Below are 112,237 nucleotides of genomic sequence, written 5' to 3'. Positions count from 1 at the left end.
ACCCACAACAACAAAGCCCGTGTACATACCTCCATATACATATGTGTACAGACACATGAGATCCTGTTATAAATATACAGAGCATGGCATTTCTTTGGCATTCTAATTTGTGTTTTGTTTTTGTTGTTTTTTTTTTTTAAATTCTTGGAAATACGGTTTTGGAAATCTTCTTTTTCCTCTTTTCTATGTAATAAACATTCATGTGACCTTTCTGGTGGCTTCTCAAGTTCCCATGTGTTCCATTTCTGTAACTAGACAGATCTCCAACTGCTCTGAACACTTCCATCCTTCTCCCCCTCCAACCTCGGCTGCTGATCTTTCCATTCTGAAGGCCACCTTCCCATCTCCTGGGGGGCTGATCCAAAGTTCTCTCTGCTCACCGAGTCCCTTGGAGCCAGGGATATGTACTCTCAGCAGAGTCCCGGGACCCAAATGGTGCACAGTGGGAGCCCATTTGCTTTCTTGATGGCCAGACTGGCTGGCAAGGGAAATGTGTGTGAGATACATGTTGAAATGATGTCTTCCATAAATGTGCATCTGGGTGTGAGCTGTCAGGACTTAGAGCTGGCTGTTGGCCATCATGAGGGATCTTCTAAAACAAGGAGGGGATGGCAGAGTGTCGTCTACAGCCGAGTCAACATCTTCATTGGTCAATGCATGGAGACCTAGGGAACTTACCACATTTACTGATGAAAGGAAATAAATACATCATAGATGAACATAAGAATGCAAAAGGTGTTCTAAAATCTGACAAAACAGACTTCAAATTAAAGGAATAATCCATCAAGGGGACATTAGGATTCTAAATGTATCTGCCCTGAATACCGGTACATACAATCTCATGAAACATACTATTGGATGGAAAGCCACAGATTAACCTTAGCCTGATATTATGGGTGACTTCAATACCACATACTCACCCATGGGTCATCCCCCCACACAAAAATAAACAGAAAGGTTCAAATCAAATGACATTGTACATCAAATGGGCTGAACAGAGGTCTACAGAACATTCCACTCAAATGCTGCCGAGCACACATTCTTCTCAGCAGCCCATGGAACATCCTCCTGTACAGGGCACAAACCCAGCCTCAACAAAGACAAGAAAAATTAAAATAATTTCTCTATCCTGACTGGTCACAATAGTAGTCTTAAGACCACAAATCAACAGCAAGAGAAACTCCACGACACATAGAGATTCATGAAGAATCTAGATAGTTCTGGACAGGCCGAAAAGAAAAAAATCTAATAAGATGGAACCCAATTGGGTTAGCAAAAGATCAGTGCTTGGAGAGTAATTAGCCTCTGTGCTTCCTGGCTGCTGTAGAATGTCCTAGGGCGTCTCGGGGTTCATGAGCGTCTAGGTGGGTTGACAAAGTGCATCACCAAGTGTGGTTGCTTCGGGAGCAGCAGGCTGGGGGATGGCGTGAGACCAGTGCTCGACTCCTCCTATGCCAAGGGAGACGTTCGACCTCTTCCTGTTCCTCAGAGCAGCCCACCACCATGTCAGCTTTCCCGTAGCTGTTTATGTCTAACATAAGCGACTCGAAGGAAGAAGGAGATCTGTTTCCCACATCATTTCAGGGACTTTAATCTACGCTGGGGAACACAGTGGTGAGGGCATAGTGAAGCAGAGAATTTCACATCATGGCAAGGAGGAGGAGGAGGAGGAGGAGGAGGAGGAGGAGGAGGAGGAGGAGGAGGAGGAGAAGAAGAAGAAGAAGAAGAAGAAGAAGAAGAAGAAGAAGAAGAAGAAGAAGAAGAAGAAGAAGAAGAAGAAAGATTAACAGATTAACAGGAGGGTGCCAGGGCAAGATAACACCCCTAAGAATACACTCCCAGTAACACTTTCTCCAATCAGGTCCAACTTTTCAAAATCAAGGACAGAAGGGAGAGTCAAGGTCTCTTCACCTGTCACCCACATACAAGTCTCGAGCCAGGTGTGTGTTCTCCCCTGCCTTGGCTCACACACTCACTGCTCGGCCTTCCCTACCACAGAGGGAGGGGACCGAGAGTGACAGTATGACCACACCGTGTTCTTCACAGTGCTGCTGAACTGAGGAAATGGCGAGCCTCAGTGGGTGTGGGAGCCCGTTCTGGGGTTCCTCGTGGCTTTACCCAGCAGGTCCGAATAGAGGATGATCAGGACCACGGGCCTGAGTGCAGGTGTCTGAGATGGCCTGCACTTGGCTGTGCTGGGGGAGGAGGTCTTTTGCTCCACCCCTTGGCGTCTCTATAAAGACCCTGGACCAGAGACAGTCCGGGCCCGTTGGAATAGGTTCCAGGCCCTCTCGAGGCTATCCTTTATTTTCTATCTGTTTATCTCCACGAGATTCTCCGCTATAAATCCTTCTATCTAATATTTCCTGCTGCTCGCACTCAAGAAAACTCTGGGAAGCTGTGGGGGTGGTGGGTAAATGCCCCACAAGTGGGAAACACTACAGACCCAACAGCACTCTAGTTGGGCTGTCTCTGGCTGTGGTGGTGTGTCCCATGCATGCGGCCCCTTTCTCTGGCCCATGGTGGACATCTGTTCCCCAACTTGCAGCCAATGCTGGCTCATGAACTTATGGAATAAGAACCTGTCTGGGGGTGGCTGGAGAGATGGCTCAGCAGTTAAGAGCGCCTGCTCTTGCTGAACCTGGGTTCAATTCCCATTGCCCACACCATGGCTCACAATCATCCATAAACCCAGTTCCAGGGGATCCAACAAGAATGTACATGGTGAACATATATGCGTGCAGGCAAAACACTCGCACACATAAAGTAAAGTAATTGAATCTAAAAGAAAGAAACTGCCGGAAGGAAGATGGCCACAGCTGGTCACAAAGAGCCTCTCATAGTGATACTATGGGCCAGATCACATCCCTTCCTACAGTTCACATCCACAAGCTTAACTCCCAACATCCACGATGTAATTGTGTCTGGGGACAGGATATTGAAAAGGCAATGAGCTCATTAGGGTGGTCCCATTCTATAATGACTAGCGTTCTTCTAAGAAAATGAAACCAGGGGCTGGAGAGATGGCTCAGTGGCTAAGAGCACTGGCTGCTCTTCCAGAGGACCCGAGTTCAACTCCCAGCACCCACGTGCAGCTCACAACTGTCCGTAACAACAGCTCCAGGGGCACCCTCACGCAGACACATATGCAGGAAAAACCCTGGTGCATATAAAATAAAAATAAATAAATCAGAAGAGGGGGAGGAGGAAACCAGGACACAGACGCATGCAAAGGGGAAAAGGGAAGATCCTGTGGGATCACAGCAGGAAGGCAGCCATTTGCAAGTCAAGAAGGGAAGCCACCATGGAGGGAACCTTGGACTCCAGCCTCTGGCACCAGGAGCTTGCTGCTGTTGGACTCAAAGGCCTGTGATTCTTTGTGACTGAAGCGGAGCTAACTAGTGTCATGCCACAAATGACAGAGATGGTCACGTGACTAACAGTACAGTAGAAGGGAAATGTCCCAGAGAAAGACAGGTCCCTTGGATGGGGCAGCACTTTCATGAACAGCCCTGGGCCCAGGAGACCTTGGATAGTCCTAGGGTCCAGCCTTCCCCGGAGTCTGGAGGGCTCAGCTGGGCCTTGGGTACCCCCTGGGTTAAACCTAGGAATGCAAATATTAGTTTGAGGCTGTGTTCCTTCTAGGGACTTGGATACCGTGAGCCAGTGCCTTCTTCGCCCTCTCTGAGTTCGAGCCCTACTGCCACCAAAGGGTCCCTGATCTGGACAGAACCACGAGAGGAGACCTGTGCTCAGCAGAGGTCCACAGCTGCTTCCTAGGCAGGGGTGTGCGTGTGTGTCCTCATCGAATACAGCAATGCCTGGAAGCAAAGATGCTGTATGGCAAAGAAACTTCTACACGATGGAGGAAGTAAGTTTCATCTGGGAGCCATCCTGAGCTTCTGAGTGTCCAGGCCAGCAGGAGATTCTGGAAGCCAGAGAACAGAGGAGCCTCCTCTGTGTTGGCTTCTAGGGAAGCTGGGCACATATCCAAAGTCCTTTGGAAAAGCAGAAGCAGAGATATAAGGGTCTCCTCCAACACGGGGGGGGGGGGCACAATCTGTACCTGCTGCTCTCTGCATAGACACGGCCCCCCTCGCTGCTGACCCCCAAGTCTTCCTTGGCTAACCTTAGCCTGGGAGTCACATTCACCAGTGTGACACAAGCTGGCCTTTGCTCCACCAGGGGGCAAACTCCTGCTTTACTCACACCCATGGGATGCTGGGGAGACTGGCAATCCCAGAAGCCACCCACTTCCGAGCGAGCGCTAGCCGGACCAATGGCGTGCAAGCCCCCCACTGCTGCACTTACCGGGAGAGCCCAGGATCTTCCTTGAGTCCCTCTACCTGAGCAAGTTTCCCGCCTTGGTCCTTAGGCTGGAGTTTGTGAGAGTCTGAAGCTATCTGTGGCTAAAGCTTCTACTCCTTGGAGCAAGATGCCAACATGCAAAGCAGGGCAAAAAGGAGAGGGGCAGAGAGCTAGCCAGTGCCAATGCAGCCTCTGTCTAGCCTGGGCCGGCCATGTGGGCCTCCTCCTTCCATCCCTCCCCCTCCTTCCCCCTCCTTTATTACTTGTACCTTTCCTCTATTGGTTCCTTCTTTCTTCATCCCCCTTTCCCTTTACCCCTTTCTCTTTCCCATAAGCTTATAAAAGTTTTCTCTCCTGTGTGTGTGTGTGTGAACATCCTCCTTTGGCTCAATATCTTCCCCGTTCCCCTTCTTGCCTGAGAACAAGGGTTCTAATGCATGAGCTCATACAACAGCCAGGGAACAGTGGAAGACACGGGGAAGAGAAGCAAAGGACTCAAGCCTGAGCTCACTTGGGTAAATTACTCCAAGGGAAAGTGCTTTTCGTTTCTTTTCCTTAACGTGACTTTGATGCATTATTGGTGATCCTGAGTTTATTACTACGGAGTTCAAAGCAGCACAATGCACGTTCTCAGCACTGGCGAGGCCTGGGGTGCACATCACCTTAGAGAGAGGGCTGGGTGTCTCAGACACAGACAATCCACTGAAATACCGCTGACTTCCGAACATGTTTATTCTTCTCCTGCCGGCCATGTCCCTGAGCCAGGTACACTTAACTGGTGGGTGGAATTAAAAGTGCCTGGCTGCTGAGTGACGAGAAGCACACTTGCATATATCGCCCCTCCCCATTCTCTCCCCCAAATGGAAAACCTTTTATGCAAAGAATCCTCTGCATCTAATGTAGAAGCAGAATTTGTTTTGCCTGGCTTGCTGCCTCTTTGAAGTGTTGGCTATTTAGAGATGCAATTAACCACAAGCCTGCAGGAGCAGAGGTTCGGAGAGTTTCACGTGAACCTGAAGGAAGCTGGCCAGGAAGAGAAGACACCCTTGGAAGACGATGACAAGCCAAACCTTAAGGAAGGGTGGCGGGGCTTTCTGGGTTGGCAGGAGTGAGAGCGGCTGGCCTGCCAAGCTGGGCTCTCTCCGCGCCGTGGCCCCCAGAGGCACATTTCAACATGGCGGCGCCATCCACACGCTAATTTTCCTCTAGCTTTGGTCTTGACCTCATAATGGGGCCTGGCATCCCTCCACAGGCTCTGCAGCCTTTCCTCCATGCAGGAGGAAATGCCACCGCTTAGGAGCCTCCAGGGACACCTGTCTGTCACTGGGAGAAACTCCACGTGCTCCATTCTCTTCCTCCATCCTTTCCCCAGGCTTGAGATCTGGCTGGGCCCGCATTGCCAGCTCCGCGTGGATCCTCTGCTCTGGCCACTCCCGCTCGGCCTACAGTGTCCTTCCATGTGTCCCTGAGGCTGTGTGTCCCGCTTCCTCCATCCTCCAACCCTCTGGATGGTTCACACTCAGCTTCTACACTCATTCTGGTGGCACTATCTTTTGCAAAGCCATTCTGAGTTTCCTTCCTATGGGGCCCCTTGTTTTCTCTGCTCTCTATACTGTACCACACATATCTGTTACCTGTCCACGGCCTCCACTGTGCCTTAAACCTGGGCACTGTTATTTACCAGAGCAGGCTGTCATTTGTTAATTAAATGCATTCCTTAACCAGCCTCCTTGTCCTAGGGTGGTCTTGCAATGCATCTTGATGTCCACAAGGGGGCAGGCTCCCTGGTGGGGCCCTGCTGTTTCTCAGCTGTCTTGAATGCACTCCAGCATGAATTCTCAGGAAAAAGCGTGACTGAAATTGGGATTTTTTTTTTTTCTCATTGAAATAGAGCAGGACTGCTGTTGTCGGGGGCTGTCACAGATCCTGTTTGTCCACAATGTGCAGAAACTATTTTTAAAATGGCACGTGCTACCGAGCTGAAAAGCACAGACGTTCATGTGGGATGTTCTTTCCTGCCCTCACTTTAAATCCTGCTTTGCTCATTCACAAGTTTGGAAAGATACAGGGAGAAAACACCGTGACAGATGATGATGCTGGCTGTAAGGGGCCCACCTTTGTGACCGGAACTCTGTGGTCTCTAAGTGTTCAGGATAGCTCCGGTCCTCAGGACCATGTGTGTGTACAGAGTAAGGGGACCACAGGGTAGGACCCCAATGCATGGTGGGTATTGTTTTTTTCTTGTGAACTTTTTATTTGGATCTGTCATGGGTGGTGACTCTCACCTAAGGTGTCTCCTGGTTCTGTAAAACCCCCCTTTGAGCCTCCCCACATCTTCTGCAAGGCGCAGAAACGCCTCTTCTCCGAGCTCTGTGTGCTTCCCGGTCTCACTTCTCTGTTGAATGTGTCATCTCTGGCCTGCGCATGGTGCACCAAATGCCAGGAGCTGGGCCACAGCTGTCACAGTGAAAACTGAAATTGAGAAAAATGACACACACGCGCTGTGTCTTGGCGTTCTCAGGAACTGGATGTGTCTTCTGCATTTCTGTGGAAGGGCATGTGAGCCAGCCCATGAGCGGCAAGCAGGCTTGATTCTGTACCCTCAGTATGCAGGGAGAGGGCACTGGGTGTCATAGATGCTAACACTGAGCTTCTGGGAGGGCCACCCCAAGCCTAGAACAAACATCCCCTCACTGTCACAGCCCCAGGTCCCCAGCCCCATCTCCAGGCCTGCAGGGCCCACCAAGTGCCTTGACCCTGCCTGGCCTTTGGTAGCTCGGCCCCCATGGACCCCGGGCTCCAGCATTCATGGGCTGTCCTAGCAATCCTGTGGCACAGCCGGGTACTAGGGATGCAGACATGCAGAATCACAGGCAGGTCTCCAGTTTGGTCCAATGCCAGGGTCTGCTGTTTCCCAGTCATGTGATCATGGTAACCTACTCTTCCTCTCTGTCCTTCTACTTCCTCTTGTAGAACATGGGGCTGACGAGGTTCATGTCACAGAGGGCTTTTTTTGTTTGTTTTGTTTTTTGTTAGTTTGTTTTTGAGACAGGGTTTTTCTGTGTAGTTTTGGTGCCTTTTCCTGGAACTCACTCTCTGGTCCAGGCTGGCCTCGAACTCACAGAAATCTGCCTGGCTCTGCCTCCTGAGTACTGGGATTAAAGGCATGTGCCACCACTGCCCAGCCTCACGGAGTTTTTATGAGTATTCAACTGATTTATTTTCAATCACCTGACACTTAGCAATTCCTAACCACTGGTCACAGCTACTTTCAAGCGGGATATGGCAGCCCTTGTAAAGAGCAAGATAATAAACATTTTTAGTCCTGCAGCCCATATAGGTGGCAGAGTACGTGTCTCATCTGTGGTTGTGGTGCAAAAGAGGCCCTAGCTGCTACATAAAGCAGTGGCCGGGTTGTTTCTAACAAAACTTTATTTATAAGGTCTCATTTCTAAGAGGATGTCTGCTCAGGTGGCCACATAGTTGAGGGGTGGGAAAGGGGGCAGAGAATGCAGAGTCAGCTGTGTGGTGTGGGGAGGGAAGGAGACAGATGTTCCCCCGTGGAATTCAGAAGGGTTGGTACAGCCTCTTCCGACAGACTCAGACTCCGCCTCGGGATGTACGGGAGCAGGTATCTACCCTGCGTTCCTCACATGTCCGTAACATTGCTGTATATGAGCCTATGGGCACTCTGCTGGGCTGAGCTCCCTCGCCCATCAGGGAAGAAGATGGGGCACCCGAGGAGCCTTCACAGAAGTGGAGGGGATGTAGGAGGGCTAAGGAAGCTGGCAGATGCTGAAATGTGTCCGAGTCCCCAGGCGTCTCCTGCACAATCACAGAGTCAGAGCGGCCCCCTGGCTCCTTCTGGTCGCTCAAACCCCACAGAACTCTCCAGGCTGCTTCCTGTGTAGCCTTTGGGGCACCCTCATTTTCAGCTTCCTCCTCCCTGTGAGCCTGAAGGCTCGGTGGCAGTCCCACCAGCCGGGTTCCCTGGACAGCGGCAGGGGGAAGACTAGCCAGAGGGTGTGGCCACGGAGCAGGGGGTGGGGGGAGGGAGGGGGAAAGGGGGGGGAGGGGGGGCTCCCGGGACTTGATAACCAGTGGTGACAGAGCTTGCCCTCCCCACCTCCCGGGATGAGTGTCTAAGTAGGCACTGTCCTGTGCTGACAGACATGGCCAGGCCGTTACAGGGACTCCTCTCCAGGGGCTGATGTAGCAGGACTTGAGCTGGATACAGATTCCTTCCCTGCCTCCCTAAGGGGTTTTGTCCCCAGTCCGGCAGAGCATCCACTCCCTGAAGATGTCCCACGACACGAAGTTGGCCATAATTGTGACCCCATATACCAGCAGGGATCAGTTTCTTGTGAGCCCAGGCTTAGGCACAAAAGTGGTCCTGAGATGCAACACCAAGGCAATGGGCCACCCACTTCCTTGGGTGCTCCAGGGTCTGCTGGAAAGACCTCAGGTGAATGGGATGAGGGCTCTGTGACCGGGTGACCATGGTGTCCTACGGGTGGTCTGGAGGACAGGTGGCAGGTGCAGTACTGGGGCCCATGTGACAAGGAGCAATGGCAGGCCTGAGGACAGGGATGTAGTCTGGTCAGACGGCTCTTGCAGTGGGCAGCCATTCCAGCTCTGACCTGGAAGTTCCAACTCCCATTGAGGCTTCGGTAACTGTCACGCCTACAAGGTGGGGCCGAGAGAGGACCCTGAAGACCCGAGATCCCGATGCGCAGAGAGGACTCTGAAGACCCGAGATCTGGATGCGCCGGCTCTCTTGGTTCCTGGACCCTGGACGCTGGAGGTAGACCGAGCAGAGTTCTCCAGAGAACACCGCCGGACTGCGCTACACCTTCCCTGGCCCTGTAAACTATCCCTTCACTTTTAAGTTACCCCACAAAATAAACTCTTTTTTAACTACGTGGAGTGGCCTTAATAATTTACCAATAGGCTCTGGACAGCATGCATGAAGAATGATCAGGATGGTTCAGGGCCACTCAGCCAATGTAAGTTGCTATTGAGTGTTCTCGAGGGACCATCTCCTTCTCCAGGGCCGAGGGTTCTACACAGGCCTTGACCACAGGTTCCCTGGGGCTAACCGGGAGGGCACTGATTTGACACACTGTCAGATGGCTCGCAGGCTTCCCCCACTGGCTTGCTCCCCTTTAGCAAGTGCCTTGGGGCTGTGGGATGACTTTGCTTGGAAGGGTCCGCAGCTTCGCACACAGCAGTGGCTAAAATCAGTTTTCTGGGGGCTGAGCTGGGCAGCCTTCCAAAATGCAAACACCACTATCCTTTGGTGGCTCTGGCTTGTGGCAGAGCTGGAGAGAAGCTCCATGGCCCTTGATATGAGACCAGGGTTTTGCTCTCAAGGGTTCCTCTAAGACTCAGCCATGGCTCCCAATTGAACCACTATGGGGTCTGGAGCTCAGCACTCTGCTTCCAACACTCCTCCACTAGAAAAGGGTGGCAAGTTCTGAGTCTAAATCTTTTTTCCTGACCCATTATCCAGCCCAATGTTAGACTTTTTTTCTTAAATGTTTTTTTTGAGACAGGGTTTCTCTGTGTAACAGCCTTAGTTGTCCTGTAACTCACTCTGTAGACCAGGCTGGCCTCGAAATCACAGAGATCCGCCTGCCTCTGCCTCCCGAGTGCTGGGATTAAAGGCGTGCACCGCCGCCTGGCGTTGTTTGACTCTCTAAGCCTCAGTTTCCCCCGTTTGATCAGTGAGGACTACACAGTTTTGTTATTGCAGGTAATGCACTGTGAGTGAAGGGATGTATGCAGCACAGAGCCCACCATGAGCAGGGGAACCTTCTCTGTCACTGGTTGACATCCTCGAGCCACTGTTTAAAGGTGTAGCAAAAAATATATAGAAAAAGACTCCTTAGAAAGAATGTTTCACATTTTTTGCAGATTAGAGTATTGCCCTATCTGACAACCACTAGGTCATCATAACTCTTCTGCGGTAGTTGAAGGGTGTGTGTGTGTGTGTGTGTGTGTGTGTGTGTGTGTGTGTGTGTGTGTGTATGTGTGTGTGTGTGTGTGTGTGTGTGTGTGTGTGTGTAGGGTGAAGGCAGAAGAATCACATTATGCTAGTAGTGGTCTCCAAGGCCTTTATTGGGAAGGGGGAGAGCATCTACAGTTGACTGATGGGCACTGGGCAAGGGATGTAACAGTCCCAAGGGGAGAGGAATACAGAGGAGGAGAGCCAGCCAGGGTGCAGGAAGGGCCCTCTCCTCCCAAAAAGGCACTGATGGGTGAGCACCCTGGAGCAGGGGGTGGGGCCTATACACACGGGGTTGGCAGAACACAGGCGGTCTCGAAGCTAGATACAGCCAGCCAGGGGTGAACAGCGTCGTTGAGGCCACAGCTGCCGAGGGCTCCCACAGACATGAAGGAAAGGCCCCCCAAAGGCAGGCAGAACTTAGGAGGAGCAGCCCAGCCTTTCATCTTAGTGTTTTGTGCAATTAAAACAAAAACAAAATAAATATAACTTACACACACTTCTTAAAGGGCACTAAAGTCTAGTCTGGGGAAAGCGGCTGAAGCCAAACCTTGAGAGTGTGCAAAGCAGGGCTGACCACCAAGAAATCTGGTGGCCCAGGAGCGGGAGGGCTCCGTGGACCCACATCTGTACATTGGTGCGTGTAGCCTGTCCCATGTCCCAGCACCTGCGTAGCCAGGACCTTGGGGGGCTCCACCAGGACTGTGCACATGGTTTACCAGACTGCTAGAGGTTCTGGGAAATTCCATCTGCGCTCTCTCCATTCCAGGGGGGCAGGAAGGAAGGGGGACGATGGTTTGGGAGATACTGTGTGGGTGCTAGCATGGTAAATACAAAACCCCAACGAAGCAAAGCACCCTTGGTAACAGAATAACCCTAGAGAGATGCCTTTCCACGCTACCTACAACACATTCAGCACTAAGCGCTGTCCAGGACTGCCCTAAGCTCTTGCTGACCGGCAGCCAGTCACAGTACCTGAGCACGTTATTGTGACAGGTGACTCCTTCTTAAAGTGCTCGGCGAACTATGTTCTCTTACATACGTTAAACTGGTTCCCGGCATTTTTGTTCATAGCATAGTTTGCTATCCTGGGATAGCAGGAGGGGAGTTTTGGCCAGATCATAGCTACAGTCTCTTGGAATTAATGATGCCCCTTTCCAGCATGTACAGACCCCAGGGTCCCCTCAGGGCCCCCCCGGGGCAGCTACAGCTGCAGAGTCCCAGAGCTTGCTGCCCGGTTGCTTCTGCCCTCCCCTCCCCCACTCCAGGCTGCCTGTCTTCCCAATCATGTGCAGTCACAAGGTCTGGGCTTGCGGATGGGGGTGCGGGGTGGGGGTGTGACCTTTAGAAAGTCAGCCCACACAGGAGCTCACCCCATCTGAATAGGAGCCAGGAAGTTTAAATGGGTTCCTTTTTTAAAATCTGTACTTATACATCCTCACGGGTCCCACCTCCCACCTCCGCCAACTGTCACTCACCCACCAGCGTGAAAGGGGAAACACATGGGTCACATGGGCCAACAGTTCTTCTAGAAGACCAGGGAGCTAGGGTAGGCGGCCCAGACGACCACCCCTGCCCGCAGCTATCTTGACAGGTGTGTCCACATTGATCTACCCCATTTCCCAGTCATGTCCCCAAGCAGTGCCTGCTGGCCTGGGACCCAGAAGAACACCCTGTACATGTGATCCAGGGTCTCTCAGTAAAAGAGGCTCCGACAAGCCCAGAGGAGCAGAGGACAGCTCCAAACGGCAGCAGAGCTGGAGTTGGGTCTTTTAAAAGTCACACAAATCGTACACTCTTTTCAATCAGGTCACTTGCCTCACAGTTGACGTTTGGTGATTAACAATGGTCCCACCTCACACCCCCCATGGCCCTTCAAGCAGCTCAGGACTCCAGGAAGGAGAAAGCTTGGGACAGCCCTGGGCACCCCTAGGAACCCTGGAAACTACCTACATGACATGGAGAAACATTGGTCTAAGCCCTTCAAGCTGGAAGAGCAAGGAACTTCAAGGGAAATTTAGAAATCACCGCAGGAAGCCCAGATTCTGCTTCCCTAAGGCCTGGTACAGCCCAGACTGTTAGAGGTTCCCCCATAGAAGGACTTGGGGTACGGAGGTAGGGGTGCCTGATTGCCAGGGATTTGAAGGTATGAGAGTACCTTCTGCTCCTAGGTGTGGCAGGCTCTCCAGCTGTTGCCGATCCCTGGAGGCAGGTGTGGGCCTTGAGTAGAATTCTACCCAGCTCTGGACTTTTCCGAAGCATTAAGCAGTGGCCCTAGGAGGTGGATTCATCCCTGGAGCTCAGCTTTGCAGAACGACCCCTTTGATTCATGGGCAGTGGTCCCAGACGGAAGAGCAAAGTTCTTTAGAAACAGTCACGCTGCTCCCCGTATTCCCGGCTCCTAGCCTGGCCTGAATCCCAAGAGCTTATAATGCAAGCGAGGTGGGGTCCTGATTTAGCAACTCTAGAAAATCCACACAGTGTCCCTGGAAGCTGGAGCCCCTCACTGGAGGATTCTTTGCTCATAAGTCACATGCAGATCTCCAGAGGCTGTGTTCCCTTCCTCCCAGAAATCAGGACCCTGGCCTGGCTTGAGGGGGCCCTGGTGGGAGGCACCAATAGGCCTGTGTATACTTGATGGCACCAGCCACCAGGGGGCAGAAGGGCTCCACAGGTAGCCAGTCTGGGCCTGAACTTTTGAGGGGTCTTCCAGAGGGAGGCTCAATCTCTCAAGACCCTCAACAGCCAGAGAGCCCATGGCCTCTTAGACCCACGCCAGCTCTAAGGACAACGGACTGTACAGGATGTGGGGCCTAGCTCTGGGTAATTCTCTTCCAGAAGGTAGTTCTATTTAGAGAGAATTAGAAACGCCACCTCCAGGCCCTTGTGTGGGAAGGAAAAAAAAAAAAGACCTAGAAAAATCTCTTTTCTTCTCCAAAGTGTCCTGTAGTGCAGATGGGAGGCTCTGATCAGGGTGGGCGCTCAGAGAGGAATGAAGGAAGAATTAGGGAGACGGGAGAGGCAGAGGCAGCAGGCAAGGCAGCATGGGTAGGCAAGGTGGTGGGGGCCTCAGGTGAGTGGGCTACCCTGGGACATTTCTGTCAGGATGTCGATGAGGTTGTTCAGCCCTGAGAGGTAGCCATCCTCCCGGTTCCCCTCCTGCCAGGGGATGTCATGTTGGAGGGTCTGGCCTTCCGGGAGGGGTGTGGTTTTCCCAAAGTCGATCATCCACACCTTGGCTTGCTCCTTCTTGTCATGGATAAAGAGGAGTGAGCTGCCAATGACCTGGAGGGAAATAGGACTGTGAGAACGGAAGCCAGGAATCGGAGCCAGGACTGGGGTGGGGCAGGATTGGGAGGAGAGGAGGTGGACGGACATGCTAGGGCCAGGAGGAGGGAGAGGAGTGGGGCTTGGAGGGGGAGCAGGGCTCGGGGGAGACACAGCTGGGGTACTTGAGAGACTAAGAAAAGCCTGGGGCTATATAATCCTGAGGGAGACTTGGATCAACAATTTCACTTCCTGCTGGAACTGGGAGTGATGGTGAGGGGTGTCAGTCAAGCAGGCAAGGCGTGGCTGTCAGGCTGAAGGCTCAGTACCCTACCTCATGGCATTTGAAGAAGGGAGAGACTTCCAGGGTTTCTCGAATGGCCTTCAGCCGGTCCCGGTAGGCGATCTGAGGACAGAGATGGTCACAGTTTCACATACTCTGTGTTGGGGTGGGGCCGTGGCGTCAGATCTATTTAGTTCATCGGGGTCACTGAATTGCAAGCAGCAATGACCTTGTACTGAACACTCACTCCAACCTCACTTAGCCAAGCTGAGCTCTGAGTTACACCTTTCCCAGAAGGCTGTGTGCCCCTCAACCTCCTCCATGAGGGGGCAGCCAATCCCAGCATGCCAGTCAACAGTCAGAGCCCAGAACTGGTTGCCATGGTAACTTCCTGGCCCCTGACTAAAGACAGGGTCAGGGAAAAGCTACAGTATCTCTAGAAGAGTCCCCTCCACAGAGCCTTAGAGATGATCTTCCTGTGTTAGCAACAGGGCGCCTGATCATCTACAAAGGGCCAACTCTGTGAGTCTCATCACCCACGACTACAGGGAAGCCCATATCACAGGGGGCCAGCAGTGACACAGGCAGGCAGGACAGGTCAGCAGTACCCTGGAGTCCCTAGCAACAGCTATCAACCCTCCCCTGGAGTCCCTAGCAACAGCAATCAACCCTTCTTGGAAATGCAGTCTGTGGCATGACTCTGAGGGTCTGAAATGCTCCGGACAGATGCCCAGGAACCAGAGGACCTGGTGCTGCAGACCTGCATGCTGTGTGCATGCCAGCCTTACAGGTCTGGGCCTGCAGGCAGCAGGAAATGCAGGGACCTTCTTCTGTGTCAGGCCACCTTAGATGTGACCTCCCAGCTCTGCCTTTCTCTACCTGTGTGTCCTTGACCTCCCAAGTCTCCTTGATTGTCAAATGGAGACAAGAATGTCTGCTTGCTTGTCCTCATCAGAGGGCTTCTGAGGGGGTTTGAAGGACGCTCAGTCCGACCCTCAGCCAGCAGGCTATGTGCTAAAGAACTCCTGCTTTGACAGGGAAGGGCAGTGTGCTGGGACAGAGTGACTGACAGCCCAGGAGAGTGAGTCAGTGTTCCCCATGCTTCCCTGAGCACCCATGGGTTCTGGGGACAACCACATCTCCTTCTGGGGCTAGCGTCTCAGCAACACTCCTGTCTTAGGTTTAGCTAGGTTTGGACCCCCAACCCTGACTCACCAGGATGTTCTGGTTTCCTTTAGTGAATTCTCGGAAGGCCTCGGTGACCTGCTCTCTTGTTTTGGTCTTCTTGAAGTCACGGTTCACAGAGCCATCTTCCTTCTGCGGAGGGAGCCACCCAGAGGGAGTCAGCAGAGGGCCCATGGGACGGACAGCTCATGATCATGACCCTCACGCTGCTCTGTAGAGGTGTCAGGTGCTCAGGGATGGTACAGCGAGGCAGGTGCAACCAGGCGATTGTCACCTGGCACAGGAGAGCCTGTCCTGGGCCCCAACAGAGGAGTCACAGAGCGGCACCAGACCCCTGGCCACACACTACTTTAGGAAGTCGTGATGGTGTGAGGGTATCTGAGACAATGGAGAAGCACCTGTTCTAAGCAAGGGCAGCAGGGGCCCAGGATGACTGAGGGTGTCACTTCCTGCTCAGAAGCTTGGTCCCTGGACCAGTGCCTCAGTGCATCCCATTAGTGTGCTAGCAGCCATCTGGATGATCAGGCTAACAGTCACCCTATCATAGGCTTGTGTTCGAGTGACTCCCATTTAAGAGTGACCCAAAGTGACCCAATGGTCATGGTGCTGGCCATTTTTATGGTATGGCAAACAGAAGCTGTAAAGTGTCTCTAAGGGAAAAGGCAAAAAAGAAATGTGTGTGTGTGTGTGTGTGTGTGTTTGTGTGTGTGTGTAAGCATATATATATATATATGTATGTATGTGTATATATGTATGTATATATTGTATACACATACATTCATATTAGTTCCATAGTTTCCGGACATTTACTTTGGGTCTTGTACTGCACAGCAGATCGAGGGAACAGTATGCAGATCCCCCCAAAGCCAAGGTTGGAGCCTGTGTGGCTGCACCCCTACTCCCTCACCCACCATCTCCATGTTCTGAGCTCAGCACGCCTTCTGCTCAGGTAGCCTGGGCAAGTACACAGAGCTCTGCTCTTCTGAGACAAAGGGGGAGAAAGGGTGGGGTCCAGCAGGAGCCCCGACATTTGCACCTGTCCACCTCCAGTTGGGAACAGGTGACAGCTATCCCTTCAGGGAGGCTCCCTGCAGGAAAACAGAGAGCAGCTGGGTCTGAGGGAGCCGTGGGGGGGATGGCACCTCAGGGGAGCCTTCCTCACAGGGCCTCCCTGCTGACCAAGGCAGGGGAGGTTAGCAAGATGACGGTGCGTGCCGTCAGCCCCTCACAGCCAGTGGATGCTGCTGGCTGTGTGATGCCACGGCCCGGAGCACATCGTGCCTGGGTGAGAGGTGCCAGGGCATGCTGACAGACCACCGATGGAGAGGACATGTGTGTGTGTGCGTGTGCGTGTGTGTGCGTGCGTGCGTGCGTGCGTGCGTGCGTGTGCGTGTGTGTGTGTGTGTGTGTGTGTGTGTGTGTGTAATTTGCATCCAGTCTGAGAGCTGGATACTGCCAAGAAGGAAAGACGGTTTCAGAAGATGCGGAAGGACAAGTGACTTTCTCTGTCCCCACTGGTGACCACAGGAGCTCACATCTCCACACTCTGTGAGAGAAGGCTGTAGGAGCTGTCCCTCCAGATCTACCCAACTCTGACTCCATGCTGGAGAGGGGGCCAGGCAGACCACGCCTGGGCCGAGAAAGGGAGGACCAGGGCCCTTGAAGGGACTGCCACCCGAGACAATGAGGAGTCTGTATGCCCTCTCCCTGCTCATAGTTACGGTAGTTAGGGACATGGGCCGGGCCATAGGGACAAGGACAGTCTTCTGAGACCCTTTTCAGGGCACCCCAGAGGGAAGGATGGAGGATGAGTTTTCAAGGTAATCCCAGGTAGCCACCAACCTCTCCTTACTGGAACTTCACTGGCAGTGAACCAACACCTTTCCTGTGGCAGGTGTATAAGCTGGCTCCTACGTAAGGTTCTCTGCACAGCCCTACAAATAAGCCAGCTCCACCCCAAGGTCCGGTGGCCCTTCACAGCCAGTCCACCTGCACCTCCAGCTGCAGAATGGACCAACACCCCTGAGGCTGGCTGTCCACACTTAGGCCTGCAGAGGTGAGCCTCACAGACTCCAGCATCCCGAGGCCCTCATCACCACTGAGAACCGAGAGGCCTCAGCATCCCCAGGCCACACCTGAGCTCTCACCTTAATGCCCTCGATCCTGAAGCCCAGGGTAGCCGTGGAACTGATAGTTTCTCGCCACTGCATGTAACGCGGCTTGGTCACAGCACGCTGGGCTTTCTCCTCCTCAGTGGGGGCCTCGGGGTCCACCTCAACCATCTTCTGGTACATGTCCTTCCGCAAGCTCGGCTTCTTCCGGGCCTTGGTGAGTTCTTCCTCCAGGTATGTCCTGCACGGGAGATGAAGGACTTGAGGGCTGGGTCACAGCTCCCTGTAGCCAGGAACTGTCTGGTGAATGAAGACCCTGAGCTGGCTGTGTCTGGTCCCAGGACAATGGTCAACACAGCAACATCTAAGATGAGGTATGTCTATTGGAGAGCCATGCACTGTTTGAGCTGATTTGAGGGAGGGTGTCCCCAGTGCTCCCAGAGCACCTTGATGCTGGCACTGTGAAGGCCTGATAAGCTCAGGAGCCCCCTCCAAAGGGCCTTTTCTAGGGTCAGCAGAAGGAAGATGTCAGAACAGTGCTCAGTTTGTGGAAAAGAGACAGAGGGCGGGGTTCCCCTTGGAACTCTGTTGTGCCCTCGCTGCCTGGAAAGCACATTCTGTCCTTTCAACCCGTCTCCCTGTCCTCATGCAGCCTGAGGCTGAGCTGCATCTCTGGTTTTTTGCAGCAGGATTCTCCTAAGCACCAAAGGCAGCATAAAGTGGGAGCAGCAATGACCTATGATGGAGAGGGAGCTGTGTGACCTATGATGGAGAGGGAGCTGTGTGATCTATGATGGAGAAGGAGCTGTGTGACCTATGATGGAGAGGGAGCTGTGTGATCTATGATGGAGAGGGAGCTGTGATGACCTATGATGGAGAGGGAGCTGTGATGACCTATGATGGAGAGGGAGCTGTGTGATCTATGATGGAGAGGGAGCTGTGTGACCTATGCTGGAGAAGGAGCTGTGTGACCTATGATGGAGAAGGATCTGTGTGACCTATGATGGAGAGGGGGCTGTGTGACCTATGATGGAGAGGGAGCTGTGTGACCTATGCTGGAGAAGGAGCTGTGTGACCTATGATGGAGAAGGATCTGTGTGACCTATGATGGAGAGGGGGCTGTGTGACCTATGATGGAGAGGGAGCTGTGTGATCTATGATGGAGAGGGAGCTGTGTGACCTATGATGGAGAGGGGCCTGTGTGACCTTTGATGGAGAGGGAGCTGTGTGACCTACGATGGAGAGGGGGCTGTGTGACCTATGATGGAGAAGGAGCTGTGTGATCTATGATGGAGAGGGCTGCTCAGGGCTCTGTAGCCCAGTTGTGTCTCAGAGATAAAAGTGCCACACCAGGTCACTGAGCCTCTGATCCTGGGCAGACTAAGAAAATACGAATTGCCTCATGCTCTTCCCTTTGCCGTAAGTAGTCTGCAGGCCAATGGGTGAGACACTATCTCCTGGGGGAGGTGACAGGCAGAGACAGGCCAGGCTCAGAGCAGCCTGGAGTGGAGTCCTTGGTCCAGAACTCTGGGGACCAACCCTGGCCCCAGCACCGCCCTCACAAACTCCCACCACCACCTTCAACTGGAAATGTGACTCACCCCAATCCCCCCCACCCCCCGCCCACCCCCGTGACAGCCCGCCCAACTGTGTGCATGCTGCCCGGGGCCCTCATAATCAGCAGTCAGCTGCAGGATGGGGAAGTGGGCCCCTTGAGCCCTGCGTGGGTGTAAGCTGCCCTCAGAGGCACCCTCCCTTCCCCCTGCGCCCCCCCTTGCCCCGGCACTGTCCCAATACTCCTCTCCACATCTTTCCCAGAATGCCAGTCTGGGTCCCAGAGCAGACCGAACAAAAATCTACATCTTACAGAGGAGAGGATTTCAGATTTCATGCATTGGTGTTTGTACTGAGAGAAAATTCCCAATTCCCTGGGATATACGTGTGTAAACAGGTCCTGGTTATTTGGGAAGACTGTAAGGGGGGTGCATTAGCTCTGGTTGGGTACTTGCATGCATACACATCCCATGTACTTATGCATACTCATGCACACAGCACACCACGGTGCATGCAGATACCAAGTTATCAGTGGACCTGGGTACCGTGGGGGAGGAACTCATGCCTCACACTCCTGAGGGTGCAACACAGGCCTGCCGGGCAGGCAGTGGCCACACTTCTGCAAAGAGTCCTCAGTAGTTTCTTAAACAGGAAGCAGACACCAAAGTCACAGCCCTGTCCACATGGACCTTTCTTCAAAGGGGCCCCCACAGCTTCAATTAGGCAGAGTCAGTTTTTCTCAGGCACTGAAGGGGCCTTCTAGGAGGATGTTTCCAATGGATCCTAGCCGGGCAATAAGTCTATTAGAGGAATCATTGGTACCTATCACTGCCCTGCTGCCGAGGGAATGCTTGAGCTCTATCCCTTGTAGGGGAGTGGAGCCCTGCTCATCAACTTCTAGAGTCCAGAGAATGAATCTGGGGCCACAGAGACCCATTCCCTGATGGCCAGAATCTGGGAGAGAGGCAGAAAGAGAGGTGGTAAGTCCACTTATTGGGAGACCAATAAGTGTCAGCTCAAGGTGAGAACAGCTTTTCTGGGGCCCAGGGGCTGGAAGTCAGCCCTAGGTCTGGATGACAGAAGACAGTGAACGGGAAGTTATCAGTGCAAAGATACCTATGAGCAGGGTGAGCACCTGTTCACTTGGAGCCAGGTCCCTAGAAACACCCTGGCTTAAGATGCCTCCAGGGTCCACATGGCTTTCCTCAGTACCACCAACTCTCACCCAACATGACTAAGTCTGGCCCTGCTGATGGGCCTTCCTACCAATTTTGCAAGCCTCTGCCTCATGCCCTGAGACTTGGTGCTTGACGAGGACCCATGCCCCAGCCTCTTCCTGCAGCAGGGGAAATCCATGCTCTCATGATAACCGTGGACTGCTTGTCTCAATGCAAGCACAGAGGGCTGTGTTTGGGAGAAAGCCACAAGTTACGGACCAAAGAGGACTAGCCTGCCACTCCAGGGAGCTCTGTGGAAACTGGACCCCTGGCATCTCCACGGAAGGCAGACCACGGTTGAGGTCCTGGTGTGCCGTCCATAGGCCTGGGTACATCTGTACTATGTTGCCACCTAGGAAGCTATCCCTGGAGACTCCTGCTCAAATGATAGCATAAGCCTCCTGGACTCCCAGTGTGGCTGGCTGTGGGACGTGCTGGGACGGCGTACATCTAATACTGTGCTCAGGGCATGGAAGGCCCTTAGGGTTTGTGTGGGGGGAAGGTATGGCTGGGGTGAGTGCTGCTTCTGGGGAGACCTCCCCTTCCTTAACACCCATGCAGGGTGGGGTTAACTAAGCCCCTTTGGATAGAAGAGCTCTGAGGTATGAAGAGAGAGAGGCTACTAGGGTAGGGACAAGGGAAGCCTGAGGGGATGGGTGGCCCGTCCCTGCAGGGAGCAGCCAGCCACACAAAGCAGACGGCACAGGCAGTGCTAACTTTCAGGTACAGCTGGACATGTCTGGGCACCTGCAAGAATGCCTAGCGGGACTGTGCATCTGCCCGCTCCCCTCTCCGGCAGGCAGACTGAGCCCTGCTCTTCCCATGTGGGAAGGAAGGGCGGGGCTTCTGTGTGAGTGGTCATATACTAGTGCCTCGTGGAAAGAATTTTCTGGAGACAGAAATAAGATAGCCAGAGATCTGAGGCTGGGTGGTGGCTGCAGGGGCGTTCTGCTTTCTCCCTCACGCACCCTAGCTCCTTGTGGGCCAAAACATCTAGGGCTTTGGAATGGAGGAGGAGGCAGCCGGTGATGGAGAAGAACTAATAGCAGGGCCTGTGTTTCTCCATGACCCCATCTCTTCCCCGGGGACAAGGGAGAGGGACATGTCTTGGCCAGCTGGCAGGGGCTGATTTTAGGACAGAACTCCCAGGAGGAAGGAGAAGGAAAGAAAGGAGCCGTGATTGGCTTAACCGGAGTACACTGAGCTCTTCCTTCTTCTCGATATCATCATATAAGACACAGCATTTGATGGCTCAGTTGGTAAAGTGCTCGCCACACAAACACAAGGACCTGAGTTCAATCCCCAGAACCCACTAAAAAAGTAAAGCGTGGTAGTATGCACGTTAGCCCAGTGCTGGGCAGATGGGGACAGGTGGATCCCCAGGGCTGGATGGCCACCCAGCCCACCGAATCAGAGAAGCTGAGGCCGTGAGAGACGTCTTAAAAAAGAAGCTGGACAATTCCTGAGGAACAAGACCCAAGGTTGACCTCTAGCTTCCATATGCACATGTGTACACAAAGCCACACACTCGTACACACCCACCCACGTGCTAAAGAAATAGATCCGCTGGACTATTCAAATCAGATACAAGCTTCAGCTCTGAGCTCAGTCCACTGTCCAGCGTAGATATCTGCAGCCCAAATCAGGCTCTCTGGGGTGGACATGTAGTACTGGAAACTTCAGAGGCTGACATCCAGGAGGTAGGGGAAATGTCCACTTCTGCTGGAGGCTTTATGGCCCTCCAGACTCTGGAGTTTTCTGCAAGTCACCTCAGGCCCACCCACCACCTGCCACAGGGACCTCTGAAGCTCCCCGACTCCATCTAGAGGTGCATCCTGGTGACAGGTCTTTTTTTTTAAACCAGCATGTGCTACAAGCCAGCTCTGCGGTCCCTCTCCATTCCTGTCTCCCCTGCAGTTCACTTAACAGGAGGTCATTGTCTTGCTTCCTCCCTGCTGACTACTCACCTCACTTGAGGTCCCCACCTGACTAGACCCCTTCTGCCTGCTCCCCGAGAGGTTCAGCACCCAGCCAGGGCCCCTGCCCTGTCTTCTCCAGCTCACTAAAGAGAAGAGAAGCTCCCAGCCTGGCAGAGCCAGCATCCCCGGGTCCTCTGCACAGCCAGGAGTGACGGGGGAGGGGCACATGCAGCAAGAAGCCTGCCTCACCTGATGCCCATCTTGCAGTCCATCACGCAGGGCGAATCGAAGTCAGCCAGCAGGTCATCCATCTGGTTGTAGCGTTCCCCATCCTTCACCACGTCCCCATGGTAGGCTGGCACGAAGGGTCTCAGCACGTCAGCCATCAGCCGGTCCAGGCAGCGCTGCTCAGATTCACAGTGCTTCTTCAGGATGCGGCCGTTGGCAGCGGCCTTGAAGCTCCCTGCAGAATAAGCAGGAGGGGGGCCTCTAGCCTCAGTGGGAACCAGGGATAGCTGGGATTGCCCCACCCACCCCCATCTCTTGCCACAACCCCTTGGGAGCTGCATCAGGACCATCTGCCCTCCTGCTGCAAGATACGACAACCCTGGCTGAGCTGAGGGTTGACGGTGTGGCCATCTGTAGACAAGTGCCTGAAGGCAAATGGCTTTGCGTCCTGGTCACCTGGTCACTGACTGCAACTCTGGCTGCTCCCTATCCGGCTCCAAGCTCCTCACAACCGAAGTTATCAACAGGACCGTGCATAGTTCTACCCACTCCTCGGTATTACTATGAGCACCCCACCCCCACCTCAGGCCTACTTCTTAACCAAGCAGGTGTCCCTGAGTCTTGGGAGAAAAAGCTCAGTGCCTGGACAGGGGGCAGAATGGGCACAGCCCGTCTGGACAGTGCTCCTTCGGAGCCACACCCTCAGGGAGTATTTACAAAGGGCGTCCATCTATGTCTTGGTCTAAGCCTGTGTTGGCCTGAAAAGACCCTGCAGCAGGGCCACGAAGTCATGAGAGCTGTGGAGTGGCTGGCCATGGAGGTGTCCCCAGAGGACAATACATGATAAAGGGCTCCTCCATCTGGGGCCCAGCTGACGGCTGGCACCTGGGTGGCTGGAGGGTGACTTGGCGGCGTCTCCTGCCGATTCAAGTTCCCTCCTGGTAGAGGCTCCATCTCCACTAATACTGGAGCCGCTAGGACACGGTGAGGCAGGCCCACCCCGCGGCCGCTCACTGAAGTGGTTTAGCTGCGCCTCCTTGTCCAGGATTACAGAGGGTAAACAGACTATAAAGAACTGATCTGAGACCGTGTTAGTGAGGCAAACTAGGGGAGAGGCTGGGAGACAGAGAGTGGGAGGATCAGGGACGAGGCAGGTGGGATGGATGTGTTCTTGGGGACAGAGTGACAAGAACTTTTTTTTTTTTGGTTTTTCGAGACAGGGTTTCTCTGTGTAGCTTTGCACCTTTCCTGGAACTCACTTGGTAGCCCAGGCTGGCCTCGAACTCACAGAGATCCGCCTGGCTCTGCCTCCCGAGTGCTGGGATTAAAGGCGTGCACCACCAACGCCCGGCCGTGACAAGAACTTTGGAAAGTTCTGTTGTCCACGGGCACTTACAAGGCATTGGAAAGGCCACACCTCCTGCCAAGGTCTGCTCTAGGGCTGTTGTCTCCTGGAGCATCCTGCACCAGCCTTCCCCTCCCACATGCACCCGGGACCTCCCTAGGAGAGCCGAGTCCACTACCTGCATGTCCTGCCAGCTGGATCCAGGGGTACTTCTTCTTGAAGGACATGACAAAGGGGGACCACTGCACCATATTCTTTATCTTCCTCCATGACTTGCTCTGGAAAAGCAGCAAACAGAGAGCTCTGGGTGAGACGCCGCCGCTGCCGCGTTCTGGTCAGAATGAATTTAAAGCAAGGCGACTCCATGCCCATGGCCACTGTCCCTGAGGGGCCGCACGCACACCTCGGGCGCCCATAGGTGGGCTCCAGACACCTTGCTGGCTGTGTAGCAGGCACAATCAGTCACAAGTAGCTTTGCCACAGTTTACAAACAGGTTGGACAAGGAGCTCGAGGGATTTCTTAGGGGCTGCTCAGGTAGGTGAAGGAGGCAGGCAAAGCTCCCAATTCAGGGCTCTTTAACCTGGACCCTTCCTCAGCAGGGAACAATTAGATCCATATCCCTCCTTTTCACGGACCCACTGCCCCCGGTGCTTTGGCTTTTTCATCTGTCTAGTGAGGGGCAGACAGCTGGTCCACCGGGTTCTCGGGACTCATGGATACCAGGACTCTGGAAAATGGCCTCCTTGTACCAAATTCAGTGATCTCAGACTAGAGGGGTCACTGTCACCAGCAGCTAGGTGTCGCTGCATATTTTATCTGTGGATGCTATGGTAAATTAGCGCTAATGAAGAAGCATTCCACAGAGGGGCCATTCATAGATGATTGCCGAGTACCAGGTGGGATGGTACACCTGGAGTCCTGTCTATTCAGGAGGCCAAGACAGGAGGCTCACCAAGCCCCAAAGCTTGAGTCTAGGCTAGATGATGCAGTGAGATTTCCCCAACTCAACACACGTGAGCGCACGTGCATGTGTACGTACACACACACACACACACACACACACCCCAAATCACCTTCTAGGGAAATAAGGGTCTGGAGGTTGTCCAGCTGAGGACAAACTCTGGAGAAGATAATGACAGCCAGATGTGGCACAACTGGAACCAGCTGGCTGGCATGGAGTCTGGAGAGAGCGGGAGGCAAGCATGTGCAGGAGGTGACCAGGAAGCAGGGAGCGAGCATGGGCAGGTGAGTGTGATCAGAAAAGTGAACCCCCAAGTTCCGGGGGTTCCAGAGTCTTTCCACATCTGAGATGAGAGGACCAGCAGCCTCCACTGGGAAGCACCAAGAGCAAGGACCGTATGGCCAAGGCCAGGGGGTCCTAGCATAGCGAGACCAGTTGCAGGCTGGTGGAATATTCCACTTGGAAGGAGCATTGCGCATTTGTCCCAGAGACCCTGACATTCAGGGCTGACCTCGAGTTTTTAAGCAGCAGCTGTGCTAGGCAGTATCAGAAAAGGCAGTCTCCTTGGCTGGGGCCAGGCAAGGGAGAGGCTGCAGGGAGTCTGTACATCCTTCTTGCTTGTAGGAGTAGAGACAGATGACAGGGACAGACACCCAGGACCTCACGAACATCCTGGGAAGTACAGCAGCCATCAGCAGCCCGATCCACTCCCCTCAGGAGAAGCAGCTTTCCAGGCCTGGGGCAGTCTCTCCTCCAAGCACTTTCATGTGGGAAGCCACTGTACCAGGAGAAAGGTTCCAGACCTCTTGTCCCTGCTAGGACAGGTGACAGAGAGGAGAGGAAGGCACCTACAACCTGGACGAGTTCCATCAAGGGACTGGACTGCTTAGCCCTGGTTCTCTCCCGGCAGAGAGTCTACCTGGACTCAGACCACCAACCCAGGCTTTGACCGTCCCACGTGGCTTCAGACGCCTCTCCCTGAGTGGGAGAGTGTTTCTCAGGTCTGTCCTTTGTCACCTCCTAATCACTACGGCATCTACACAGCCTCTGTGGACCCTCCCTGAGTGTCCCTCAGAGCTCCAATGCATGACAGGCCCTTCTGACCTCTGACCATGTGACTCTGAGGAAGCTGGCTGGGCTGACTGTGGTCAGCTCTACCGCCTCACTCACTGGCCTGAGTCAGGATGATGATGAGCCTAACGGTGTCACTGGGGATGCCGAGTATGACAGCGCAGGGGACCCACTGCCAGCTGGCGTGGCTTCTGTCACACACACTCACTCCCCCACCCAACCGGTGGCAGATGGCAGGACTCACGTCAGCAGACATGCAAAAACAGTCCCAGCCAGCACAGGGCTGCTGTGTGGGTGCTTGTGACCGGCTGGGGTCCTGTGGCCTTGTGCTGACCTTCACGACGTCTGGTGGTGACAGGAACATCTTTATCTGTGTCACAGATGAAGCACCCCAGCTTCAGCAAGTCATTTCCTCTGGTCCAGCAGTTCTGAACCCGTAGGTCACGACCCCTTCGGAGGGTCAAACGACCCGTTCATAGGGGTCGCCTAAGACCATTCTGCCTATCAGATATTTACATTACTATTCATAACAGTAGCCAAATTGCAGTTATGAAATGGCAGTGAAAATAGTTTTATGTCTGGGGGTCACCACACATGAGGAACTGGATTAAAGGGTCGCAGCGTTAGGAAGGTTGAGAACCGCTGGTCTAGTCCATTCTCTCCCTTGCTGGTAAGAATCAGGCCACACTGAAAACCTACAATCCATCTTCTGTCCACAATGACAGCTAACACTGGGGACAGGAGACAAAAACAAGGAGGGGATTCTGTCTGCTCCCTCAGTAGGGGACCCCGGAGCCTTTGTAATGTGCCTCCATTTGCCACCAAACCTTGGTGATGTCCTGTTCTGGGGCTGGTACCCTTCCAGCACCGTCACCAAGTGACATGAAGTTTACATCTGCCGGGTATGAGCGGAGCTGGTGTGCGCTTGCGGGCTCCGGAAGGATGTGTGTACGCACTGTGTGCATGGGAGCTCACTGTGGACAGGAGGGTGCCACAGCGGAAGCTGGTATGTCCACCAACTAGTGAGGGGACGCAGGAAATGAAGCCAGCTAAGTCACAGGCATGAAGCCTTCAGCAATTCTGTAAGCGACTTGGGCTGAACCAATCCCTGGATCGTTGTCCTCTTGGTCGAACCAGACCTGGCTGGGCCTTGCTCTGTATCCACATGCGGGCAGGATCATTTCTTACCCAACCAGACCTCGGGTTGTACAAGGAATAGGAAGGTCCTGACTTGTCCAGTTAAATTTGGATCAAAAGGATCAGAAAGCAGCCAGGTTAGGGAATGCGGTTTTTAAAACCCCCAAGATGCACCAGAGCTGTGGACAGCCCCTGAGAGTTGAAATGGCTGAAGCAGCCCGAAATTAGTCTGGACAGCTTCACAGCTTGCACCTTACTGGAAGCTACAAAAGTATCCAGAGAACGGGAAGAGGGGTGTGTAGCGGGAAGGAAACCAACCAAACAAAACCCCCAAAACCAAACAAACAAGCACAATAACAAAAATACAGGAGGGCCCACAAACCTCAGCCCTCTTCACACCTGAGGTGTGGGTGTGTCATGGGGGGGGGAGGGGGGAGAGAGAGAGAGAGAGAGAGAGAGAGAGAGAGAGAGAGAGAGAGAGAGAGAGAGAGAACAAGCAGCACACGCCAGCAGCAGGGCAGTTCCACACCATGCTGAGCTACAGGCCACCGGATCAGCGAGCAGGAGAAGGGCAGCTTAGCGTGCTCAGGGCAGCCATAGCCTGACTCACGCTGTCCTTTTTCCTCTTTGCCATGAGCTTTTTCTGCCTCCAAAGCAACTTGGGCTTCTACTTCCGGAACCCAAGCCACCTTGGGTCTCGCCAGTCCCTCCTCTGGCACCCCTGTCTTTTGGTAGAAAGGGACCCACTGTATGGAGGCCCCAGGAGAAAGCCTGGGCAGGACCTGATTCTGTACGTCTGTGTAGGTTTCAGGGGAGGGGGGCAGTTTCCGGGGTCACGCCACCCTCAGGCATCTGCGGATAGGCTATGGGGATGTAATGCCTTAAACGAACAGGAAGGAATCGTCTCCAAGAGTGGCCAGTGTCTTTTGCAAAGCAGTCAGAAAAGGAATGGGGGGATCACGGGATGTGGGGGGCTCTCGCCGACCTCTTTCAACGGAGCTATCGGCAAGGGCTTGGCACAAAATGGAAATGGAAGGCCCCTTGTCCAAAATGTGGTAGGGCTGTCCAGGCAGGGAAGGCGGTGGAATGTGACCTTTCCAAGGCCAGGTAGGCACGGGCTCTGCTATCAAGAGCCTCAGTGTACCCATGCCCAGGCTGTTGCAGGGAAGTGGACCTCCTGGAGACAGCCGCTGCTGTCTGTCCCTGGTGGATGCTTGCCTGTCTGTCTACTCTCCTTCCAGTGCCTGATTGATGAGTCCTCTGCTGAAGTGACAAGCTGTCCCCACCATCAGATTTTGTCTGAACACTGCCTAGATCCTATGGTGCTGGACTATTTACAGAGGCAGGGTGCTGGAGCTGAGCGCCATTGAGCCTTGGAGTGGGAAGGACCCTCTATTCTTCCAGGTCCTACTGCCCTAGGATGGACAAGTGGAGACCTCAGTGTCCCCATCTGGGTACCCCTGTGGTCCCTTGGAGTCCCTGGTGATACAGACCTCTCTCCTACCACGTGCTTTGCCCTGCACATGGCCAAGTCCAGGCAAGCCAGAGGCTCCACTTTGCCTTGACTTCCGATTCTCTCTGTTTGTTTTATTTTTTCCTCCGAGACACAGTGTGCTGGCAATAATCTACCAGGCACTTCCAAAGGGCCGGAGGGCAAGTGGGGTGGCCGTGAGATGAGCCAACGTGTGACCGATCATTTATGGATCCCCACCCCCAGGCCCACAGGGCTAGACCCAGACCACATAGTCAGAGCTCAGGAGCCCAGTGTCTCCATGCTGCTGTTGTCTAGAGCAGTGGTTCTCAGCCTTCCTGACGCCGCAACCCTTTAATGCAGCTCCTCGTGCTGTGGTGACCCCCAACCATGAAGTTATTTCATAACTGAAATTTTGCTACTGTTATGAATCATAATATAAATATCTGATATGCAGGATGGTCTTAGGCAACTCCTCTGAAAGGGTCTTTGACCCTCCCCCTAGGGGTCATGACCTACAGATTGAGAACCACTGGTCTAGAGGCTCTATGACACTGGATCCCCAAATGACTGACATCACCTGGGGGGGGCATATTTTCTGGGCCCACAAAATCCATTCCATAAGGAGGTGAGACTCTTTGGGAAAGCACCTTCCCACCTGACCTGTTCTTGCTAGCTTCTTTCCCTCCAGTAGGTCTCTTTTCATGTCAATAGTTTAATAACTCGGCTTTTATTTTTAGACACCTTTAAAGGAAAATTATTTCCCCTGCTCCCCCCTTTTTAGGGTAAAAGAGATGAGGGGGAAATATCTACAATATCACCACACCTTGACTCTCCTAAAATCCTGCCAGGCTAATGCTCAACCACGCATGCGTGAGGGTACGTGTGCGCACGCAGGGAAATCACGTGTTCAGGGTCTGTGGCGTTGCTAGGTTCGGGGCTGGCATCAATGGAGCCTCACAGCACTGACACAGTTGTTTCCATTTTGCTCAGGGGCATCAGGGCTTCCAGCTCTTTGCCATTTAATTCTGAAGGTTTTGTTTCAGCCAACAGGATGCCCGGGCCCCCCTTGTCTCTCTCCTGGTTATAAAACAGCCTCCCATAGACAGCGAGCACTTTGTCACTTTGTCACAAGACTGACCTTTCAGATGGGGGAGGCCTGGAGAGACCTGCCCTCCCCTCCCTCCGCGTCTGAGGCTCTTCCCAGAAAGTCCTGGCTGACGCGCGCTTGGGGAAGGCACATTTGACAAAGTGGACGGGGAAGGGTTCACTCTGTGTTGGACCGTCTGCTCCGCTCTTGCAGAAGTCACAGACAAACGCATTGAGTTTCTCCATGTTTGGGAAAAATGCCATTTTCCTCCCTTCTCTTTCTTTCGGGCTTTCCAGAAAAGCAGTTAGGGTTTCCCTAGTGATCGGTGTCCTTCCGCCCTCTCTGGGGAAAAGCCTGGTGCTTCTCCCAGGCCTCGTGGCCAACTTTGTTCATTGTGATCTCCTGGCAGAGGCCCCGGGAGGGTGGTGGGGTGCAGGCCTAGATGGTGGGGTGCAGGCCCAGGCAGGTAGGGTACTCAATGCCCCTTCCCGGAGCCGACTTAGAAACCGCGCTGAAAAGGCCGGTGGGCTGTGAGAGGACGAGGGTTTGAGAAAGCAAGCCGCGGGCGTTGGGGAGGCAGGTGGCTCCGGCGACAAATAAGTCTGCGCTGGAGACCGACCGCCTCCGCCTTTAACAAACAATACTTTCAAACCAAGCGAAGCAGCCTTTGCACTGCCTGCCCACCCTGCCCAGATCTTGCACTGCCCCACAAGGGGGCAGCTTGGCGCCGTTTTCAGAACCTTTCTGTCTCTACAGACAACAGGCACAGGGTGGGAACCACCCAGAGAGCTGAGGTGAGCCCGGGGGAAGGCTGAGCATGCCTTATGTGAAATCTCTGGGATGACCTTTTTTTCAGGTCTTAAGAGGACGTGCACATACATCATGCTGTAACTTGAAGATGGGACCCAAGTCTAAACATGCACCTCCTTTTGTTTCGTGCACACCCCATGCTCATAGCCCGAAGGTGACCTTACACAACATTTTTAGTGCACCTGTATTTGGAGTGTGACCTAGGCATACAATTTCCCGGGCGTTGTGCCCCTGTGGATGTTTAGGAACATTCCAGAACTTGGAACATTTGGGATTAGAGATACTCATCCTGTATCTCCTTCAGAATCTCTTGCTGGCCTGGGACAGGGAACAATGCTGGTTAGCCTTCACTTGCGTCAATCCCCGGCTGCTGCAGGCGTGGAAGGCATCACTTGGCTGAGGGGCAGCCACTTGGTCAGGGTACTCCTGGCAGCGCGTTCGGGCCAGAGGTAGGAAGCATGTGTGTAGCTGGCTCTCCAGCAGGCCCCTCCTACTCAGTTGCCTTTTTCTGTTGCAACTCAAGGTTGAGTTTCTAGACCAAAGGCAGCAACCAGAGCATTGCCTGGGATGTTCCACCAGCCTCCCTCCCGCCTTCCCTATCATCCAGAACCCTGGGAAAAGGCCCTGGACACAGCTGGCAAAGGGCAGGCCTACCCCGAGGAGTGCCGTCATGGCTCCCTACCCACCCACAGAGGGAGAGGGTCCCACTGTAGAGACAGGACCACTGTGGATACTCCCCTACAGTTACACCCCCATTCTCCTGCATGCCTGAAACCCTGCAGGGCATGCCATCCTCCGGTCTCCAACCTGTCTCTCTCCAGGTTGCACAGCCCCCTTATCTAAAATGCTTGAGACCGGGAAGGTTTTGGATTTCGGGCTATTTTCTTCCCTTCCCATCCCGCTCTGGGACTCGGGGATGTCTTCCCTGGCAGCCATCACGTGCATGCAGGACACTAGGGACAGCGGCAGAGAGAGCTCCCACTAGAGACCATGCTTCAGGTCACTCCCAGAGCCCGACTTTTCCCGATCGACCGCCAAGCGAGCCTGCGATCCTTGCAAACCCATCTGTGTTGTTGCCACCCAAGAACCGAGGTCCCCTCCATGTTCCCGGGCCTCCTCGACAGGCGGGCCCGGCAATTGCTGTCTCTGGTGTGAAGGTCACCACTTGTCTTTTTCCCTCCTCCTCCTCCTCCCAGGACTAAAAATAATGGCAGTGAGGAGGAGGAGGAGGCAGCAGATGGGGAAATGCCTGACCACACAGAGCCTGGGCCTGCACCAGGAGCTGGCTCCTCGGCCTCTCTAAAGGCTGCATCGGGGCTGAGAGGGAAGTGACAATTGTCGGAACCTGGGAGTGGCCGCCAGGAAGAGCCAGGGGGGCTCAGTCCTCTCCCGGACACTTCCTCACGGAAAAAGGCAGAGGACGTTCAGCTTTCGTCTGGGAAAGGGAGCCAGGCACCGTGGCTGTCCCCACAGCCCTCCCCAGCCCCCTCCCTCTCTGTCTCCCCAGAGATTTTATTTTTACTTTGGTAAATGCAAAAAAACAAGGCTCAGCTACGGAGGGTGGAAATTTACTGAGGGCCCTGGCTGCGCCGAGTACCCTGCAGTCTTAGGGGTTGATCTCTCGGCCAAGAAGGGTGAGTGGGGTGCACTCCTAACACACCTCCTAAGGAGAATTTCACAGGCGTAGGGGCCAGAGCGATCAATTCTTCCTTTTCTGCCTAAGGCTCCGAAAAGGTAGGGCAGAGCCGCAAAACAATAATAACCAGCTCAGGTGCGTTAAGGGCCTTTGCAGGCAGATGCAGCCATGAGTATCTGAATGTATGCTAAGGTTATCTCAACTTGTTATGGAGGTGCTCTCATGATCCCATTTCACAGATGTGAACACTGAGACAAAGAGATTAGTCCATTTGCCCAAGGTTCTAGAGATGGTATGCGACAAGCCAAGCCTGTGGAGAGTCCCAGGTCTGCATCATTCTGCTGGCTGCCTCCTTTGTCATTTGTAACATGTAACTTTATAGCCAGATGAACTTGGGCTCAGCTCCTGTTAGTCCTAAGCTGATGGTCCTGGGCAAGTCTCCAGACCTTTCTGAGCTTCAGTTTTCTCCATCTCTGCAAAGTGGAAATACCACTTGGGCTATACCCATCAGCCAACAATAGAACAACTTTGTTCTCAAAGTTAAAATAGAACTTTGCCTGTGTGGGGCCTGCTACGGACAGGAACACTCAGCCTCTGGAAAGTTCTGTTTGCTCTCTGAGCTCCCAACAGCACAGGCCTGCAGGAGATGAAACCCAGGCAAGGCAGCTCAAGGCTGGCTCGGCAGGTGTTGGCAGCCAGGCCTGCCGTCCTTCTCATCCACCCCGCTACCAGGCCCACCTTTCCAGGAAGGCAGAGGGAGGTGGGAGGGAAAGCCTCCCTGCCAGAGGAATGGCTTCGCCCTAGACACCTAAGCCACGTCTGCCCACGCGCAAGTATTCACAGGGTATTTAGATCCAGGAGCCGGGCAGAGAGGCCACAAGCGGGCAGTCCAGTCCCATCTCAAGCCAGGGCCCCCCCGGGCTGCTCTGGTCACCTATGCTGTTCCTGACGCAAAAGGCCACGCGGCGGGACACACGTTCTCGGGGTGGCCACATGTGCCTGCACACGGACTGCTGCATCCTGGCTGGAAGATGACATTTAGAGAGCCAGGCATCTGGAAGGAGGCGCGCCACAGAAGGCGGAAGGAGCTCAAATGTCACCTTTGCTCCCCTTTCACAAGCAGCCCGCAGAAGGAAATCTCATTCTGACCCACGGCCTCTGCAGCACTCCCGCACCACCCAGAGACGGAGACCTCCTTCGGGTTACAATTGCAGAAGCCCAAAGACACAGGTGGACGTGCAGAAGGGACGGGAATTCTAAGTCAAAGGCTGAGCGCTGGGAACTCCCACCTAAGGAATTTCTAACAAGGAAACTTTTGAGGAAGGGCTTACAGGCGGATCACGAAGCTATATTTAGAAAATTATTTCCAAGCAAGACACACTGAAGCAATTCATATTTCTGAGAGATAGCGCCGAGGTGCCTGTGGCTGAGGACACCCTGTAACGTAGCGCAGACTCGCTGAGAACCAGAAATCCCCCGGCTGCCTTCCGAAGACACTTCGGCAGCCTGTCCTGGACAGGCAGAAGCTGATTTGCAGCTCCCAACTGGGCCGTGAGTCACCCAGTTTCCCTCTCCTGACTGGCTGTTCCCGGTCTCAGTTCAGCAGCCATGCTTCTTTCTGTTCACGTGTAGACTGCTGCAGGCACAGGAAATGGGTTACCAAAGGCACACCAGTGAACCCCCAAGCATGAGCCAGATGCGTCACCCTCAGAACATGAGGCCCGGGTCATCCTGACGTCTATGAGGATGTGTGACTTTCATAAACAGTCTGACTCACGGCTGTTCCTCCTGCAGCTGTCAACTTGGGGCCCTGCTGGTGGCAGTGGGTGCCTACTTGCCCCCCCCCCCCCCCCCCGTGGTGTGAGGATCCCGCAGGGACATCTCAGAGATACCATAACTTGCCTCACTCTTTCAGAGGAGCAAACAGGGACGTGTTCTGTCTGTGTTAGAGTCGGACGTAACTGGGGATCAGGGCTCAAAGCGTTACCCTGGCGGCCTGTTGGCCTGCTGAAGTAAGGAGGAGGTGTCCCACTCAGTCGAGCAGGGACACCCACAGTCTTTCCATCACTTTCCCCCTTAGGCTACAGGCTTTTAACATTTGTTTGTTGAGATACCGTGAGGCATCTCAAGACCATTACACGGACAGGGAACAAAACCGATAAGTACAGCAGCAATGTCCGTATGTGTCTCTACATTTTTCTATCCAAAGGACCTTTGCACGCAAGAGTCCCCTTCTGACTGCTTAGCTTATAGAAGGTTCCTGGTTCTCTCAGATTGGGGACTGAAACACTGAGGGGTGTGAGCGAGTCATTAGAAACATCTGGAATGCCAGAGGACAAGAAATGATAGCGGATCTGAGAATCCCCCTGGTCAAGGATCTCAATCCAAAGACCTCTCTGTTCTTTGCAGACTGGGTGTAGCCCCGAGTCAGGACTGAAAGGCACGTTGCCTTTGAGGGTCTAGGAAGAGAGGGTTGCCCTTGCCAGCGTGTACCTGCTGCCTTTCCAGGCAGTGTGCTTGTCCGGGTGTGTGTGTGTGCGCGTGTGTCCGTGTCCGTGTGTGTGTGTGTGTGTGTGTGTGTGTGTGTGCCACAGCTTATGAACTTTAGTCTGGATGGAGGCTGAGAATGGCACAGGGATGAACACAGTGTCCCAGGACGTCCATCCTCTCTCAGTGACCAGAGCCCTGTCTGGTAAGCTGGGCCCCCTCAAGGTCTCTGGGGAGAGCCCATATTTAGGAACTGTAGCATCTCTTCTAGGGAACAGACCAGCTGGTTGATTTATTCCTCTTAACTTTTGATGTTATTATTAGGCACATCTGTCTCCGAGTGAAGTCACCAAGGAAAAACCCAAGCAGAGGAAAATATTTTCAAGTAGTAGGTCACTTCAATTTTCGGAAAAGGAAGCAAGTGGATAAACTAACTGCCAGAGGATTCCAGAATTCAGGATGACCGAAGAGGAAAATGGAAAGCATGTGTTCTGGGAACAGGGGCGCACGGGTGGGGGGGGGCAGCTGAACTATATGCACAACTGCTTCCGCTTCCCTCTCCCTAATATGAAGGCCGGCCAGCCAGCTAGCCACTCTCCGGGAGAAGATCCTATTAGTGACGATTGACCAGGCGATATGAGACAGAGCTTCCTCACTAGTGGCCATCAGACTTAACCTTGTTCAGCTATAATTTTCCCTTTTTCCTAAATTAGTTGCCAAAATTTGAAAATCACATTTCGTATGAAAGTCCAACGCCCTCTTGGACACACCGAGTCTGCAGTCCTGGCAGCCTGGGACCGAAGAGTGGCCGCTTGGGATGAGGTCCTAGTTTTAACCTGTCAATCACCAGCCTGGTCCCCGGCAGCATCTGTGTTAAGAGACAGCCGAACATGAACGCCCCAAAGAAAGCACAAAGCCCCAGACCTCAAACATGGCCATGGGCTCTTTATCCATCTGCAAACAGATGAAAATGATGGACCACGTGTGGCTCTCGTTCCGTAGGGAGGATGAGGAAGGGAGAGCCAAAGAAGGGTGGGAGGAACTGAGAACGTGTCGTGAGCTGGGTGACACGTGGCCACATGGGTACAGAGAGTAAGACACATACAGAGCCAGGGAGGGGACAGGGGAAGAAACACACCAGAGAGGGCAGAAAGTAGTTTTGGAACTTGCCAAGTACACCTAGTGCCCGGGTTAGGTACTCAGTGCCACTGCTTTCCCGGGCCTGGGGCCATGACACCAGATCCCACTCATTCTGTGTGCATCTATATCTCACATGAAGCCCAGCCTCGCCAAACCCTCACAGAGACCAAGCTCTGTCTGGGGACTCTCCAGGGTTCCTACCCTCCATGCCCCCTCTCCCTACAAAACTGATCTATTTGTGTTTGCCTGCTGGGCCTGGGCATGGAGATTAAGACACTAGCCTGCCTGCTGGCAATCACCCGCCTCACCTAGAGGACAATGATTTATCGTTTAAATGATGCTTCTCATCTCCCCCTCTTTGCACTTTCCCAGGCCCTGTCCATTCTCCACTGTGCCCCCTGAATGGCTCTTCCTTTGCAGGATTATTCCTCCATGCCTCACACAGTCCACATCCTTTTTTTCTGCTTGCTTAGAGGTCTGGTTATATTCTGAGTATCACTCCCTACAGCATCCATTCCTGAGGGCAGGACCCCAGACCTTAGTAGCACACTTTCTTCCCAGAGCTGGGAGCTAATGATACATGTTGAACTAAGTAGCCGTGGGCCTCCCGAGCCCTCGCTCCTGGCTGAGGAGGCGAAAGGAAATCTCACTCAGTTTCTACAGCCATGACTGAAAATGTCTGGCTGGATGCAAACTGAGATTTCTGGACCAGAAAGATGCCTCCTGCACTCCTGGGAGCCAAGAACAAGAGGAAGAGATTCCAACTCCACTCTACTCCATCTGCATCTCCAGTCATGTGGCATGAGATGGCTCCATGGGCGTAGAGATTGAGACACCAGCCTAGCCCCTAGGGACGGCGGTGGACAAAAGCCCAGGATTAATCTGGAAGTCCCAAGCCCCATCAGACCATCTGCATTTTCTGACCTCGGTGCTGTCCCTGGCTGCAGACATCAAGGCTGGGACTACTTTCTCCCACAGACCCAGGCCAGGGCAGGCCAGGGCCAGGCAAGTGAGAAAGGGAGATTCTCCACCAAGCTCTGCCGGCTGGAAGACGAACATCAGGGCAGGCAGAGCTAGACAGAAAGGCATCCCAGGCTAGGCAGGGGCTTATTCCTAGAGACACAGCTCCACAGCAGGACCTGTGTGGACACTTGTCCCCCACGCCAGCTACTCTTAGCCTGCACTACCTTCCTCTATGAGGTTTTAGAAAGATCCATGCCAAGTGAGAATAAGCTGATCCTACCAGGCTTTCTCCACGTCCAGCCAGCCCCTTTCTGGCAGTGACAGCCTTGCTACCTCCCTTCTGTCCCGGGAGTCCAGTGGCCCTGGTTTGTCATCTCCCTTCGGTTCGCTCTTGTTTTATCCAGCATGGCCAATACCATCTCCACTATGGGTGCCCTGCTGTGTTCTGGCTTCAGGCTTAAGCCCAGGGAGTATGAAGCCGAGAGCAGTTAAGCATGGGCCTCGTAACCCAAACAGCAGAGGATGCCAAGCAGCTTTATAAAGGAAGGCACTGTCACAGGCTACCGATAAGGGAGGCATTACTTTCGGAGGAAGGGGGAATAAGTGAAGGAAGTTCCCGGGAAAGATGGCATTTCTGCTGTATCTTTAAGAGCCGTGGAAGGAAAGCAGAAGATGGGTCAGAGGGAAGGATGAAGGGAGGTGAGTTTCAGGCTTGCAGAAAGCATGAGCAAAAGCGGAGAAACAGAAGAGCACACACAGAACCACAAACAGTGCAGTGCCACGGGACAGAGAGGGTTAAACCGCAGGGACTGTAAAAGGCAGAATTCAACAGCTTCCAACCCACATCCCAGCCTTTGGTCCAACTCTCAAACACTGTGTCAGGCTTAACTTTTTTTCTTCCCAACACCAGGGATCAAACCTAGTGCAGTGTGACACATATCTACAACTGAGCTCTACACCCCTAACCCCAGACTTTTAATAACACACACAAGCATCAAATACACACAGAGATGCCTCTCGTCTCTCCTAAGTATCATGTTCTCCATGGACGCTCATTCAGAGGACTCTGGTTATAAAGCCAGCCCCAGACTTACATAGAGGGAACTCCCCATGTTTCATGAGAGACTTTCTAGCATTCTCCATCAGCTGAGTGCACTGTGAGCCAGCTTGTCCCCAGACCCTGCGTGACTGCATGTTCCTGAGCTTAGTGCCCAGTCTGTAAGTCTGGAAGCACAGTTGTTGTAAAGGCATGGGCACAGAGCCCCATTGCCTCCATCCGGCCACTTGAGGGGAATGGTCTTGATTTGTGTTTAAAGCGTGGTCTTGGTGGTTAGGGACATGTCTGAGTGGGTAAAGTGTTTGCGATGCAGGCATGAGATCCTGGGTTTGGATCTCTGGGCCCCATGTAAAAGTCAGGGGCAGAAGCACGTGCTGAGGGACATCAGTGGACACCCAGAGCTCAGCGGTCAGTCCGTCCAGCCAAACAGCATGCCCCAGATTCACTGAGATCCTGTCTCAAAGCCAATGGAGAAGACACCCCAACTTCAGCTTCTTGCTTCCACCCCCGCACACACTGGCACATACCCCACATCCACAGGCACACAGCGCAAACAAAAATCACGTCAATATCCTGATGAACTCAGGATAAGGAAGGTACTCCAGTTTTTGGAATTCACCATGATAGGATTTTTGTGACTTTAGGCTAAGCTTTTCTCATCTTATCAGGCATCTGTTGCTTCAAGTGAAAAAAAAAAAAGTTCTGAAATGACCATGAATAAAAAAGTGCTATTGACTAACTGGGAGAAAAGCAAGATCAACAGTCTACAAAGAATATCCATTTTTGTGAAATCTGATAAATTTACAGAAGTCTCAGAAACAAAAACTATAGTGTTCCTTTTGTTACTGCTACAAACCAATATGTAAGTAAGTATCCAAAGTAAGGATAATGTAATTAGCAAGTGTTTAATCCATTAATAACTCTGCCTTTTAAAAATGTGCATGATCATATACATAAAATTCACTAGCAGAAGCTTCATTTTCTGTAATCCTTTCCTCTTACAATTTATTCATTCTTTAATTGCTGAAGATAATTTTTGTCATAACAGAGATAAGGAATTTCTGGGTGCTTTTTATTGTTGTTGTTTTTTGAGACAGGGTTTCTGTGTATAGTCCTAGCTGTCCTGGAACTTGCTCTGTAGACCAGGCTGGCCTCGAACTCACAGAGATCTACCTGCCTCTGCCTCCTGAGTGCTGGGATTAAAGGTGTGCGCCACCACTGCCCAGCTATGTTGTTCTTTTTTAATCTGCCTCTGGAACCAGATAGGCTAGAAACACGGCTGGCCACTTCTGACGAGAAAGTTAGGGAAAGAGGCAAGTCATCTGGAATAGCTAAGCAAAAATCATCCAAGGCCCCGTCACCATGCCAAGGAACTTGGACTACTGTCTGTAAGTGACACAGAAAATGGCCAAGAACTCTGACTACTTTTTCCCCAAGATTTATTTTATGTATATGAGTGCTCTGTTGACTTTGTACCAGAAGAGGGCATCAAATCCCACTATAGATGGTTGTGAGCCACCATGTGGTTGCTGGGAATTGAACTCAGGACCTTTGGAAGAGCAGGCAGTGCTCTGAACCTTTTGAGCCATCTCTCAGCCCCAAATTCTGACTATTTAAAATGTGAAACTGCCCACGTGTCAAAAGGAAAAGTCAAATAAGTTGGAGAAAAACTTGTATAAAACACATTATGATTGAAGGCAACAGATTTTGAATATAAAGGACTCAAACAAAACTGTAGGGTGCTAACAGACAACCTAGCAACATATGTATAATCTAACACACACACACACACACACACACACACACACACACACACACACACGTACACACACATATAATGAAAACAATATACTGTCTGTCTATCAAATCATGAAAAGGTTAAAAAATAATAAAGATGAACTCTGCGAACAAGACTGTAGGGGAACACAGGCTGACACACTGTTGAGATGTGCTCCCAAAATGCATGTGATCTTCTGGAAAAAACAGACCAGGAATAAGTTTCTAGGGCTCTAAAAATGTCTCAACCTTTCATTCACTTATTTTTACCTCTGGAAATCTACTTAAGGAAACACTCTAAAATATGGAAAAAGTTACAAGCACAAAAATGTTAATGAAGCCATTGTTTCTAGTAACAATAGTATTGAAAATAACCCAGCATCCAACAATGGAGGAATGACTAAATAACTGTGGGGTACATCCGCACAGGATTTAATTGATCACTGACCTAATTGATCATTTGGTCCTCAACTATAAAGACTAAAAAGCTACATGAAAGTTCTTCCTATAATATTAACCTGGTGGGAGGCAGGAAGGAGGTTAAGCCATAAAAATGTGCATAATTTGTTTCTTTTTGCAGCGTTGGCATTCACATCTAGGGTCTTAGTTATGTTAGAGGCATGCTCTACCACTGAACTACATGCCCCCCTCCCAAAGGGACCTACTTTAAAAGGCCGCAAAGAAACACAGCCATTGGTCAGAGTAGTTATGGTGAGTACACATTTCTGCTCTGTGATCTTACACTGACCCCAATAAACTCTGACTCTTTGCTCTGATTTCTATTTCTTACATTCTATTGTACTACATGCAAATAAGCTGTCAGTCTTCCTCATACCATTCCTGAGTAAGATGGAATATAAACCGACAGATTAATAAGCAACAGAAGCCAGGTATGGCGACATGGTAAGTTGAGGGCAGCATTGAGGTCTAGACAATGAGTTGCAGGCCAGCCAGGGTGCCATAGTGAGACCCTGCCTCAAATCATCATCACCATCAACAGAGTCTGTGTTCATTTTTGATGGCAGCATTACAATGACACACTTTATTTTTATTCATGTGCATGATGTTTTTCCTGTGTGTATGTATGCACACTGTGTGCATTCCCGGTGCTCTTGGAAGTCAGAAGGTACTCGGTCCCTTGGAACTGGAGTTACATATGGTTATGAGCTGTCATGTTGGTGCTGAGAACTGGGCCTGGGCCCTCAGCAAAAACAGAAAGTGCTCTTAACCAGTAAGGCATCTCTCTGCCCCTACTTTCTTTTAATTTATTTGAAGTTTCTAAACAGTTAAATTTTTTTACAATTAAATATATATGTATATATGTATGTTTACACACACACACACACACACACACACACACACACACACACACACACACACAAGCTTACCCAGTTCTTTCATGTCTCTTCCTGTGTCTAGTCTGAGAACACGGTCCCCTCCAACAAGGCCCTTCCTCTGAGAGACACACAGGATTTCCTTTCCCTCTGTCTTGGTCCCACAAGGTCAAGACTAACCCTGTTCCCTGCCTAGGATGACGGTTCTGTGAGAACTCCAGGGAAATGCAGAAGCCTAGGGACATTAATGAGGGGCCAATTTGATGGCAGATGGATATAATAGTTTTTTTGGGGGGGCTTCCTAGTATTAAAAACTGAGGCAGGAGGATAGAGAAATGGCTGGGCAGTTAAGAGCGCTTGTTGCTCTTGCAGAGAACTTGGGTTCAGTTCCCAGCACCCACATGGAGACTCACACCATCTGTAACTCCAGTTCCGGGGACTCTAATGCTCCCTTTCCACCTCTGAGGGCGCCAGACACACAGACATTGTGCACAGACATACACGCAGGCAAAACCCTCATAGACATTAAAAAATAAATCTTAAAAAAACAAACAAACAAACAAACAAACAAAACCCCAAATCAGCGAGAACAGCAGTGGAGATGACACCTATTGAGGAGTGGTGAAACATCCACAAAGAGCAGATGAACCCACTGGCAGCGGGGACCATGATCTCACACATGCTACAGATATGATGCCTCATAACAGCCCTCAACACAAGTCATTGCTAACAGATTCGTTCATTTACTGCTGAAAAAAAAAAATACTTCGAGTGTGCTAATGTTCTAGGTGTGGGGCACAGCAAAGTCTCTACCCTGAAGCAGCTTCCGTTCTAGGTGGAAAGAGATAAATATTGCGCCAGGTGGTGGCGAGCGAGCGTCCTGAAGATTGCTGAAGGCAGGTGTGGGGACAGGGTTGGCCAGAGGGCAGAGGGGGAGGTTTTCTGCAGGGATCGTGGGGCTGAGCTACGCCTGGGTCGAAGGGAAGAGAAGACATTGTAGGCAAAGGCAGTGGGTATGAGCAGAGGTCCTGAAGCTGGGCATGCTGGGACAGTGTGTGGAGAGTGGAACAAATGGAACCAGGGCGGTCCCTACAGAGATTTTCAGGGTTTTCTGGCCTCGAACTCACAGAGATCCGCCTGGCTCTGCCTCCCGAGTGCTGGAATTAAAGGCGTGCGCCACCACCGCCCTGCCAGGCTATTCTTAGGATGTGGGTTTTATACAGGGTGGGAAACCTCCATACATTTTAAGCAAGGGGTGTTCTAAACTGCACTGGTTTTTGTAGGGTGGACCTGGGAAAAGCAGATGAGAAAGGGTGAAGGTAACAAAGCTCAAATCTGAGGGGGCTGTAATTGTCCAAGAGAGAGGGGAATATATACACATACATATACTACACACGCACATATACATGCACATATACATACACATACACATATGCATATACACATACACACACATATTTTTTGAGACCTCCCTTTCTCCACTTTAAGCTAAGAATGTCTTTCAGTGAGCGTGAAGGGCCACAGCTCCTTTGAAGTTCCACTCCAACCAGGAGGTACATATGGTCTCTATTGAGACAAGGTTCCTGCCATCAGCAGGGCAAAGGACATACCTCTTTGCACTAGAAATAAGAGTCAATGGCATGGCGGCACCATACCAGGTGCACAGGGTTGAGTCTGGGTCTTGCCTTAGGAGAGAGGACCTTGATGATGGGTCCCAGGCTCACCTGGCTGGTGTGACAACCTCATCATTTCCTGACAGTAGCTCCCAGGACAGCTGTGATCTTGAGCAGATCTGGAGGGCCTAGATGGAGAGGACCTGTACTTGGCTTCTGTACCCCAATTCTAGTCATTAGAAACAAAATTTAAAAAAAAAAAAAAAAACCTGCCACACGGAGAATTGTGGCCCTTCAAAGCCATCATCCTGTTAGCATGTTTTACATTGTATCAAGCACACAATGACATTCTTCTGCCGAGTCCAGTTTAAAACAGATGAACTGGACCATGGTTCAAAAGTTCTATCCTGCTTAGGAGTGGAGACGATTTAAAGAGAGTTAGTACAAGGAACCTGTTGGGCTAAAGACAACCACAGCAACCAGGTAGCGGCACCAAAAACTAGCCTAGCCAAGCACTAACCTGTGGTCAAAGTGATACTGAGAAACTATACAATGTTGAGAAATTTCTGAGGAAAAGTGGACTTGTACACAATTATTTGTGTTCTCACCTATAATGAGATCTTTGGAAATTCTGTAGATGTATGGAAGCCTCTGGATACAGAATAGAGTGTATGAAACAGGCACAGCATCGATGCATTCTGAAGACAGAACAGCATCAACATAAAATACACACTTACATGGGAGAATGATGCAGGATCAGACACAGTGTCTTTCGGTGATGGTGAATATTGACTATCAACTAAACCGAAGAGACAAACCTCTGGGCGTGTCTATGAGGAAGCTCATAAATTGGGGTAACTGAAGTGAGAAGACCCATCCCAAATGTGGGGAGTACACCACACCATGGGCTGGGTTCCATATTGAATAAAAAGAAGGACAGATGAGCACTAGCATTCATCTCCCTGTGCTTTGTGACTGTGGCTGCAAGGTGACCAACTGTCGCCCTCTCCGGCTGCCATGACCTCCCCACCCCTGAACTGTGAGCCAAAGAAAACCTTCTCTTGCTTAAGCTGCTTTCGTGAGGCATTTTGCCACACCAATGAGAAAGGAGATAATCCACTGCTAGCATCCACTATCAGGATAGATGCATGCTGTAGGACAGATATCGTACGTAGTGTGTGCATGCATCTATAGTATAGGTGTACATACTATCGAGCTGATCTACATCTTCACACACACACACACACACACACACACACACACACACACACACACACACACACACACTATTTACAATTCTTGGCCTTTCTGCTTTATTATCTACCCATACAGAGTAGGAAGCATGATGAGCATAGATGTCTCTGTCTGAATGTCTTGCAAAGGTCTCTGACAGCAGAGAGCTATAGGAAACTCCCACCTATTCCTCAGAGAGATCTTGGCCGACGAGGCCTCTTGCCCCTCATGGTCATTGTTCTACTGAACAGTGAATAAAGGTTAAGCAAAAACACAAAGGGTGTCTTGACGTGTTTCCTCTTTTTTGGCTCAGTGACAGCATGTTTGGGGGCTGGGCTGGGGATGCTTGATAGCCAAACATGGCCCCAGCTCCTTCATTTTCCACTTGATTCCAGCTGTCCAGGGGTGATTAGCTTCACCCCACAGCTGTTTTCAGGGGACAGCATCCCTCAGGCTTGAAGGCTCTAAGAAACGAGGGTGGGTTTCAGAGAGGCTCTCATCGTCCCGCACCAGCAAGCGACTTTGAAAGCAGGGATGTGTTTTTCAAATATCTAAACCTAACTTGACTCCTTCCGTCTCTCAGCCGCCCTCTCCTGGCATCCCACCTCCTTGCCATGCTTCCTTGTCTCCTTTTGCTCAGCACCGGCCCACTGAGTGCGGCTCTGCTCCCATTCCGCCTTCAGAGCAGCCACTGTAGTGTCTGTTCCGGTTCGCTCCTGACGGTGCTGCGCCAGGCCTGTGACCTTCCTACTTACCCACATGCACGAGGCTGCAGTGTCCCTCAATAGCTAAGGACTCTGTGTCACCACTGTGGCGACTCCCGCTTGTCCCCCGCTCTAAAGAGCAGAGGACAAGGCAGCTCAGGAGAACTGCATTTGGGGTTTGCTGTCTCCAAGGCCACGGATGGCGACTGTCAAAAGTCTATGCCAGGAGGAAGGAGCCTTGTCCTTTAGAGAACCTGATAAGTATATGCTTAATGACACAAGCTTAAAAAAAAAAGGAAGCCAGCCGGGGAGCTCTCTGCGGCAGCTCATGCTCCGCCCACCCCCTGGGTGCCGAGGAGGAAGTGGCCGCTGTAACCCCAAGGGGAAATACTTGCTTGACACAGGAAAATGGAACGCTTAGCACTTTCCATCAGCAGCCTGAGAGCAGCAGCCACACCTGGAAAGACTTGCACCAGAGCTCCCCCCCCCCCCAGTCACCTCCACCCCAGGCACGGACTGGATTACGGACACACACAGCTTCACTTCTTTTTTCCCCCCTCTTTCAGAAACACTTCAGCTCTGGGAGAGCTGTGACTTCCCTTACCATGGGCAAGGAATGGTCAGGAGCCTCTGGGGCACCGTGGGGAGGAGGAAGGGAGGAGGCTGGGTGGTGTCCTTGAGGGAACACTGAACAAGAGGTAGGTAAGCTGAGCTCCAGCGCCTGCCTGGCCGTCCCCAAACCACGGGACTCTGGGAGAACTCGTGGCTCTCGGCACCCGCTTCCTCTGTACCGAGGGGAATCATCACTGGTGGGCTTATTATACGTTCATGCTGCTGTGAGACTCATACAGGGCGGCAAACAGATGGAGCTCTTGGAGCCTATACCTACTGGGTGTCAGCTCTCACACCTTAAAATCTGTCCAAGTCCTGACGTGGCTCCCAAACTCTTCCCCTCAGCTCCTCGCCACTCCAGCCTCAGTCACCCCCGAGCCCCATCTGCTGTGGTACCCACAACTTCTGCAGAGTTTTGCTAGAGCATCCTCCTGTGTCAAGACGGAACGGCAAGTCCAGTGTCAGAGGTGGGAGGGGCCCCAGCGCTCCACTCCCACAGTCTCTGCATCCAAAGGCAGCCTGCATCCTCAACGACTAATTTGCCTGCTCGAAGGGTCAGAGTGGCCCCAATTTTCCATGTAGTAAAATGAACATCTGGTGTGGTGCCTTATGCAGAGAGCCTTCTAACTCAGAATTCCCTGCGGGGTGATCCCGACGGTTAAAGCAATCCAGAAAGCGTAATCTCAGACACCCCATCCTACCTCATTTCCCTTTAGCACTGTACAGGCTAGGCCTGGCACAGCGGGCCAGCCATCTTGGTTTCAATATTACTTGAAAATTCTAAGGAAACAAAGAGTGGCAGTTTGTATAAACCACTACGCACAGGACCTGATACTCACAGGATGCTTCTCAGTTCTTTTAATACAATGGTTCAAAGGGATCTTAGGTCTGGGCCACCACCCTCTTGCTTCAGTTGGAGGTGGGGCACTATGGCCCTCCCCACATGCTCCCCCTGCTTGGTGACCTCGAGAAACAGCTCACCCTTCGGACAACCTTGGCTTCCTCATCTGCAAAAGAGAGGTAACAGACAAGCCCTGCCCGGTCCCAGGTTATGATGGTAACAGAGCGGGAAAACAGATGTGAAAGTACTTTACAGACCACAAGACACACTCCAAGTTCAAGTCACCAAGATCTAGAAAATCGTCTTGAGAAGAGTCCAGAAACCTGGGAGTATTTTATTCTGATTTGTTAAGGGATTTATAACATACCTTGACTTAAAAGGAATTTGGGGTGCTGGGCGTAACGGCGCGCATCTGTAATCTTGACATTCAGAAGGCTGATACAGGAAGATGGTGGATAGAGGCCAACTTGGTCTACAGTGAGACTCCATCTCAAAAAAAGCCAAAGGGGGAGGGGTGGAGAAGCCAGTGTAGGTACCTAGAAGTGTCCTCGATTTCTAAACCAGCACCTCCAAGCAAGGCACATAAATAGCCTGTTGATTCAGGCAGCCTTAAGCTTAACGTGAAGACAGAACTCTTTCCCTTGTCTCTTCTCACTTATTTGTGGTTTTGAGCCCTGAAAAGAACATGGACAACCTTACCATGCTGCCTTTTAGTGGAGAATTAAAGGTCGTCTCCCAGAGTCCTCTTCCCACCCCGGCAACTGGCTCTGTAGTCAGCAACATGCCCAGTCCAGCTGGGTGCTGGGGTGGAAGCCTAGAGCTATGTCAAATGTTGTTTAGCCAAGATCGTAAGGACAAAGACATCCCCATCAACCTTCCCTCTGATGGCGTGGCCCCCCAGGAAGGAGACAGAAAGGGTTTCCAGGACACACAAAGACTTATTCTGCTCACAAGGGTATTTACCAGCCCAGCCTACTAGACTGTGCCAGGCAGGATTGGCGTGAAAGAGCAGAGTTGGGACAGCTCGGCTTCAGCTCCTGGCAGATGCGCCCTCCTCTATTATTAGCAACCCAGGCAAGATGCCATCGGCTTGGGGACACCCCTTTGTGTCAAGGGGGAAGGAGGCAGGAGGAGGAGGAGGAGCATGTGCGGGAGAAAGAGGCAGGTGGAACTGCCTGAGGCTTCCTCTAGAGAAAAGAGATCAGGGCACGGTTTCCAGCAGCCTTTCCCCTCAGCTTGCTAACCTCAGACACACCTAAACTTCAAAGTTCACCCTGCATGTGGCTCGAGGTGTACCCCTGCACAGCTAGGCCCAGCTCAGTCACCCGAGCGAGGCCTCTGGGTGTGGAACCGCAGCAGCAAGGCTAGAGAGGCCTAGAGAAACAGAGTGAGGAGAAAATTGGAGAAGCCCTCGCTTCCTCCCCCCTCCCTCCTTCTGTGACCAAGATGCAATTTACTGTAGCCCTGGACTGCAGCCCCAATGCGCTTACACTCCCTCCAAAGGATGGCTGCCATTGACATAGTCCTGTGCCATGCATCACTTTCATTCCCGTGAAAAGTAGGGGGACATCCTTGTGTTACAGGTGAGAAGCAATGGAGAGCCCAAGTAATTTGTCCAAGGGAAGAGCGTGGCATATGCTGATTCAGTGGATCAGGATGAAAGGCAGAGGACGGCCACCTCCTACACATACACACACACACACACACACACACACACACACACACACACCTGCTGTAACAGATATGCAATCTATGAGACACTATGCAACACCTTTTTTTTTAACATAACACCTTTTATATAAAAATGAAGGAGTTCGTTTTTTATAAAATAATAAAAAATAGTATTTATTATTGTTTTTTGTTTGTTTGTTTGTTTGAGACAGGGTTTCTCCATGTAACAACTCTGACTATCCTGGAACTTGCTCTGTAGACCAGGCTGACCTCGAACTCACAGAGATCCACCTGCCTCTGCCTCCAGAGTGCTGGGATTAAAGGCATGTGCCACCACTGCCTGACTAAATTTTTTTTTAATGCCAAATGCCATTTATTAAAGAAGGGAGGAGGTCTTAAATACAGGTTTACAGCACAATGGGAGAACCCCGGAGGGCAGAAGTTCGCTATTGATGTTTTACAAGAAGAAGGAATTCTTTAAAAAAAAAAAAATATTGCTGGTCAGTAGTAGAGTCTAGATTTAGGAAGATTTGTTCAACTCCAGAACATGCCCCCTGGTCACACATCTTATGGTATGAAAAGATTCTGCAAAGGAACCAACAAGTAAGTGACATTATTCACTAGCCAGGAGAGAGTGGCCCAGGGAAAGTCAAATAAGATTCCACAGAAGTCAGCTACCAGGAACGGGTGACCGTGGGGAAGAGAATCAAATTTGTTGCAGAGGGCTGCAGACCTCTCACAGCATGCTGCCCAACCCAGGGCAAGGGCTGAGTCCCAGCAGGAAGTGGAGTAGCCCAAAGCAGAGGAAAGGCTAGGGACTGGTCTCTACACTACAGCGTCTTATTCATTCTGACCATGCCTTTCCTAGTCCTGTGCAACTCCAAACCAACCTGTGTGTGTTCCCCATGGTTTCTACATCTGTAACATGAGCTTGGGACATTGACAATTAATAGTGTCTAGCAGTCAATGATACCGAAATGTTCATCATCATTATTATTATTATCATGACCAATCTTGGTCTGGGAGACAAAGAGTGGATTCAATACGTGGTAGGTGGTGGTGTGTTGGCGGCCAAGCCAAGGACTGATGCATGCTAGGCAAGCATTCTACCACTGAGACCCACCCCCCAGCCCCAGCTCCACTTACTTAGACTTTTGTTGTTGTTATTTGGGTATTATGTTTTTGAAACCGGCTCACCCTGTAGCCCAGGCTAGCCCAAAACTTACTCGGTAGCACAGACAATCCTTCTGCTTCAGCATCCCGAGTGTTGGGTTTACAGACACGAGGCACCAGCCTAGCTCCATTCTAGGGCTTCGGTGAGGCCGGTGCACAGGAGACTCATTCTAAGCCCTTCTGTTACCCAGAAGGTGGTTTCCTGTGTGTAGAGTGAGGCCTCCCCAGAAGCACCCGCAGGCGTCAATCAATACACTCTCAGCCAGGCTGCAGGGAGAGGGGTATCACAGGGGCCTAGCCCTAGGCAAGCATTGCTTCCAGGTTAAGCCTGCGTGGGAAAGGCTGCCTGTGGGAGTCCCCAGCCACTTTCTCCAGAGATTGCTGCCTTGGTCCCTTTCCAAAGCGGTGATTACTCCTCTCAACATCTTATCTTTATGTTGTTTGCTCCAGGGGTGACCTCTCCATTTGTGGAAATTAAAATGTCCGCAAACTCCCAAGAAGACTATCTCTTTCCCCGTGTGCCAGCCGTCTCCTGTGCGCCTCCTGCCCTTTGCTGCCTTTGAGCTCCTTCAAGTCTGGTGGCTTGTGCTCCTGGAGTTTGCAGCGGAGCTAACCTGGTCTCACAGTGTCCTGGACCTGACAACTCTAAAATACGTCCGTTCTCAGCCTCCACGCAGAACCGGGCAAGATTACAGATTCACCACACAAAAGCAAAGACGCGGAGGGTCTCTGAGATCCCGTGGTTGGGATGATTTGTGAGGAATAACCTTAATGTTCTATGTCTCCTTTCAATTGGTGGGGTTTTTTTTGGGGGGGGGGATAAGAGATGGACATATTTCTTTATCAGATTAACTCAAGACTATACTCAAAACTGCATTGGAATAGTAATAAAAGCAATGCTTAGGGGAAAAGTCTAACAAGCAAACTATGAGGGGTTTTTATTTCATTTTCTGAATTAATCCACAACAAACACGAATGTTTAAAAAAAAAAACAGGAGCTAAAGGTTACTGTTTTAAATTGCATTTCACAGGGAAGAGCCAAGAAAGTGTCCGACTTCTGAAAGCCTCTTTTTACCAGTGTTCAAGGCCTCATTCTCAGCCAGAGAGAAAAATATGAGAAGGATCCTGAGAACGCCGTGCAGGGAAGAAGAGGGGGACGCCTCTGTGGCCTCTTAACTGATGTCTACGCCTTGGACCTGTTCACAGAGGCCATCACCCCCAGAGTCGGCAGAGCCCTCAGGCCGCTAGGGACCGCTCCAGGGTGGCACATCCCATCCACACCGAGGGCGGGAGCTGAGAGCCCAGGGTGTCCAGGACGTGGCTCCACCCTGCCTTTCCATGATGACGCCGCGCTCCGCGGGAAGGGCCAAGTGCGTGAGGGGCGGGGCAGAAGGCGGGGCCAGCACCAGGAAAGAAGGGACCAGAGCCGACTAAGGGGTGGGCAGGAAGGAGGGAGGGCATCGCCGAGGAGGGAGGGGCAGAGCAGAGTGAGCTGGAGGCCCGAGTTCCTAAGACCCTGAAATAGCGCTGGGCTTCCTGAAACCAGTCTGCCTTCCTGAAAGGCAGCACCGAGTCTCACTCGTTTTGGAGGGAGAGGTGGGAGGTAGGAATGTCTGTGGCCACGAAGTAGAAGGAACAGAAATCCCTTTTAAGAACCGGAGAGTGACTGCTGAACAGTCGCGGGACTTTAGGAGAGCGATGGCTCCACAGAACAGAGAGGAAGGAATAAAGAGGACCCACCTTTCCCAGCAAGGGCAGGCACACAGAAATAGACGGCTGTCACAAAAATTTGTCACGAGTCGGGACTCAGTTTAGTTGAAGCCAAAGCCAAGTCCAGACTGTGGAACTGAGCCTACGTACTTCTGCGGTCCCAGACACAATTTAAAGCGACTTCGTCCACCGGGAGAATCTGTCTGCCCCCTTGCCTCGAAGGCTCTAGATACAGCAGAGCCTGTCCCTGGGGTCAGGCAAGTGAAAAAGTTCAATGTGAATGCAAGACATCTCCACCCCCCCTCACCCCCAACAGGGTGCTCAGGCCTTGTGAATAATGGGTGCAGCTGTATTCTTTCATAGTGCCAAAAAAGTCCCCAGATAACCAAGTGGTCAGCCTCTGAGGTCAACTCCCGGCCTGCCAGATCCTTGAGAACTGATGAAATCTCCACCCACACCGTGCGCACGTTTATCTGAGGGGCTTTGTTGAGCTCGCCCCCCCTCATCATGTCAATTTCTCAGAAAACCGTACGGGGCACCCAGCCCACAGGCACCGCAGCAGGCTCCTGGAGGACCCCACCGTCCCTTTGTCTTAGCCTGGGAATGATGCTCCCACCTGACTCCGCCTTCTACCCTAAGAAGCGGTACCTCATTACTTGCACATCAGCCAACTAGTCGTCTACTATAGACATTACCATCCTTCAAAAGGTTCAAAGAAGAAAGAGAAAGGAATTGATTCTTCGGGTACCTACTCCATACCTGTCATTACACAAGAGAGCTTCCATCCATTTCCCGAGCTGGGAAGTCTAGAAAATCTACTACAACCACACCCCCAAATCTAGCCCAGGCTAGCCAGATGCTGGGCTGCTTTCTGCAACTGCCTATAGCCTATAGAAAAACACCTGCATCAAGGTAAAAGATTTGATTCCAATATTAAATATAAACAAAGAAAAAACCAGTTTACATATTTTTGCATGGTATGGATTGGGGAGTTGGGCTTTTCTCCTTTTCCATCTACCACATTTACACCCCTCGGCCTGAGCGCTGAAAGTGAGCAATGCAGCTCCATTTGCCGGTCATTTTAGCGATCTGAAGCACATAATTCGCAACTCTCGGGCAGTGGTCCCATCTCCATAAATGCATGCTAGCAGGGCACGGTAACATGCACCTAATCTTAGCATTCAGGAGATGGAGGCAGCTCAGGATTATCCTCGGCTACACACCTAGTTTGAGGCCAGGCTGCCCCACTGCCTTGAAGCCCTCCGGACACAGCAGAGCCTGTCCCTGGGGCTTCAGGAGATTGTCTCCAAAAGAGATACATGTCTGTATTCAAGAGTCCATCCTAGACACCCATGCTAGGACTCTATGTTGCGTATAGAATGAATGATGCTCGTAAATGAAAAGTCAGATGCAGGGTTCTCTGGACACAGTGGGCTGAAAAATACCTCAGCTCCCTTAGGGACCCCAGGTAGCGCCCATGTCCATGAGCAAGCCCCGATGAGTCTGGCGGAGAGGTGGTTCCTAACCTCGGCCTCACATCAGCATCACCTGGGACTTGTTGCTGTGCCCCTCTCCCAGGGTTTCTGACCCAACTAAGCAGCTTAGGAGTGAAATCTGGCAGAGATTCAGTAAAGCCTCCAACGTTTTTCCAAAATGCAGCTCAGACGGGATCCATCTGGCTAGTGTTTAATCGAAGTGCTCCAGGAGGGCTAGGAAAGCGTGCGGATCAGTCAGGGAGCAGGTCTGGCTCTTGGAAACAGGGACAACTCAAAGACACTTGTGTGCACTCCCTGTGAAGCATATCACGGCAAGGCCAGGGCAGGGTTGGGAACCACGCGGACAGAAATTTGTATCTGAGCCCCAGCACTTCCTGCCCTCTGCAGTGTGCCTTGGGCCAAGCCACCTAATTACTGTGAGCTTTAGTTATGTCATGTGTACGGTGGGCATGGCAGTAATAATAATACTTCCAGTGCAGGGCAGAAGGAGAATTAGCTGTAGCAGTCTTTACGTTGTTAGCAAACCAGTTGACCATGGAATTCAATGCGTTTACTATGTAGAGATGCCGTAGGCGGACCACCCCCTTCGGAGGGACCCCTTTATAAAGCCCAACGACTCCCTTGGGAGCAGTTGTGAAAACTAAAAGCCGAGTGGGAAGTAGGCCGGGCAGCACCCAAGCGTCCAAGACGCCTCTCACTTTTGTTCCCCCACCTCAGGTCACTTGTAAATTCCGCCTCAGGAGAGGGTGTGTATTTACAAGGCCAGCCTGATGGTGTCTGACCTCACTGCCACCTCCCACAGTAGGTGGCTGACACATTATGCTATCGCAAACAGTTCTGCAGAAGACAGGTCTGTCCGCCCCGGTCCTCCCGCCCACCTTCTTCCCCCCACCCTACTGTGGGACTCTGAGGGAAGCCAGGCCCCAGGGGAGCAGCTAGCCCTGACAGCTGTCAGGTGTTCCTTAGACACTGCAAAGCTGGCTGGAAGAAGAGACAGACACTGGGACTCGGACAGGTAGGTAGGTGAGGCAGAGGGGAGGGGGAAGGAGTCCCGAGCCTGCAGCCGGCCTCTCCTCACCTCTCCACTCCCCGTTAATGTCTACAGCTCCGAGGAAGCGCGTTTACAGACGTTATTTCCCTCAGTGCTCAGAACAGCCCAATAAAGTGGCGACGGCAAGGGATTCAAACCAGTCCACTTCACTAAGGAAACAGTAAAAGCTCAAGGGGGCCACAGACTCATCGGGCGGAACTGGGATTTGAACCCACGTCCGTGTAACAAGAACCCATTTGCTCCACCCTACTATGCACCTTGCCCGTGACTTCAGAGGCCCCTCTGGCAGCTGTGTGGCGAATCATCTGAAATGGGGGGTGGGGGATGCACATGGCGGGGCGTGGTTGGAGGGTATGTGGGTATGGAACTAATCCAAGCTCTAGCTGGCTTAGAGTCCCAGTTCTAAAGCCGAGTTGGGCAACACGTCACACCCGCATTCCTTTCTCCATCTGAGAAAATGCCAAGGCCACCTGCCCAAGGACAGGATGAAGGAGGACCAAGCAGTCATAAAAATCAAGCACCGAGCATCTTTACAACATCTATGTTCCCAACATAGCCTTCATCTCCCTGAACTCCTTTGTTTTAGAAGGAAGTCAGAAGAGGGCGTCAGACCCCCTGGGACTGGAGTTATAGGTGGTTGTGAGTCTCCAAGTGGGCGCTGAGAACTGAATGTGGGTCCTCCAAGAGAGAAACAAATGCTCCTGCCCGCTGTGACTCATTTTGCCAAACCCTTTCCAGCCAGCCTGCCTGAGGCTCCCAGGAGGGAAATACTGGTCTATCTATAAGCCGCAGCAGGCTAGCAGGCTCTACAGACTGGCCTACATTCCTGCTCAAAAAGCTCCCTTCCCTCCGAGTGGGGGAGGGGGATCACCTACAGCTGCAGTACGTTACAGACGTGCCCTGGGATCTAAAACCCGCGTGGGAGGCAGAGCCCCTTCCACAGCGGAGGACATGAGGAGAATGAGCCCATGGGGAAAAGCAGCCACATCACGGGGTCTCAGGTCTGACTCTTTGGAAATGAGATCCTGGCCAATGGTTTCATTTGTTTTCCAAGAGATGTCGAGAGTCCTCTCGACAAACTTGACAGATCAGAAAGCCAAGCACCGATTCCCCCAAGACTTCCTGGAGGCCCCGAGGTAGGAGCCAAGTCTAGATCTGTCGGGGCCATGCTGCTGTCCCACTGATCCTGGCACATCCCTCCACCCAACCTCCACTGGTCGTAACCTCAGGCCAGCATTTCCCAGGGCGCAGAACACTGAACTCACAGTCAGCTGGTGTTCAGGTCCTCCGCGGGGAAGGGTAGAAACTGGTGAAATTTCTTCCTCCACCTCATTTTTTTTCTTTTTAGATTTTTTTGTAACAGACCAGATCTTACTATGGTATGGAACTACAGCCTCAATTCAGTCTCTCAGATCAGCTTTCTGAGTTACCAGGCCTACGTTTGAACCTCTGAGAGAGGCTTCATTTCCCTTTTAAAGGCTGCGCTGAGCCCAGCACGGTGGCTTGCCTTTAATCCCAGTACTTGGGAGGCAGAGGCAGGTGGAGCTCTAAGCTTCCCAGGCCAGCCAAAGCTACCTCGTAGTGAGATGGCGTCCCAAACAAACAAATAAACAAAGCCTGTGCAGATGTTGAAAGCAAGGTGAGAGACAAGGAGGTGACCTTCCAGGTACCGGGAGGGAAAGAACCCTTCGGCAGGAGAGACACAATGGGTCCTTGTCATGGGGGCTATGTCTTTATACCTAGATCTGTTAATGTTCCCTTCAAAATCTGGCAAGGTCTCTTGTCATCCACAGGCTATTTTAATAGCCTTGGACTGTCTCACCGCAAAATTTGGTCTGTGCTGGCCTGAATGCCTGCTCCACAGCACACTGCCAGCCCGGCCCCCAGGGGCTGGTAACACAGACCCACTCACCATTTCCCAGTCCTTCCTGGTCCTCTCGGGTCTCTTGGCCATCGGTAACACAGGTTTCAAGTTTGGATTTTTGTTCCTCGGGCGGCCAGCTACTGAAGTCCAACTCAGTGGCAAAGATCTGGCCCAAAGCTCCCCTCTTCCACGGAGCCCTCACAGATGAGCCTTGGCTGAGAAGTCCTGGGGCAGGCATACCCCTCCCTACCTGCCCATGACACCATGGCCCTGCCCTCCAGGGCCTCCCTGCAGTCTCCTGTCTCTGTGATCTGACCAGCGACACCTCCACCCCACCTCCAACAGGCATGGATCTCGCCCAGCAGGAATGTTTAGCATGTAACAGGTGTTTAGCTCAATGTTTATGAAATGAACACACAGGTTAACTGATTAAAAGCCTGAAGACACTACGCAGATTGCTTATCTCTTATGCAAAATGTGTGGGCCCAGAAGTATGTTGGATTTCTTTCTCTTTTTGTTTTCTGAATTTCTTTGAATATTTGCATATGCATAATGATAGATCTTAGAACCAGAACTCAAGTCTTAACATGAAATTAATGTTTGTTTCATGGATGCCTTATGCACACAGCCCGATGGTAATGTTATACAGCGTTTTCTAGGGAGACTATGTTTGGACTATCATCCATGATATGAGGTTAGGTGTGGAATTTTCCACTTGTGGCATTGGTCTCTTCGGTGCCCAAGTTTTGGAGTTTTGAATGTTTGGGGGGTTGGGACCCTCGACCTGTGCAAGAGAGAGAATTCCGGTTCCTCGGTCATGAAACTCAAGAGCGGAAGTGGGAAGTGGAAGGCTCAGGGGCTGACCAGTGCGGAGGGTTGTTCTTCAGGCAGGGCGGTGAGGAGCCACACGAGGAGCTGCTGATGGGGGAACAGCGTGGAAGGAGAGCAGAGAGAACAGGGCCAGGACAGAGATACCGACGGGAGACTGCAGAAGCCGAGCCCACATTGACAAGGCAGGTTGCTGCATGAAAGAGACTGTGCCCACTCAGCACAGGAGATAAACTCACAGACCCCACCCAACACACACACACTCACACACACACATGCACATACACACATGCACACGCACACACACACACGACTTACTAGGGTACTGGAAGACAACCCCAGGAAGAGCCATGTGAGCCTGCACATGCCCAAACCAGTTTTGTGTCCTGTCATAATGTACTAGAGGTGGGTGGGCGGGGGGCAGGCCACAAGAGCACCCCTGTCCTTGCATCTGGCTGGCCAGAGAATGGCTCTGGCATCTTAACTACTTATCAGACAGATTGCCATTTCTAGACAAGCCTGGTATGGATTAGAAAGGGGGGGGGGTCTTAGTGAGTGTCAAAGTGTGGAAATACCACGGGGTTCACGGAGATGCTGTTAGGGGACTCGGATCCTCTTGAAGGTTTTGCGGTATTAAAAGCGCTAGGTTCCACCTTGGCCTTCAAGGAAATGAGGGAAATTCAAGAGGACCAAACCACTCAAGTATTTCTAGCTCAGTGGCAAACCCCAAAGGTCCTGCATTATTCTTCCCACCCTCTGGGGCCCAGCCCTCCTCCAACCACAGGCAATATACGCTCCGTGCAGTCCAAACATAGTGCAACTTAGGCCCCAGTACAGACAGCCAGACTCTGGACCCCCCCCCCCACTCTTCAGTGTTCAAGGTACGCCTACCCACGAGCCTCCGAGCCAACCAGGAATCTTTTGTAAAATAAAATGGGTAGCTATGCATACCATCAGTAAAAGCTATTCCACAGTCGGAATATGTGTCTGTTTCTCCTAAGAGGTGTCTTGTGTTGGTGTTAAGGACTCGCTGTGAGAAGAAACCTCTACAGGCTTGCGTGTTGGAGTTTTGGGTCCTCGGCTGGTGGTGCCATTTTTGGCAGGCTGTGGAGCCGTTTGGACACAGGGCCCAGCTGGCAGACACAGGGTCATAAGGCTGTAGAGCTGGGTGTATGGGTTGCCTAACCTGGCCTGGTTCCTACTGAGTCCCCCTCGGCTCCCACGTCTGCTGAGATGGGAGGCGTCCCAGTCACACAGTCCTAACACTGAGAAGCCCTCTGTGCCTTCTCTGCCATGGGCTGTACCCTCTCCAGTCCCGAGCAAGGTCAGTCTTTCCTCCCTAAGGTGCTGTTCCCTTCATATTCTCTCACAGCAGTGAGGAAATGTCACTAAGCCACACTGCTCCGAGGACTCCTCGTCACTGGCTTAGATGGGAACGGGGGAAGGGTAATCAATGTACAAGGTGCCCAGAGTCACATGGGGGAGCAATTCTGGAAGATTCGAACCAAAGCCTGCTGGGAGAGGGAAACCACAGTCTGAAAATTTGAGGCAGTGAAGTCACCTTGGACCAGTTCCCTGACTCACAGAGGAGGCAAGTCATTTGTTTTCTTGGGTTTCTAGTGTATTTGTAGACAGTGAGCAAAAAGGAATACCGAAAAAAGGAAACTTTCTGTAACGTCATCGACACTCCGGCTCAAAGAAGTTCAGCGTGAACCAAAATAAGCTCTAGTCCAGAAGAGAAACCAGCAATAGTGAGTGCTGAGTGTGGACACACCGTGACATGGGAACCATAGAAGCAAAGCAAAGTTCCGTCAGGCTCCGGCTCCATGGCTCCCGTCTCATGTGAAGACTCTGCCCACCGTCCGTCCACACTGAGCTCCTAAAGGGTGGCACATAGGCCTGGGGCTGGCCTTGCCCTCTGCCAATGATCCATGGCACACTCAGATTCCTTGTACTGAATCCCCAACTTCGATGCTAGCGGACAGTTAGATTCTGCCCTCTATCCATGAAAACCATGGTGCTGCCCACCAGAAAAGAACCCAAGCAAGCCTTGTCACGAAATCTGGCTCCGCCTTTTGCCAGCCTGAAGCAGGGAAGCTGAGGAGGTCGGTGAGAGCTCAGGCCCAGCAGCTCCGGGGTGCCAGTGCTCGTGTGGAGGAAACTCCTGCCCTGCCACCCTCCCTGGGACTCACGTGCTGCAGAGGGGCCTCACAGATGCCAGACATGGGCAGCTTCCTTGCCTGACTCCACTACGACCGCTCCTCATTTCCAAGAACCCATTTCTGCGTGGTCTGCTGCTCAAGGCAAGGGGGACACGGATTTTTAAAAAATGCCCCTGAGCCCTAGGGTGTTCATGGCCTCCACAGACATCCGAGGAGCAGCAAGCCCCATCTTGGGTTCTGGATCAGCTGGGTCCAGTCAAGACAGCTTTTCCCCCAAACTCATTTTTTTGCATGTATTATTTATTCACATTTTCTGAGGCATAGGTAACATGCAAGAAGTATTCACAGAGAATAGGTTTCTGTGAGTTCTTAATAATTTCTTGATGTTTGTTTTATATGTGTACGTACGTATGTGGGTGTTGGCATGTGGGGAAGCCAGAGGACAGCATGTTGGAGCTATCTCTCCCATTCAGCCATATGGATTCAAGGGGTCACACTCCGGTCGTCAGACTTAGTGGCAGTCACCTTTACCGGCTGATCTGTCACGCCACCCCTTCCTTGTTTATAAACTGGTCCATAAAAACTGTTTTAATTGGAGACTTTGTGATATTTTGACACACGTATATGTAATACAATATTTAAATTGGGTTAACTGTATTTCCCAAATGTTAATTATTTCCTTATAGTGATTTCTTTTTCAAAATCCATTCTGCTACCTTTCTGAAACATACAGTACACTGTCGTCTCCCCTAAGTTTCCCTGTTTTCGTATACGTGTGCATGTGCACATGTGTGAGTGGGTGACATGCACGTGTGCAGGTATACATGGAGGTCAGGGGTCCTCGTCAGGTGTCTTCCCCTGGCCTCACCACAACAGCCATGCATGACCTGACCAGTCCTGCTTGATGCTAACGAGGCTCATCACAAGTAGCCGATGCTCAGGGGGCAGCTGTGGCCACAGGGCTGCTGAGACGCTTGGATGGACTTCAGTCACTTGCTAGTCCAAGGCAGGGCACTGGTGCAGCCAGAATGTTCTTCACCATCTACCAGTCCTTTGGCATCCATCAAAAAGCCCTGACCACTTCTCCCTGTCAGAGCCACAAGCTACCTAGAGGCCCGTATGACGTCCCTTGCTCAACCCAAATACAGGAGGACGGGGAAGAGATGATGGTGAGGGACCCAGAGGAAGGACTCCAGCATCTCTTTACTCCCATCCACAACCATTCAGTCACCCTCTAACAATAACACAACCACCCCCCCAACCCCCGGAACCACAACAACACTTTACTTCAATCTAGTAGGTTCCAAGTCCTTTGCTTGGAACTGAGTTTGTTCTGTGACCTCCTCAGAATTTTTAGCAGCTGGTGATAAAAACAACCTCTCCAAGGAGAGATGTTTAACCTCACAAAAAATCCTAACACCATTGAGATACGTTCTGTTGCCAAGACATCTGACAACTGGTCTATTTTTAAAGTCCCAGCCAATAACTTCTTAAAAGTACTCCACACACAGACACAGGCAATGAGTGACCAAAAAAGTAATGAGGCCAACATTAGGGTTTTGTTTAAAAGAAAGGGAGAGAGAGAGAGAGAGAGAGAGAGAGAGAGAGAGAGAGAGAGAGAGAGAGAGAGAGAGAGAAAGAAAGAAAGAAAGAAAGAAAGAAAGAAAGAAAGAAAGAAAGAAAGAAAGAAAGAAAGAAAAAGCCAGAATTTACCCATCCAAACAAGATTCTCTTCCAAGTACCTCCCACCCCCAGCTCTGCACTTATTCCAGGGTGTTGTGTTTGCTTAAAACCTCTTTGGAAAGTGCTGCCACAGAACAGTCTTTGCCCCGATTAGTGCTGTGCAGGCTAAAGTTAATAAGCATTCGGCTGGCAGCTGCCTCTGTGTGCCAGGCACTGTGGTAGGCCGGGCGGAGGGCTCCCGCAGTAATTGAACAAGGTCTTTCCTAGCAACGCGAGGGAGGGAAAAGAGAACACATATCGTAAGCCAGGTACTAAGCGATACATTTTGGTATGTTACATTTAATAGACACCCCTCAAACCTTCTTAAAATGCCAAGACTGAGGAGCGAAAGAAGGAAAAGTGGTTTGGCCCGAATCACACGAGCAGGAGATTGTGGGGATCCTTTGGGGATGGGGATATAAAGTGCCCCCGTTGGTGCTCACCACACCAGGGCAGCATCCTGAAGCGATCTGATGATCCGGGAGGAGAGCCTGACTGACTCAGAAGAGGCCCCAGTGGGAAACCTGACCCGGAGCTGGCCGTGTCCCATGCTACGTCAAGCACGCGCCTCCTGTTTACCTTTGCGTCAAGCCTCTGACAGCACCGTGGGTAAGGAGCCTTTCTTCAGATATAAAACAGGGCTCTCACACTCCAGCTATTTACGTCAGCTGAGGAAGACAGATGCTCAGGCACGTTCGCACACCGTGCTCACTCGCACAGAGGGCCATCTGTCTATTCGACTCGTCCACCTCACGGGAGGCAGGGGTGTCGGGTCTTCATTTCAACACGTCCAGACTTGCTTCTGACAACAGTCCAAATACAAAGCAGAACAAGAGTCCACTGATGGAAGACTGGATGAGTGAAACACAGCACACACACACAAGGAGACACGACTCAGCCCTCCTAAAAAGGAAGGATTTGGAGCCAGACCTGGGGGCTCAAGCCTGTAATCCCAACTACTTCAGAGGTTTAGGAAGAAAGATTACAAATTCGAGGCTGTAAAGTGAGTTCAAGGCCAGCCTAGGAAAATGATCATGACTCTGTCTCAAGTAGTAAGCAAAAGAGACCCGAGGGAATGGCTAGCTCAGAGGAAGAGGGTTTTCTTGGCACCTACAAGGTTCTAGGTTCAATGGCTAGAACTGAAAATAAATGAAGGAAGGAAGGAGGGAAGGAGGGAAGGAAGGAGAGAAGGAAGGAAGGAAGGAAGGAAGGAAGGAAGGAATCATGCCACATGCCACAACATGGATGAGCCTTGAGGATGTAAATGCTAAGTAAAAAAAGCTGGAGGCAAAAGGGAAATATTGCAGCATTCCACTCCTGTCTGGAGAGGTAAACTTTACAGACAGAAAGTAGAATGTAGCTGGCTGGGGCTGAGGAAAAAGAGTGGGAAGTTCTTATCTAAGGATACAATTTTGCTAGTTTGATGTGGTGCTGGGGTAGAACCCAGGACCGTGTACACGCTAGACAAGCACTCTTGACACTGAGCTACACCTCAGACCCCCAGAGTTGGTCCTGCAGCATTTAGTTTGGAAATGGACCGTGGAGATGGCTGCACTACAGCATAAGTGTGTTTGATGCTACTGCACTATATGGTTAGAAACGGTACATTTTTTCCCTATGTTCATTTTTTCACAGTTAAGGAACTTGGGTTTCTTCTCTTTGGAGGCAAGGATACACAGTAATCTTCCTCAAAGGGACCGTGGGCCAGCCTGTGTGGTGTCTGGGTGGTCAATGTCTTCAATTCCCATCCCAGCCTCAGGTCAGAAGGCTTCAGATGGGAAAGCTGGGAGGGCTGGGTGGAGGCGGGCTGGGTGGAGGCCGGCCAGAGCAGGCTCTGGGAGTGTGTGCAGTGAGTAAGCAGCTTTTCTAAATTCAGCCTCAGAAAGTCCCTCCACTACCTGTGAACACCTTAGCCGGAGCCTGAATCAGAGGCAGGAAGGAGAGGCTCTAGAATTAGCAGACACCCCCTAGACCCTGAAATTTGCAAAATACTACTTTGGCTAGTTCAGTTGGCTCAATATAGCACAGAGGCGGCGATAAAACTTTTATAGGGGAGTACTGAAGACAGACTGTGAGTCCTAAGGCTAAAGCCTTCAGGAAAACTTTGTTCTCTGACAAATTTCAACTTTTCCTAATAAGAAGGAATGCCATGATGCCACGTAGCCGGTTAGCGCCACCTCAGAGACTGCTCTCCTCAGGCTGCTGTGGGTGTTACCATGCGCCACTCCCACCCCACCGTATTTTTTAACACTTACTTTATTTATTTACTTATTGATATGTGTGCGTGTATGTGTCATAGCATGGGTATGGCGGTAATGGGACAACTTATAGGAGTCAGTTCTCTCCTTTTATAAGGGAAGAGCCAGGACTCGAACTCGGGTTGTCAGGCTTGGCAGCAAACACCTTTCCCCACCGCGCCACCTCACCAGCCTGATGCACTGGGTTTTCAACTGCCCCAAACCAACAATAAATCAGTAAGAGTTCAGGAAACAACATGAACGGGAAAGACAGGTTTCAGGGGTCCCCAGCGACCCCCACCACACACTCCCCAGCAGTCTACAAAGAACTCTGTTTGGCTCTGGGCTTCAAGATACCTGCTGAGACTTAATTGGGGGAACCCACAGGGCTACTAGTGAAAACTAATAGCCCTGGAGAAACAAGTATTAAAAAAAGTATTTAGTGAGCGGCTACTACGTCGTGCATGCCATCCCCCCACTTTTCAGCAGGCCTTCCAAACCCGGTAATGTTTAGATGTCCTTTTAAATGAGAAAATGGAAGAACTTGGCAATATGCTCAAGGAGCAGGGCTAAGATTCAACGTTTGCACTCTTTCCATTACACTAGAATGATTTTTTTTTTTTTCAATCCTGTTTGCCTGGTTTCTCAACTTCCCCGAGTTTTCCACAGGCCCTGGCCCAGCCCAATTTTCCATTTGAGTAAAAAGAGCTTCATCCCAGCTGCTGTGACCCAAGTCCCGAAGTGGCGGGATGAGACCCGTAAACACAAGGCTCAAAGCCTCCTTAAATAGACAGCAAAGTGTATCGTCTGTAATGGAGGAGTGTCTAAAGAAAGCCCTCCCAAGCTGTGGCCCTGGGCACCTTCCCATCAGCCACTTCCTGTCCTCACCCTGCACTGCCACTGAGAAGCTAAGCTTAGGTTCCAGTGGCCATGCATGCCCCACTCCCCAGAGCCTCACGGCCCAGGTAATAGTGTGCTGGCTATTTCTGTAAGACAGAGTCACACAAGCCACCCCCCACCGGCTTGACTCCCAGGGGCCAGTGCTTGCGGTATCCTGTCATTCAAGGGTTCAGTCTTCAAATGTCGGCTCCTGAATATCCAAAGTACACTCAGGATGGCAGGGCAAGGAGGAGAAGGAGAGGAGAGTTGTCCCATACGACAACACGGACTCTCACCTGGCACCTAAGCCAGGGGCTCTCAGCCTCCTGGGATGGGGTTCTGGCTTCGGCTGGAATCTCAGATGCAGCGCAATCAGCCTCACGCGCATGGTTGTGTTGGCCAAGGAATTAGCAGACCTGTGAGCCCTGGTTAGGGCAATGCTTTCCTCCAGGGGTCCAGGGTTTCTGGAGGCAGTACTGTCCTAGTCAGGGTTGCTATGGCTGTGATAAGACACCATGACTGAAAGCAAGCTGGGGAGGACGGGGTTTATCGGGCTTACGCTTCATATCATAGCCCATCACTGAAGGAAGTCAGGGCAGGAACTCAAACAGGGCAGGAACCTGGAGGCAGGGGCTGATGCAGAAGCCATGGAGTAATGCGGCTGACTGGCTTGCTCTCCATGGCTTGCCCAGCCTGCTTTCTTATAGAACCCAGGACCACCAGCCCAGTGTGGTACCACCCACAGTGGGCTGGGCCCGTCCCCACCAATCACTAATTAAGAAAATGCCCTACAGGCGTGCCTACAGCCTGATCTTATAGAGGCGTTTTCTCAGTTGAGGCTCCCTCCTCTCAGATGACTCTAGCTGTGTCAAGCTGACAGAAACCGGTCGGCACACGCACCAACCCAAGAGTCACTTCTGGTCACCTCTTATGAACAGAACAGAGTGCTGTTTTCTCAAAAGCAGAGCTGTGGCTCCTGTGGACAAGGAGAAGGCCCGGAGTCCAGGACAGAACACGCGACTGTTTCAAGATCACCTCAGCCTTCTGGAAGTAGTCAGAGCCTCCACCACCTCCGCCTCCCATGTCTGGCCTACTGTAAAGGCATGTTAAGTACCTCCTTTCTACATGGACATTAGAGAAAACAGTGATGTTCTAATACCTAACTTCTAGACTTCAGAATCACTTACTGTACGGGTTTTGTAGAGACCGTTGACCTGCCCCTCTCCGACAGTGTTCAGTTGTGACCCATTGTAAACAGTCTAAGGACAGCACTTCTAGTATATTCCTCACTTCCACAGACATAAAACTGAAAGCCGAGTGGACAAAGGATTGCTCTGTGCCATGGACCCTGTCTGCCCTGTCTGCCCTAGGCTATCTTATCTCATGAAGACATGTCCGTTGTGCTGTGTGTTGAATGGGTCTCTCAGCAGGTTACGAGTTGGAAAGAGAGTCTCCAAATTTAGATGCACATATGTGAAGGTAAGACCATTGGGAGTGAGTTAGGATTGTATGAGCCATGAAGGTAGGGTCCCAGTGATGGCGCCCAGAGGACCCCGTGGCTAGTGTCTCTGTTCTTCTCACCTTTGGATACTCTCTAGATTTTAGCATCACTTTCTATATGGGTCTATGGAACTCACTGCCTGGTGGGGCAAAAAATACTCAACAGAATGCTCCGGCGTTCCCTGATCACCAGAAGCATGAGGCAAATGACATAGTCTTCTTTCTTGGTTATCCAGCCTAGGGTGTCTTGTTTCAGGAACAGAAAATGGACTGAGGTGACCACCCAAGCCAGCTCCCCATCTGAAGGTCATGACTGTGGACCCCTAGGTCCAGGAGCCAGTCCCACCTTAGAATTCAAGTCCACACAGAACACCGATTGCCATTTTCTCTTGGCCTGGATAACTTGAGCATATCCCAAATGCCCCATGCCAGTGCTCTTAGGAAAATTCAAATTATCCAATGGCCCTAGGCCCAGTGGGGCCCACCAAGGAGAGCCCTAAAGAACCCGCTGTGTGCTCACAGAATCATTGCTAACAATCTTTAAGTTTGGATACCATAGAGAATATGGACTAAAAGTGGGGAAATATTGCCCAGTGTTTTGTCTAACTAAGGGCAAGATTACGCAAGTGCTTTGTGACATTTTGGGGGGAAAGTAGAGGAAAAGTAGACGTGGTCTCCCTGAGATAGAGTCCGAGTGGACTAAAATCATTCCTCTTCTAATGCAGCCACCAGACCGGGAAGGACATTGTGGGAAAGGTATTTAGATGCAGAGGAGAGGAGAACAGCCCCACACTGAAGTGGGGCTGGGTAATTTTTAAGATCAAATAATTATGTAACAGAAGCTGCTGAAATGGGTCCTGAGAACCTCGAAGGCTGCTCCACCTGGTGCCTTCTGGGACCCCTTCTAAGTCCACTTCTAGTGACCTCTTCCCGGCTCCTCTAGTGTGTAAGGGGCAACAGCAGGGGTACAGCACAACACTCCCAACAGAGGCGACCACACCCACGCGGCACTTTCCAAGTTTTCACATCCTAGCTTGACTAGGCCTCCAGAGTCAAGAAGGCAAGTGTCCACCACCAGCGTGTGAACGTGAGCAGTCCTTACACTTAGGAACTGGTCATCTCTGCTGTCCTGTGAGGGGGGTAGCAGTATTCCTCCTGGCCGCTACCTGCTAAAGGCCAGGAGTACCACCTTGACAGTGTGACAACGAAAACATCTCTAGACATTCACACACACACACACACACACACACACACACACACACACACATTCAACACACATACACACACATACACACTCATGTGTGTGTGAGCATGTTGGAAACCCCTAGGCTAATCATTGCTTTAACCGAGTGAGGCCACTGAGTTAATCAAGCCTTTGATCTGGTTTGTTCAAGGTCAGGGTTAAGAGGTTGCCAGGGAGCCGGGCGTTGGTGGCGCACGCCTTTAATCCCAGCACTTGGGAGGCAGAGTCAGGCGGATCTCTGTGAGTTCGAGGCCAGCCTGGGCTACCAAGTGAGCTCCAGGAAAGGCGCAAAGCTACACAGAGAAACCCTGTCTCGAAAAACCAAAAAAAAAAAAAAAAAAAAAAAAAAGAGGTTGCCAGGGTAATATTTCACTATAGGTTCCTTTATGCATCCTACCCTTTCAAACAGCTGGGGGCGGGGGGCGGACAGTAGATGCAATAAATCACAGAGATCAAGAATCGATATTGTATCAGACAAAGTGCTAAGCCAATGCCAATAGCAAAGGAATAGAAAGGTCCGCATTTTGGAAATGGACTGTGCAAAGCGAGGCTGACATTAGCTTGACAGCAGTCAGCGCATCAGTTCCTGGGGGTGGGGAGGAGCCCACGCCATGAAGAACAGTCTTGTGAGACTCTGAAGATGCCCGTCTGATGCAGGAGGTGTCCAGGCATCTTGCCCCTCACCCCCAGGCAGGCTCTGTTTCACCAGGAGCCCCCCCCCCACCTCCCTTCTGGGGACAGCATGGTGGCATCAGCAGCAGCAGCAGTCACACACAGCACCAAGAGAGAAGAAAGAGGAGGAGGTAGAGGGCACAGGGAAGAGACAGGACATGAAAGGACCACAGCAGGGTCACCTACCACCATGAGGTCCTCTTCAGAACAGTAGGAGGTGGAGGGCAGGGGGAGGGAATGAGAGGATGGAGATAGAAGGAGAGGCACACAGAGATAGATCAAGGGGGAGCAGAAGGGGGTGGCTAATCACACTCAGTTCCCCAGGATTCCCACTTTGCTTTTTCCTTCTCCATCGTGTCCTTCCTGCTCCTGGCCTAGATTGCTCATTACCTTGTCACTAATGCCCTTATCTGCCAGTCTAGGGAATTCAATACCCTGGGTTAAAATCTTGGCTCTACCAATTACGATCAGTGTGAATCTGGATTCGTTTTTTAAATCTTTCTAGGCCTTTGTTTCCTCTCACACCTGTAAGACTGGGATAAGGATGCTGATCGTGTTTTTGGGCCTTTGATGAAATGAAAGTTAAATTATAAAAAAATTAAATTACACATAATTATTGGGCTATTACATACACATAAAAAAAGAAACCCACAGGACTTGGCACATGGAAAGTGCTCACTAGTATCTAATATTGGTTATGACGTATAACCTTGGCAGGCAGATAGTAACCATAATTTATTACATAGAATAAGGTTTCTACCTCAAAAAAAGCCAAGGTTCAGCAGGGTGGTGGTGGCGCACACCTTTAATCCCAGCACTCAGGAGGCAGAGGCAGACAGATTTCTGTGAGTTTGAGACCAGGCTGGTCTTCTACAGAGTGAGTTCCAGGAACTCACAGGCTGCACAGAGAAACCCTGTCTCAAAAAGCTAAAAAGAGAGAGAGAGAAACAAAACAAAACAAAACAAAAAAACCAAGGTTCAGAGAGGAAGCAACCGGCCTGAGGACACCAGTCTCTTGAAAAGTTTTCTGACTGGAGCATCGCTATCCTAGAGCAGCTTTAAGCTAGTACTATTCCCCAGGGTTCATTTAAGGACAAAGTGACCACTACGGATGTATGACATTCCCCCAACCCCCAAAGAATTCATACCTGACATTAGTAATGGGAGAAAAAGTATACCAACTTTTTATCCAGCTAGTGCTCTGAATGTTTTCTAATTGCCCCCCCCCCCGCACTGCTCCCAAATCTCCCCCCCCTCCCCCGAGATAGGGTCTCTTTAAATAGCCCTGGATGTCCTGGAACTCACTATGTAGACCAGGCTGGTCTCAAACTCACAGAGATCTGCCTGCCTCTGCCTCCCAAAGGCTGGGTGCCACCACTGCCCAGCTAGTCCTAGTATTTTGGAGCCGAGCAGCCACAGGGGTTCTATGGTCCAAAACTACCTCTGGGGGTGGGGGTGGGGGAGGTCACTTTGAAGTGGGCGTGGCTCTGCATAATCAACCAAAGACCTGGATCTCTTAACATCAGTCATGGAACCGTGCGAGGAGTGCCTGGGAGTCAGGAGAGGTGTCTCTCTGGCTCTAATGTTCTCACTGCCAGTGATGGCTGACTACTTCCACTCAGGAAGCAACTGAGTCTGGGGCTTCCTTACATGTGGACTGGGCTTTACGCTTTCCTCGGCTCTAAATGAGCTTTAGTACCACTGGCCGACACCTCAACTGTAGGAGCCAGAGAAGGCAGGTGATACGGGTTAACGCACCACCCGCTCCACACAGCATTGATGCAGGAGAGAAAGCTTCCAGCGTCAGGGGTACAGAATTCAAAAGGGTCTCTGTAAGAACTGCTCCAGAACACCACAGTTCTCTGACTTCACAGGGGTCCCCAAGAAAAGCCAAGCCCTCTGAGCACAGCCTTGGTCACGGTCACAAGTGGCTTCCCCCAGGCCCAGGGTCTGCCGCCTAGATAGCTAGAGAGCCATCACCGCGCCGGAGTTGATAGCACTATGAGCTGCAAGACAGCTCTGTCTGAATCGGCTCAACTCATTCAGTCTTGGTTTTTTTGTTCCCTAAATGTCATTGGTTTAACGTCAGGAGTCCAGAGGAATCACCCAGACCGGACAGTTCCTTAGGGGCCCAAGATCTGCCTGGTTTCATCTGTGTTTCTACAGCACTCAGCACCATGCCTGGCATGGATCAGCTGTTCGGGGAATTTCTGTGGATGTGAAAGATGCTCACTGACTCCTGAAGATCCGTGAGACCACAACTCATTCCCAGAGGAAACAGGGCTGACCTCAGGAGTCAGGGGGACGGGGAGGCCGCTGGCAGCACTGAGATGAGACACATACCTTCGGGACCTGTGCGACGGCAGAAAGAGGAGGGGCCGGGACCCTAAGGCTGGGAAACACAACTCTGCATTTCACTTCATTTCGTATCTCGGGGTTCCATCATCAACCCTTCCCCGGGGAAGTCAGAGGCCAGGTGACAGTTGTCTCGTATATGAGTTACTAAGTCCCAGGAGGCTAGAGGAGAGTCGAAGATGCATTTAGGGAGCAGCATGGGGGGACTTCTCCAAGTGCGAAGAAGGTAGGTTTGGCCTGTACAGGTCCTAACATCCAAAATGACCCTGTAGAGGTCCCTGCTCCCTGTCGGCTGCTCATCCCACCTGACCTACTCCCAAACCTGGCATACTCACAGGCGTGTTGGGGCTCCAGGAAGGGCCCCAATCAGGGCCAGTGCTGTCACTCTGTTCATCTCCCAGGCTGGACCTTCTCCAACCCACTGTTTCTATACGCCGAAAATGAGGAGAGCTGAGCTCGGCATCTCAGGACCGAGAATCAAATGCGTCTCCCTGGACACCGAGGACTGCTGGGAAGGCCCAGGAAAGAGCTGCCAGGGAAGCACAATGCTATAAGTTTTTCTCCTGGCGCCTTGAACTCTCCGTGGCCCTCTGGCCTCCTCCTACCCCCACTGCCTCCCATAAGGAAACAGCCCTGGCTTTTTAACATGCTGATAATAAGGGCCTGTTAGGCCAAGGAGGAGGAGACAGTGTCAGCCAAGAGGAAAGGACTCAGTGGCCATTTGCTTAGTTGGCAGGACAGTAGAAACAGCATCCCCCTGCCACAGCATTGTGGCCGGGAAAGGGAGGGTCCGAGCTTGGGGCAGCTCAGGCTGTGGCTCGGAGATCACCTCTGGGGGTGTCTGCAGCAGCACCCACTTCCAAGCCCAGGCCGCTGAGACCCTGACACCTTTACCCAATCACCTATACCAAAGGCATGTGGAACGGTTACAAGATCAGCTTGCCTCCGGGCAGCCTGGGCTCAAACCAGAGCTTTCTCTGACACTTACATTATTTAGCCTCTCTGTGTCTCACTTTCCTCGTCGGCAAGCAGGAGAGAGGTGTTAATAAGCAGTTATGTCATGGGGCCATTTTGTGACTTGAATAAGCTCAACTATCCACAGCATTTAAAACACTGTCATACTTCTTAGTCATCACTATCTTTCCCGTCAGCCTTTGCTTAGAGGCCTCACTGGGAAAGTCTCTAGGGACTCATATGGCACATGCAAGGCCACATGTATCACCCAGCCCCCATGGGGAGGAACTTTCACAGGAGATAATTCTCTTGCCTAAAATGCTATTAACTGATTGGCGAGGCTGGGATGGAAACTTGGCCTGTGACCTTAGCCTTCTTCTTCCCATCAACGTGCTGCTGCCCGAGGAACACCAGCTTGGGCTCCTGCAAGGTGGTGCAGTAGCCCAGAACCAGAACGATAGAGACGGATCATGCAAAGGAGACAGGGGCACCTTGCCACGCCTGTGGGCTTCTGGTACTTGCAGCTTTCCTCCTTCAGACTAACGGAGGGCATTAAGGGTACCCCGCAGCGGGAGGCCAGCCAGCACGCAGTCCAAAATGGTTCGTGTGGATCTAAGCGCGGACGAAACCCCCCCCCCCCCCCCCCGTGCCCCAGGTGTCTAACGATATCGAACGCTCATGTTACTCCGTGCCCAGGAACGTCAAATGCTCAGGGTGCCATGACCGAAAGCTAGCTGGACTGTGTGCCTACAGGGAGACTCCCTGCCATGTAAGGTCAGATCATCCTGGAAGGCATATCCCACCTACAAAACCCCCAAAAGGAAAGCACCTGCCAGGCTCTCCGTGTTTAAGCTTCTTGCTAAGGGACCTACTTTAAAAACTTGACTTTCCTCATCTTCTCCAAGGACCGCCTCAACTCTTACGCTCCGAAGATCCACAGCACTCAGCAAACGGACAGTATGGCAAGGACAGATGAAAAAACGAGTTCCTGAAGCCCACCACTGAGCAGGCTTGAAGAAAAAAAAAAAAAGCACACCTCGGGGATACTCACCCAGCCACCCGATTGTGAGCAGAGCATCCGAAACCTCCTGCCTCCTTACCACATCAGGGTATCCTGATTCTGCAGAAGTCAGAAGCAACAGCCATTTCCTGCTCGCCAATGACTCCCTGATCAGAAGGACCAGTACCCCCCCCCCCCCCCCCCCCCCCCCCCCCGCCTCCCCCTGCACATATGGAGAGTGGACCCGCAAAGGCGGGAAATGCCGGGCACAAAGAGGGCGGACACAGAGAGGTAACATTGGCTCCATGTTGAGCAGGGCAATGGCTCTCTCAAGAGAAGGGTCAGCTGGATGGCTGCTCCTGCTGGATGGCTGTGGGGTACAGACAATTCCTTTCTGCTAGGCTGTCCATATTCCTCATGGGACCTCATGACTGTCAGGAAGCTCTGACGCTATGCCTCGACCTAATTCAATCACTTAATCACACAATTCAGTCATTCAGCTCCAAGAACCACTGAAGCATTGGGCAGGTGCTAACAAGGGCCCATTCACATGTGCCTGCCTCACCGCGACGGTCTAGGACACCCCCTCCACCACTAGTTAGAACTAGAAAACCTGATGGTGTGTGCCAAGACTAAAATAGTTTAAAGAATGTCCCCAGCTGAGGCTACATCCCATCAGTAGTTTCTCTGCCCTCTGCCCCGCCCCCCTTCTGGTACTTTCCCGATTCTTGCCCCCAACCTCAAGGAACTAGAAATTCGAATTTTATTCCTCTTTAATTATACATTTTTTTCCCCTGCAATAGATCATCTATACTGACCGTATGGGGGAAAACTCTGAGCTGGTATAACTGCAGGTGATGATTTATTTCCATAACAGTAAAATATCTACACCAAATGTGCCCCGTGTTTCTTTCAGTAGCTTAAACACTGAGGTCTGACAGGGACTAAGATTCCACTTTGCCTGCCAAAGGCTAAGTGTGTATGTTTAAGTGAGAGAAAGTGATTACGACGGAAAACGGGGAATGTCTGAGTGGGTGAACGAAAAGAAAAAAAAAAAAAACAGTAGAGATATTGCTAGAAAATCTGACTGCACTCCTAGTCCTGGCGCCCACGCACGAGAAGGGCGGAGTGCCAGCATCCTGGGGTGAAGTGCTGAGCTTCGCAAAAACAAAGGCGCTCTGCACACGGGCCTTGAGACAAGCCTGTATTTCTCTCCATAGTCACAGCCATCCATACATTAACCGATAGGTCCGAGGTCCTTCCACCCTAGCCGAGGCCGGTTTGAGCCGCAGAGCTTCCAGGCCAAAAGAGTCAAGCCCGAGATACCCTCGTCCAGGGTTGGCGCGGGCAGATTCCATCTGCCAGCAGTGCAGCTGCAAGCTCGCCAGCCCGGGAGGGGAGGGGAGGGAAGGGGAGGGCTGCCACCGCCTCGCATGCGCAGCAGTTGGAAGCGGTCACGTGACGCAGAGAGGGCCCGGCCCGTTACCTAGGCAACAAGGGCCTGACCTGCTCCAAGGCACTCTGGGTGCCTGCTCTCTCTCAGTAGGAGGAACAGAGCATAGCCCTTGCACCATGTTGTGGGAACCAACTGTCCCATCGCTGCCACTTCCGCTGGTGTTGGGAGAATGGGTGTGCGCATGTTTGGATGTCCCTATTTATAGAATCGGGACCGTACTTTGTATTGTTTTTTGAGGGACTGGGGATTGAACCAAGGGGCCTTGTACTTATTAGGCAAGTGCTCTGTCACTGAGCTACACCCATTCCTTGGATTTTATGAAACACCGTGGTTCTGCTGTGTAGCCCACGCTAGTCTCAAACTGGCTAGCCTCCTGCATTTACCCAGGGGCTGGAATGGATTATAGATGTGCCTCACCATAGGGCTTTTGGGAGAATTGCAAGGGATACTGTAAGTCCATGATTTTCAAAGACTTACATCTTCTGTGTGCTTTTTAACTGCCCAGATGCAACAACCTTTGGGGCCAGGATGGCTGATTTATAAAATCTTTATTTCTTGGCAGCTTGCAAAGGGCATGGGTTCTGCATCCAAGGCCTTAGCCCTGAAACTTCTACTTCTCCAGATTTCAGAGGGCCCGTGTCTAAATATTGTTTGAATGTATCAGGAAAATTTAATAACTCGGTCTTACTAAATTCAGCGTTCCTTCTCAGCATAAAAAGTGGAGCCACTATACTAATTAGTAATACATGTTAACTAGTACAAGTACTTCAGAATGTTTAGCATGCCATAAAATCCTATTACAAATTATTAACTTATTAAATTAGGTCTCCAATATCATTATACATGACCACGAAAGTACTAACGTGACTTATCTCTTTAAGCATTGTATAATCTAGGCTAGCCACTGCCGACATAACTGGTCACTGACAAGTTTCTTGTATATGCGGATGCTGCTGGTGAAGATGAATGAGGCTGGACAAGAACTCTCCACTCACCTTCTCCTGGATACCATGAAAAACTGGACAGGCAACCGTGGACACTGCCTTTCTGGAGAGTGTCACATTTTCTCACTAAGCGAATGAGCAGACTGATGTGACGAGGCTCTGCAGATAAAAACGCCCGGGAAGGAGGTTGGTGGGGCTGGAGACTAAGCAGCACATCACTTTGGCAGGCCCTTTCCCGGGATCACCAACTTCTTACACCGTAAGTGGTGGGTGCTCCACACTGCTGTACCCAGTGTACTAAGAGTCATTTAGAAGAGAGAGCCTGTAAAGGTCACCCGGCCTCAGGGTCATCTAAAATCTTGAACTGGAATAACCTTTCTTTTATACCAAGGCTTTTTTCCCCCCACTATGGAACAAACTCCTCCCTAAACTCACGCTTTGAGAGTTAGCGCACAAGCACTTTGGTAATTAAAAACGATCATGCTGTTGTTCTTGCTTGGCCAAGGTGTTAGATGTTTGGAGATGAATTCCCAAATGGGTGGCAAATAAAGGCAACATTTGGTAACCATGGTCAACCAGAGAATCTAAGAAAAACTTAGGTTAGTGGCTGAATGACTTCATCCTTGAGGCTACTCTCTGATACGGCCAACACATCCTAGAATTTTGTAAATATTTAGGAGCTAATCCCCTTATCACAAAGCTCACATTTTCCAGTAACCTTCTGGTGGCCAGACAGAGGGAAGAGATGCCAGAAACACAAAACTTGAGTCAAAGGTTCTGATTGATTCCCTTTGCCCGACACCCTACCAGTTTCCTGGGTCAATCCCAAATATGCAAATCACCAGTGTAGACTTCCAGGCCCATGTCCCCTACCCCCCCACCCCGTGAGAAAGATTCCTGTGTGTGACTGCCAATACTGTTCCAGGTGGGAGTGCTTGGAGGGGGGTCTCCTCCCCATCTCTGAGATCAGATCTCTCACTGGAGTCATACATGAGGACATCCCTCTGTCACCTGCCAGACAGGTCACTTGAGGGATGACATCTCCAAGTCCTGGAGCACTGAAGTGTCTTAAAATGGCAAGCCCAGAGTGCTGGGAGAGTAATGACGGAGCAATCAGGAGGGATTGATTCTTCTTCTGCCCTCCAACTCCCAAGCACTCCTATGCTCATACAAACGTCAGCTCAACCAGCCTGTTCCCTCTGTCCCAAGCTGCTAAGGGGCTTTGAGGAGAAGGGTAAGAGTTATCTGGCGGAGCTTGTCTCTGGCTTTGCCAGAAGCACATGAGAGATGGTTTCCCCTTCCGTGAAGCAAAGGTCAGAGGGCTCACCAGGTCCATCCCCTTCTCACAAAACTAGCAGATTTCAGGGTTTCAGTCAAAAAACAAACAAACAAAAAACAGAACAAAATTTTAAAGGAGTAACTTGAAGCAAAAGAACACAGTATCACGACACCGAACTCAACACACATGATAAACACACAATAGTAATAAAAATAATCAAGAAAACAATAGATAAAAACATTGTGAAATGCAATGGACTAGGTAGTGGTTCCCTCCAAGATCAGTACAGGAGATGCCCCCTACCACGTCCATCCCTGGGTTCTCTGACAAGAAACCTTCTAGAAAGTCTGGAGGGTTCTCACAGACCAAGAAGTCTTTGGGTTCCAAACCTGCAGACCAGCATGGAAACAGTCTTTGGTTGTAGACACCCTGGAAGGCAGAACAGCCTGTGAAGAGTGCCTTCCTCCAAAAGAGAGTGTCTGGCCTTCAATGACATCCTAAAATGGTGCTAGACCCACGCTGAACTTTCCAAGCTGGACCAGCTCTTGAATTCATGGGTAAGGCCCAGAAAAGTCAATTGAGTGCTTTGGGTGACAGGGCAAATTATATGTCACCTTCTAAAGCTGGTTGGGGCCCCGTGGGAGGAAGATGTCACACCAGCCAACAGATCTTTTCCATTTTAAATTACAAGGATGCTGTGAAGTCTCCAGCCGCCACTCTGTCTGGCTTTCTGGGCCTGGGCGTGACAGTTGCCACTCTGTTGCTGAGGTGGACAGATGGCCAGAGGACCAGGGTGGCTGGATACGGTCACCAGCAGCCAACTAGCACACCCAGGCACCAGCCCTCAGCTAAACTATCAGTGTGGGCTCAACAAGGATACCCAAAGCCTAGTCGTCACAGGGTTAGGTGCATGTCCACGCTCCACAGACCAACCACAAGAGCTGGTTACATATGGAAAAAAAAAAATCAGTAAAAAAACATTGCCCAAGATGGTCTAATGGAGACCATTATTTCCAGTGTGTGTGTGTGTGTGTATATGTGTGTGTGTGTGTGTGGAGAGAGAGAGAGAGAGAGAGAGAGAGAGAGAGAGAGAGAGAGAGAGAGAGAGCGCCACGGGATAGAAAACATTTGTAAACAATACAACTGAAAGTGTAGGAATAAATACACTGAACTGTGGTCAGTGGCTGCTTTACAGTCATAAACAATGTGTGCATGTGGGTAACTAAGGGCCACCAGGATCTGAAAACACAGAGTCCCTCTTGAAAACTGAAGGATTTTGAATTAAAAAGATATGAGACAAGCAGATGATTCAAACTACCAGTAAAACTCAGTGGCAGAGGGGCTGGGGAGATGGCGCAGTGGTTAGGAACACGGATGCTCTTGTATAGGCTAGAATTTGGTTCCCAACACCCATGTCAGGCAGCTTATAAGGAGCTGTGACTTGAGGTCCAGGGGATTCAATGCCCTCTGACCTCTGAGGCCACCTATACCCATGTGCACATACCTCTCCCTAATACACAGAGTTAAAAATAAATCTAAAAAAGTAACTGGCAGAATCAAATGTAAAGGAACGTGTCTATAATTCCAGCATTCAAAGAGGCGGAGGCATAAGGAGACTGTCTTAAAAACAGCAACAAACACTTGTGAGGGGGGAAAAGGCAACATTTAGACCTTGCAGGTAATGCTATAATTGGTTGGTTTTCAGTTTGGGAAAAGCTATACTTTCTCTTGACCTCTGACCCCATGTTATCCCTAGGGCAACACAGCCCAACGAAGTAACGAAGTAACGGAAGTGAGAAGGAAGAGGATGCATTTTATGAGTATGCTACTACAGATGTGGTGACCGCTGTCACATGAACGGCAGCTCTCCATAGGAAAAGGAAGATGATGTCAGGGGCTCAAGCTGTGACGCGGAGCAGGGGGGCGGCTGGCTGGGTAAAGCACTTCCTACAGAAGCATGGCAACCAGAGATGCCCAGGGCTCACAGGGAAAGCATGACTGCAGTAGCTTGCCTCTGGAATCCCACTTTCACATCTGTAACGGCACTGCTGCAGCAAGACGGGGGTTGTGGACCAGAGAGTCACCCAGAAGCCCAGGAGCTGGTAAGCCCGATGGACACAGCAACAGAGACAACCGAAGAGACCCCCACCTCAAACTGAGTGGAAGATGGGAACCAGCTCCCCAAAGTTGCCCTCTGACCTCCATGTGCACAGCATGGCATGTGCACGCCTACATACTTGCGCACACATGCACCACACACACACACACACACACACACACACACACACACACACACACACACCAATTTGTGGTTCGTCAGCATAATATACTCATGGCAGTTCGCTAACCATGAGGAGTGTGCAGTTCCTCTTGTGAAAAGCGGTTGTTATGAGGGCTGAACGAGACAGTCCGTGGAAGACGTTCAGAACTGCACCTGCCACCCAAGAACTTGACTAAAGTGATTCATGATTGCTGTTGGACATTCATTTAAAATGGCAAAAAGATGGCCTATGCCAATATGTGAAAAGGAAAGGGGGAAATGGCGTCAAAATGATGACATAAGAGATAAGCTGCCCATGTGGTCAGGCCCGTAATCCCAATATTCCGAAGGCAGAGGCACAAGCTTGAGTCCAGCCAGCTCCAGGAGGGTCAGGGCTACCGACATTATGAGACCCTCGTCTCAAAAGCCCAAAATAAGGAAAGGAAAATCAGATTACAATTGCATGAAACAAAATTAGGTAATTTATCATAGGCCCAAGTATGATTAGAATGGGTTACATTATTGTTTTAGACATGGTCCTCTGTAATGTTTTGTTTTTCATTTGAAACAACCACCACCTCGAGTCTTTGTGGGATGAGGTAGGGAGTGGTGGGGCCTGGCATACATAGTTCAGGTGTGTGCATCTCCCGTCTAAGCACTCTGCACCCGAGGAACACTCCAGCAATAGCCACTGACTGTTACAGGCCATTACTGTGGTGTAGGCTGACTTGCACATAAACATGTGACATGTTCGGCTTAAAGGCATACACAGGAGGGGGTTCTTGATAATGACATCCTGGGCTTACACCCTTTCTTCTTCCTTTGGGGGATGCTACCATGTCCCCAGTCAGGCATCAGGACTCGCAGCCGTCATCCTATGACCCCTGAAGGACATAAGACAACATGCCATGGGTACGATAAAGAGTAGAACCACAGACTTTGTTAATGAATTAGCCTATACCGGAGCTGCCTGTGCTGGGACTAAGATGCGATGAGACATTTTCTATATTGTTTGTGCAAAGAGCATTGCAATTTGCCACTAGTCAATGAGGAAGCAGAAAGAGCCTTCTGATGGAGGTCTGGTGGGCCTATTCAGCCCCAGGCCGAGGTTATGACAGGACCTTCACTATGTCCCATCCTGGGGCGAGCCAAGTGTAGGAGAGGAAGAAAAGGCCCTGGAATATCCATCCCAATGTACACAGGAGCTATGCCCAGGTCTGGGTACACCACCAGACATTACAGCTAGCAGTTAGCAGCCACATCTGATCCTTTCCCAGGGACCTTCAGAATCCTCTGGGCCACTAGCTCTGTCTTTTCTGAAACTGACCCATTTCACAAAAGCTGCTGAGAAAGTACAGGATGTCCAGCGACACTTGAATTTCAGAGAACTGATGAAAAGCAGGTATGCCCCATACAGGATACACCCTCCACCCGCCAGGCTAGGGACAAAGACCTCCGCCACACATCAGACACAGAAATGGTCTCCCTGGTCCAGTGACTGTCTGGGTCGCCCTGGGTGTGTCTAGCTTGACCACAGGAGGACAGCCAGTGTCTGTCTGGCCTCTTGGGGTCTCTCATCGGTCTGGGAATGTCTGATTCCAATTTTATAGTAACAAACAAAAAGTGTCCGGGCTTAAAATGTACGGGTAGAGAGGGCGTTACCATGGTCTTGACAGGTTTGGAAACTATGAGGTAGGCTCCAGGAGAGACCTGAGGGTGGGGTGAGGAAGGGCACCGTGGCTTCTGACTTCCATCCTTCTTCCGTGAGAGCTTGCAATGAACAAGACGCAGCCGAAACCCCCTAGCCTGATTGTCTAGTGTGAAACACCCATGACTCTGGACCAAGGGTGGAAAGCAACAGTGAACAGTGTCAGGATTGTGACAACTATCTGTAGACTTACCTTATCTGTGGTCATGTCCTCAGAGGCTTCCTGCGCCAGGCCATGTCCTACAGTAGCCTGATCCCCTTGGGGCCAGGGACAATGTTTAACTTGCCTGGTGCAGGCCTGTCCCTGTGCTTGCAAACAAGCCCTTAAATAAAGCAGCTGACTGTGGGCCTGGAGCCTCATTTCCTGGAACTTGGCTTTATGGTTCCTGGGTTGCATCTCTAATTGGTCCTGCCCAGAGCCAACACTAGCCCAGAACTGGGGACACAGTAAGTGTCTGCAAAGAAATAGCTCCCCGGCAGGAAGATTCACGACCGACGAGCCACAAAATTGACTCACAAGCCAGTGACAGATGCGTTCGTCTCCTTTCCTCAGACTGGATAACTTCTAAAGTTTGGGGTGGAGCTGGTCACAGGGACTTTCAGAAGGACAGAAAAGAGACAAGAAATGGAGGGTCCTGGATCCTCAGCAATAGCTGAAAAACAGGAGGGGAAACTGGACAGAGGCTGCTGTCCAGAAGGAATCAAGCTGGGGTGTCTATATAATTTTTCAGGGCCCAGTGCAAAGAGAGAGCACCTCCTAACTAAGAAGCAGGAGAAAGCGCTACAAGATGCTCCAAAATGTCAAACATCTCCTTTCTCTCACAGCCTCCCTCCCTTTCTCCCCACCCCCCTCATCATCGTACAGCTTCTTTTTTTACTGCTCATCATCATCCTCGGATGCTCCCCGACAGTACAGATACTCACCACACCCCAAGCAGAGAAAGCCCCTTGACTCAAAGTCTCCACACAGTCCTTTCCCACCACGCGCCAGCCAGGGACAGGTCTTGGCTGCCCATTAACTCACCAGAGGATAGGTGGTACCCCAAGCCACTGTACCTTCACATCCAGATGTGCTTGGCATCTGGATCTGGAGTGAGTTGGAGGCCCGAGCTCATTGAATTGCCTTCTTTGCGGCTCTGCCAGCTCAGGGTGGAGGTGGCCACTAAACCCTCCCCTGGTATACCAAGGTCACTGGCCATGTCCCTCCTTGACCCCTCGTCCAGACATCTTTTGAGTTCAGGGTGCCAACAATTACCAGCGGAAGGCAGAGGAAAGGCAAGTTTCCCATCCGAGGGTGCTCCGGCTTCATTGATGAAGCCCAAACTTAAAGACCGATTATTAAGAAGTTCCTGACGACAAACAGAGTGCGCTCAGCCCCAAAGGTGAGGGAGGCTCCTGAGAGCCTGGGGCCTGGACAACTCCACCATCACACAGCCAGGAAGATCATGCCAGAAGAAATAAGGCTTGTTAAGATGAGGGAAAGAGAAAAAAAAAGGAAAAGAAAGAAACGTGAAGGTTCTCCAATTCACTGAGGGTCAAAGAGCAGCTTTATCACTTCATTAGGCCGACGCCCTGCACAGTGCCTGCTCAAGACATTTTGTTGTCTGGCTGCAGCCAGCTTCCTTCCCCAGGTCCTTCCACTCTGGTCTGTCCGCTTGAGATTTTACCAAAGGGAGCTAATTCCCGGCAATGGGAATTAACCAGTCCCCAGTCCTGGTGTGCGTGCGTGGTGCGTGTGTAGAAAGGGAAAGAGAGGGAGAGGGAGAGGGAGCGGGAGAGAGAGTGAGTGAGAGAGAGAGAGAGAGAGAGAGAGAGAGAGAGAGAGAGAGAGAGAGAGAGAGAGAAGCAAATGACTTGAAAGGGTTACTTAAGGGCCAAAGACACTAAGTGACCACACAATGAGACCTATTCTACCCAAATGTCAGTCAAGCTCCCTTTGGCAAAACCACCCAAGGAAACTTGAGGTAAAGGAAGCTTAACTATTAACCTACCCATCTGGCCCTCCCATCATTTTGTCCCGGAGATGCCAAAGGCTGGGCAGAATTCCTCAGAGTGCCGCCCACGCCCTTCTCGGAGGTCCACTGCTCCAGCCGTGAGCTGTGTGACCGGAGAGAGGTGGAATTTTCGTGCACCCGTGTCCTCCCTCCTCTGCAGCCGGTTCCACAGGGGTCTCCTTGGGGACAGGTTTTCTCTTCACGGAATGCATCCCTGGCCTGGCCCCCAAGCTCCAGGGGAGACTCAGGAAGCCTCCTCCCCAGCACCATGCAGCAAGCCAGAGGGTGGAAATGGAAACTTCGCAAGGCAGAGGTAACTCTGTGGTTTTATACATAGCACCTGTGTCTTCCGGAAACCTCAGGGCATGGGCAACAGGCTTAACCAGCTCCCTCCCATCACAGTAAGGCTCGTTCAGAGGACAAGCCTTTCTCAAAGCCTGCTACCTCAGCCCCCAGCAGCCTGGTTCCTTTTCCAGCGTTTCCCGGCCCCATGCAGGCCCCACAGCCTTCTGGCTCTTGCCTTTCTTGTCATACTTAGCCTTACTCCAAAGCAGAGTGAAGAGGGAGCAGGTGATGGCAACCACTCCCCCCAAGGCAGGCAAGTGAAAAAGGCAAAGAAAGCCCGTGTCTTCCTGCCAGGCTTCCTATGCTCAAATCTCCAGAGCCCAGACATTTGCAAACACAGTCTGCTGAACTGCATGCAGTATGCACATCTCACACTCAGAAAACCCGAAGTGCGGAAGGCATGGCGGTCATGGGGCAGGGAGCACCCACTGGGAGGAGGGGAGCTGTGCCCGGCCTGGCCCCACCCTCCTCAGACTGTGCCTTACTCAAGCCCACCCGTCTGTCCTGGGCTCTGAGCTCTTGGGCTCCTGTCAGCCCTGGAATAGCCAGGCCATGGGTGCCTGCTCAGGAGGGCCTGTTTCTGGAAGCCTCACTGCCCTCTGGATGAGAAAAGAACAGTTTGGGTCAGAGTATGAAAATGTCAGAGGGCCAGAGCTGCCACTGAGTGCCCAGGAGCATCTGCCCAGAGGAAGAGGAAGTTGTAAGGTGACCCAAGTCAGGCAGCTGTCACTCAGGACAGTGATGCCCATCTAGCTCGGTCCCCATCACACCCTCCCCTGGGTGCTTAGGTGAGCACACCCCACACCTACACACAGCCGAATGCACACACTCACGCACACATGCAAACATATACAAAGTTGGTATATATACAACCACAGGCACACACATAGATAAAGCAGCGCGTGCGCACACACGTACATGTACACACATCTATAACACGTGTATACACCAGCATGCCCCTATGTGACTTTTCCTGGGGTGAAAGTGAGCAAAGGTGTATTTACCCCAGTCAGGGAACCAGCAACAGACCAAAGTAACGATGCCACCCAAGCTACTGCAGACTATTAAGATTGTCAGGCTTCTTTTCAGGAGCATGGATGAGGGGTCACTTACAGGAACAACGTGCAAGACTAAAGTACCCACCCTACAGAAAAGCCTCATTTTGTGCGTTCATCTTAGTTAATCACACACTTCCTGTATGCCGAGCACCTCCCAGACTGTGTGTGGCAGTGTGGTGGGTGAGAACTAAAATCCCCCGTGAGTCTGGGGGTCTCTCTCCCCTCCTTCTGCTACTGAGTGTTAATGGTCCCTCTATCAATAGTATCTGTTCACTGCCGTGGTCACAGGTCACAGACCAAGCACTCTGCAGGTTCATCCCAGCACAATATATATATATACACATATACATATATATACACATATATATATGTATATATATTCATATGTGCTGCATATATTTATAAACTGTATGCTCATCATGTCATACCCGAAGAAAAAGTTATCTATAACAGACATACAAAATACATACCATATATAAATATATATCCATGTATTATATATATACACATACATATATATACACCCTCACATAGACACATACAAATGACACATACTATACATATGTAGACATACATACATATACCCACATTCATATATACACACACCCATACATACACACATGAATATATACAACACACATATACATATAGATACATATATTCATATGTGCCGCATATATTTATAAACTGCATGTGCACATACATGCACATATATAACAGCTCACACACACAGAGGCTCTGATAAGACGCAGAGGTGAGTGGGTCCTGACCAAGCTGGTTCTTTGGAGCTGTCTTCCCACCTCCGTCCCGCCCCCGCCCCCATCTCCAGACTGACTGCTTTTGTCTGGTCAGTGGGCGCCGGTGCCCACCCCAACCCACACTTAATGTCCACTTCATGGTTCAGAAACAGAGCGGAATCGGGTCTGGAGAAAACGCTTCGGGGGAGGGAGGTGGCAATCAACTATTTTTATCTGTTTTTCTAAGACCTCCAATGCCCCTCTGTCAGGCGTGACAAGGACTTTGCCCTGGTCACACGTTTCCGGTCCCATCCCATTTTAGACCCACCGCAGCCGGTTTCCTATCTCCGCACCCCAGGGCTTGGGGCAGAGCTGTGGCCTGAAGGAGCTTCTAGCAAGGACAGAGGGCTGTGTCTGGGTTTTCCAGACTCATCTCAGTGACTGCTGTGGCATGTCTTCTGAGACACAGCACGGCAAAGCTACACATGAAGGGGGCATCATTCCCATGACACTGGGTTCGGGCTTTCAGGCTGCTCTTTCTACCACATGAACAGCCAAAGGATGTACCCTGGTGTTTAGTTAACTATTAATGTCCTGAGCAACTACCTATGCCATCAACTAATCTACCACCCATAGGCTGTATCTACAAAAACAAACAAACAAACAAACAAACATCCACCCCCAAAGTTCTAGGCACCCACTTTAATTCTCAAACATTTTCTGTCCTTCTGGGCACATAGTAGGGCTCTCTTCCCTGGTTCCTCAGTTTGGTGACTACAGGAGACTTGTCTGGCCAACTGAATGTGAGCAGACATGACGTGTCACGTCTCTGGACTACAGCTTCACAACTTGGTGGGTAACGCGCCATGCACGTTCCCCTTGCCACAGCGCTCAGCATCATCAGCCCAAGCCTTTCCCAGGACAAGAGGTAGCAGAGCCCATGCGTGCACCAGCAAGGAAGAAAGCTTTCCCACTTGTAGCAGCTTAATGGGGAGTCGTTTGTTACCGGGGCATACTTAGCTCACCCTGATCTTAGGCAGGAATCACGTTGCCGAGAGAAGAGAACAAGAAAGCAGTGATAGAGAGGGAAAGAAGTGTCCAAGGCAAACTCCCTATTACACACACACAAGACACCCCCCCCCCATCCTGCCTGGTTTTCTCATGTTTGCGATATTTCCCTGCACGTGAGTCCTTCTATTCTGCGTACCCACCCCGCTGTCTAAGACCAGGTTAATGCCTTCAAAATTCAAACCAATCAGCACCGTGTCTGAGAATATTTCTCCTCCTCAGGGCCTTAGATAGTGTTGGCGTCTGTCCTCTGCTTCCATCCGACATCCGGCCATAGCTCCACAAACACACTTCTGGAATGGATGCTCCCTTCTCTGGGAAACCTGGACAAAGCGATGGTCGTATGAGGAAGCTTTACAACTGTGTCTCTTGACCAGGGGCACTAGCCCTTAGGTCTGGCCGTGAGCCAGGAGGTGTTGGAGGCACTCCTGCCTGAGCGCAGAAGTGGCAGATAGAGTCCTTTGCTCGGAAGCTGTTAGCTCCCTTACCCGGCTGCTGGATGGGCTGAGGGTTATGTGAGAATTCAGGGAATACACAGTTGCTCCTGTCTGCCGTGGAACTTGATTCTGGTCTTGGTGTGCCTCCCACTTTGGACCTGGAAATATCTGAGCCTTTGGTTGTAGAGACAACGTCTTGCTGCGCCACCCAGGGTGAACTTGTGGGCTCCAACAGTCCTCCTGCTTCAGCCTCCTGAGGTGCCCGGATGACAGGTGAGTGCCATGGCACCCGGCCACCGGGAGCTTTTTGGTTGACAAAATACTCTCTGCCAAGAATGCTGCTAAATATCCTACAGTGTCTCTAAGAACAACAACTTAACTGGCCCCAAACACCAAGAGCGCCAAGGTTGAGAAACCTGGTTCTAGAACGAGAATGTTTGAGGTCATGTCCTGACTCTCACGTCGTTGTCATTTTAGGCATGCCACTTAACTTCTCACGCTCCACCCGCCACGTGATAGATGCATAATAGGTGTCAGGTATGGTAATGTGCCCTCTGCCACCGGCATGCACGTTCCTGTGTAACTAGCCCTAACTCCCAGGGTGCGTTAGGTCTGGGCTTGTGCAGATCAAGGGTTAGTTCAACTGCTTCACCACCTCCTGAGAGCTAGCTCGTTGTAACAAGTAGATAAAACCCTGTCGGGGGAGAGAGAGAGAGAGAGACAGAGAGACAGAGAGAGAGAGAGAGAGACAGAGAGAGAGAGCCTATTCTAGTTAATACAATCTCTGCTGCTTTTGTACATTTCTTACTGGTACAAACCAGAGCACTGAAGACCCTGAGCCAGAACATTTTTAAGGCCAGAAGATGGGGTGAGGACAGCTCAGTTGGCCGAGTGCTGGTCTGGCATGCACAGGGCCCTGGGTTGGATCCTTGAGGACAACAGAAGATAAACACACTCACCCATCTAGAAGAATTCAAGGTCTGCAAATACCAAGGCCATCTAGAAGCAGGGATTTGAGTCTGAGTGCTTGCAGATAACTGTGCTGCAGTCTTAAGATTAAAACAGCACAAATGTGGAATTTTAATTTGAATCACAAATAAAGCAGGAGAGATTTTTAATTAAAGAAAAAAGTCTGTGGGACAACTTCAAACCAGCTCCAAGCGTTTCCAAATGTATCAAATCAGAAGAATACTCAGAACCAGACCATCATTTGTTTCACTTACACAGTTGGGCTTGGACCCAACCCCCTGACCACTGAAACGTGCTGGGCCATTCTCATGGACCTTTGGGAGTGTGTGGATGGCCCGTGGTGGTCCATCTTCCTGAAGCTCTCCTTCCAAGGCTCTGAAAATACGGATGAGAACCCTCTGCTCATTTTCCAAAAATCCCTAAGCTCACATAGAACACAATCCTTTCTTTGTGACAAACAGCTGGACATAAACTCACCAAAGGAGACTTCAAATCCTATACCGAGGAACGAGCAACATACCTTTTCATTTCTCAGGACTCCTTGCAATCTAGTCTAAGGGTGCTTGCTTTATCTCACACACTCAAAGCCCCACTACATCACTCACCACACAAAGACAAACACATTAAGTGCTTGAGTGTGCGTGCGCAACACACACACACACACACACACACACACACACACACACACACACACGGCATTTCCTCTGCTTCCCAGTGGAGGCAAGCCCTCCAGATGTTGCTCAGGCTGGCCCTCCAGATGTTGCTCAGGCTGGCAGAATCCTAAGAATCAGGTGGCATCCTGAGATTCACCGCTACTTTTAAAGAGAATTACTTTCCTCACCAGTGGGTGTGGTTAATACTCTTAAATTACATACCCATTTTTTTTCTTCATAACATTAAAATAAAGGAGAAGCATTTCTAGAGCCTTTAGCACAATTAAATCACAAAACTGTATCCAGAGAGCAGGCCTAGGCTGTAGAGACCCAAAGGGAAGAACCTTGGCAGAAATGGGCTTCACCCAGAGTAGGGCCTGCTCTTCCACACCTGAGCTGGGTGTTGAACTAACTCACCCTGTCAGAGCAGAGGAAATAGCTGTAGACAAGAAGGACTGGTATATATAACGTGAAGGTATGTGGACACGGGATGGTTTGGGGAACACTCACCAGGATTCTGTTCTAGACCCTGGGTCCCCCTTTCCTTTGCTGTTTTTATTGGGGGGGGGAAGCAGGGAGGGAGGGGCTTTGTTTTTCCAGAGAGACCCAGAAGGCGCCCAAGACAATGGTGGCCACGAGGAGACAATTCGACATCTGCTTCTTTGTTTGTTTTTATTTTCAGGCCCAACAATGCACAGACAACTTTCCTTAAATACAACACCCGAGACAGCCTGGGAGGGGTCCTGTGGAGACAGGGTGGGACAGGATGGATTCATGGGCTGGACTGCCACCCCGGCTGCCTGCACATTACAGCTATGGCCGAGGGTGCCCGCCAGTGAGCAGCGTTCTATTTTGGAGTTAGAAGACGGTCAGAGCAGAGAGGCACCCTCAGCTACACCCCTGAGAGGGGCCCCAGACTCTGGACACACTGCTCTGTTCCAGAAGCACTCCTGTACATTCCCCCCCCCGCCCCCCCTCCCCCTGCCCCCCGCGTGCCCCCCCCCCCCCCCCCCCCCCCGGTGCTCTATATGAAGCCCAGGGTCTCACACGTGCCAGGCAAACACTCGGCCACTGAGCTCAACCCCTCCTTTTATTTTTTTTTAAAGCCAGATCATTTAATAGAAGGATGTATAAAAGGGTATTTTACCACCATGAGCCATTAGGGTTAAACAAATTAAATGCAAAATAGAGGGCTATGGGTGTGGTAGCTCAAGGGTAGAGCAGCTACCTAGCATGCATGGATCCTAAGTTCAATCCCCAAAACCCCTCAATAAGTAACTGTTTACAAACAAAAGGGTGGCCTTTTGGCCTGAGCGTCAGAGCGGCTAACATTTAAAAGAGTGACAATGCCAAATGCAGGGAAGGATGTGGAGAAACTCCATCATTCACATTGTTGGGAGAGTGAAAAGCGAGACAGCCCTTCTGGAAGGCAGTCGGGCAGTTTCTTGAAATTAAATACGTAAGCCAAAAAATACAAAATAATTTTTAAAAACCAAACTTAAGTAAATACCACACATACACTCCAGCAATTGCACTTCAGGGCATTTTATTGTGGAGAAACGAGTCCATGCTTACACAAAAGTATGTATACAAATGTTCACAGCAGCTTTTTATTTGGAAATAGTCCAGCCCTGGGAAGCACACAGGTGTCCCCTCCTAAAGCCTCAGAAGAATAAAGACAGAGCTCAAATAAGCCAACTTCAGACTGAGGAATCCCCAAGAGGCTGCTGCCACTCCACCCAGACCGACTGTACCCCAGGACTGGTCACCCACAGTCTCAAATGGCCTTTCCAATGCTCTCACGGAAGCAACTGCTATTCTCCTTTGTCGTTACGAGGAGTCAGGGTGTCCCTGGAGTTCACATCTCAGTCTGAACATCTCCTCTTGTGAGTAAGGAACCCCAAGGCAATCAGTTACAGAAGCCTGGGCCCCTATCCACTGGCACCTGAGAAATAGAGCATTCTCCTTGTTCTCACCCACGTGAGAATAATATCTGAATTTAAGGTGAGGTCTGTAGGCAAGGAACCTATTCGGACTGCCTTCAGTTCCAATCCAATTGCTAATATGCTTCCAGTCTCCCAGCAGTGCTCACCCGACTCACTCAAAAGGGTCAGCGTCAGGGTCCCCTTGCTCCAGAATGCCTGGGTGCTGCATTTAACGTATCCAGGAAGCCTTATGCAATAAAGAGGCCCATGACGCACCATATCTTCACAGGTCTGTGCTCTATACCTGTGAAAAGCCTTCACACACACACACACACACACACACACACACACACACACACACACACACACACACACACACACACTGTTATCTTCTGTCCTTTCTCTTCACAGCAGGCAGAGTCCCTGGGGATGAAGCTACCGAGTGAGTACCTGAGGATGCCACTGTCAACCCCTCCAAGCCTGGCTTTGTCTGATCAGCCAGGAGCTATGACCTGTTCCTGACATCCTTTCCTCCCATCACCTGGGGGCTGCCAGGCAGCCTCACTAGCTCACCTTGGATACAGTTGCATCTACTGAGTTCATACTGTTAAACAAAGACACATTCATTTGGAAGGAAAAGTCCTCCTCAGTTCCACCTCCAGGAATAGAAAACTGATCCTGAACCAGACTCAGATGCTGCTGGGAACAGCCATGGAAACACACTGTTTTTCTTTCCTTTGGTATAGTATTACCTAAGCAACAATCAGCTCGGTTCTCTCAACCATCTCCCAGCACTCCGCCCATCTCCCCCTGTATCCAGCGTACTTGAGACTGAGTCCTCCCAAAGCCCACGGCCCGAAGGTAACTCAGGGCTCTTCTGCACAGAGCCCTGTGCCTTTCCTCCAATCTCCAGGTCACTGCCTGTGGACAGCAGAGAAGACAACAGCAAATATTCAGGAAATACAAATGAGTTCAAACGGTAGCTAAGAGCTTGGGACTGACAGTTACATCTGTCTGATCCTCAATCTCCTTGCCCAGAAGGAAGAAGGGTACATCATACCTTGCAAAAAAATCAAGCAAAGCAATTTATGTAATATGTCAGCATACAAAACCTATTCCTAAAACCACAGCTGCTGCGATCACCTTTATTGTCAGCGTGCATACTAAGGCCTGTATGTATGTATATATGTATGTATATATGTATGTTCAGCACCTTTAGCAGCTCCTGACATGATTATTTCACATTAAATTTGCAGGAAAATTATGACTTCCAGTGAGTTTCATAAGAGATACTGGGGCTGGAGAGATGGCTCAGGGGTTAAGAGCACTGGCTGCTCTTCCAGAGGACCAGGGTTCAACTCCCAGCACCCACATGGCAGCTCACAATCATCTGTAACTCCTATTCCAGGGGACCTGACACCCTCACACAGGCAAACAACAAAGCATATAAAATACAAATAAATAATTTAAAAAAAAAGAAATACTACAAATCCAAGTTGCCTCCATCCCATCTCCATGTGTCAGTGTGTGTGTGTGTGTGTGTGTGTGTGCGTGCGCGCTCGCGCGCACATGCACACATGTGGAGGCCAGAGGACAACCTTGGGCAGCATCCCCAGGTGCCATACACCTTGTTTGAGACAGGGTATGTCACTTGGTTTGGTGCTCACCAATTTGGCTAGACTGCATGGCCAACAATCCCCAGAGATCTACCTGTCTCTGCCTCTCCAGCACTGGGATCCCAGGCGTGCATCATCATGCCTGGCTTCTTGACTGAGTGCTGGGGATCAAAGTCTTGTACTTATGCTCATAAGGAATGCATCTCAGCATCAGAGCCATCTCCCCAGGCCACCATTGGCTTTTGAAACCTATAGTCAGGGCTCACATTCCAAGGTCACAGTGAATTATTTTCTAAGGTTCCTAAAATCTTTCCAAAATCAGTGTTCCATGTTCCCAAATTACAGATAGAGTGGCCTCCATCAACCCACCACCTGGAGCATTCAGGGCCCTGCCCCTTCAAGTTAACCCGTGAGTCCTTGGGGTTCATGCTCTGGAAGACCTTCCTGCCACCCCAAACCACCTTGGTATCTGGGGTTAGTTACAGACCAGGAAATGTCATCAGGCTGGGACATCAGCGGGAAGCAAGCACTGGGCTGTCGAGCCACATTCGAGGCCCAGCCCTATGGACCTTAGTGTAGCTTCTCAGAGAAACCAGTGAACTACGGGGGGGGGGGGGGGGGGGGGGGGGGGGGTGGGGGGGGGGCGCCGGCGCAGGAAGTTGACAGAGCGGACTGTTAATGTACTGTGTAATGCCTCAAGTAAACAGTATCACAGATGCTGCTCCATAAGGCTTTCACTTGCAATTAAAACTAATTACCTTCCTGTAATGCTAACCAGCTCTTTCATGGTCTCCTTCCTCCAGGACATCAGTCCGTTCATCCTGTCTGTCCATGACAGGAGGAACTGGAGACTGCAGAGATGTGCATGCAAGGCAGATCCAAGACATGCTGCCCCCAAACAATGAGTTCAGTGCCCCGAGTAGCCAGGGATTTAGTAAGACTTTCCAAGGTGCTCTTGACTTTCTAAGGGTCAACATCACAAGTGTCTGTCCCATGTCACAGCCAAGAGGAGAAGGAACTGCCACACCACGCATCCCAGGCATAGCAGGAGTGTAGGGGGGGGGGGGCACCCATTCACCTGGGCGGCTGGGCTAGAACTTGCCACCACATAATCTGGGCTCCTTCAGTGGTCTTCAAGGGTCCCTGCAGACCTGCCTGTGACTCAGAAGTAAGCGGGGAACCCCCAGTTTAGTCAGTTTCTCTCCAGTCCCCCAGCTGGGTTTCGATCCCACTCTACCATCCCAGCCTGTGGCTGATGGCCAAAAGCAGCCCTGGAATTCATGGAGTCCTGGGAAAGGCAGAGGCCAGAGGGGTGCAAAGTGAGCTATACAGACCATAGCTTCCTGGTCCCAAGGCCTCGTGAAACGACCCGGTGCTGGGCATCATTAGTCGTTAATCAGAGAAAGCGGCCGCACGCAGCTGCACTCAGAAGGGCCCTGTTTTAACAAACGCGACAAAGGCAGTAAATCTGCACCCATCACACAGAGACGCATGCACACGCACGCACCACACACACACACACACACACACACACACACACACACACACACACACACGTCCCAGTCATTCAGGAGCTATGGAGACTCTAAAAGACACTTGGAGAAAGCAGAGGACGAGGGGAAAGGAAACAAGGGGGGCACCTCCCACAGCCCCAAACTCTGGGCCTTTCTGTGCCAGAGTGGCTTCAGCCACTTTCCACCTCCACAACCGAATAAAGAGGTTAGTTCCCAGGGCCAGTAACCAGATACCCCGTGCCAGCAGCTGAATACAGAGGACTGTTTGTGAAACGTCACCGTCGGAGTCCTAGTGAGAAACGAGGCCTCTCCCACGAGGCAGGGACCTCCTTGACAACGCAAACCCGACTGTCTATTTTGTCCTGCACTTGAGACCACGAGCAGCTGTGGGGCAGGACCGTGGGAGATGGCAAGGTAGAGACCCCGCGCTACGTGGTGGGGGGTGGCAGAAGGGATCCCTCTCCCCCCAGACCCATTCTGCATCCGGTCTTTGAGTCCCATCATCTCATTTCACATCCCGTGAGAAGGCCGTTGTCCTCATGTTAGAGGTAAGGAAACAATTAGACCCCCAAAGTCCCGGCAAAGCCTGAGACAGAGCAAGAGCATGAATTCCGGTCTGGCTGGCTCAAACTGGGCGTTCTCCAGGAGACCACTTCACTTCTCCGCACCATGGAGCCTAATCTGCTCCAGCTCAGACATCTGGTAAACCTCAGCATCAGCGCCCCTGACCATTTATTTCTTGGAGGGGGAAAAAGCACCCAAATTAGAAATGATCCCTGGGCATCTTGCTTCACTTTCCAAGGAAAGAGGATGGTGGAGGTCGTGAGCCCAGGGTAAGAAGCCAAGGTCTGTACACAGTCACCATTTACTGAGCATTTTGTGTCCAGATGGTCTGCTGGGCGCTGCAAACAGACCCTCACAGAAGACTCGAGAACCTTACTTGGGACTTGCCCATCCCATTTTATGGATGATGAAACTGATATTGAAAAGTTAAGACATTTCTCAGAGATCACACAATAAGGAACTGACAGGGTTTGGTTAGCCTCAACCCAGAGAACGGCCTGTCTCCATGCTCAGGCTTCCTACCTGGCATCACTCAGCCCAGCCACCTCCCTCAGGTCTCTTCACAGAGTAAAGCTTTGTAATATTTGTTGAGCACAAGGACCCGTCTACCCTTCCAGACTGTGTCCCTTCGATCAGCTGAGATAAGGTACGGAAAGCCCAGGACCCTGCTTTAGCCTCCCAGGGTATAAGATAATTGCCCGTGACCTCATCTTCCATTAACTGAGGGCCAGTTTCTGTGAGTTACACACACCCAGCCAGTCTTGGGCTGCCGAAGGTGGCCATCTTTCATTCGGGCCTCACAGAGCCTTTGAATCCTGGACAATCTCTGCTTGAGACTTCCAACAGAGGCAGCAAATGCATCAGCCCTTTACCGCATGCTCTGTACCCAATGGCGGCTGCCCAAATCCAACTCCTCGGCTCCCCATTCCACACCACATACCAAACTTCCTGAGTTTCACACGCCCACACTGATTCATTATTTATTAACTCATACTTAATGAATGTGCTTGGCCAATGGCAATACAACTTGTTCTTGAGTTTTGCAAATCACAGGCATGTCTGCTGGCATCCCTGGGTATCAGAGGGTAGATCCCCAAGGACAGAGGCAGCATCAATCAAACCATTCTCTTCAGCATAGGTACCGGGCGGGAGGCAGGAATGCCACGTAAATGTCAGCAGTTTGGGTAGCCACTCGACCAGGGGCCCAGCTCCATGAGAAGAGAGACAGAAGTTTCCAGATCCATCCTAAGACTGGACCGTACAGAAGAGGCTCCCAGCACAGTACCAAATAACCACTGTGAAAACTCAAGCCACACTTTGAATCCCAGCACTTGGAAGGCAGAGGCAAGCATATCTGAGTTCAAGGCCAGCCTAGTCTACAGAGTGAGTTCCAGGATAGCCAGGACTGTTACACAGAGAAATTCTGTCTTGAAAAACCAAAATTAAAACTCAAGCCTGAATTTCTGTCTTTCAGTTTTCAGACCATCACCAAGTCAACCAAGAGAAGGCTGAAACAGGGATGCTACCTAAGCACCCTCCGATCCTGAATAATGTGCAGTCTCACCTCATCGGTTCAGTCTAGTTCTGGGAATGGTAGAGCCCTGGCTTTGTGATATCTCACTTGCTACGGCCTTCTGCTGTGCCCGTGATGCTCATGGCCCACTGATGAGCCAACCATAGCCTGAGGAGGCAGTGTACCCTGATGATTCTGGACAGCATGGCCACTCAGGCAGAAGGATATGACAATCCAGCTGAAGGGGAGACAGGGTGTCACCCAGATCATCTACTCATTCCATAGTCCTTGCTCCCTACTAGGTCCCTGTCAGAACCAGCCTGCTGTGGACAGGACTGTCTCTGTCACAGTCTTGCAAATTCTTATGAAGCAACACAGACATAAGAGCATCTCACACACAAAGATCTGCCTATGTCTGCCTCCCAAGTGCTGAGATTAAAGGCATGTGTCACCACCACACTCAGCTTTTTTATCTTTTTTCTTTTTTGGTCCATCCCTCTATTGAGGTCACTTTAGAAGTAGTGCTATAGTCCTCAAAATTAAAATTAACTTAGGAAGGATAGAATATATCCTCTCCTTGAAGCCAAGAGTCACTAATGTTTCCAGTTTATCAAATGAGTCCTAGGGCAGGCTCAGAAAAGGTCTCAGAAGACCACTGAAGAAAAGAAGGGGGAGGAAGAGGAGGAAGAAGGTAAGAAGAGGAGGAGGAAGAGAAGGATGATGATGATGATGATGATAATAATGAAAAGGAGGAGGAGGAGGAGGAGGAGGAGGAGGAGGAGGAGGAGGAGAAGGAGAAGGAGAAGGAGAAGGAGAAGGAGAAGGAGAAGGAGAAGGAGAAGGAGAAGGAGAAGGAGAAGGAGAAGGAGGAGAAGAAGAAGAAGAAGAAGAAGAAGAAGAAGAAGAAGAAGAAGAAGAAGAAGAAGAAGAAGAAGAAGAAGAAGAAGAAGCGGTGCTGTGATTCACACCTGTAATCCCAGCACTTAGGAGGTAGAGGAAGGAGGACCAGCCAGGGCTATAAGACACCATCTCAAATCCAAACAAACACAAGAAAGGGGGAATGTTTCCATCACCTCCTACAGATGACGCTCTCGTAGTCACACTGTGTCACTACCTATAAAGGGCTTTGTAACACTCTCTCAGCCCTTAACGGCGCCCTCTCATCCTCCCAGCTGCTCCACACACCCCCGTGTGCTTTCCCTACTCTCGGCTGGGTGATCTGTGGCGCAGGATTATCTGACCCTGACAAAACCTCCTGGCCATTTCTTAAAGCACTGGCAGGCAGCTGGATTTTCCATTCGGCATTGTTAAGAGATTAAGCTGTGTAAGTCACAGTCCCACACGGGCCTTTCTCCAGCTTCCTGCTACCAGATTCAGGTGAGATAAGGATTACAAAAGTGATACTCCCATGTTCCCCTCCGCCGGGGCCAGCACCCTGTCTCCGCAGTTGGGGAGGCCTGTGTTACTAAATCTGCCACTTGGATGTCTAGCTCATGATGTCTAGTCCCCACGAGGACATCAGCAGGGGTTAAGACAAACAACAGCTCCCACAGAACTGGGGAAGAAACACTTAGAGGCGATCCTGCCCAATTATACCTTTCACAACCCCCGTCATCAATCGCCATAGCGAGGAGGAAAACAAATTGAACTGAGCCTGGAAAGAATGTCAGCAGAAATTGGAAAAACCCTTGCTGAGAACTGCCGGGGCGGGGGTGGGGGGTAGGGGTGGGGGTGTGTGTGCAGTGACCTCCCTTGTGATTGCCCAGGTCCTGCTAACTAGCTCACAGTATACCGAGAGAGGCTGTAGATCAAGTTGGGATGATGGCCGCCAGGCACCAGGGAATCCCTCACACCCCTCTATATCCACATGCACGCAGCCACACACCCACATACATCCCCCCGTCACCACTGCAGCAGGCTGAACGCTCCTCACTGGCGCACAAAATGCTAAGCACTAGCCATATACAATGCCGTATAGCCGGTCAGGGAGCAGTACAATCGTTTATTCATTCTGCTTAAATGTGGTGGGGGGAGAGGGAGCAGGCTGCAGGGCACCTTTAAGATAGCTAATGACTGGAAACTACACTCAAAGCTCCTCATGTATACCCTCCCGTGATGCCTTAGGAGCAACTTTATAAAGTAAGCAAGGGACCACCCTCTCAGAGGAGGGCCAGCTCCTTACATTGCATTCACACGTATCCTCCTCTCAGGGTTAGGCCAGCCCTAATCCTGGTCCGAGGTCAGCGGGAATAATCTCCACGTCTGTGCTTGTCATTCTGTGTCATTTCATTTTCCCTCTCTATCCAAATCTTACCACAAAAGTAAAACGAAAGATTAACAGGCTAACAGCGAGCTTCACTAGCTTCCAGCAGGGTGATGACAGTTAACCTCTACCACCCAGCATGCCTGAACCAGTTCCGACTTATTCAGAGATGGGGAAATAAAAACACATCCTCCTCCCACACCAGATGACATCATACTAGCCAGGCCTCACAAGCGCTGGCCATATATAATGCATTATAGTTCAGGCCTATAATCCCAGCTACTCAGGAAACAGATAGGATCTCAAATTCAAGGTCTGCTTGGACTATAAAGGGAGTCCAAAGCCAGCCTGGGCAACTTAGTGAGACTTTGCCTCAATTATTATTATTTTGAATAATTTGAGTGTCTGCAGGCCTGGCCCAGCAACTGAGTTCTTGCCTAGCGTGCTTGAAGGTCCTAAGTTTCCTTCCTGGTACCAGAGTGGGGACATCACAGACTTATCCGGATGCTAATCTCTTCCATAGTGCCTACTTTTGGGTTATTTCTAAAACTTCCTTTTCTTGTTTTCACTTTATTGTGTATATATGCACATGTGTCCTGGCACACAAGCAGAAGTCAGAGAACGACTCTGTGGAGTCAGCTCTCGCTCTCTCTCTCTCTCTCTCTCTCTCTCTCTCTCTCTCTCTCTCTCTCTCTCTCTCTCTCTCAGACCTTTCCACAGGTTCCAGAGACTAAACCCAGGTAGGCAGGTTTGCATTGTTGGGAGGTAAGTACCTTTACTGGTTGAGCTATCTCACAGGCTCCTCCTTTCTTTCCTTCTCTCTCTCTCTCTCTCTCTCTCTCTCTCTCTCTCTCTCTCTCTCTCTCTCTCTCTCTCTCTCTCTCTCTCCCTTCCTTCCTTCCTTCCTTCCTTCCTTCCTTCCTTCCTTCCTTCCTTCCTTTCTTTTTTTTTTTTTGTATTAGGAATGGAACCCAGGACTTTTAGCATGTTAGGCAAGCACTCTCAGTGAGCTACATCCCCTGCCACAGTTACTTAGAAAACTTAACAGCTGCTCTAAAATTTCAAGAAATAAAAATTTCAAGAAAAAAAATATTAGGTTGTGTTGGCTAGTGTCCTTTTGTAGAGTGGGTTTCTATCATGTTATCAAATTAACAAACTATCCCAACAAATCTCAATAAGGGGGAAAAGATATAATTTCTGCTGGTGAATTCTTCTTAGAATTATTGTGAAATATTTCAGAGTGTTGCTGAGTAAGGAAATGGGTATCCGAAACCAGTTTTCACTGCACAAACCCTGGAAGTCCCTGCCTTTATGTAGGAAATGTCAGAGGAGTCTGCCCTGAGCCATCCTCGACACAAGTGTGGCAAGCCAAGCTCGTTCCTTGACACCCATGCAGAGCAGACACTTCTGTGGACCAAGCTCTACCTTTAAAAGAAATTCCCAAGCCTGCTCACGAGCGCTAGAGACTGAGGTGGAAGCTAAGACCAGCCCTTTCCTAAGCAGTCGGAGAAACAACAGGTTGGGACACCAATCACAGGGCAGCCGGGGGATTCCGGTCTCTGGAAAACAAATTTGCAGCCTTTCGCGTGGGAGGCCGATCGGTGTTGGGTGGAGAGTGGACTTGAAGATGCTATGCTGCAGATGCTTTCTTCCACAGAACCCAGGGGTCTCCCCTGCCACCCCAGTGCTCTCAATCTTCCAACAATGCAGTCACTGACGGACTGAACCACTGCTCTGTGATGCTAGACAAGGCACTTTATCGGTACCGTAGCATGGAACTCTCACCACTCCAAGAAGCCACGCTGACCCTCACTAGTTCTCCTGTGGTTTACAGATGGTGGATGGGCTGGGATTTCGATCCAGGCCTCCTAAACCCAAGTCTAACCTGCCTATGCCTGAAGCATCAAGGTCAAGGCGATCAGCCATGTGCTTGTTCTCTCTTTGTGCACTTTTAAGGCTGTCCAACACTTCTTCTCCAGATAGATAATATTAGACACCTTTCTTCTCCCTCATTTAACAAATATTCTATTATTTTTACTGTTGTATGCATGTGCGTGATGTGTATGAGTGTGCGTGTGTGGCACAGCATGTGTGTAGAGTCCAGATGACAGCTGGGTACAGTCAGTTCTCTCCTTCTGGCTTTGTGAAAGGTCCAGGGATGGAACTCAGGCCATCGGGGTTCGCACAGCAAGTGCCTTGACCCATCTCAGTGGTCCTTCACAAGCAGGATCTTTAAATATCGGTTGGATCTCTGAAGGTGAGTAAGGACCCTACGCACTTAAGAAGCTATGAGAGAAGAGTGTGAACACGGGTCCAATGACAATACCAAACATGTACCAGCCATGCTGTCTCATCTCTAAGATGTGACCACTGGAGAAAGTGAACTCTACAGCTTCGTTAACTGTACAATGCCATGGATATGTAGACAATGTTCATTACGGAGCCAGGAGAAAATATTTTGCTATTTTTAATATAAAAATATAAAATGGGATGACATATGCTTATGTGTCTTGTCTTCCAACCAAGGAGACTTAAGCTGTTATGTTAATAGTTATAGTTAACATTTCACCTGGAAGATGGGTTAGAGCTACTGTGCCCAGCGGAAAGATGGGATGGAGGAGGGAGGCTCGTGGAATGGAGGAGAAGGCTCAGGGAGAAGAAGACAAGGTGATGGGAAGATCTCAGCTTGAAGCTGAGAACTACACAAGTCAAGCCTGATGGCTGGGCCCATGAGACGAAGGTGGCCGAATCTTCCAGACCTCCAAGGTGGCTGTCCACAGTCAGAAGGGCACCCCGCTATTGTTCTTCAGGAAAGGCTGAGTGTTCTACCCATGCTGTTGAGACCTCCTGTAGACCCATCATTAGTTAGTTCAGTGAGTAGAGAGTACATGACCATATGACACTCCCAAGGTCCTGTAAAATCCCCAAAGGGCAGGTGGCACTCTAGAGAACTTTTAATAAATCCAAAGAGTTTACAGTTGGTAGGAAGCAATGCCTTCTCCTGATTCATGAGAAAATAAAGGACACACGCACACGCACACGCACACGCACACACACACATCACAACAAACCATATTTGTCATGGAGTTGAAGAGAGCAATGTACATATCTTCAATGCCAAGCTGTCCTCTCCTATTCAAACACATAGATCCCTCCACACTGATAATGTGACCACAATACAATTAGTGTATTTGCTTGTTTTTGAGATAGGGGCTTGCTATGCAGTCTAGGCTGGCTTCATACTAGAAATCCTTCTGAGGGGGTGTGCTAAGATTACAGGCACACTCCATAACACCTGGCTTCACAAGGCAATTTAAAAGAATTCCTGAGTTAATTTTTTGAATCACCTATTGATTATCTGAACTCTACAGAGGTTTTTCCACGAGAAAAAATTCTTTCCATTAAATTTAAAAAAAAATAAAAATCTACCTTTAGGTGACTAAGTTGGAGCCAGACAAAATAAAACAAGCCTAAAGAATGTTATCAATACTCATAGGAATTTAAATAAACTGTATAAACTGAATCTAATCTGTAACTACATTCGGCAAGCATGTGCGGAGAAAGCCAGAAGAGTGACTTGGTAGCAATTCAGCTCTTACAAACAGAACTCTGAGGGTGATTTATGTCATACTCGAAACCCAGTTCTCTGCAACCAAAGGCTGACAGACTTATTATTTTCTTTTTTTTTTTTTTTTTTTTTTTTTTTTTTTTTTTGGTTTTTCGAGACAGGGTTTCTCTGTGTAGCTTTGCGCCTTTCCTGGGACTCACTTGGTAGCCCAGGCTGGCCTCGAACTCACAGAGATCCGCCTGCCTCTGCCTCCCGAGTGCTGGGATTAAAGGCGTGCGCCACCACCGCCCGGCTCTATTATTTTCTTATGAAGACTTAAAGGCAAGGTATGTCTCAAAATGTATTTTTGCAGATCTTAAGTGTTCTCCCAAAGGGAGTGCTGGGTCTCTACCTTTTCCCACCTGATCTATGAAAAGCTGGCTGAACTCTGTCGTCTCTGATAAGACAGCACTTTGAAGGGACTTCTTGGCTCCCTGTCAGCAAAGCCTCAGTTTTGAAACTTCACGTCTGAGGGGCTAAGTTTCTTTTTATCTGTAGTCAGAACGCATCCTATGGCATCCTATCAGCACAGTCCCTAAGATCTACGTGATTACTGATAAAAACCGCTGGGTGGGAGGTGGTGGCGCACACCTTTAATCCCAGCACTTGGGGAGGCACAGGCAGGCGGATCTCAGTGAGTTCAAGGCCAGCCTGGTCCACAGAGAGAGTTTCAGGACATCCAGGGCTACACAAAGAAACCCTGTCTCCAAGAACCAAAAACAAACAAAACAAAAAAGAAAGAAAGGAAGGAAAGGAAAACCTCAGTCATGGCCTGATGCTTTGCTCCGATCAACATTTTTCACTCTGGTTGTTTTGTTTTGTTCAAAGTGAAGTCACAAAGAGCCCATCTTTTGGTAGAGGAAGGGGAGGAAGACAGGCTGATCAGTCACCTGGCTTCAATAAAAGCACACATTTATAGGTGCCTGGTTTGGACCTCAGTGCCCAGGTTCATGCCAAAGGATCTTTGTCACACTTCCAGACGTCCTGACACATGCTTCACACCCACCAAGTTTGGAGCTGAATGTCTAGAATTAAGTATTTGCAGAGTTGAAATGAGATAGACCCCCTTGAGTCACCCTTGAATTATACACAATGTAGAAAGAGAAAACTCTACCAGAGAGCCGGAGCCCTTCAGTGGGTGCCCCAGGTCCTGTTACCTTTAAATCTTGTTTTTGTTTGTTCGTTTTATTTTTAATCAGAGCAACCCTCAGAATCTCAGATATAAGACTCCGGGGACCCAAATCTAGAAGCTGCACCCCTGAGAGAGAGGAGGACCACCCATCTTCAGAAAACAGAACGTGCCATCTAAACTCATATCCCCATGACCTGGGGCTTCCACACCCTCATCTGAAGTTTCTCGGGGCTGGAGAGATGCCTCAGCAGTTAAGAGAGCTTGCTGCTCTTGTGGGACTGAGTGCCATTCTCAACACCCACATCAGGCAACTCACAACTGCCTGTAACCCCAGCTCCAGGGGACCCTGCACACTCCTCTGGCCTCTGGAAAAACTTCCACAACTTGTGTTTACACACACACACACACACACACACACACACACACACACACATACACACATAAAAAGAAAACAAACCTCTTTTTTAAAGTTTCCACTTAAAAGTGCTCACCACAGCCGGGCGGTGGTGGCGCACGCCTTTAATCCCAGCACTCGGGAGGCAGAGGCAGGCGGATCTCTGTGAGTTCGAGGCCAGCCTGGTCTACCAAGAGAGTTCCAGGAAAGGCGCAAAGCTACACAAAGAAACCCTGTCTCGAAAAACCAAAAAAAAAAAAAAAAAAAAAAGTGCTCACCACTAGATAACCAAACATAAAATTGTTAAACACTTCTTAAAACCACACACAACCATCTCAAACAGGTTAAAATTTGCTATACGTACAAGTTCATTTTTCACTAGAAAGAAGCAAAATTACTCAATATCTACCCCTCCCCCCAAAAAAGGCTAAAGAAACAAAATTCCAGTGGCCCTTAAAAGTAGTAAACACCAACAAGGCAGAGGATCCGTGATATTTTAGTTTCTCATATAGTCTACAGGTACTAGGCCACAGTTTTGTTTTGTTTTGTTTTTAAATAATTTTTTACATTTGACTTATGAATTTTTACGTGTGTGCATGCGTGCGTGCGTGTGTGCGTGCGTGCGTGTCAATTCTCTCCTAGCATGTAGGTTCTGGGTATCAAACTCGGTCGTCAGCCTGTTAGAAAGCACCTTTACCTGCTGAAACCATCTTGCTGACCCCAAGTATATACATTTTTGAATATACACATTATTGACAGTAGACTTTTTTCTAAGTTTTCTAAGGTAAGAAGCTTCTGTATCATAATGTCATATTCTCTGCTGGACTCTCAATACCCCAGACACTCCTGAATAGAATGATACAGGAGGGTAAAAAATAAATGGTTTGTAATATGGGAAAGGAGAGAGAGAGCACCGTCCATGCTCAATGCCATTTGGTTCTGTCCAGATCTCAGGCAACAGGAAGTGTGAATGGACCTAAATTTAAGCTGCTGCCGACATATTCATGATAGTTACTTGCAAGCAAATCCCAAGTGTCTGATCCTTAAGACGTAGATCTGCTGTCACACCCAACCTGCACATCCAATCACACGTGAGTCAAAGTACACCCCAGGGCATGTGGGGAAAAGGGCCATGCTAAAAATCCTTGGGGTCCAGTATGGGTCTGGGGGCCAGGGCTGGTTGTGTGAGCATGCCATTTCAAACCCATGTGTATGAGTGAATGGGCGTGAGTGTGGGCAGGAGTTGAGTGTGAACATGCGTGGGTATGTGCTAGTGTGTGTGAGCAATGTGGTGAAGGTGAGGGTGAGCACGAGTGAGCATGTGTGAGGGAAAGTGGGCAAGTGTGAATGTGCCCAGCTGTAGGGTAGTAATGCTGCGCACACACAAGTGAGTGCAAGAGGCACAGGCCGGACCAATTTAGCTTCAGATATCCAAAGGACAGCCCCCATGCCCCCAGGTCAATCAAGATGTCTGGCCTCCTGCGGACAAAAGAGCAGTCCTGGGTAATGAGTGATTTTTGACTCAATGAGCAGATGGTTTGGCGTTCCAGATAAGCTCTAGCATCACAATTAGTCTAAGAGGAGACCTCTGCTCATAGTACAAGCTCTCAACCAGAGCGCAAAAGTCCCTAGGATCCCATCATTTCCAGTTGGTTACCCACACTCCTCTGACCACAACACACGTGTTCTCTCTCTCTCTCTCTCTCTCTCTCTCTCTCTCCCTCTCTCTGCCTCACATGCTTCAGAGAGCAAAGCTGGCAGGGGATTTCTTTTTCCCCTGACTCCACTCTGTGGATGTCTATAAAAACCTGTTCTAAGCCGGGCGGTGGTGGCGCACGCCTTTAATCCCAGCACTCGGGAGGCAGAGCCAGGCGGATCTCTATGAGTTCGAGGCCAGCCTGGGCTACCAAGTGAGTCCCAGGAAAGGCGCAAAGCTACACAGAGAAACCCTGTCTCGAAAACCAAAAAAAAAAAAAAAAAAAAAAAAAAAAAAAAAAAAAACCTGTTCTAAGACGGGAGGTCGGTGGGACAGCAGCTCACTTCTACCTCTGGACCTCTAACCTAACTTGAAAACACCAGTTACCTCCCTGGTTACACATTTGGTTTTACTCTGACGAATGAAGAAGAAGAAAAGGAGAAGGAGGAGGAGAAGTTGTTCACTTGTCATTATTTATATCCCCTTTTTTCCAGACAACACTTGGATGTAGGGACTGTTTTGATAAGCAGTAGGTAAGAGCTGCTCAGCCATCACAAGAAAGAGCAAATGGAAATTTGATGACAACTCAAAGTTTTTTGGGTGTGCCAACCATACTTCAGGGTCTCAAAACAAATGGGAGTAATGGGCAGAAGACCCTCTCTTACTTCCTAGGCCTCTAACTGCTGAGCAGAGGGCAGAGACATTGGGCGTCACCTTCAAAGAGAAGCATTTCCCATCTGCCCTGTGACCACCGTCTGCACCAGGCAGGCTGCCCACCCCTAAAGGTGGTACAGTGCCCGGCAACAGGTGCGAGATGCCTGGGGAGCTCTTGTCCTGGCCACAAAATGCCAGGCTGATTAGGACTTGACTTTGCATACGAATTTGCCTCTAGACCACTAGCAGAAGAGTTTCAGGGAAGGCAATCGCTGATCCTCAAAACTAGACTGTGATTGCTCAAGTGCAAGCTGAAAAGAATCCTGTTTTAGAATCCAAAATTTCTTAGGAAGGTGTGTTGAGCTGAACTGTAACGCATCCACTAAGGATGGAGAAAGTTATTGGGGTACAAATGCATGGAATCTCACATTCAAGATGAAACCAGAAGGCTGCCCACTAAAATACCATGCAGCTTTCCCCACAAGGTAGCCTACAACCTCTTGCGTGCAGGTAAGGAAATTCCCCCATCCTCTTGCAGAGGCAAGAGAAGGCCACCCCATTTGACAAGAGCTAGCTGCAACATTTATATCTTCTAAAAGAGGCTGACCTCAGCCCAAAGCTGAGATTAACCGTGTAGGAGGAACAAACATCTGTCCCTGCCACAGACAGACCAAGAGTCGGTGGAATGAAGCCAAGCACACGTGTGAAAATGTACCTGGAATGGACCTGTCACAACTTACACCCCTTAGGAGACATCATGGACCTAACTCAGACAACTCAATCCAAACAGCATTCTGCTACGAAAGAAAATATCTACTGGACCCAAAAGGTAGTAGTTCTCCTTTGAATTCACATGTCAGACTGCATGTTCGTTACGCCAGCTACGCTGACATTGCCAAGCTCTGCCCAACTTACTGAGTGAGGCTCGGTAGTTGCTCATCCCATAGATCAACCACACAACCACATCTGCAGAGGTCAGGATCCTGTCACAGAATCATAACAACTCGCGTTTCTGCCTGGTAGTAGAGGCTGAGCGGAGCTGATAGATATCCTCGTCAGCCTGAATGAATCACGGAATTGTTTCGCTTCAGCAAGCGAGAGCCACATTCAGCAGCTCTGCTCACTATCTTTGGAAATCAGGAAGGTTTGTTATTGTTGACATTCACGAATAGTATGTTCCTTCTAACCTGTTTTTTTTTTAAGATGTATACAGTAGGAATGACTCAAATTCAACTGTCCAGCCTACAAAGTACTTGGTTGGTACCTCTGTGCCCCACAACAAACCCGCCTGTAGAGAAAAATCAGTTGTGATTCCATCAGAGCCCTGCTCAGAGTCCTTACCACTCAGCAGAAAGTAAGGAAACCAGGAGAATACATGAAGCATCCAAGGTCTGCTGAAAACATAAATTCTAAACAACAACAACAACAACAAAAACGTTGGGCAACACTCACCACTCTGGGCTTCTGCTGGTCCAGGGTATGTAAAAAGGCTGAGTTGGGGTCCAGCGTCCGCTCAGGGTCACTGGAGATGTCCTCCTCTGAGTCCTCATAGGAAGAGGAGAAGCCAGTGGAGGAGGCGGAGGAGGACGACAGCTTCCTCAGAGGCAGGGGACCCCGAGGGCTTCCTTGGATCTCGTCTAGGGCCCCATCCTCCTGAGCACCCATGTCTGTGATGATGACGGCAGGGATGCTGCTGGGGATGCAGGCCTTGTCCTTCTGGTCTGGGGGCATCTCTGGGCAGCTAGGGTGAGCATCTCTGTCCTGCAACTGGCTTCCCCACGTTTCCATCAACTGTACCCCCGTGTCACGCGTCCAGATCAGGGGGCCTTCCTCCATGGCACTCAGCCAAACCCTGGAACTCCCAGGCTGCATACCCATCCTGCCCCCAGGGAGGCACTGGGGTTCTTTCAAATCTGTTGCCACTTCCCCAGGTGGTAAAGGCTCCAGCACTCTGCCACAAAGGGTTCCTGCCTCCACATTTCTGGTCCCTGGATGTGCTGCCTGGCTGCCCCCAAGCAAGCCCAGTGCTGGAGACCCTTCTTTCACAAGGTCCAGGGTCTGCTCCGGTCCTTGGATCCCCGGGATCCTACTTCCTGTCTCCTCAGGTCCTACAGAGCCCAGGTCTCCTGGCAGTCTAGACGATCTCCGGTCATCTGAGGCCTCTGAGCTTTGGGCATTCACAGTCCTCTCTTCTGGCCTTTTGGTGACTTCAGGTGTCCAGGAACCCTGCCTACCAACAGGATGAATTCCTCCCCCTACCCTCCCAGGGGGTTCTCTAATGTGGGTCCCGCCAGGCTCTGGGACTGAGCCTGTCTCCCTGCCCAGAAACTGCCCCCGTCTCTCCATCTGGGCCTCCCAGGGGCGCACGCCCCCAAGCTCGCAGGCTGCCTCCATAAGAGCAGAATCATGTCCAGGGTGTGGTCCAGCGGATGCGGCTGAAGCTGCCACTGTAGTGGCCAATGCTAAGCTAGTTCCGAAGTGGTCCGATGAGGGAGCAACCCTCTTGTCAATTTCCATGGCTGTGGGTGAGCCACAGCGGAGACTGGCCGGGGTGCCACTCTCCATCCTCACTGAAGCAGATGGACTCTGAGTCCCTAACCTGGTCGGGCTGGAGGGGCCTAAAAGAGGGGCCACTCCCTCCTTGTCCTTCGAGGGGTGTGGGCTGAGCCTGCTTCTCCTCCAGAAGTTGGCGTCTGGGGTCTCTGTACATTGCTCTCCCCAGGACTTTGTCCTCCGTTCCACACTCGGAGAGCATGGGGCCAAGACCCTTCCAGGGGGCTGGCTGCTGCTTCGGAAGGGACACGGGGAGGGCGAACGATCCCTTCCCAAACGCGGGCTTCGGGGCGCTTGGATGGCAGAGCTCTGTGCCTGGATTTGCGCCTCGAACATACCCACTTTCTGGTTCACCTGCACATTTTGCAATTCGCGCTGCAGAATCCGCAGCTTCCTCTGGGCCTCCTCCGGCCCGGGTGGGGAGAGGGTGCGGGCCGCCACCACCTGCTGCGCGTCCCCTCGCAGGCGGCCAGCCCAACTCGGACTGCCCACGCCACTGCTGCTGCCGCCGCCGCTGCTGCTGCTGCTGCTGCCGCCGCCGCCGTCACCGCTGCCGCTGCTACTATTCAGCCTGCGCCGGCCGCCGCTGCGCCAACCCCCAGGGCTCGGGGGCTCCTCCAGCGACAGTGACTCCGCTGGGGGGAAGAGGAAGGAGCCGCCTCTCCCAGGGCTGAAGACGCTGCCGGGGCTCAGTGCGGCCCTCCCGGAGGGCTGAGGTGTCTCGCTGCCGCTGGGCCGGGGGCCGCCACTCTTTACCTCGTTGGTGCTGTTCATGATCACCAGGCTATTGAGGGCATAGCAGTACACAGCCATAGTACTGGGTCTGCCGCCGCCGCGGCTCTTGGTCCCGCTGCCCCGCCGGCGCCTCCTCCTCCCGCGGCTGCCGGCTTAGTCCTGGAGGCCCGGCGGCCGCCGCTCCGCACGCCGATGGAGCAGCATGGCCTAGGCGGCGGGCACCGGGCACAATCGCGGGCTCGGCCCCCGCCCCAAGCTCCATAAACGATCTCGCGGCTGTCGAGACACAAGGAGAAAAGTCAGAATTCCACAAGGCATCCAGGGGAGGGTGGTGAGAGCTCCCACCCGCAGAGGCCAGAGGGAGCCCCGGGACCCCAATATTGCTGGGGACAGGGTGCCCCCTGGATGCCTGGCCTACAGGGGCTGTGATGCTCCGTGAGGAGGCATGCCGGGCTGCCTCGATGGCCTCTGCTCGTGTTTTCCGGCAGAGGTCCACCTCCCCCAGCTTGAGATACGCTCTAAGATTCTACTTAGAATCCCCAAAGTCTAAGATTAGTCTTGGTAACCACGCGAATGGCCGAGGGAGGAGGTACAACTGCCGAGTCCCTAGGCGAGGCTGACCAGGTTCCCTTGGCCAGAGCAAACACCGGCTGTCGAGGATGACAGGCAGCCCTGCTCCACCCTCTCAGGACATCAGAGACCAAGTCACAGGGAACCTGACCCGGACCTGCCTTCCCCAAACCGCTGCCTGAGCCGAGACCTGGGCCGTTTTCTTTCCTGATCCTGGACTTGGGGCTATGTCTCTCGGCCTGTGAAAGGCCTGGGAGAGCGCAGGGGGCGCAGGCGAAGCACTTTTCACTAGTAGCCTTGATGCCTGTCTCCAGAGAAGTGTGTTTTGTGAATGTGGGCACGCGTGCGCGCCTGGGAACAAAACTCTGCAGTGTCCAGTACAGGAGTCAATAGTGGAGGCTCCCTACTGTCCCCTCACACCCTGCAGCGTGTGTGTGTGTGTGTGTGTGTGTGTGTGTGTGTGTGTGTGTGTGTGGTGTGATGTGTTGGGGGGTGGGAGGGGTGCGAGCCCGCAGCCCCTCATTCCTACGCTCATCCTGTTAGCGAGCACCCAGCTGTCCCGGTAGGCTCCGGGACCCGCACCCCTCGGAGGAACTCTAGACTTGTTTGCACGGCTGCAGCCCGGAGGCCTTCTAAGTGTGCAGGCCAGAGAATCTGCAGCCCTTCGGAGATCTGCATGCTAAGCCCGGAGCGGTGCGGCGGAGGGCAGGGCCTTGAGCATCCCGGGCAGCCTCGCCTGGCGCCAACCGAGCCGCCCGGCAGTCCGAGCCCCAGACGCCCGCAGCGCGCCGGGGAGGCGGCGGCGCAAAGGGCCTGGAAGGGGGTGGGAAAGCCGAATCGCCTTCTCTATTCCCAGCGCCACTCCACGCCGCCCTCCCGATTCAGACTCTCTTCTCAGTCTCCTCAGCCTTTCCCCTCTGCGCTGTGTTCCGACCCCGGAACACCCAGAGGAGCCCCAGCACAGATGGAGCGGAAAGAGGGTTCAGAGGCAAGAGCCAGGAAGGAGCCGCCACGCTTACCTGCAATTGCTCAAACTCCCGGGTCCCGTGCAGACGACATGCCCCGGGGACTCAGGGCTTGGGCAGACCAGGTGGCTTCAAGTAGAAAACGCTCCCAAAGGATTTCCGCAACAACTTCTGGAAGACGAAAACAGTGGGGTGCAAAGAGGGTGAACGTGCCCGCACAGGGGCCAGGCGATCCCGGAGCGGGCAACGCCAGGCCGACCCTGAGCAGCTCCTTGCTTGGTAGGCGACACTACCGCTGTCAGCGTCTGCTCCCGGCTACTTCAGTGTTTGTTCAATGTAAGATTAAAAAAAAAAAAGTTGGGGGTTGGGGGAGGAGGCAGAAAGGCGGGGGCTTGGGGGAGGAAGGCAGGAAGGAAGTTGTGAGCCTGTCTGGGGTTGAACTCAGCGGAACAAGTTTTTCTTTTCTTTTTTTTTTTTTTTCTATTGCTTGGCAAGACCGAGGGAGGGAAACACTTTTTAAAAAAAAGTTTCCATTGTTAGCTAACAAAAAAGAAAAAAAAAAGAGGCTTTTAACTTTTGCGGGTTAAAGATATACGATTTATTTTCCACCCCACGACCAAGGTTTGCTGGTGTCTCGTTTTATGAAGATACTTTTGAAAACTGTTTTTAATGAAGTTTTGAGTGTTTGTGCTAAACAAAGCCGCTAGTGGGGGATCTTTTAGCATTTAAAACGGGCTAAAATTCTGCATAAACGGCTTGTGTGCTTGTACACAATAGGCAAATTTTGAGAGGTATGGCGTAGGGCATTTCCTTGCGCAGTGGCGGATTTTAAATGCATCGGGGTAGTATTTTGGAAGGCCGGTTGGGCTGTGAGCTGCGGAAGGGTGTGCAGTATGACTGACTGCTAGATGTGCGAAGGAACTTGGGGTTGTGCATTTATCTACAAATGCACACAACTGTGCCATTCGCATATTCTTGCACTCCATTCTCAAAGTTATTTTAAGAAAAAAGCACAGTCCCGGATCTCAGGCCTGATCAAGGTCCGAAACCACTCGCTCAGTATCCTGTGAACTTACTCTCCCAGGTTTTCAAGTGTTCTACTCCACCCTCAAAAAAATGGGGGGCCACCAGTCAGCATTACAGGGCAGGGGAACACACACACACACACACACACACACACACACTCGAGCCTGGGCACCGCCAATGTGTTTTGCATAATTCCCTAAATCTTAGCCCTAGCATTTAGTGGGAACAGGGAAACACAGCTGTGAGGCTTAGGAGATTTAAGAATCCAAAGCTTGAATCCACCCTTCCATCCTGATTAGCCAAAATTCAGATGGAAACTCTGACTTTGCCTGTAGCAAACAGACGGCTTACTTGTTTATGTAACAATACCGTGGAAAGTGAGCAAAACAACCTGCTGCTTGGTCAGGAAAAGACTCAAGCAAATCCGAAACCAAGAGCTCTTCCAGCCAAGAATTCCTGGAATCAGACAAGTCCTTTCTGAATTAAAATTAAAAATAAAAAAAAAAAAGCAAAAAAAAAAAAAAAAAAAAAAACCCCAAACAAACAAACAAACAAAAAACCCAAAACCATGCCATGAAAAGACTGCATCTCCCACCCTCCATGGGGCTGAATAAAGAGAGCCCAGTGTTTGCTGAAGGGCTGACTCAGGCTCGAGGTGGTTCCTGAGACAAAGAAGCCACCTCCATGCTCCTTATTTGGTCCCTAGTGGCAAGAAGAGGAGTTGTCCAACCCAGAAGACTGATGCCCTGAAGTCTGAGAGGTGATTGCCCTAGGAGAGGCCAAGAATCATAACAAGTGTCACAGCAGCAACTGAAGAAGACAGCAAAGCGCACCCAAAGTACCCTTTCCAGCCCCAGAGGAGCTGTTCCCAGTTGCTACCATCTCACACAAGTCAGCCTTCCCTAGCTGAGAAATGAAGGCTTCCTGAATGTGCACTTAGTCTGAGTAATCCTTGGCCCCTTAGCAGCTGTCAAATACGACATGCAGACAGGTCTTCTGGCTTTGGTGTAAGGAAGACGAGGTGATAATTCAAACCGTGACATTGAGTGGGTTTGGCTGGGCGCAAGGCCCAAACTTGGAAGTCAACGTGGTAGGCTTTGCATCCTACCACAGAATCTAGCTGGTTTCCACAATTTAAAACGAATGTAACTTGTAGCATTTGCTATTTGCCAGACACTGTTTTAGGCACAGTATGAATATTTACACAGGACTGGGTGAAGGAATGTCTTCCTAGCACACATCATGCCCTGTGTTTCATCCTCAGCACCACATAAAAACAGGCATGTTGCCATGGTGACACATACCTATAATCCCAGCACTTGAGAGGCGGAGGCAGGATGATAAGAAGTTCAGCGTCACTGTCAACTACAGAGTTTGAAGCCAGCTTGGGCTACCTGAGACCCTGTCTCAGTAACCCCTCCCTGCCCCTAACACACACACACACACACACACACACACACACACACACACACACACGAAAAACACAATTTACACATTTTTCAATCTTTTAACAACCCTGTCAGGTAGGCATTGTAACAAGCCTCATTTACACAAGAAATTAGAAGCAAGACATTCAAGCAAGACAACAGGCACCCCCTAAATACCACAGCAGGTAAGGCTTGATCAATTGGAGTGCAGATCGGTCACAGAATCCACGCTTGTTGCTACGTCTTACACCAGTTATTCACAACTAGTTACTGCCTAACTTTTCAGAGACACCATTTGCTTACTTTGGGGATGGAATTTTAAAGATCAACACTATAAACTTAACATGTCAAAAAGAGCAGCTATGTAAACCTGTAGCTAACGTCACACCTAACCATGAAGGACTGGGGGGATGTGCTTTACCATAATGAGGTTAGGATGGCCGCTCTTACCACGTGCCAACGTTGTACTTGAAGAGCTGAGTGGGGTAGCATGTGCCTACAATCCCAACGCTCCAGCTTCATCGCAGACACATTGCAAATTCAAAGCCAGTTTGAGCTATGTGAGAAAACCTGTCTCAAAAAACAAAAACTGTGTACCTGACATCCTAGTCAGTGTCGTCACCCAAGGAAAAGAAACAGAAGGCACTTAAGCCGAAAGAAGTACAGCTATCATTTAAGACACTGTGCCTGTCTGCAGAAAGAAAAAAAAAAAAAAAGGCCTAGTGGAATTTATAAAAGGCTACTAGAAATATAAGTAACTTTAGAAAATGTGTCATATATCTATTATCACTAAGGAAGTGCTGCAGACTGGTTAGTTTAAACAATGGAGATTTATTTTCTCATAGTGCTTGAGCCCAGAAGTATGAGATGAAGGTATTAGCAGGGGAGGTTCTCCAGAGGCCTTTCTCCTGGGTCTTCACATGTTCTTCCTCTGCGCATGCCAATGTTGTTATTTCCTCTTCTTCTAAGCAACCCTGTCATTCTGGATTAGAGCCCACCATACCTAGTTTAACCTTAACTTCCATTTAGAAAATCAAATTTCCAATTGTAATCTCATTCTGAGACACCGGGATGAGGACTTGACCATGAAACTAATTACCCCATAACAGCAAGGTTGAAAGACATAAGATCAATACGCTTTGCCAATTGTATGCCTCTCAGAAATCTTAAAATGTTTAAAACAATAGTACCTCTATAATAATGTCAAAGACTGTGAAATACTTAGGGATAAACATGTCAAAACATGTATAAGACAGATAGGGGGAAGAAAAACTCCACAAAACACTGCTGAGAAAAAAATAGGACCTAAATAAACGGAGAGATATACCATGTTCATAGATTAGAGGGCTCAATGCTCTTGATGCCAATTCTTCTCAAAGTTATCCATAGATGCAATGCAGACACAATATCCCAGGAGATTTTTGTTTTGTTTTTATTTCATAAGCATCACAAGGAAGCACAAATGGTTTTAGAAGGGACAGAAGAGCCTTGGCAAAGAAAATAGAAAAACTAACATCACCTGCTGCCAAGAGTGACTTTAAAACTCGGGGCTAGAGAGGGGGCCCAGGGGCTAAGAGCACTGGCTGCTTTTCTAGAGGACCAGGGTTCGATTCCCAGTACCTACATGATGGATCACAACCATCTGTACCTCCAGTTCCAGGGGATCCGAACCCTCTTCTGGCCTCCATGGACACTGGCTGCATATGTGGATACACACATGCAAAGCACCCATACACATAGAATAAAAAAAATGTTTTTACATATAAAAACATAAAACTTTTATAGGCACTTGTAGGAGGGCTGGGATGTTGCCCAGCTGGTAAAGTGTTTGCCTGGCATGCACAAAGGCCTGGGTTTGAGCCCTAGCGCCACATAAACTAGGTGTGGTGCCATGTGGTAGACTGGAGGTGGAGGCAGCAGGATCAGAAGTTCAAGATCACACTCTACTACATAGCAAGTTCAAGACCAGCCTCTTATACATGAGGCCTTCTCTCTCTCTCTCTCTCTCTCTCTCTCTCTCTCTCTCTCTCTCTCTCTCTCTCTCTCTCTTGGTTTTTTCGAGACAGGGTTTCTCTGTGTAGCTTTGCGCCTTTCCTGGAACTCGCTCTGTAGACCAGGCTGGCCTCGAACTCACCAAGATCCACCTGCCTCTGCCTCCCGAGTGCTGGGATTAAAGGTGTGCTGCGCCGCCGCTGCCGCCACCGCCACCGCTGCCGCTGCCACCACCACCCGGCGAGGCCTTGTCTCAAAAAGAAAAAAGAACATCTCAGACTTTGGGATAAACAAATATCTCTCTCTCTCTCTCTCTCTCTCTCTCTCTCTCTCTCTCTCTCTCCTCCTCCTCCTCCTCCCCCCTCCGTGTGTGTGTGTGTGTGTGTGTGTGTGTGTGTGTGTGTGTGTGTGTAATATGTACATGTCCTTGTGGATGTGTGCATGTACACATGTGCATGTAGAGGTCAAAGGTCGATATAGGTCTGCTTTCTTTCTTTTGTTGAGACAAGTTCTCTCTATACTGATAGGGCTAGCCTGGCTGGTCAGTGAGTTTCAGGTATCTACCTGTCTCCACAGCCCCCACCTCCAGTACTGGGATTGTAGGTTCATGCCACCACTCCTGGGTTTTGTGGGAGTGCTGGGGATCTGAACTCGGGTCCTTAGGCTAGCTTGTGTGGCAAGCACTGTGCCAACTAAGCCATCTCGCCAGTCCAAAAAACAAAAAAAAATACAAATTAATTGTACTACACCAGAATATAAAAGTTCAAAACACACAGAAGTAGGCACAGTGGTACATAGTTATAATCTCAGCACTCAGAAGGCAGAGGCAAGAGGATCCAAAGTTCCAGGCCAGCCTGGACTACCTATCAAATCACTGTCTTAAAACAAAACACACACAAAAAAACGAATAACAATAATCTTTAAGTGTTACTGAAAAAAATGAAAAGTGTCTGGGGAATATAGCTCAGTGTAAGCGCTTAGCATGGGAAAAGGTCCTAGGCTCACTCTCCAGGACTGGTAAAAAACATGCAAAAATATGCATAGCAGCTTTATTTGAATTGAGAAAAAGACTGTACTCTCCATAGACGTGGATGGATACGTGCCGGGTGCTGCAGAATGGACTCTTGACCATCACAACATGGGGGAAGAAATCAGACTAAAAAGAGTATTTGCTATATGATTTTATCAATAGAAAATCCTTTTTTAAAAAAAAAAAAAACCACAAACTATAGAGACAGAAAGCAGATGGGTAATTGTCGGGAAATATTTTTCTGTGGGGGAGGGGAGGGAAATGGGAGGGAAAAA

General features: G+C 50.8%; 1 protein-coding gene across 4 annotated transcripts; it reads right to left on the bottom strand.

Annotated features, from left to right (window-relative positions):
• Positions 1–10,407: 10,407 nt before the first annotated feature.
• On the bottom strand, positions 10,408–106,836 carry Itpkb (inositol-trisphosphate 3-kinase B). 4 transcript variants are annotated; one of them, XM_006974191.4, is made up of 8 exons: positions 106,542–106,836; positions 103,117–105,228; positions 23,603–23,702; positions 22,101–22,314; positions 17,198–17,402; positions 15,081–15,182; positions 13,917–13,988; positions 10,408–13,600 (listed from the first exon to the last, which is right to left on the bottom strand). In XM_006974191.4, exons 2-8 carry the CDS (start codon positions 105,028–105,030, stop codon positions 13,385–13,387), a joined length of 2,823 nt encoding a protein of 940 aa, XP_006974253.1. In that variant the 5' UTR covers positions 105,031–105,228; positions 106,542–106,836; the 3' UTR covers positions 10,408–13,384. The 4 variants fall into 4 exon arrangements, with proteins under 4 accessions (XP_006974253.1, XP_076404200.1, XP_076404202.1 ...); XM_076548085.1 differs by lacking the exons at positions 103,117–105,228; positions 106,542–106,836 and adding an exon at positions 79,517–80,471; XM_076548087.1 differs by lacking the exons at positions 103,117–105,228; positions 106,542–106,836 and adding an exon at positions 54,375–55,206.
• Positions 106,837–112,237: the final 5,401 nt, after the last annotated feature.

This window comes from Peromyscus maniculatus, chromosome 11 (assembly GCF_049852395.1).
Source record: "Peromyscus maniculatus bairdii isolate BWxNUB_F1_BW_parent chromosome 11, HU_Pman_BW_mat_3.1, whole genome shotgun sequence".
Taxonomy (NCBI): Eukaryota; Metazoa; Chordata; class Mammalia; order Rodentia; family Cricetidae; genus Peromyscus; species Peromyscus maniculatus.
This window is presented reverse-complemented; position numbering and strand designations above follow the sequence as displayed.

Excerpts from the sequence above, each read along its gene's own strand:
- Itpkb (XM_006974191.4), bottom strand. The coding sequence starts at position 105,030 with ATGGCTGTGTACTGCTATGCCCTCAATAGCCTGGTGATCATGAACAGC. Across the intron at positions 17,403-22,100 it reads GACTGCAAGATGGGCATCAG|GACATACCTGGAGGAAGAAC; the intron begins GTGAGGCAGGCT and ends TCTCCCGTGCAG. Across the intron at positions 13,989-15,080 it reads AAGGAAACCAGAACATCCTG|ATCGCCTACCGGGACCGGCT; the intron begins GTGAGTCAGGGT and ends CTCTGTCCTCAG.